The sequence below is a fragment of the Lissotriton helveticus genome, chromosome 9 (assembly GCF_964261635.1).
Source record: "Lissotriton helveticus chromosome 9, aLisHel1.1, whole genome shotgun sequence".
In the NCBI taxonomy this organism is placed as follows: domain Eukaryota; kingdom Metazoa; phylum Chordata; class Amphibia; order Caudata; family Salamandridae; genus Lissotriton; species Lissotriton helveticus.
In genome coordinates, this window is record NC_136070.1 from 1,066,954,028 (window position 1) to 1,067,098,206 (window position 144,179).

The 144,179-nt window shown below is 44.0% G+C and overlaps 1 protein-coding gene across 1 annotated transcript; it reads right to left on the reverse strand.

Annotated features, from left to right (window-relative positions):
- Positions 1 to 34,692: 34,692 nt before the first annotated feature.
- RAB43 (RAB43, member RAS oncogene family) lies at positions 34,693 to 97,344 on the reverse strand. The gene is made up of 3 exons (XM_078661433.1): positions 96,440 to 97,344; positions 52,626 to 52,809; positions 34,693 to 37,890 (listed from the first exon to the last, which is right to left on the reverse strand). The coding sequence occupies exons 1-3, from the start codon at positions 96,656 to 96,658 to the stop codon at positions 37,640 to 37,642; spliced, it is 654 nt and encodes a 217-aa protein (XP_078517559.1). The 5' UTR covers positions 96,659 to 97,344; the 3' UTR covers positions 34,693 to 37,639.
- Between the last annotated feature and the right edge of the window lie 46,835 nt (positions 97,345 to 144,179).

Genomic DNA, 144,179 nt, shown 5'->3' on the forward strand with positions numbered 1-144,179 from the left:
GGTCGGTAACTTGCGGTCCGCCCGTGACTACCTCACTCGACGCCTGGACGATTTGGAGGGCCGTGCTCGGCGGAACAACGTCCGACTGGTCGGTGTCCCGGAGACGATGGGACAATCATCGGTGGACCTGCTGGTGGAGGACCTAGTCCTGAATCATTTAGCGCCCAAGGGCCTCAGCAAGTTTTTTGCAGTAGAACGTGCACACAGGATCCAGGGTGGCCCGCCTAAGCTGGGAGCTCCTCCGCGTCCCATCATTGCTCGGATCTTTAACTTTCGGGACAGAGATGCGATCCTGCAAGCTTCACGCATGTCGGGCCCTACGGCATATGAGAACGCCACGGTCAGCTTCTACCCGGACTTCACCCAGCAGGTTCAGAAGCAGCGACTTGGATTCCAGGGGGTGAAGAAGAGACTGAGGGACAGAGATATGAAATATGCCATGCTTTTCCCGGCCCGACTGCGTGTGGTCCACAATGACAGAACATTCTTCTTTGAGCATCCTGGAGTGGCTAGTGACTGGTTGGACACACTGCCCCCGGGACGAGCGCAATCTGATCATTCCGAACACTCCGGTGGAGCAGAGGGCGGCCCGATGGAGCAGGAATAGGGAGCGAAATCGGCTCCCGGACCAACGTATTGACTTTCGACAGTGGTTTGATGCTATGCTACTATTGCTCGCTACTGTGTTATCTGAATGGGGTGTGGGTGGGGGTTGGGTGAGTCTTCCTCCTCTGGGGTTCTTCTCGTAGAATAGTTGTATGTTAGGGCGACAGGCACACTGCAAGTTGGGGTGGCTTTTGAGTCTTACGCAGGGGTGCGGGGTGGGGGTATGATGTTTTGGGGGGCTGAGGGGTTACGGTTTGCGTTTCTTTGTTTTAATCAAGGCATAGTATCGATGATCTTCTGTTTTACAGTGTCGCGTCTGGTGTGGGGGGGGACTTGGGGTGGCCTCTGGGATGGGGGATAGGGGACTACGAATACTGTGTTGGAACGTTAATAGGTTGGGAGACAGAATTAAGCGGGGGGTAGTTTTGCAACTGCTGCGACGTCTGTCCCCTGTTGTGGTTTTGCTTCAGGAGACGCCTTTGCTTGGTAATACGTGCCATGCAATGAATAGGCGTGGCTATCGTCTCATTGCGCACTCAGGTTTCACTTCTGGCTCCAGGGGGGTGGGCATTCTGGTTCGGAACTCCCTCCCTCTTGCCGTTGACGACATTATACTGGATGATAAGGGACGATACGCCGCCATTGTGGGGCGCTGGGAGGGGAGAGTGATCACTCTGCTCTCGGTCTATATACCGCCAGGCCTCCAAACTACTACCTATGCCGACCTGGGAAGAGTGATCCTGGGAGTCCCCGAAGGTCTGCTTGTAGTGGGTGGGGATTTCAACTCGGTAGTGTCTGGGATGTTTGATCGTTACCCTCCCCGTGTCATCGCGACGTCTCAATCCTGGTTAAGGGACTTCCTGGAGGCGCTGGGGTTAGCCGATTGCTGGCGCCTGCATCACCCTGGGCAAATGCAATATACTTTCCACTCTGGGGCCCATGGCAGTCTTTCGAGACTGGACTATGTGTTGATGCCCTCCTCCCAGGCATCCCTTATAAGGGAGGTGAAACATCTTGCCAGGGGTATTTCGGATCATTCCCCACTGTGGTTGGTTGTGGACGCACACCTGGGATCGGAGGGTAGGGTGGCCCCGATCAACCCATGGTACCTCCGTGATCCCAAGGTCAGAACGGAACTACTTAAAGCGATCGATCAATACTTTGCTGAAAATGTGGGTTCTGTGTCCTATTCTGTCTCATTGTGGGAAGCATACAAAACTGTAATTCGGGGCCAGGCCCTCTCATCGATAGGCAATGTTAAGAGATGTAAGCGGGAGGAGGTTGTCCGTCTTGAAAATGAAATCTCCGTTCTTGAGGAGGAGTTGGAATCTGAGGTCTCCCCGGAGAGGCTGCACCTTTTGGGTCTGAAACAACTTGAATATAGAGCGCTGGTGACTGACGCTGCGAAAGAGATGGGTCGGGAACAGCAGGGACGTTTGTATGATGTGGGAGATAAGGCTGGGAAATTGCTTGCTTGGTTGGATAGGAGGGAATGTGCGAGTCGGGTAGTCCCTGTTATTGTCGATGTGAATGGTGTGAGTATCACTGACCCTGCTGGGATCGTTGCGCGTTTCGCGGATTATTTTCGGATAGTGTACTCCCCTGTGTCCGATAGACCGGAGCAGGACTCCCACTTGCTTCTACGCGATATCTCGCTACCATGCTTGTCCGACCCTGAGAGGGATCTGCTGGAGGCTCCGCCTACGGTTGATGAAATTGCGACCGCCATCCGCTCGATCCGCTCGGGGAAGGCCTCGGGCCCTAATGGGCTCCCCATTGAGCTTTACAAGCTCCGTCTGGATGTGCTGGCGCCGTATCTACGGTCGATGTTTTTAGAATCACTAGAGACGGGCTCTCTTCATCCTGACCAGAGATTGGCCTCCATAGTGGTTATCCATAAGGAAGGTAAGCCACGTGACCGTTGCGACTCCTTCAGGCCTATTTCTCTGATAAATGCTGAACCGAAGATCCTGGCCAAAGTGCTCGCTACTCGTTTGGTATCTGTCATAAGCGATCTGGTCCACCCGGACCAATCCGGATTTATACCACACCGCAATACGGCACTTAACCTTCGGCGCCTGCATGGAGTCCTTGCGCGAGCGGAAACTTTGCAGGAACCGGCCATCTTGGCGTCTTTAGACGCCACCATGGCGTTTGATACGCTTGAGTGGCCTTATCTTTGGGCGGTTCTCTTTAAATTCGGTTTCGGGCCCACTTTTATTAGTTGGGTGAAATTGCTCTACACTGACCCTTTAGCCCAGGTAGTGGTGAATGGGCGTGTCTCGACCTCCTTTGCTCTTGGTAGGGGAACGCGCCAGGACTGCCCTTTGTCCCGACTCTTGTTTGCCCTTGCTTTGGAGCCGCTGGCGGCTTGGTTGAGATGGGAGCCATCTTTGAGGGGCATTAGATGGACTCCGGAGTTTGAGGATCGTGTATCTTTGTACGCAGACGATATACTTTTGTACCTTACGTCGCCTCGGAAGTCGTTGATCGTCCTTTTCGACGTTTTGACTTCTTTCCGTAAAAACTCCGGTCTTGTCATCAACTGGTCGAAATCTTGCATCTATGTCCTCTCCGGTGAAGCTCCTCTCCTGCCACGTGGCTGTCCTATCTCGGTGGCGCTGGAGGGATTCAAGTACCTGGGAATCTTTATCACCTTGGACCCTGTGCTTCGATATGAGCGCAATTTGCTGCCCCCTCTCCAGCGCCTCCGTGCTGATGTTAGAGCGTGGGGTAGGCTCCCTCTCTCTCCTCTGGGTCGAGCGGCGTTGTTTAAGATGATGTCGCTCCCCCGATTTCTCTATGCGCTTCAAAACACGCTTGACGTTGTACCAGCCGGTTACTTTCGGGAGATTGAAAGTCTACAGCGACAATTGATATGGGGAGGCCGTTCTCGTATCGCCCTTTCGAAGCTGACGCTCCCCTGGTACGATGGGGGCATCGCGCTCCCGGACATCCGTCGCTACTATTGGGCCTCTCAGCTGGGGGCCATCAACCACGGCACTTACGCTCACTCGCCGAACCCGGCCTTTGAGATGGATAAGTGGCTGCTACCCGGTGGAGACTACAACAGGGCTCTATACGCGAAATCTGCCGGCGGATCTCTTACGGGCCCCACTAAAACAGCAGTACAGGTGTGGTATCGAGCTACAGCGGTCACGGGATGGGCCGACAAGCCAACCTGTGCTACTCCGCTTTATCCAGAACAACAAGAGGTTCCTGTGGCATATTACTTCATAAATATTCAATAATTGGGGACTTAATACCAATCCAAATATTGGAGAAAGAATGGCAATTGCATGAGAGAGACACAATCAACGCAGTTTCAAACCATTTTATATATATATTTCAAATGAGAAAAAGTAGTTGAAATAGTTTAGACTACAGCATATCATACAGTATATACAGTGCAATGTGTCCCAAGTGATTTGTGAAGTAACCAAAAATCGACAAGTGTACAGTGAGGTGAACTATACAGGTTACAGTGGTAGCTATTTACAAACAGGAGACATGACTCAAAGACAATTCTTAAAACCAATCGTGGAACAGCTGCTATACAATCATAGGAACTGTGTGAGTCTTATTCGCCTCCAAGTACGTCGACGGCGTTTCGACCCTTAGAATGAGGGTCTCATCAGGACTGGGAGTGAGGGACGTCTATAAAACATAATGTATGATGTGGGTATATAAATATATATAATATAATAACCATGAATATATATTAAATATTCTTGGTGGAGTGGAGAAAATTACCTTATAGTGGGCTAGTCATAACCCATGCGTGTAGAAGCAAAATGAATTTACTTACAGTGAACCCAGCCGGGCACTGTCGAGGGGCAGACAAAGAAAAAGGCAAGGAATTAGCCACAAATAAAGGAACTACACGATTTATCAGGTACAGGACTGAGACAACGACTTACCACTGTCAAAGACACCTTGGTAGTTGTAGTTTGTCAGTCTGTAACGGGCAGTGCCGTCGCCGCGCGAAATGACCAGAGGTTCTCTGTGGTGTAAAGAACGGCAACTCAATATCTTGTAAACTCATGGTAACATAGAGATTACGGGCGCTAAGTGCTCCTAACTTTAAAAGCATAAGCATACCTGGGCGCGTTGTCCACTAGCTCGATCGCTACCTTCCGGAAAATGTGTGGTGAGTGGCGGGTGACGTCACCGCGTTTTAACACAGACGGCATTGCGCACGCAATTGATACTGAAAAAGGACTATAGTGCAATGTTTACAATTACGGGACGGAGATAATTGTGTATGGTTTGCACAAGGGCATTACGAGGAGAGGAATAATAGAAGAGTAAAATAAACAAGCACAAGCAGCTGGAATCATAAATGTGATAACTTGCCATATTTACATTCAAAAGTTTTTTTTTTTTTAAAGTTTTTTTCTTTCTTATTTACCCAAGCACATCTATTAATAGAGGCATGCATAATGATCTACAGATTCATTTAGACAGTTAGACAACGCACAATCAATCATTATGTACGCAATGTCGCAACTTTGTGTAATATCTGTCCATATTATCTCATATAGATGACATACAGTTCCCTACTCCTTAGACCATACTCGTCTAGACAAATTATATTCATAGGGCCAGGATATAGTTCTGGTATCATTAGTAAACATCATATCCGTTAACACTCTATGCACGATATTTACACCATAGTCCACAATACCTGACATTGCAATTCTGACTGACAGAGTAGATACTATTGGCAATTATAATTTAGGTCAATGTAGAGACAAAACCCCTCCACTCATCAGCAGAGTTCAATCCCTCATTGATTGAATTGATTTTATCTATCCAATGGCATTCACGACGTTGTAGAATCTGAGCAATATCACCCCCTCTCTCAGGTAATGTCACAGTATCTACTACTTGCCATCGTATTTCATCGGCAGAGTGTTTGAATTCTTGGAAATGTGCAACAATAAGCATAAGCTTGGCTCCCTTTGGCAGTCGAAGGGTTTTGATAGGTGGGACATGATTGGAATCAGCAGGGTCGATGATGTGTGGATCAAGGGTAGATTCTAGACGTTTGAGGAACTGAAAGTTGAGTACGACCTGAATGATAGGGAATCCTTTCGGTATGCGCAAATCCGGCATGCGGTCCTGTCTGTGTTTTCCCTGGGCTCGGACATTCCGGAGGCGTCCCCGCTTGAAGATCGGATACTGGATGGGCATGTCCCTGATAGCACGATCTCGCTCATTTATAAAAAGTTAATTAATACCAGGATTGACCTACTGGATAACCTTCGAGAGTTATGGACTAGTGATGGTCTAGAACTCGATGATGAAGACTGGCAGACTGTGATCTCTTCCCCGAAGGAGGTGGCTATCCCGGCGCGCCTCCGGTTTGTCCAGCTCAAAATTCTACATAGGATGTATGTGACTGGTCCACGTCTGATACGCATGGGGTTCTCGACGGATGGATTGTGCAGGCGTGGCTGTGGTATGGTGGGCACGTTCCTCCACATTATTTGGGAATGTCCTGCTGTGCTACGCTACTGGACTTGCGTGCATGATGTTATGAGTGAGGTCACGGGTGTGCAGTTAATGCCTGAAGCGCGGAGATGTTTGTTGAATGTCTGGGAGCCGAATGACTATAACCAGGCGCAGCTTCGATGGGTGACCTTGGGTAACATGATTGCCAAGCGGGACATTGCCCAGCTATGGGGCGCTCAGAGGCCACCGACAGTTCTGGTGTGGCAACAAAACATGGACTGGTGCATGTTTAGAGAAAAGACTGTTTATGTTTCCCGTGGCAAGCCCCGCAAATGGGGGAAAATTTGGACTCAATGGAACACATACCGTGGCGATATATGTACTCCCCCCTTTCCGGAACTTAATACTGACCTGTCTTCCTCCCAACCTGATGTTTCCTCCGCAGGAATTTAGATATTTTGTTTGCTTCTGGTCTCCTCCGCCCCCCCAATTTCACTGTATGCTCTGATGTTTGATTTCCGTCTGTACCCCCCCCCCCCCCCAGGCAACGTGGTGACACAGTTGTATTGTAATGCCTTGTTTTTGTTTTGTTTCTCTGTTTTCTTGTTCTTTAAATTCAATAAAAAGATTTAAAAAATAAAAAAAAAACAGGTCAGCTTTTACTGTCTCTGGAATAGCCTAATTAAAACAAAAGAAAGACTACGTTGCAGCACCTAGCTGAAAAATATGGCACATTAGTAATAGGAACCTCACGACCCTTCTATTATAGAAGAAAGAAATGAAGAAAAGTGATGTCTGCTAGGTCAATGGTTCATAGGTTAACAAAGATGAACTGTTTCTTCAAGGAACCATATATTTCCATCTCTCAGCATGCGCTGTACTGGCAGTTTGTCTCACAGCCTTGGTTCTTTTTACTCGCTTGTGCTGAGAGCATATTGGAACACTACAGGGATGTTTTCACCTTGTTCCTCAAGATGACAGTTTTTTGTCACCTTCATTAGACGTTGTATACACCTGGGAACGATTTTTCTGCTTTTGTATACATTTGTTTAGCAGATTTTCTTCACTTAATTAATTGTGGGTTTCTAAAGCGCTAGAATCGACTCCCGAAGGAGTATCTCTGTGCTGTAGACCGCTGGGGAACCCGTCCTGGCTTTCCCTGTGAGATGGTCCCTACTGGGTATCTCCAAGGTGAAACCAGGCATCCCCGGCGTATGTGGGGGGCCGTTGGAAGAGGTGTGGCGCCGCGGCCAGGGCGACTGACTCCGGAAGCTGGGGATCGCGGTTCGATCCCTTGCTCCGGTGGCAGATTAGTCCAGCACCATGTGACTCTGGGCAATAGCTTGCTTAATCTTCCCGACGGCCCCCAGCGCCTAGAGACCCCAACGGGTGATTGTGCGCTTTACAAATGTGGATTATTATTATTATTGTTGTGGAGATGAGGCAAGCTAATGCCCAGAGTTGCCGAGTGTGATCCCTGGTTAGAGTAGGCACCGAGGCGAGAATTATCGAGTCCGCTGACCCTGGTCCACGACCCTGCCGCGTCGGGGATAGAACCCTGGTCCCGGACCGTCCTCTGCTTCCAGGTCTGCCGCCTCTAACCAGTGAGCCACACCACATCCACTTAGCCTTTACTTTTTGTGATGTGGCTGTCCTGAGGACATAAGAAAGCTGCCTCAGGCCCACACTGACTGCATGGTTTGTTTACCCACCGTGCACTCTGTTAATGACTGAGTTTTTTCAGAAACAAACAAAAGATTATTGCAGAACAGAAAAGGACACAGAAGAGTAAAGAACTTGGATATCTTAAACCAGAAGATGAAGATCTACGCAGATATGGAGACATCGACAACATCGACTTCAGGCACTCCTGACTAGTTCAATGACAGATCAATGTCAAGAGAAATACCAGCAGGCAAGTCTTCAGTTCCAATCCAGCCACTATAAACACCACGACATTAGGGCCTTCCCCACTGGTCCGGTCGTCACACACCAGCAAACAATTTGCCATTAAAGTGTCATTCAAGATTGACATCAAAACATTTGGTATCGATGCATAGACTTCAAGGCATACCATGTTTCAATTGAACAGACTGACATTAAGACACATCTCACCTTCTTCCCTTTCAGACTCTTTTTCTGGTATTCTCTTTTTCAACACTGAATCGCCCTAACCTGAAAAGATGTCAAGAATGACCATTCCTGCAGAAGAACTTTTTGGGTACCTCTTGCTGCTCTGGACATATCACAAGGGTCAGTCACGGTGCAATAAAACATCGCCATCTCTACAGTATGGAACATGTCTGCTTTCCGACACATCTATCTTAACTGACTGTTCCAGCACATCAGCCCCCTCCTTTGAAACAGGGAGATGATCTCCATACATCTCTCCACCACCACCAAGTCATCATTTGAAGGACTCGTACACTTCATACACACCCACTTCACTAGCAGCCTCACCATTGCGAACCTCATCTCTGAAAGCCTTTACCACATTTGAATTTGGTTTTATTAAAATAGCAGCAAAACTAAATATTCATTGGATGTTGGAACTGGGAACTGGAAGTTGCTGGCTTCTTAAAGGAGTAGTGTATCATTTTTAACCTTATACACTCGACCTAGCGAATAATCTTTTCGTTCATTTTTCTCTTCTATTATTCAAGGATCTAGAAGTTCTAGTTACTGATGGGACAAACTTTTCAACTAAGTGGTACGATGTAGTCTATTGTTTAAAATTGGCTACTCCAGAGAGAAAAACAACCTGTAAAAGCAGACTTTTCTTTTTTACTATGGAGTTGAAAACTATTTTTGGAAGTTTGAAGTGTGGCCATCCAGTTCAAGTTGACACTCATGAAATAATTGTTCTAGGGCCCCTGCAAGATGACGGAAAATACCTCTCCGAGTGAGGATCCTACTATGCATAATTAAAGATAAATATATGTATGAGAAAGCAAAGAGATGGCAATATACTTGGGGTTTGTCTATAAAGGTCCTATGTTGCAAATAACAGTGTGCCAACATAGTAAACCACAATTGTAGGAGAGTAGGGTCTGCTATCCTATGATCACCCCAATTTTTGCTTTTTGCTTCACTGGTTTTCGACTTAATGTGGCTGTGGGCCTGCTAATCAGACCCACAGCCTGTTGTTATCTCTCTAAATTCACAGACATGTACTATAGGTACATCACCAAGTTGGTACTGGACACCTTGTCGGCCCCTGTACCATGCACTATAGGTGCTCAGGGCATAGGTGCAACCAAGGCCTACCAGGGGCTGAAGCATATATTTTGCCACCCCTGGCTGGTACTTAAATCGACACAACTGGCTGTTCACACAACTGGGGCAAGGTGGTGTAATCACCCCTTGCTTAGATATAGTATACCTATATCTAAACCTATATCTGGACACATATATACCTATAAGTCACTCCTACGGCAGGCCTTAACAATCCTGGAGGCAGAGTGCTTGGTTTTATGTGAGATGGTGCTCTGGCATGAGCTGAGCCTGTCTGCAGAGGTCGGAACCATTTGCAAGCAGCTGTTCTAGTGATACTGCCATACCATATACTCTTAAGTGCATTATAATCCTCGCGGTTAATGCTTACTTTGGTTTGGCTTTATCAAAACATGTCGTGTTTGGTGTCATACACTTTGGAATACTACCCCCTTGCCAGTTCTGGCGACGGGGGTAGCATTCCACCCTTCTAGAGGGAGAAGACATGTTACTTTACTGAAAACGCGGTTAATCCTAACCAGAGCCCCAGCATCACAAAATGGACGCTGCTGCCACAGACACGAGTCTGGCCTCCTGCTGCTGACCGAAACTTGGCAGAGGACGCTTGATCAAAGGATCTCCTGTCACAGGGAGGTGTCACACCACCCCAGACAGGAGATAGTGGATTGTAGCAGGGAGGGTTGAAAGAAACTAGACACTGCCTGGGGCACACAAGGTGTCCCTGGGCAGATTCCAGTCAAACCGGTTCTGGGGCCATCCTGCCCCAGTCCTGGCGGCAAACTGGACAAAGGAAAAGGGGTGTAACCACCCCCTTCCCAGGTCCCACCCATAGGAGGGACCTAGCAGGTAATCCAGCCCCCAGATTTGGAATATAGGTGGGAGCAGTGCCAATGCACATCAGATTATCCTGACTGAAACTTATGAAACAAAACTCTGGACCCTTCGACATCCTACTCGACGTAGAAGACTGAAGAATCTCCCTTGTGGTCAAGGAGTGACCACCCTGTGCAAACAGGCACCATCCAGCACCTCGACGTGTGCTTTGTTGCAGTTCCCACCGGAACTCGAGCGACAGAGATCAACAAGACCCAGCGTGCCTGCCTTCTTACAGCCCAATCCACAGTCCCTGCAGAGCTGAGACCCGTGGAGGCGACCTGAAGCGTGGGAGCGGCCATCTTGGAAAAACCACGAAGCGCTGACCGTGCAGCATCCGAGGCTCCCTCGAAGCTGTGCATTGGAGTTTGAGAAGCTCCAGCCCCGAGCAGCTTTTGTACCGAAGCTCACCCCTCCACACTCGACGAGTGCTGCGTGGGGCCCTTTTGCATTTTCCTGCTCGACGCGTTGGTCCGGTCGCTTGCCCGTTGGCTAGTGGCCCCAGAACCGACGAACCTAAGAATTTACACAGCTGGTTTGGTTGCTCCAGACTGGCCCTCGCTCCCCTGAAAAGGAGCACCCGCTCTGACCTTGCTGGTCCGAGTATTAAGCGATCTTTGAATCCTGCGTGGGTTGCCTTTGCCAAGGTTTGTTGACTCCGATCCAAAAGCCGACACCGCCGACAGCGAGAGCCTTCGTGGGACAGCTTGTGATCCACTCCAGGACATCCTCGGTGCCCCAGAGTCCATGTGGCAGCGGAGAAAAGCTTCACGACATCAACCTGATTGCGCCCGACATCGCCTGGTTCCTTCCTGGTCACTGGCTAGTGACCCAGACTCTGTCCCCTCTGCTTTCAGGTACCCAACATCTTTGATCCACCCTTGGATCACACCGGATACTTCTCTTCTGGATGCCTGCAGCATCTTCATCTCCATGCACCCTAGATCTTCGTGACAAAACCCGACACATCTTCGCACCTGTGCACCCGCTTCCTGTGGGTGAGGTAACTCTTGAACACCGGTGCTCCTGTAGTGCTTAACACCTCTAGTGTCTAAGTCTAAAGTTTTGTCCTTCTAGTCCAGTCGGAAGACTCTTAAAACTGTAACTCGATAACATTTACGCACCATTGACTTTGCATTGGTGCATGCGTGTGCTTCCTGCACTGCACCCGAATCCCGCGGGCTACTCCCGTCCTAACTGCTGTTAGTCCAGTGTAGTCCCAGCGATTCCCAAGGCCCTAGGCCTTACCCCCGATCGATTAGTGATTGTTATACCACTTTATTGATATATGGTTTGAGTGTCCACCGGCCTCATCCATAACTGTGCAACTTGTATATGTTATATTGTGCTTTTGTTTAAACGCTTGTGCTTCATTGCTCGTAAAGAGTAGTGGGGATTATTCTGAGAATAAATACATATATTTTTATAATATATAACTTGTGTGGTGTCCTTTCATTTGATATTACAGGATTGCATATGGTAAGACAGCTGGCTTCACATGTCCTCTTGAGTTAAGCCTTTAGGCTGCTTGGTCCATGCTACCTCTAGGATAGCTTGTCTTTATGGTTGACTTACAACCACCACCATAAGGGATTGTTTGGACTGATACAAGGTGCCCACAGAACTGTGGACATCATACATCAGGCCAACTTCTCACATTGGTGAGCAGCGGTACGGATTTGAGCTTGCTGTTGTTTTACCTTTGCAATCTTTTATCAAATTGAAAGATCACATTAAGTACCTTAGGTACATATAAACAAAGCTTAGCATATTTAAGTTCTACTGAACTTAGTAGTTGTAGATAAAAGGGCTTAGCACACCCTGACTACAACTCACTAGCAAGGAACAGTAGGAAAACACTTAGTGTAGGTAAGTGCATCACTTACACCTCACTAGCAGTCATGTCTGGCACAGGTGAAGCTATAAGCTCTCTACCTGTGGTGGTTGAACCTCCACAGGCAACCTCAGACTATGACAAATTCAGCCATAGAGACTGGAGTGCCTTGTGCACTGCAAGGAAGCTGAAAAGGGTCACAACCCTACCATTCCTATCCTAATAGCCATCCTGGAGAAGTATGATCTTGAGAAAGGCAGAATAGTCCCCTCAGGGTCAGGAGAAGGAGTGCATCCCCCAGATAATGAGAACACCTCCCCAGAAGTCGAAAATGAGGAGGCAGACCCTGAATCAGAAGAGGAAGAGTCAGATCAGGATCAGAGGGGAAACCAGGTACCAGTGGTAAGGCTTAGCCAAGCCAACTTGGTCCTACATGGGAATGGAGAAGGGAACCACTTCCCCAGACCCAATAGCAGGATTCTCCCAGGCAATAGGAGAGAGAGAACTCCTTCAAGGGATTCTCACATTTCTAGTGCATCAAGAGAATCTCAGAGGGGAATGACTTCTCCTCAGAAGAAAGAGCATAGAGCCAGGATGAGAGCTGTTAATCTCCAAATAGAGAGGGAAGAATTAGCCCTGGCTCAAGCTAGACTAGCTTTTGCAAGAGAGCAGAAGTCGAGTGGTGAAATACCCACTGGTGGCAGCAATATCCCAAAGGATAAAGACAGGTCCTATGAACATAGAAACCTGAGTAAGATTGTGCCCCCCTACAGAGATGGGGATGATATCCACAAATGGATAACTGCTCTAGAGAGGGCTTGCATGGTACAGCAGGTCCCTCAAGATCAGTGGGCAGCAATCTTGTGGCTCTCCTTTTCTGAGAAAGGGAGAGATAAGCTCCTCACAGTTAGACCTGAGGATGCTAAAAACTACTCTGTCTTGAAGAGTGCTCTTATTGAAGGGTTTGGCCTAACCACTGAGCAATACAGGTTGTTGTTCAGAGACACCCAAAAAGCACAGACTCAAGACTGGACTGATTTCGTTGATTGTGCCACTAAGGCTCTGGAGGGTTGGTTGCAGGGAAGTAAAGTCTCAGACTATACAGGATTGTACAATCTTATAATGAGAGAACAGATCCTTAATAACTGTAAGAACCAGCAATTGCATCAACACCTTATTGACTCAGATCTGATCTCCCCCCAAGAATTGGGAAAGAAGGCAGACAAATGGGTCAGAACAAGGGTTAAGCAGAAACCCCAGAACCAAGGAGGTGATCAGAAGAAAGCAGACCAGAAGGGTGGAGATAAGAAAGAAAAAGACCAGAAGTCTTCAGGCCCCCAAAATAATACTAAAAAGGAGGGTGGTTCCCAGAATGGAAACAAGAAGAAGGTTGATGGCCCAAAGAAACCTTGGTGCAACTTTTGTAAGTCCACTTCTCATTGGGGAAGTGAATGCACTAAGAGAAATCCAGTTCCTACCACTGCAGCCCCTAAGGCACCTGCACCCCCTAGTACAGTTAGCAGTGGTAGTGCACAACCCAAGGCTATAGTGGGGTTAACCATGGGTACTGAGATGGAGACTGGCTTAGTCAGAATGCCTACTCAGGCAGTTCTGATCTGTGAGGGGGACATAGCTATGTCCTCTACTATAAGTCCTAATAACTTGGGTAAGTACAGGCAGACGCCTTTAATTAATGAGAAACTGGCTCAGGCCTACAGGGACACTTGTGCCAGTGTCACTATGGTGACACCTAACTTTGTGGACCCTGAACAGATGATACTAGGTGAGAACTACCTAGTGACCAACGCTAGCAATGCCACTACTACACATAGTGTGGCTGTTGTTAACTTCTCCTGGGGAGGGGTAACTGGCCTCAAAAGAGTTGTTGTTAGTGCAGACCTCCCAGTTGACTGTTTGTTGGGCAATGATCTTGAGGAATCCTTGTGGTCAGAAGCAGAGTACAGGACTCGTGCAGAAATGCTAGGGATTTCAGCACATGTCCTTGCTGTAACCAGGTCCCAGGCCAAGAAGTGCCTACCTGAACCTGTGGTGGATCTTGAAACTATAGACCAACCACAACCCAAGAGAAAGAGCAAGAGGGTCAAGGCAGTGCCTTCCCACTTGCCCCAGGTTGAGGATCAGACCTCACAGGAGGGTGATTCCGTGATCCAAGAGGAGACTGTCCTTGAAGAACTTGAGCCTGATCAGGTTGAGTTTCTGGGGACAGGGGGACCCTCAAGGGCAGACCTGGGGCAGGCTTAGTTAACTTGCCCCTCTCTTGAACCCCTCAGACAGCAAGCTGCTGCTGAGGCTGCTGGGGATTCTCAAGGTACCCATAAAGTATATTGGGATGATGGGCTCCTTTATTCAGAGGCTAGAGACCCCAAGCCTGGTACAACCAGGAGGTTGGTTATACCTCTGCAATTTAGGGGCTTCCTTCTAACCTTGGCCCATGATATTCCCCTTGCAGGACACCTAGGCCAGACCAAGACTTGGGACAGGCTTGTCCCTCACTTTCACTGGCCTCATATGTCAGAAGATGCCAAGGAGTTTTGTCACTCCTGTGTCACCTGCCAAGCCAGTGGCAAATCAGGTGGCACCACAAAGGCCCCCCCTTATACCTCTACCTGTGGTGGGGGTGCCCTTTGAGAGAGTTGGGATTGACATTGTTGGACCAATGGATCCCCAAACAGCATCTGGGCACAGATTTATCCTGGTGGTAGTGGATCATGCCACCAGGTACCCAGAGGCAATTCCCCTGAGGACCACAACAGCTCCTGTTGTGGCAAGGGCCCTACTTGGAGTTTTCTCCAGAGTGGGCTTTCCAAAGGAGGTACTTTCAGACAGAGGTACTAACTTTATGTCTGGATACTTAAAGGCAATGTGGAAGGAGTGTGGAGTGAACTATAAGTTCACCACACCCTATCACCCACAGTGCAATGGGCTTGTTGAGAGATTCAACAAGACCCTAAAGGGAATGATAAAAGGATTACCTGAAAAGCTCAGGCGTAGATGGGACATCCTTTTACCCTGCTTACTCTTTGCTTACAGAGAGGTCCCACAGAAGGGGGTTGGCTACAGCCCTTTTGAACTTTTGTTTGGCCACTCTGTGAGGGGTCCATTGTGTCTGGTGAGGGAAGGATGGGAGTTACCTCTCAAAAAGCCTAAACTTGATGTTGTGGACTATGTACTTGGTTTCCGCTCCAGGATGGCTGAGTACATGGAGAAAGCATCCAAAAACCTGGAGGCCAGCCAAGAATTACAGAAAGCTTGGCATGACCAAAAGGCTGTTCTGACTGAGTACCAGCCAGGGCAGAAGGTGTGGGTGTTGGAGCCAGTGGCCCTAACAGCCCTCCAAGACAAATGGTCTGGACCCCACACCATCATTGAAAATAAGGGAGAGGTCACCTACGTGGTGGACCTTGGCACCCCTAGGAGCCCCCACAGGGTGCTCCATGTAAACAGGTTGAAAGCATTTGTTGACAGGGAAAGCATGGGTTTACTCATGGCTACAGATGGGGAACAGGAGGAAGAGAGTGACCCTCTCCCAGACCTGCTTTCCCAAAACCCTGATGATGGCTCAGTTGATGGAGTAGCCTTGGCAGGCAGCCTCACTGACCAGCAACAGATGGACTGCAGACAGGTTCTGCAAGCCCATAGACACATGTTTTCACTTACACCCAGTCAAACTAACTGGTGCACCCATGTGGTGGATACTGGTGACAGTCTGCCTGTCAAGAATAAAATCTACAGGCAACCTGACCATATCAGGGATTGTATAAAGGCTGAGGTGCAGAAAATGTTAGAACTTGGAGTGATTGCGCCATCAGAGAGCCCCTGGGCCAGCCCAGTAGTCCTTGTGCCAAAACCTCATACCCAAGATGGAAAGAGAGAAATGAGATTTTGTGTGGACTATAGAGGTCTCAATGCTGTCACTAGGACAGATGCTCATCCCATTCCAAGGGCAGATGAGCTCATTGATAAATTGGCTTCTGCCAAATATCTGAGCACATTTGACTTGACAGCTGGCTATTGGCAAATCAGGTTAGCTGAGGAGTCTAAGGCCAAGACAGCATTCTCTACCCCCAGTGGACATTATCAGTTTGTGGTGATGCCCTTTGGTTTGAAGAATGCACCTGCCACCTTCCAAAGGTTGGTGAATCAAGTCCTTTCAGGGTTGGATGACTTTTGCGCAGCATATCTAGATGATATTGCTGTCTTTAGCTCTACTTGGGAGGATCACCTGATCCACCTGAAGAAGGTTCTGGAGGCCCTGCAAAAGGCAGGCCTGACTATCAAGGCTATCAAGTGCCAGATAGGGCAGAGCAAGGTTGTGTACTTGGGCCACCTAGTAGGTGGGGGTCAAGTTCAACCATTGTAGAGCAAGATCCAGGCCATACAGGACTGGGCTCCTCCAACTACCCAGACAAAAGTCAGAGCCTTCTTGGGCCTGACTGGGTATTACAGGAAATTTGTAAAGAACTATGGGCCCATTGTGACACCATTGAATGATCTGACATCCAAGAAGATGCCCAAAAAGGTTCAGTGGACAGTTAGCTGTCAAAGGGCATTTAATGACCGGAAGAAGGCCATGTGCTCTGCACCAATCCTTAAGAGTCCTGACTACTCCAAACAGTTAATTGTTCAAACAGATGCTTCTGAGTTGGGGGTGGGAGCTGTGCTTTCACAACTTAATGTAGATGGTCAAGACCAGCCCATTGCTTTCATTAGCAGAAGGCTGACCCCCAGAGAGAAACGTTGGTCAGCAATTGAGAGGGAGACCTTTGCTGTGATTTGGGCCCTGAAGAAGCTGAGGCCATACTTGTTTGGTACTTACTTCCTAATTCAGACAGACCATAAGTCCCTCTTGTGGCTTAATCAGATGAAGGGTGAAAACCCCAAACTGCTCAGGTGGTCCATTTCCCTACAGGGGATGGACTTTACAGTTGAGCACCGCCCAGGGACTGACCATGGTAATGCAGATGGTCTCTCCAGGTACTTCCACTTAAAACATGAAGACTTATCTGGTCAAGATTAAGTTTAATGTCCCTGCGTTTGGGGGGGGGGGGTTGTGTAGGAGAGTAGGGTCTGCTATCCTATGATCACCCCAATTTTTGCTTTTTGCTTCACTGTTTTTTTACTTAATGTGGCTGTGGGCCTGCTAATCAGACCCCAGCCTGCTGTTCTCTCTCTAAATTCACAGACATGTACTATAGGCATCACCAAGTTGGTACTGGACACCTTGTCAGCCCCTGTACCATGCACTATAGGTGCTCAGGGCATAGGTGCAACCAAGGCCTATCAGGGGCTGCAGCATATCTTTTGCCACCCCTGGCTGGTACTTAAATCGACACAACTGGCTGTTCACACAGCTGGGGCAAGGTGGTGTAATCACCCCTTGCTTAGATATAGTATACCTATATCGAAACCTATATCTGGACACATATATACCTATAAGTCACTCCTACGGCAGGCCTTAACAATCCTGGAGGCAGAGTGCTTGGTTTTATGCGAGATGGTGCTCTAGCATGAGCTGAGCCTGTCTGTAGAGGTCGGAACCATTTTCCAGCAGCTGTTCTAGTGATTCTGCAATACCATATACTCTTAAGTGCATTATAATCCTCGCGGTTAATGCTAACTTTGGTTTGGCTTTATTAAAACATGTCGTGTTTGGTGTCATACACTTTGGAATACTACCCCCTCGCCAGTTCTGGCGACGGGGGTAGTAGCATTCCACCCTTCTAGAGGGAGAAGACATGTTACTTTACTGAAAACGCTGTTAATCCTGACCAGAGCCCCCGCATCACAAAATGGACGCTGCTGCCACAGACACGAGTCTGGCCTCCTGCTGCTGACCGAAACTTGGCAGAGGACGCTTGATCAAAGGATCTCCTGTCACAGGGAGGTGTCACACCACCCCAGACAGGAGATAGTGGATTGTAGCAGGGAGGGTTGAAAGAAACTAGACACTGCCTGGGGCACACAAGGTGTCCCTGGGCAGATTCCAGTCAAACCGGTTCTGGGGCCATCCTGCCCCAGTCCTGGCGGCAAACTGGACAAAGGAAAAGGGGTGTAACCACCCCCTTCCCAGGTCCCACCCATAGGAGGGACCTAGCAGGTAATCCAGCCCCCAGATTTGGAATATAGGTGGGAGCAGTGCCAATGCACATCAGATTATCCTGACTGAAACTTATGAAACGAAACTCTGGACCCTTCGACATCCTACTCGACGTAGAAGACTGAAGAATCTCCCTTGTGGTCAAGGAGTGACCACCCTGTGCAAACAGGCACCATCCAGCACCTCGACGTGTGCTTTGTTGCAGTTCCCGCCGGAACTCGAGCGACAGAGATCGACAAGACCCAGCGTGCCTGCCTTCTTACAGCCCAATCCACAGTCCCTGCAGAGCTGAGACCCGTGGAGGCGACCTGAAGCGTGGGAGCGGCCATCTTGGAAAAACCACGAAGCGCTGACCGTGCAGCATCCGAGGCTCCCTCGAAGCTGTGCATTGGAGTTTGAGAAGCTCCAGCCCCGAGCAGCTTTTGTACCGAAGCTCACCCCTCCACACTCGACGAGTGCTGCGTGGGGCCCTTTTGCATTTTCCTGCTCGACGCGTTGGTCCGGTCGCTTGCCCGTTGGCTAGTGGCCCCAGAACCGACGAACCTAAGAATTTACACAGCTGGTCTGGTTGCTCCAGACTGGCCCTCGCTCCCCTGAAAAGGAGCACCCGCTCTGACCTTGCTGGTCCGAGTATTAAGCGATCTTTGAATCCTGCGTGGGTTGCCTTTGCCAAGGTTTGTTGACTCCGATCCAAAAGCCGACACCGCCGACAGCGAGAGCCTTCGTGGGACAGCTTGTGATCCACTCCAGGACATCCTCGGTGCCCCAGAGTCCATGTGGCAGCGGAGAAAAGCTTCACGACATCAACCTGATTGCGCCCGACATCGCCTGGTTCCTTCCTGGTCACTGGCTAGTGACCCAGACTCTGTCCCCTCTGCTTTCAGGTACCCAACATCTTTGATCCACCCTTGGATCACACCGGATACTTCTCTTCTGGATGCCTGCAGCATCTTCATCTCCATGCACCCTAGATCTTCGTGACAAAACCCGACACATCTTCGCACCTGTGCACCCGCTTCCTGTGGGTGAGGTAACTCTTGAACACCGGTGCTCCTGTAGTGCTTAACACCTCTAGTGTCTAAGTCTAAAGTTTTGTCCTTCTAGTCCAGTCGGAAGACTCTTAAAACTGTAACTCGATAACATTTACGCACCATTGACTTTGCATTGGTGCATGCGTGTGCTTCCTGCACTGCACCCGAATCCCGCGGGCTACTCCCGTCCTAACTGCTGTTAGTCCAGTGTAGTCCCAGCGATTCCCAAGGCCCTAGGCCTTACCCCCGATCGATTAGTGATTGTTATACCACTTTATTGATATATGGTTTGAGTGTCCACCGGCCTCATCCATAACTGTGCAACTTGTATATGTTATATTGTGCTTTTGTTTAAACGCTTGTGCTTCATTGCTCGTAAAGAGTAGTGGGGATTATTCTGAGAATAAATACATATATTTTTATAATATATAACTTGTGTGGTGTCCTTTCATTTGATATTACAGGATTGCATATGGTAAGACAGCTGGCTTCACATGTCCTCTTGAGTTAAGCCTTTAGGCTGCTTGGTCCATGCTACCTCTAGGATAGCTTGTCTTTATGGTTGACTTACAACCACCACCATAAGGGATTGTTTGGACTGATACAAGGTGCCCACAGAACTGTGGACATCATACATCAGGCCAACTTCTCACATTGGTGAGCAGCGGTACGGATTTGAGCTTGCTGTTGTTTTACCTTTGCAATCTTTTATCAAATTGAAAGATCACATTAAGTACCTTAGGTACATATAAACAAAGCTTAGCATATTTAAGTTCTACTGAACTTAGTAGTTGTAGATAAAAGGGCTTAGCACACCCTGACTACAACTCACTAGCAAGGAACAGTAGGAAAACACTTAGTGTAGGTAAGTGCATCACTTACACCTCACTAGCAGTCATGTCTGGCACAGGTGAAGCTATAAGCTCTCTACCTGTGGTGGTTGAACCTCCACAGGCAACCTCAGACTATGACAAATTCAGCCATAGAGACTGGAGTGCCTTGTGCACTGCAAGGAAGCTGAAAAGGGTCACAACCCTACCATTCCTATCCTAATAGCCATCCTGGAGAAGTATGATCTTGAGAAAGGCAGAATAGTCCCCTCAGGGTCAGGAGAAGGAGTGCATCCCCCAGATAATGAGAACACCTCCCCAGAAGTCGAAAATGAGGAGGCAGACCCTGAATCAGAAGAGGAAGAGTCAGATCAGGATCAGAGGGGAAACCAGGTACCAGTGGTAAGGCTTAGCCAAGCCAACTTGGTCCTACATGGGAATGGAGAAGGGAACCACTTCCCCAGACCCAATAGCAGGATTCTCCCAGGCAATAGGAGAGAGAGAACTCCTTCAAGGGATTCTCACATTTCTAGTGCATCAAGAGAATCTCAGAGGGGAATGACTTCTCCTCAGAAGAAAGAGCATATAGCCAGGATGAGAGCTGTTAATCTCCAAATAGAGAGGGAAGAATTAGCCCTGGCTCAAGCTAGACTAGCTTTTGCAAGAGAGCAGAAGTCGAGTGGTGAAATACCCACTGGTGGCAGCAATATCCCAAAGGATAAAGACAGGTCCTATGAACATAGAAACCTGAGTAAGATTGTGCCCCCCTACAGAGATGGGGATGATATCCACAAATGGATAACTGCTCTAGAGAGGGCTTGCATGGTACAGCAGGTCCCTCAAGATCAGTGGGCAGCAATCTTGTGGCTCTCCTTTTCTGAGAAAGGGAGAGATAAGCTCCTCACAGTTAGACCTGAGGATGCTAAAAACTACTCTGTCTTGAAGAGTGCTCTTATTGAAGGGTTTGGCCTAACCACTGAGCAATACAGGTTGTTGTTCAGAGACACCCAAAAAGCACAGACTCAAGACTGGACTGATTTCGTTGATTGTGCCACTAAGGCTCTGGAGGGTTGGTTGCAGGGAAGTAAAGTCTCAGACTATACAGGATTGTACAATCTTATAATGAGAGAACAGATCCTTAATAACTGTAAGAACCAGCAATTGCATCAACACCTTATTGACTCAGATCTGATCTCTCCCCAAGAATTGGGAAAGAAGGCAGACAAATGGGTCAGAACAAGGGTTAAGCAGAAACCCCAGAACCAAGGAGGTGATCAGAAGAAAGCAGACCAGAAGGGTGGAGATAAGAAAGAAAAAGACCAGAAGTCTTCAGGCCCCCAAAATAATACTAAAAAGGAGGGTGGTTCCCAGAATGGAAACAAGAAGAAGGTTGATGGCCCAAAGAAACCTTGGTGCAACTTTTGTAAGTCCACTTCTCATTGGGGAAGTGAATGCACTAAGAGAAATCCAGTTCCTACCACTGCAGCCCCTAAGGCACCTGCACCCCCTAGTACAGTTAGCAGTGGTAGTGCACAACCCAAGGCTATAGTGGGGTTAACCATGGGTACTGAGATGGAGACTGGCTTAGTCAGAATGCCTACTCAGGCAGTTCTGATCTGTGAGGGGGACATAGCTATGTCCTCTACTATAAGTCCTAATAACTTGGGTAAGTACAGGCAGACGCCTTTAATTAATGAGAAACTGGCTCAGGCCTACAGGGACACTTGTGCCAGTGTCACTATGGTGACACCTAACTTTGTGGACCCTGAACAGATGATACTAGGTGAGAACTACCTAGTGACCAACGCTAGCAATGCCACTACTACACATAGTGTGGCTGTTGTTAACTTCTCCTGGGGAGGGGTAACTGGCCTCAAAAGAGTTGTTGTTAGTGCAGACCTCCCAGTTGACTGTTTGTTGGGCAATGATCTTGAGGAATCCTTGTGGTCAGAAGCAGAGTACAGGACTCGTGCAGAAATGCTAGGGATTTCAGCACATGTCCTTGCTGTAACCAGGTCCCAGGCCAAGAAGTGCCTACCTGAACCTGTGGTGGATCTTGAAACTATAGACCAACCACAACCCAAGAGAAAGAGCAAGAGGGTCAAGGCAGTGCCTTCCCACTTGCCCCAGGTTGAGGATCAGACCTCACAGGAGGGTGATTCCGTGATCCAAGAGGAGACTGTCCTTGAAGAACTTGAGCCTGATCAGGTTGAGTTTCTGGGGACAGGGGGACCCTCAAGGGCAGACCTGGGGCAGGCTTAGTTAACTTGCCCCTCTCTTGAACCCCTCAGACAGCAAGCTGCTGCTGAGGCTGCTGGGGATTCTCAAGGTACCCATAAAGTATATTGGGATGATGGGCTCCTTTATTCAGAGGCTAGAGACCCCAAGCCTGGTACAACCAGGAGGTTGGTTATACCTCTGCAATTTAGGGGCTTCCTTCTAACCTTGGCCCATGATATTCCCCTTGCAGGACACCTAGGCCAGACCAAGACTTGGGACAGGCTTGTCCCTCACTTTCACTGGCCTCATATGTCAGAAGATGCCAAGGAGTTTTGTCACTCCTGTGTCACCTGCCAAGCCAGTGGCAAATCAGGTGGCACCACAAAGGCCCCCCCTTATACCTCTACCTGTGGTGGGGGTGCCCTTTGAGAGAGTTGGGATTGACATTGTTGGACCAATGGATCCCCAAACAGCATCTGGGCACAGATTTATCCTGGTGGTAGTGGATCATGCCACCAGGTACCCAGAGGCAATTCCCCTGAGGACCACAACAGCTCCTGTTGTGGCAAGGGCCCTACTTGGAGTTTTCTCCAGAGTGGGCTTTCCAAAGGAGGTACTTTCAGACAGAGGTACTAACTTTATGTCTGGATACTTAAAGGCAATGTGGAAGGAGTGTGGAGTGAACTATAAGTTCACCACACCCTATCACCCACAGTGCAATGGGCTTGTTGAGAGATTCAACAAGACCCTAAAGGGAATGATAAAAGGATTACCTGAAAAGCTCAGGCGTAGATGGGACATCCTTTTACCCTGCTTACTCTTTGCTTACAGAGAGGTCCCACAGAAGGGGGTTGGCTACAGCCCTTTTGAACTTTTGTTTGGCCACTCTGTGAGGGGTCCATTGTGTCTGGTGAGGGAAGGATGGGAGTTACCTCTCAAAAAGCCTAAACTTGATGTTGTGGACTATGTACTTGGTTTCCGCTCCAGGATGGCTGAGTACATGGAGAAAGCATCCAAAAACCTGGAGGCCAGCCAAGAATTACAGAAAGCTTGGCATGACCAAAAGGCTGTTCTGACTGAGTACCAGCCAGGGCAGAAGGTGTGGGTGTTGGAGCCAGTGGCCCTAACAGCCCTCCAAGACAAATGGTCTGGACCCCACACCATCATTGAAAATAAGGGAGAGGTCACCTACGTGGTGGACCTTGGCACCCCTAGGAGCCCCCACAGGGTGCTCCATGTAAACAGGTTGAAAGCATTTGTTGACAGGGAAAGCATGGGTTTACTCATGGCTACAGATGGGGAACAGGAGGAAGAGAGTGACCCTCTCCCAGACCTGCTTTCCCAAAACCCTGATGATGGCTCAGTTGATGGAGTAGCCTTGGCAGGCAGCCTCACTGACCAGCAACAGATGGACTGCAGACAGGTTCTGCAAGCCCATAGACACATGTTTTCACTTACACCCAGTCAAACTAACTGGTGCACCCATGTGGTGGATACTGGTGACAGTCTGCCTGTCAAGAATAAAATCTACAGGCAACCTGACCATATCAGGGATTGTATAAAGGCTGAGGTGCAGAAAATGTTAGAACTTGGAGTGATTGCGCCATCAGAGAGCCCCTGGGCCAGCCCAGTAGTCCTTGTGCCAAAACCTCATACCCAAGATGGAAAGAGAGAAATGAGATTTTGTGTGGACTATAGAGGTCTCAATGCTGTCACTAGGACAGATGCTCATCCCATTCCAAGGGCAGATGAGCTCATTGATAAATTGGCTTCTGCCAAATATCTGAGCACATTTGACTTGACAGCTGGCTATTGGCAAATCAGGTTAGCTGAGGAGTCTAAGGCCAAGACAGCATTCTCTACCCCCAGTGGACATTATCAGTTTGTGGTGATGCCCTTTGGTTTGAAGAATGCACCTGCCACCTTCCAAAGGTTGGTGAATCAAGTCCTTTCAGGGTTGGATGACTTTTGCGCAGCATATCTAGATGATATTGCTGTCTTTAGCTCTACTTGGGAGGATCACCTGATCCACCTGAAGAAGGTTCTGGAGGCCCTGCAAAAGGCAGGCCTGACTATCAAGGCTATCAAGTGCCAGATAGGGCAGAGCAAGGTTGTGTACTTGGGCCACCTAGTAGGTGGGGGTCAAGTTCAACCATTGTAGAGCAAGATCCAGGCCATACAGGACTGGGCTCCTCCAACTACCCAGACAAAAGTCAGAGCCTTCTTGGGCCTGACTGGGTATTACAGGAAATTTGTAAAGAACTATGGGCCCATTGTGACACCATTGAATGATCTGACATCCAAGAAGATGCCCAAAAAGGTTCAGTGGACAGTTAGCTGTCAAAGGGCATTTAATGACCGGAAGAAGGCCATGTGCTCTGCACCAATCCTTAAGAGTCCTGACTACTCCAAACAGTTAATTGTTCAAACAGATGCTTCTGAGTTGGGGGTGGGAGCTGTGCTTTCACAACTTAATGTAGATGGTCAAGACCAGCCCATTGCTTTCATTAGCAGAAGGCTGACCCCCAGAGAGAAACGTTGGTCAGCAATTGAGAGGGAGACCTTTGCTGTGATTTGGGCCCTGAAGAAGCTGAGGCCATACTTGTTTGGTACTTACTTCCTAATTCAGACAGACCATAAGTCCCTCTTGTGGCTTAATCAGATGAAGGGTGAAAACCCCAAACTGCTCAGGTGGTCCATTTCCCTACAGGGGATGGACTTTACAGTTGAGCACCGCCCAGGGACTGACCATGGTAATGCAGATGGTCTCTCCAGGTACTTCCACTTAAAACATGAAGACTTATCTGGTCAAGATTAAGTTTAATGTCCCTGCGTTTGGGGGGGGGGGTTGTGTAGGAGAGTAGGGTCTGCTATCCTATGATCACCCCAATTTTTGCTTTTTGCTTCACTGTTTTTTTACTTAATGTGGCTGTGGGCCTGCTAATCAGACCCCAGCCTGCTGTTCTCTCTCTAAATTCACAGACATGTACTATAGGCATCACCAAGTTGGTACTGGACACCTTGTCAGCCCCTGTACCATGCACTATAGGTGCTCAGGGCATAGGTGCAACCAAGGCCTATCAGGGGCTGCAGCATATCTTTTGCCACCCCTGGCTGGTACTTAAATCGACACAACTGGCTGTTCACACAGCTGGGGCAAGGTGGTGTAATCACCCCTTGCTTAGATATAGTATACCTATATCGAAACCTATATCTGGACACATATATACCTATAAGTCACTCCTACGGCAGGCCTTAACAATCCTGGAGGCAGAGTGCTTGGTTTTATGCGAGATGGTGCTCTAGCATGAGCTGAGCCTGTCTGTAGAGGTCGGAACCATTTCCCAGCAGCTGTTCTAGTGATTCTGCAATACCATATACTCTTAAGTGCATTATAATCCTCGCGGTTAATGCTAACTTTGGTTTGGCTTTATTAAAACATGTCGTGTTTGGTGTCATACACTTTGGAATACTACCCCCTCGCCAGTTCTGGCGACGGGGGTAGTAGCATTCCACCCTTCTAGAGGGAGAAGACATGTTACTTTACTGAAAACGCTGTTAATCCTGACCAGAGCCCCCGCATCACAAAATGGACGCTGCTGCCACAGACACGAGTCTGGCCTCCTGCTGCTGATCGAAACTTGGCAGAGGACGCTTGATCAAAGGATCTCCTGTCACAGGGAGGTGTCACACCACCCCAGACAGGAGATAGTGGATTGTAGCAGGGAGGGTTGAAAGAAACTAGACACTGCCTGGGGCACACAAGGTGTCCCTGGGCAGATTCCAGTCAAACCGGTTCTGGGGCCATCCTGCCCCAGTCCTGGCGGCAAACTGGACAAAGGAAAAGGGGTGTAACCACCCCCTTCCCAGGTCCCACCCATAGGAGGGACCTAGCAGGTAATCCAGCCCCCAGATTTGGAATATAGGTGGGAGCAGTGCCAATGCACATCAGATTATCCTGACTGAAACTTATGAAACGAAACTCTGGACCCTTCGACATCCTACTCGACGTAGAAGACTGAAGAATCTCCCTTGTGGTCAAGGAGTGACCACCCTGTGCAAACAGGCACCATCCAGCACCTCGACGTTTGCTTTGTTGCAGTTCCCGCCGGAACTCGAGCGACAGAGATCGACAAGACCCAGCGTGCCTGCCTTCTTACAGCCCGATCCACAGTCCCTGCAGAGCTGAGACCCGTGGAGGCGACCTGAAGCGTGGGAGCGGCCATCTTGGAAAATCCACGAAGCGCTGACCGTGCAGCATCCGAGGCTCCCTCGAAGCTGTGCATTGGAGTTTGAGAAGCTCCAGCCCCCGAGCAGCTTTTGCACCGAAGCGCACCCCTCCACACTCGACGAGTGCTGCGTGGAGCCCTTTTGCATTTTCCTGCTCGACGCGTTGGTCCGGTCGCTTGCTTGTTGGCTAGTGGCCCCAGAACCGACGAACCTAAGAATTTACACAGCTGGTCTGGTTGCTCCAGACTGGCCCTCGCTCCCCTGAAAAGGAGCACCCGCTGACCTTGCTGGTCCGAGTATTAAGCGATCTTCGAATCCTGCGTGGGTTGCCTTTGCCAAGGTTTGTTGACTCCGATCCGGAAGCCGACACCGCCGACAGCGAGAGCCTTCGTGGGACAGCTCGTGAACCACTCCAGGACATCCTCGGTGTCCCAGAGTCCACGTGGCAGCGGAGACAAGCTTCACGACATCAACCTGATTGCGCCCGACATCGCCTGGTTCCTTCCTGGTCACTGGCTAGTGACCCAGACTCTGTCCCCTCTGCTTTCAGGTACCCAACATCTTCGATCCACCCTTGGATCACACCGGACACTTCTCTTTTGGACGCCTGCAGCATCTTCATCTCCAGGCACCCTAGATCTTCGTGACGAAACCCGACACATCTTCGCACCTGTGCACCCGCTTCCTGTGGGTGAGGTAACTCTTGAACACCGGTGGTCCTGTAGTGGTTAACACCTCTAGTGTCTAAGTCTAAAGTTTTGTCCTCCTAGTCCAGTCGGAAGACTCTTAAAACTGTAACTCGATAACTTTTACACACCATTGACTTTGCATTGGTGCATGCGTGTGCTTCCTGCACTGCACCCGAATCCCGCGGGCTACTCCCGTCCTAACTGCTGTTAATCCAGTGTAGTCCCAGCGATTCTTAAGGCCCTAGGCCTTACCCCCGATCGATTAGTGATTGTTATACCACTTTATTGATATATGGTTTGAGTGGCCACCGGCCTCATCCATAACTGTGCAACTTGTATATGTTATATTGTGCTTTTGTTTAAACGCTTGTGCTTCATTGCTCATAAAGAGTAGTGTGGATTATTCGGAGAATAAATACATATATTTTTATAATACATAACTTGTGTGGTGTCCTTTCATTTGATATTACAGGATTGCATATGGTAAAACAGCTGGCTTCACATGTCCTCTTGAGTTAACCCTTTAGGCTGCTTAGTCCATGCTACCTCTAGGATAGCTTGTCTTTAAGGTTGACTTACAACGACCACCATAAGGGATTGTTTGGACTGATACAAGGTGCCCACAGAACTGTGGACATCATAGATCAGGCCAACTTCTCACAACAATGTTGAAGGTTATGAGGTTTGTATGCAACATCAGCATGTCCAGATGGCCTGTTAGCTGATAATACAACTTACCTGTTTTGCATTTTTATACTACTTCTTTATTTTGATACAGTAAGCATATAAAAATGTTCTCTCTCTGTGAGAAATATAATTACGATAACAGCATGTTAAATACTGCGCTACCTTTTGGTCTCTTCTGGAACGGTCAGCTGAAAACTTGACTCTGATCTGATTTATAATGGTGTTTGTAACTTAAAATGACCGAGTTTAAGCTCATATTTGAAGCGAATTATTAGGTTTGAGGCAGAGTACCCCAATGCGGTTGATCCAACTTGCATTTGGGTTATGATCATGTTTGACTACCTACAAATGACAGTCTTGTACGTGCATTTCACAATTATATCCCACTCCAGGGCCAATACATTTGCAAAATCAGTTTATGGAGCATTATATTTGCATAGTAAGCTATTTAAACCTTGCACAGACTTGTTTTTATCATCGGTCAATCACTACTGCCTGTTTCAAGCAGTTGATAATAAAATGCTTGGCTGAGTTAAATGACAGATTTTGTTGCTTTATTGGAAAACATTAAACGCATGTTACTGTTAATTCTGCGACCTCTTCTAAAGATATCTGAGAGTGAAAAACAAAGGATGTTTATTCTCTATATAGAGCAGTGAGCTTGGACAGGTATGTCAAGAACAACTAGAGTAAGGGCACACAATGCGTGCTCTGTGCTATATTTCACTGGGATACGTCAGCAATATTTTGGCCACTTTTAAAACAATGTAACTACTGATGATTATGAATAAAGGTTTATGCAAATGAAGAACTTGGTAACCATTACATTGGTTTTGCACGTCTTGGTGCTCTGTAATTAAAGCCCTGGACTTTTTTTTAATTAAGGAAGCTTATTTGCAAATATTTTATTAGGATTAAATACATTGTGCCCGATTCAAAAGGGGTAGTAGATCTACACTTGAAGCGTTACTGATGCATCCAAGTATGGATTTACTAGTTTCTGGAATCCACAAACATTGCCATAATTCCACATTGAAAGCTGCCTCTGGCACAGACAGGATCCAGGCATATTCCTAGGAATGTCATGTGAAATTCGCAGCGAGATCTATTCATTTTTTTTTTTTTGAAAATATGTTTATTGTCGAAGCAAGGTCACCATTACACTTATATTCACTACTTCGCTTTCTAGTTACAGAGTATTGTACCGTTTCATCATCTTTTTCATATCAATAGTTCCACTTTTTCATTTTGACTCGTTAGTGCTGTGCCCCCCATGACATTGAATACCTCTACAGATTTACTTTTGTGTCAATTTTGCTTCAACTAAACACCCCCCCCACCACGTACATATGAGATAGGGATTGCCTTTTGCGAGCAATGTCCATTCCATTATATTCCGTGATATAATGTCCGTCCATCATACCAATCTCTTATTACATTGCAACTGCAAGGTATGATGGGTTTCAAGTCTGCAACCTGTACTGCGTGTATGTAACCCACTGCGGGTTGAGGCCGGCACCCCGGCATGAGCCCTCCCATGTCCTCTTCAGCCTACCATTATGTCCGCTTACGGCACAGGTTTTCACTCGATGTGCGCCTTCGCGCACGTTCCAAACTCCTCTACCATCGAGTTCCAGTCTAAGGAAATCAGGTGTTTGCGTAGTCCCCTTCGCTCCTCTCTTTGTAGCTCCTGTCCCTCTGCCTTCCCCCAACGTGTCACCTCGCTACTCCATGACTCCACACTCGGCGGCTTTACCGACTTCCATTTCATTGCTATCGCCCTCTTTGCCAATAACAGCGCCAGGTCAACAAATCTAGTGGCTACACTCCTCTTCTTTTCCTTGTGCCCCAGCATGTTGTATAGTGTTGAGTTATAGGGTCTTCCTGGGGCCACCTCCGCTAGTATGTGGTGGATCGTGGCCCAGTAGTATCCCAACGTAGGGCAGTCCCAGAACATGTGAAGCATACCCGCGTCATCGCTGTGGCATCTTGGGCATTGGTCGGATGACTCAGGGAACATCACGTGTATTCTGTGGGGGGTTAAGTACGCCCTGTGAACAATCATGAGTTGAATGAATTTGAACTTAGGGTTGCGTGACACCCTCTTGGGGAGCTTTAGTATCTTTTCCCAGTCCTTATCACCAATGTCTCCATCTGTGTAACCCTCCCAGCGTGTACGAAGTGGCTGCAACGGAACATCTTTACTCGCTCCGATACCCCTAGTGAGCCACTTTGTTAAATGACTGCCCGATCCCATGAGATATTGCATAGTGAGCAGGACTATCGTTTTCGGTTCCAAGCCTTCCCTCGCCCAATGTGTGGAAATGTAGTGTGTGACTTGTGCGTGTAGAAGAAACATCGATCGTGGCGTCTGGTGCAACTGCATAAATTCTGCATGTGTAAGAAGTCTACCGTCCGAGAAGAAGTCCCCCACTTGTGTTACCCCAGCCTCGTGCCACGGACTCAGTTTACGTTCTGTGAGCATGCCCGTTCCTAGGGGGATGCCCAAAAGGGGTATCGTGGGTGCGTAAGCCTGTTGACCGCCAGTGTACCTGAGCGCTGCCCTCCACTGCTGGATCGCAAGCTTAAGCAGAGGAGGGGCCGCCGCTGTTATTTTTGCTTTGGGGAGCAACAGTCGGTGTATACTTCCCCCATTTCTATCCTCCTCCGTCATGTTCAATTCGTGCAAGTTACGACCTGCTAGCCAGTAAGCTAACCATTGAAGCTGGCAAGCGTAGCCGTATGCTATCAGATCTGGTACTCCCAAACCTCCACTGTCCGTTGGCAACTGCAGTTTAGCTAAACTTATGCGTCTCCTGCCCATACCCCATACCTACCTATTCACCAGCGGCTAATTTTTCCATCTGCCTGAGTTACCTCTGGAATGACCTGGATAATTTTATGTTCCTTTTAGCTAGCAAAAGCGCGGAGATACCCCTTCGGGGGTCTATTCAGGCGCTATATAAGCACATAAAATAAAATAAATAAATACCAACTCCGTCACTAGTGTGTGTAGATGCTTAAAGAAGGCCATGGGCACCAGCACGGGCACGTTCGTGAAGTAATATAACAGTCTGGGCAGGACTACCATTTTCGAGATCGCCACCCTGCCTGCTACCGACAGTGGGAAAGTGTTCCAAAATCGTATTAGCGGCTTTAGCGCATTAAGGGCCTTACCCAGGTTGCCCTCTAGTAGATCCCGTGCTTCCCTCTATATTTGAATACCCAAGTATTTGAATGTTACTGGCGCTATTTGGAACTGGTATGGTGCAAATTGTATGTGCGTTACTGTCATGGGCCTGCGAAAACTGTACTCATGATTTGGACGAGTTAATCGCAAGCCCCGATAACTCTCTAAACGTCTCAAACACCTCTGACATCGGCTCTAGTGAGCTTGTCACGTCGCGAAGGAACAGCAATATATCGTCTGCATACGCAGAGATGACATGGTGGGTGGTAAGTCGAACGATCCCCATGGTATCCGCCAGTGTGCGGATTTTTATCATCAGGGGCTCCAGGGCTATTATAAATAGTAAGGGCGATAACGGGCATCCCTGTCGCGTCCCCTTTGCAATGGCAAGTTGGGCAGAGATGCATCTATTAGTCCTAACTCGCGCTGTGGGTTTGTGGTAAAGTAAAGCGATCCAGTTTATGTAGGCCTGCGGGATGCCGAATTTGCCCAATACGGCCAGCATATAATCCCATCGTAGGGAATCAAAGGCCTGCTTAAGGTCCAGTGATATACACCCTTCATTATTCTCCCCTTCCTCCCCTTGGGCCATTAGTTGGCTCAGTCTCCTTAGGTTCAATGCGGTACTCCTGCCTGGTACAAAACCGCATTGGTCTGGTTGTATCACATCTGGTATATATTGTGACAGCTGAGTTGCCAATATTTTGCTGAGTATTTTATAACCTGTGTTCAGTAGCGATAGGGGTCTATAATTCTCTGCCGGTAGCGCTTCTCTCCCTGGCTTCAGCAGCGATACTATTAGTGCCTGTAGCATAGTTTCCGGCAGTTCACCACTTTCTAGCGCGTCTTTGTAGAGCGCAAGGAGGCGGGGGGCCAGAACGTCAATATAAGTCAAGTAGAATTCTGCCGGTCACCCGTCCGAGCCCGGTGCTTTGTTCCTTGGCAGTGCTTTTATGGCCTGCCTAACTTCTGTCAGGGTGATGGGCTTAGCGAGAACCTGTTGTTGTGGAGCTGTCAGTTGTGGGCTATAAGTGTCCGCCAGGAAGGACTCTAATTCCGGTTCTGAGAGTGGCGCGTGTGGGCCATATAGGTCTGCGTAGTATGCTCGGAACGTATCATTTATATCTAATTGAGTCTGCACTATATCTCCAGCCCGGTCGTACACCTCGGTTATAGAGACACTGTCTGGAGCATTGCGTGTCATGCGCGCTAGCAGTGCACCCGCTCTGTCAGCCTGCGTATGCATCCTATTCGTGTATTCTCCATAATCTATTAACGGTAGCTCTTCCAACAGTTCAGCATGTTGGATATGAGCCTCTTGCAACTGCGTGAGGTTACCACCTGTGCCCGCCGCCTCATCCTCCAACACCGCTAAGCTGTCCTCTACTGCCCTCAACTTCTCCAGTACTAGGCGCTTCACTCCTACTTTAGTGCCCATTGCCACGCCACGTAGAGTCGCCTTGAAGGCGTCCCACTCTATTTACCTGCTACTGGCAGTGTTTTCGTTCTCTGTGAAGTACTTCGTGCAGGCGTCTAGCAGAGAGGACTTTAACATTAGGTCCTCCAGTAGACCTGGCGATAGGCGCCATGTCGGGATGGGAGTGGGCATTCTTCCCCACTGTAAGGACAGTTCCACCGGGTTATGGTCCGACAGTGTCTTACCCATATGTAATACTGAGGTGATCGACCCTCGCAGTGTCCTAAAGCAAAATATGCGGTCGATTCTGGTGTGTAACTTGTGCGGCGGGGAGTAAAACGTGTATTCCCTGTTATTTGTGTGTAGGACCCTCCATGCGTCGTCCAGTTCCCATCCGTTTGCCCAGTGTGTCAGTGCCTCAGCCTGCTTCCTACTATCCGTTGCATGTAGTGGTGGGTGTGATCTGTCTAGCGTAGTGTCCATAACCGCGTTGCAGTCCCCCCCTATCACCCAATGGTGTCCCACCCAGTCCGACAGTACTCCGCTAATGTCATCAAAAAACCTTGATTGCTCAGTATTGGGGGCGTATATACTGCCCAACACTATACAAGTGCCATCCAGCGTTCCCCGTATGAACACATAACGCCCATTCTTGTCCACCCGCTTCTCCACTAGCGTAAACGGCACAGTATTACTGATCCAGATCGCCGCCCCCCTTGAGAATTCTGAGTATTCTGTGGCATACAGTTGGCCCTTCCATTTGCGGGCCAGTTTCTCTCCCTCCGCCCCGTTCAGGTGCGTTTCTTGTAGGTATGCTATCTGTGTTTGCCTCCTGTTCAGCTGTGCCCTTACCCTATGTCTTTTGTGGACCGACCCCATACCTCTTACATTCCAGGTGCAGAACTGATAATGGTTAGGTAATGACATGACATGTATCCTCCTTTCTCTCGGACATAGCCCATGCTCCCCATACATATATCAGCGAAACGTGTAGTTTATGTGCCAAACTTGTGCATAACTCCCCAACCTGAAGGTCCCCGCCCCATAACTGTGGGGGACCAAACCTTAATACCCAACTGGGGTATGAACTAAATGTACTCATGCCTACGCCTGGGGGGGGGGGGGGGCGTGTGCCCAACCGCTCTTTCTCTGTGGTTAACAGTCAAAGTACCTCCGTTGAATTCCCCATTAGCAACACTTGTCCTGGTTCCCTTTCCCACCCTCCGTACAGTTTGCCAGTGTCGCATATACATCACCAATCCTTCTCCGTTCGCCCCTCTCACATGTCCTCTGCCATCTGCGCCGTTATGCGGGGGGATCGGTGTAGACTAGCATCCGTGTCTGATGCCACCGTACTTGAGCTGTTTTGGCTGTTTGACGCCGTATCAATGTTCTTGTCGTGCTCTGCTAGCGCGGTAGTCGTAAGCAACACCAAGTCCGCCGAGTCCCCTCCTCCAGATGTCTGTTGTTGGCCATCCTGTGGTGATCCTGCCTCCGGAGCTCCATTCTGGGTCGAGGCGTTGCCCCCATTTGTAATTGCTTTTGTGTCCGCGTACCCGCGACATTGCCTCTCAATGGGGGCGTTGGCAGGGTCACCTCCATCCGTCCCGGTTGCACCCACGGCTTTCCTGCGCCTCGAACAGCCTCACTGCGTCTCGGGTGCACTGGAGGTAGGGTTTGTAGCCAGATTCAGGATAATTTATCAGTATTTTAGGGGTTTCTCGGCCGGAGCTAACTCAGCCTACGTCTAGCATGCTCGGCTGTTAGCCACGCCCCCCCAGCGAGATCTATTCAAACCTCTCCATACTGAAGAACTCAACCACGGGAGAATAGTATCCCCCTGTGCAAACTATATATATATTTTTTTAAATACATCCGGAAATTATTTTTCTTCTGGGAGAAAACTCAGCCATTCTCTTTTCCATCCTGCAAAGGTATTTACACTCGCCCTTGGGTGGAGCAAAAATCCTCGTTTCCAGGGTGTTAAGGGGAATAAGAGGTATTTGGTGATAGCCATCAATGTGCATGTTTGTTATTGTTCAAAAACTTCAACTGCTAACCATGCCTTGGAAAGACCATTTCCTCACTCTATGAGCGGGATTTACGATAGAAGAGATCTTCGCACATGTAAATAACTTTAGGTCAACCAGAAATCCCTTTGTGAATTCCTGGTAGCGTAAAAAAGGCACATTTGGTCATAAACATGCTGTTACGAGAGAATTTACCTTTGTGAATACGGCCCAATATTTTAATCAGTATACATCTGAATATGATTGTAGTTTTCATTATTCTCTTTATTGTCACTGATATAAACATTCTCTAAATAAAAAACAGGAGTAGTTCGGTCTAATTGAAGCATCAAGTTGTATTTGTTTCAGACTAATTTGATTTAGATCACACTCAACTACCACTGTTGACACACTTGTCTGTTATGTAGTACACTCCAGCATACAAACACATTCACAATACAGTGTGCTGTAAATTCCGTTTTAATGACTTTTAATCCAATGATGCTGTTGCGACACAGTATAGTCAAATGATATTCCCTAAAATAACCAACATAGAAGATTGCTTTTTTGGATAGATGTGGTGACCTACAAAAAACTGAACTAAAATACAAATATGTTTTGAAATAATAAGGGAAAAGACTGAGTCTCTTTTGTAAACTCGTCTCTCAATATGAGCTAATTGTATCTGACTGTATATCTGTGTGGAAACTATCTCAAAAAAGATAAAAGATATCTCCACTTTAAAAGGTCCTTTTGAGAATCAAACTTTATATGCTAAAAGGATACAAACAACAGATAAAATCTACAAAAACTAAATTGTTTCCCGGAAAAGAGCTTTCTCAGGTGGGGTACTTAATTTACAGCCTTCTACTCATATATTTATTATGGAGCAATACATCTGATAGCCGTGTAGGAGGGGCAGAAAAACCAATCTGGGAATGTGAGAAGAAGGATAACCAGTACAGGGACTGGAGGTGAAAGTAGTGGGCAGTGCCAGAGTTTCTAAGGGCACATTATATACCCCTTGGGGAGAGGGTGTGGCTTAATGGCTAGGGCGGCCGAGTTTTAAGTTGGGGAACCAGATCCGAGTCTGGAAGGAGGCTCAAACATCCTGTGATTCTGGGCAAATCGTTTAATCTCCCCGTGCCTAAACATGAATGCATCCTTTGGAATGCAACTGGTGCTCATATAAAGTGCTCCAATACCTTCAAGTCAAATTTACCCTATTTAAAACTGCAACAAAAAAAAACAAAAAACTGAAGAACTACGTACAATTTGTTTTCCACAGCCAACTGATAGGTGGAAATGGGATTAGAAGAATGAGACCTACTGGTAGTTCCTCTCTTGGTGTGAGAGAAACACATGGTGACAGTATTTAAGCACAATTCTGTAGTACACAATAATGGGAGTTAGGACTTTTACTGAAAAGTATTTAAAAGCTTTGCTAAAAGCTCAAAGATATAAACTTATACCTCTTCCGATAGATTACATCTATTATGTTTCGTTGCTATGAATTCCAGTGCACGCGCCTCTTTTGACTTTCTATTGTTAATATTACACAATAAAGCAACCAAGAAATGACAGGAAGTATATTTTGCAAATTCAATACGTTATTTAAGATTATCCTAGTGAGAAAGCAATGTAGAGGCTCAACAATTAAACTTGTAGTCTTAGGGCCCGATGAGGTCTGTGCTTGCACCTCCATTCAGAGCATAACTGTGTTGCATATATTCCATACACATCTTAAGCCAGAGTTAAATAATTTAACTGATGGTCGCCTTCATTTTGCTCCCAGGGATGATAGCTGGAAGCTTTGAGAAAGAAGGCGATTTGAAAAGGCAAGAGCTGCTGGGTAATGAAGCAACATAGATTTGGGGAACAGTACAAGACAAGAGAGACAATAGAATGAAGAGATGGTTGACGGTTGTAAAAAGTAAGTATTTACGATTTGGTAGACCGTTGATTGTTGTTCAAAGGAAGTTATTTACAATTTTGTTGTTTATATGATGCTGGTGTACAATAATAGGAATTAATTCTTTAATTGATGAGGTAATGGCACATTGAAGAAAGACAGTCCTCTGGCATTTGATGATCCAGCAAAGCTGTAAATGTAGACATTATTAACAAGGACTAACTCCATAAGAGTAATAAATATAGCACTGAACAATCAATTATCTGTACCACACTACGTTAAGTACTGGACAAAATGAATATTGATTTAAAGCAGTAACAATGATAGATTTATGTCACACATTACAAATAAATGGCTTGTTGCCTCATTGCTTAATTGTGTTCTAACGAGACACAAAATTGATAAATCATCAACTAAAACAAAGACTTCAATTCTATAAAATAACATCTTTTGAAACCACCCACAACTTCAAGAAGGTGGAAACTGCTGCAGTTTGTGCTGGGTTGGAATTTAAGTCGAAAGATACGTTTTTCAAATGCAAAACATTTTTATGCAAGTATAATTAACAAATTCCAGTCGTTTTCAAGTCTGGGAGCTGCACTTCCAACAGTCAGCCGGCTCCACACACATATTGATAACGTGCCTTCAAAGAGAGACAAAGCTGTGCAGGAATCCACGAAGATTAGATCCAAAACAGCATGACATTCTTTAAGACAATCAAGTATGCTTCCCCATCATGCCAGGGGATTGAAGATCTATCTAGCCACTACCAAGCAGATTTCTAAAAGGTTAAATAACGAAGTAAGAAGTGTAACATGCAAGACTTTGAAGCACAGCTCTTGAAATCAATAGGAAAGATATCCTATTGGAAAAGAAGGCATTTGGTGGTCATCAAGGTAACTAAAGAATTGTTTATGTTCTAGGCAGCTTCTACTCTGAACTTGAGCCAGCCAAGTTATCATATTCTCTAATAACAAATACCATATATGTATTGTAGCATAATCATGGTCCCCTTGGGTGCCAATGCAACTGTTCACCATATAATGTTTAATGCACCCAATCTATTGCCACCTCAGCTACCATATGGTATGAAATCTTACATCTGCCCATGTCGGAATGTTGTTGAAAATAATTTATAATTTTTATAAAAGTTAATAACCTGAAATCCAGGAGCGTGCCTAACGGCTACTAAAAGAACACTGGTCCCAATAACATTAAAGAAGTTCTAAAACAAGCAATTAGAGACTACATTCTGAGCACTGCCTACAAACCAGCATGTTTTGGGTTTAAAGAAGGCCCTCATCAACAGCCACATCCCCATCCTTCCTCTACATCTTTGCTATCGAGTTTTATGCCGTCTGTGGATTTTTCGCTGAACATGGGTCCTCCATGTCGCATCATGAGTTCTGTGGCCATCTTGACGAAGGCCTCCTCCACATTGCTGGAGTCTTTCGCCGATGTCTCTATGGCACTGAGGATGTCCCAGTGTTCAGCCATGGCCTCTGCTTCAATTAGCCGTACCTCTCTGAATTCACTGAGATCCATCTTGTTTCCTGTCAATGAGATCATTTAATTAAGCTTAGTTTAACATTAAATGGATTTAGTTACTTTCATGATTACAAGCATAGTGAATTTCTATATTTCAACCTACCAGAAAGTGAACAATTTTGGATCATTGGATATAATACAGTTTGAAAGTATGAGGATGTGATGCATACTAATGACATTTAAATGAAATCCAGCAAAAGGACTCAATTATAAATGGTTTGTGTTCATCAAAGTCTATGGTACCCAAGTTTGGTTCCATGACATCATTTCAGATCACGTTTCCTGCATTACACATGGTTCTCAGATTTTCAGCCGGTATGAAGTTGTGGTGTGTGTTACAACCTTGTGGCAGAGTCAGGAACAACTTTTCAAAGGATTATGCAGGTGGTAGCAGGCATTCATGTCTAGTAGTACATATATACCTATATTACCTATGCTGCACAGGAAACCTCAGCTCCCTCATGAGGATTGTTTAAACAGCTGGCTAGGCAGATGGGCAATGGGAGTTGGTAAAGGCAGAGGTCCCGACTACCCCAGTACTATGGACGTATGTCACTACATTGTGACTAATCCATAAAGAGCCAGAGTACCATTAAATCACAAGACATTACTATATAGCAGTAAGCTGATTTCTAAAATATATATATTTTTTCTTAACTTTTTTACTCCCCGGTAAAACTCAGACAAAAAAAAAAAAAATTGGGGGTGAAAAGTTTAGTCATACTGTAACTAATTTGTTGGTGGTATACTCATTTTAGGGATTCTGATGAACCGTTTTTGAGAGAAAACGGGTTTCTTTCATGATTGTCTTATAGAGGTTATGGAAGGTGTGCCAGAGGCTAAAATGAGAGCCCATGTTCTATACGTTCACACTGGCTTCCTCAGCCATATGAGAATCAAGTCTGAATAAAATATGAACTTCTAACAGCGTAGCCAGTCAGGTAACTGCATCTTCCCACAGTGTCCTTATGAACAAATATAGTGCTAACATGTTGTATTTATGACAAAACATATGGCCCAACAGAAGCCATCTTGATGGATTCAAAGCTGTAAAACAAAGCATTAGCTCTAGAAGTGAACAAAAGTAAAGGGTTCCTTATGGTATAGAAGAACAAGTTACTTACCTTCGGTAACTAAATATCTGTAAGAGACATATATTAGTTATCAATCCCTCACCTTAGTATTACCACCAGGCGTCAGACTGGATCTGGAGACGTTCGTCGTTGGCGTCATGACCGCCGTATCTAATTAGACGTCGCCTCTGCGCGCTGACGCCAGTTCTTTACACGACACTCCACGCCAGAAGAGCAGAGTCATGCAAGACACTGACCACTGGTGCACAAAACTAGGGCCCTGAAAGGGAGTCATTTACCCTAGAAGTCAGTTCGCAGAACGGGAGGATGGGTGGGGTGGAGAGGAATCCATAACTAATATATGTTTCTTACAGATATATCATTACCGAAGGTAAGTAACTTGTTCATCTAAAAGAAACTATTAGTTATGGATTCCCCACCTTAGAATAGATACCCCAGCAATAGCAACCCCGGAGGTGGGTCTACGAATTAAGTGTCCTCATGTAACGTAACTGGTGCTATGTAAAGCGCTCTGATAACTGATTCGGTTCGGTTCTAGTTCGCGCTATATAAAACTCTGCAAAAAAAAAAATACCAAAAAAAAAAAAGTCCTGGAGATATGAATGGCCAAAGAAGCGTCTCTCCGGACTTGGCTGTCCAGTCATTAGTGTTTGGTGAACGTGTGCAATGAAGCACACGCGGCTGCCTGGCAGATGTCATGAAGGGGAACTCCACATCCCAAAGCAGTAGTGACTGCCGTCGCCCTGGTGGAATTTACGCACAGCTCTACTGGAGGTTTCTTTTTTGCTAAGGAATAAGACATTTTGATGCAAAGAACCACCCATCTAGAGATGGTCCGCTTTTGCACGGCCCGACCTTTCTTGGCGCCCACATAACCAACAAAGAGCTGATCATCCACACAAATTGTTTTGTGCAATTCAGATAGAATGAAAGCGCACTTTCTGGATCCAGATGGTTGAGCCTCTCCTCCTCTTTAGAAGGATGCGGGGCAGGAAGAAGGTGGGCTAAAGTGATGAGCTGTCCGATATGGAAAAAGGTAACCACTTTAGGAAGAAAGGAAGGCCTAGTGTGAAGGACAACCTTGTCCAGATGAACAGCCAGAAAAGGTGGTTTGGAAGAAAGAGCCTGAAGCTCACTTACCCGGCGAGCAGAGGTGATGGCAACCAAAAAGGCAGCTTTGAGTGTCAAAAGTCTGAGAGGACAGTTATGTGGCAGCTCAAAAGGAGCACACATTAGGTAGGTCAGAACAAGGTTCAAGGCATTACGAAATTAATAGGAGGAAACAAGTGAGTAATGCCTTTAAGGAAATGATTTACAATAGGGGACTTGAAAAGAGAAGGTTGATCTGGAAGGCGAAGAAAGGCCAAAATGGCCGAAAGATAGCCCTTGAGAGTGCCCAGAACAGAGCCCTGCTGGGCCAAAGAAAGAATGAAGAGGAGAACCTCTGAAAGAAGGGCAGAAAGGGGATCCACAGCCTTTGCTGTGCACCATGCCACAAATTTGTTCCACTAACAGGCGTATACAGTTTTAGTGGAGGGACGCCTGGCTGCCAAGGTGACATTACAGGCTTCAGGAGGAAGGTCAAAAGCTGTCAACTGTCGCCGCTCAATCTACACGCAAGGAGGTGGAGGCTGGACAGGTTCGGGTGGAGGACAGTCCCCTACTGCTGCAACAGAAGATTCTCCCTAAGAGGTAGTCTAATCAGAGGATCGATGGCCATGTGCAAGAGCTCGGGATACCAGACTCATCGTGCCCAGTCCGGACCACAAGAATGACTTGGGCCCGGTCGCGCTTGATCTTCTTCAGCACTCAGAGCAGAAGTGGTATAGGCCGACAGGCGTATAGAACTCCACTCGCGACAAAAAGCGTAGCCTAGCGAGTGCCTCCTTGGAAATTCCAACGCGCAGAACTGCAATGATTTTTGGGATCTATCCACCAACATAACATGGTTCCGGGCACAGTACTGCAAAGAATCTGCTTTGGTTATTGCCGCGGATGAGATCCGCAGACAGGTGGACAAGGCTGCTTTAATCCTACTGGACCTCTTGGCCGCATTCGATACGGTTAATCTTCATGTGTTGGTTAACCGGCTGGAGTCAATATGAATAAAAGGTGCGGCCCTAACCCTACTTTCTTCTTTTCTCTCACATAGAGAACAGATTGTGATTTTCAGAGGGCACAGCTATAATCACTTTCTTTCCCTAGTGGGGTGCCTCAAGGATTGTCATTATCCCCAACTTTATTTAACATTTAAGTCACCCCCTTGGCAAGACCTATTCAATCTCATGGGGTTCTCCGCCATATCTTATGCGGATGATACACAGATAGTCATATTAATTGCATCTGATGCAAAAAAATGTGGCCAGACAATTTAACAACTGTTTGGCGCACATCATCAGCTGGATGCATGAGAACCATCTAAAGTTAAACAAGGAGAAAACAGATGGAATACTTTTTGGGAACGATGTCTCCTTCTGGAATGACTTCTGGTGGCCTGTTGATTCTGGCCCATGTCCAGCCCCAGCCTGTTAAGTGAAAGATCTCGAGGTCATGTTCGACAACAAGGTTTGTTTCTCCGAACAGATCAACCATGTTACATCTTTGTGCTTTTATCTTCTAAAGATACTAAAAAAGATCTTTCCTTCATTCTATTTGATACGCCAAAAACATGCCCAAGATAGATTATAGCAATGCTCTCTATCTAGGAACAGAAAAACGACTTCAATCAAAGCTACAGACTCTGCAGAACGCAGCAGCTCAGCTGCTATTGAAAATCCACCAATTCAGCTCCCTGACAGCATCAATGTTCTTCATTGTTTGCACATTCAAGACAGAGTCAAATTCAAGGCATTGTGCACAAGGCATTGCATGGACCCTGACTCAAGGGTTTCCAGAAAATGTTTGTCTGGTATGTCCCTCTACACGATCTAAGATCTTTCAATGCTCAGCTGGTTGTCATCCCTAGGGTGAGGAAGTCCAAGTGGGGAGGTAGAATCCTCTACTACTTGGTGGGCAAACTATGGAATTCCTTGCCTTACTCCCTACGATCTCAACCAAATAGGCTCGGTTTTAGAAAATCTCTCAAGATCAGCTCTTTGCCCCCAAGTCAAAGTAAGTCTCTTCTTTTCTTAGATCAGTGGCAGCATTGTCTTATCCCTAAGACGCCTCGCTATTTGTGCGCTTTAGAAATACTTTACTTACTTACTTTTAATGTGGTAATGTATAGAAACAGCCCACAAGAATAAGTGTGAAGGAATTTTAAGTTACGTTTTTTACTACAACATCTTTGTATGAAGTACTCATGGTGATCACATAGTGCAGGAAAATAAAAGTGTAAACTGTGTATATACAAGGAAAATTTATGTCTATGGGACATCATCTGTTAGGTACCGAATCATTAGGATAATCAAAACAAATTGATTTATTTTGGAAAATCAAGTACCAAGTCTAAATGTATTGATGAAGAAAGTGGTTCGACCCAAAAAATTATTAAATGTGTCATCATCAGTGCAAGGCAAGTACGAGGACACAACAAAAATAATACGTAGTCAAAGGGTCTCTTTCGAATGCAATTGGAAGAGTATACCACAAATGGTAAACACTTACGGACTTAACAGTCTAGATAACAAGAGAAGTTCCCTATGCAACATTGTAAATGTGTAAATAATTAGTTGTGCTGATAAATGAGGATGATCAGTTCTATTTGGTTTTACTTTAGGTCCTTCAGTTGTCGCGAGGATGCCTCGTAATTGCTATTAGGCCAAAACACATCAACAGGAAAGGAGGCAATATTTCTAAGATATAAGAATTAGGAAAGCACTATGTAATGTTATATGATTTAAATGAGAAAGTGATTATTCTATAGGTTAAATTACCCTCCTTCAGGAAACTAGATATTTTCGATAAAGAACAATGTCTTGTGCCTAGCACTACTTGTAAGGGACCACCACACATTTGTTTGTAATTGTATATACTAATATGAACTTGTGGAGAAAAGGTTGTAAAGAAGAATAAAAAACACCAATGAATGATTAATTACAGAGTACTTATGAACCAAGGAAAACCAAAACGTATTCAAATATTGATGATGATTAAGTTAGATAGCAACAAAAGGCTGTGACTAAATGGTACCCTCTATATAACCAAACTAAATTAGTCCACAATTGGGACTTTGCTGCTCACTATCTTTTCCAAAACTGTTCAGAACTGTGCTAGAATGATGCATGGGGTGCCGCTCGCAGCCGTCTTTGGTGTGTGAACTATTTGTGGACTGTCGTTCTTCCTGGGAGCCCGTGGACCGCTGAAATCCCTGCCTGAAGCCCTTGGGGGAGACCTGAGCCAGTCCGGCTAGTGGGTGCGGGACTGCGAGTCCCAGCAGGCTAAGCGCGTGAGTCACCAGCGCACCTGCGACTCTTCCCACCCCACCCCTCCCCCTGCTGCTGATAACGGCTCGTGGCCCCCGCTTCGCGGGAGCCGCTCGCAGCCGTCTTTGGTGTGTGAACTATTTGTGGACTGTCGTTCTTCCTGGGAGCCTGTGGATCGCTGAAATCCCTGCCTGAAGCCCTTGGGGGAGACCGGAGCCAGTCCGGCTAGTGGGTGCGGGACTGCGAGTCCCAGCAGGCTAAGCGCGTGAGTCACCAGCGCACCTGCGACTCTTCCCGCCCCACCCCCTCCCTTGTATATAGCTCAATTTACATTCGCGCACGCGGGACGCGCGCGGGACGGAGCTCGGGGCGTAGCCCGGGCAAAGGGCGGGCCCTCTGAGGCCCTCAGAGACCGAGTGAGGCCGGGCAGGGCCTACTCTCTTTCATCGCATTTACTGCCACTAACAGTTGGTGCATTTGTCTGTATTGGCCCAAAGTCCTGACAAAGCACTCCCTGAGAAGATTGGGGGTAATAATAATGGCACACTGGATAATTATTTTACAAGGGCTCTCACTGATCCAGAGAGGGAAAAGTCACTGGCAGAGCGCAGGGCAGAGCGTCGTCGCTCTGTCGAATGTATGAAGAACAGGGCTTCCACAGATCCCTCGCTCCACGCCCTTTCCCCCACTGTAGGATGTACTGGCAGCAACGAAGACCTCCTATCCTTGGAGAGTGTCCCACTTTTGTTACGTGATTGTACCTCCACACCCATGGTCCCTATTGACCAGCCCATAAGTGAAACTCCTCTCTCCAGTCCGATTTGCATAGATGTCGACCACACTACCCGGACTCCGGTCCGGGTCAAACCTGCTCAAAATAAACCGAAAAAAACAGTGCCTGTCAAGGTCCATGGCCCACCACCTACCAAAAGAAGACGGAAGGGGGGGGGACCCGCAAAAGCCCAAGATCAGTCATACCGACCTTGGCAAGCTCTCAAAGCTTTGTACCAGAATTGCCTCGGCCCCAATGGCCGCACTAGTTAATATGTCAAACTCGGCACCTCTCTCATCACTGGCACCAGTCGTTCAGGCTGTGAACACTACTGTTCAAATTGACATCCCTGTTGACCCCTCCCTAAAGGACGCACCTACTGCTGCCTCACTGGATAACATGGAACACCTAATAAGGTCTTTCATCCTACCCATAATAGAGAGGCTAAAGAGGGTTGAGAAAAGGCTTGAGGACATTGAGTCTGCAATTAGTAATCACGAGGGATTATCCAAGGTACTGGTGAGTGGGGTTGTCCCACCCTCAGCCTTGGTGACATCGTGCACTCCCATTGCTCCTAAAGTTATAGTCCAATCTATTAATCTAACAAACCCCAAGCAACAGAGGGCTCCACCCCCCAAGCAGGGTAACAATCTAGCTCCAAATCCAGCTAGTGAAGTTCCGAGTAGACCTGAAAAAGTATCTGCAGGAAACACACGGGAGACTTGGGGTACCACCAGTTATACCAGGGCACCTTCCCGCAAAGGCCCCCAAGTAGAACTACCCCCTGAAGCTGTCCCCTACGTGGTTGTTCTGACAGGGGTCCCTAGATTGCCAGATAATAAGAGGGAAGGGTTTCACCAGTTGAAAAATAAAATTATGCACTGGCTCAGCCAATTTAGACCACTCACACACAACATCAATGGTGACATTGTGCACGTCCGGCGACTCTCTTGGCTGGGTAGTAGGGTCAAGGACAGCGACGGAGACCTAGTTGTTGTAAATTTTAGAGACCCACGAGCGGTTAACTATATATTAAACTGGCCCCTAGGTAGTGGTAGCAATTCCATCGTCCCTCGCCCCTTGACTTATTTTTACCCCAGATCCCTAGTGTTTCCCCCCATCTACACTGGTGTCCAGGCACACAATCAGATTATCCCTTCATTACCTTACAATACTAGATACCTGTTTCAAGCACCACACCCTTTACCTGCTGCTGACCCCTTCGGTGGAATATGGTACCTCCTAGGCTTAATAGAAATACCAATAGGAGAATGGATCACCTGAGACCTTTTACACCCCTGGAGACAGTAAATAGGTTTGATGTGTTCACAGGTATGGACGATTGTGATTGAAGATTACAGTCTGAACAGGGCATGGGTGGCCAAACTAACGTCATTGGCCTTGAAGGTACGGATTATGAGAGTTCCAAAGTAGTCCCAACACAAATTATGTCATCCTTGCACCGGGGGTCAAATATGGCAACTGGATCTAAACGGGGAACCTCATATAGTCCCCCTTCTCCCCCCGACGAGGGTGTGACCGGTGCGGAACTCCAATCTACCGAACCTCTCACCGAGTTGGTCGACACCACTGCGGCTACTATACTTGATTTCCCTGCTACATCTCCCGGCGAGCATATATCCTGTTTGTCCATTCTCTCCTGGAATTTGGCCAGACTACAGGGTAAACTAGACTCCCCTGAGTGGGGGTCTTTTATCGACACACAGGATGTATGCCTGTTTCAGGAGACATGGGCACGGGAGGACAAATGGCGATTAGGCTATGCAGCCTTTTCAATTCCAGCTAAATGGAGGGGAAAGGACGGCCCTCAGGGGGTCTCTGCATATGGGTGGCATCCCATCTGGGATGCAAGGCTAGGGCCCTCAAAACTAATTCATTGGATGTTCAGTGCGTGCTGTTGGAATGGCCAAACCATACTCAACTCGTGCTGATAAATGTATACTCCAGACCGACGGGAATAACGAAGCCCTCACCCACCTTTGATGAGCTCTCTCTATTTCTGCCCACAATACCCCAGGGTGCTAGGATCCTTCTGGGGGGAGATTTTAACTGTCAGTATGAGCCGCTAACCCGAACTATGGAGGGAGCACTTCTGGAGGAGGATGACCAGTGGGGAATTCCGCAATTAGTTGGCCCCCAAGCTAAGCCATGGTCACCCTTAGCAACACAAATTCTGGCACTCACTCTCAGTAATAGCCGAACTAAGAGTGACATCCCTTCAAAACCCACCTTTAATAAACCAGGGCAGGAGTCTCATTTGGACTATATCCTTGTTCAGACATCTGACTGGAACAAGGTCTCTGACTTCGCGGTAGTCCAAAGAACTGACAGCGATCACAATGCACTGATTCTTTCATTGGTTTCGCCCGGTGGTCCCACGGGTGATCAGCCGGCAGAGGCATCTTTAGATCTTAAACTAATTTTAACTAATGACAGGCGTAGAGTGAGGTGGGCTAAGCTCCTGGACAATCCTGCCCACATTTCCGAGCTCTATGCATGGATCCTCCCCATATTTGAACGTGTCGGGCCCTTATTTTTCAACCCTCTCCAGCAAAATTGTTTCCCAAGTTGGGCACCCTCCATACGGAATTGGTGGACATCCTTGCGGAACTTCTAAACCCAATTGCGCGGAAAGGGCACCGCAGGGGGCAAATACCCTCCTGGTTCAACTCAGCTTGTAGGAAGGCAAAGGCCGACCTCCTCGCTGTATTGAAGCACCCTAGGGACACAGAGATAATTAAGATTAGGAGGGCGGAACTGAAGCAAGCAATCCACCATGCAAAGGTGGAATGGGATTATTCCAACTGGGAAAACATGTTGGCCTCTCTCCAGACTAGAGATGCTCGCAAATTTTGGCAGATAGTGAGAACAGGGTCTGCCGAGCCGACTCAAGTTGTGGAGGCCAATATAGCGGCTGCGGTGTGGGACGACCACTTTCGCAGCCTCTATGAAGAAGTTAGCCCTGGTTTGCCCAAGCTCCAACAGGGGCTATCGTTTGAACACCTCCTACTCGCCGGCGGGCCAACCGCGCAATCTAAAATTATGGAGGGCGTTGAGGTAATGCAATTTTCATTGGAGGAGGTTCTTAATGTAATATCTAAGCTGCCATCGGGTAAAGCCCCCGGGCTAGATAAAATCCCGGGAGATCTACTCAAGCACCAACCTTGGGTTTGGGCCCCCTACCTGTTGGAAGTTTATAATGCGATCCTTGGAGGAATGGCGGTCCCTAGTACTTGGCTGGGCGCAGAGATTGTACCTATCTTCAAGAAGGGCTCTCCTCTGCTCCCAGCCAATTACAGGCCAATCAGCCTCATTGACGTTTCTCAAAAAATCTTCGCGAGGCCGATACTTGACCGCCTGCAGAAATGGATGACGGACCATTCAATCCTAAGCACGTTTCAGGCTGGGTTTAGGAGCAAGGTGTCAACTACGGACCAAATTTTTCATCTGGCCCTCCTCTTTTGGAAGACGGTGCGGGTGGAGGGGGGTACGTTGTATACCGTCTTTGTTGACCTCCGCGCAGCCTTTGATTTGGTTCCACGGAGTAAACTATGGACGGTACTCGCCAAACTCGGCATCCCCCCCGCTCTTTTAGACATCATTGTTCGTCTACACATACATAATTATGCACAGGTTAGGTGCGGGAGGATGGGTAGCCTCTCAAAAAGATTTCCCGTTGGCAGAGGGGTAAGGCAGGGATGTGTTCTAGCACCGACTCTGTTTTGCCTCTTTGTCAACGGGGTAATCGATTACCTAAATAAGGTCCCTAACGCAGATGCACCAAGGCTCGGCGGCAGCAGGGTGCCCGCAATTATGTTTGTGGACGACACCCTGCTGCTGTCGAAATCCCCAATGGGGATTCAGCGTATTCTGGAGGGCTTTGACACATTTTGTGGAGAGCATGTCTCGAAATAAATGCCCTCAAGACCAAGTACATGATTTTTAATCCCCCCAAAAAAATACGCCCCAACCCCTCTATAGGCCTGAACAGGTTAGAAAGAGTCTTTACGTTTGAGTATCTGGGTGTGACCATGAATGATAAATTGGAATGGGGCGACCATCAAGTTAAGTCCCAGCTCAGATTGGCTCAAATAGCAGGGGGAATAATTAGGCTAGTTAACTCTAATAAATCATCTGCTAGACCGCTAGCCCCCCCGTTGGAGATTTATAGACTCCAAGCCAGAGGTGCGATTCTCTATGGTAGTGAACTCTGGGGACATGTCTGCAAAAAAGAGCTAGTCATTGCTGAAAACAAGTTTCTTAGACAACTCTTAAAGTTACCGGATAGCACCCCCCTTCTGCCCCTTAGGTTGGATCTGGGTCTGAAACTCTTGGACGAAGTACTGGGTGTAAAGCCCTTAACCTTTTGGAGAAGATTATGGTCCACTCCTGAGTTAGCCAACTATAGGCAGGAACTGCGGGAAATTCTTGCTCTTCCTACTATAGAGAACATCCCGTGGTTTAAATATCTAAAAACTGAGTTTGCCCGGCTGGGTCTTCCGACCCTGTGGAGTGATCCTGAAATGGCCTGTCAGGGACTGTCCCGCAAACATCTGGTGGCAACTTTGCATGCATGCAACCTTACATCTCACACACAGAGTACACGCCCAGATTCCTTGGCTAACACTTTTCTTGGGGTGAAAGATTCCTACAAGTTTGAGTCAGTTCTTGATGACATTTTTCCGAATCTGGCCAGGAAATTATATCTGCAATGGCGGTATGGCACTCTTCCGCTAAGAGCATTTACCAGTAAATGGAAGCAGCACTCCCTGGAAAACTGTCCTGGCTGCAATTGTAGGCTTGAAGATGAATTGCATTTAGTTTTCTTTTGGCCTGCCTACATTGCGGCTAGAAGGTTTTGGATAATTCCACTCTGTAAAAATCTAGGGTTTGCTAAATGCTCTGAGGCCTTTAGAATTCTTAAGACTGACCTTTCAAAAGTAACTGTTTTTGCAATGGCCAAATTTCTCGAAGCAGCATGGCACAAGAGATTGCTTTTAATTCCCAGGGCACTCCATCCCTGATTCAGATTACGCATTAGTTAGTGTATAAATCTCATGTACCAGGTCATTTTATGTAAGATTTTAGCTATATTGTTAAATCGCTTCTACTTTTACTTCGTAATATTATAGACTGTTTGTAAATAATTAATCAGTACTGATTTATTCGACTGTTTTTACAGTATAGGTTGTTGTGTATTGGGGCATTCTCTCTTTTGTACCCGTGTGCTATCCCGCTATTGATGTAATACTGATGTCTGATTTTTGTTTTGTACTAATTTTATGTTTATCTTTTATGGCAAATTGCCGAAATAAAGATTAACGAACGAACGATGCATGTGGCAATAGCCCCAACTTTGAAATAAAAAAAATAATCTTCTGGTGGAATATTGATTATGTAAGATAGCTGAAAATGTTAAGAGAATAAAAGAAGACTCCGCCAAGTATTTGTGCTGAAAAAAATCATTTTGGTGATATACTTCCTACTTGCATATCCAGTCTGCACAAGAGAAAGTGACGTGTGCCTCATTTCACAGAAAAGAGCAGTATTTTCCTATGTTGCTTTGCACCAACGTCCTTGAAAATATAGGTAGGAAGGTTTTAAGGGTCCAAAAATGTACTATAAATGTCTGTCTGGTGTAATGGTAGCTCATATCACAAGGTTTAGTGGTCAATTATACCAAATGAAGTGCCTTGCTTGGATCTGAAATGATAAATATTTGTTCTGTAGATTCCTAATCGGATTTCAATGAGCTGCCAGGTGCAAATTAAGTCAGTTCATGTTAAGCCTGGTATAAGACAGTATTGTGTCCTGTTTGAAAACTATACTATATGGAAAGGCTTGCTCTAGTGCTGTATGCAGCACACAGGATAAATGATCTGGATCCTCCAGAATGGAAAAAGGCATGACTCAAAAGTGAGAATCCCAAATCAAAACTGGAGTTCAAAATATTGTGTAGACATTGCCGCCTGGCTAACTTAATATCTCCGAAGGGTGAGCCAAATGAGCCAGTCACCCACACAAGGATACATGTGAACCTTTGACTGCTGCAGGAATGTGGCCACTGGTGCCATAGTTGTGGTGAAGAGAATTGGGACCACAATGTGGTTGAAAGGTAGAATCCTGTAATGACAGCTGATTTTCCACAACAAACATATGGAACTGAATAAGGTAGAATCTTGTAGGGGACAGAAAATATGTGTTATTCAAATCCATAGAGGTATGGTAGTCTTCCTTCTATTTGAGTGTGAACACACACTGAAGGGGAAAACAGCAAAAGAAATTGAGTAGGGTGTCAGTGAGGGACAGAAGGTGAAGCGGGTCAGACAAAGGTAGGCAAAAGTAGGGTAATGGCTTTTGAGTGCTTGATTTAAAACACATGATATGGTATTGTGAATATAACAGGAAAGAACAAGAGGGGATATCTAAGTAGATAAATACGTGAGAAGAAAACAGAGGGGAGATTTGAGGAAGGCAAATTGAAGACAATGAGAAGTTTCACACTTCCCCCACACACCAAGAATCAAAATATTAACATGGGTGGAGGAAGAGGGAAGGGTGGAGCTGCAGTAAAGACAAAGTAAACCATAGAGGATTCAATAAGAGGTAGAAGATAATCTGGGATGGGTGCATTGCAAATCAAGCCCCCAAAATGTAAAGAGGATGTTGTATACCAGTGGTACACGTCAACACACACTCAGTAAACAATTTTAGTCATGTAAGGAATAAGTCATGTTGGATTTGGTTTGCAAAAATGGGTGAAACTGGCAAGACCTGTCACAACTGCATTAATTATAATTAGGGCTCCCGGTTTTCCGTTTTTACGGATTTTTACATATAAATACAGACGGAAAACAAGTTTTCCTTTATCTGTATTTATATATAAAAAACGGGAAAATACTAGTATATTTTGCTGTGCTGCCGTCTGGTGTCTCACCTTCCTTAGAGGGTTAAGAGGTGACAGCTTCCCCGGCTTCCCGTGTGCACACAGAGCTGCCAGCCGCACCCAAGTACTTCACAGGTCTTTGAAAGACCATTTATTTGTTAATGAGGCTGCTTTGTTATTTCACCCCTTTTAGAGCCCCTGCCAGAGTCAGATTAGGACGGACTTCATAGCTGCCAAGGTTTCAGATTGCACCCGTGTTTTAGAAAAAAAAATGTAAAGACTGACATATGAAGATGGAGTTAACTGCATTTGGGATTGGTTAAAAGGGATTGTTCTATATACAGCCATGCGTTGATTTCTGGAACAGAAGTTTCCAAATACATTTTCCACATTGCTTTGCAGAGACCTCTAACCTGTCCCCATAGCCATTGATCAACATCGACGAGCCCACAAGAACTGTCTAACTGTGAAAACAGTTTATGAATTGCAACGTTTAGTCAACCATACACTGTCAGCTAAAATAATTCACCATCATCCTGTGCATAAGACAACCTTATGTCTACCTTTCTGGTTTAAAAATATTATGATGTGATGTACATTTTATTTATAAATCGCACGTGTGCGGAAGCTTAAAGGTGCTGCAGCTGAACAGGCCGTAACAAAAAACTTTTTTTTTTGTTGCTTTTTCATTTTAGTTTTGAGAAGTTTCCTGCTTTTCAGCAATGCAGGATCAGAGCGTGGCAAAGGGATGAGTATTGCAGAGCTTGGAACCGATATTACACATTTTAGTTATTTTACCCAGGTGACATTCTTGGCTGGCCGCACAATGCAGCAAAGATAACACAACCTCATTGAGCTCTAAACGCCTCCAATAATCACACTAACACCTTACAAATAAGATCGGGTGTCACACAGAACATTTTGCCCTGTCAACGGTTTTTAATGGATTCTAACAATGTCAGGATTGGGGCTTATTTACAAGCTCCTCGCGTTGCATTGTCAATTTAAATAAATGTGGAAAAATACTAGCTGTAGCGTCATCTTTTGCTTGTGGCAAAAATAAATGTGGATAAATACAGAAAAAATGCCCGAAAAATAAATATGGATAAATACAGACGGAAATGGCAAAAAAATAAATACCATAAAACCGGGAGCCCTAATTATAATTGGGTTCCATCAGAATTACACGTCACTAGAAATCTACTGTACCAGTTACTTTTACTTTACACTCTTAGGACATGTGGAAAAGAGATAATAACAACTCATATGAGACATTCAAATACAGTGGAATGCTTAGTTAAGAATGTTCAACAGAAAGAGCTTAACGAAAAGAAGTAAACTTTCAGAATGTTAGCTGTTTTTTTAAATGCCTGAGTCGTGCAGGCTGCTTCTTCATTGTACTTTGAAGGAGTCTGAAAGTTCTAACGATCTGTGAACCAAGGAACATTCTAAAAGACATGTCTAATTAATATCTATAGCATACTTTTAGGTTACCAAACCCAAGGCATTCTTTGCCGTTTGGGTTTGGTAACCTACACAACATACTGCTTGGAACCATAATAACAGTCACAATTGAGCTAACATTATGAAGGTTTGAACTCACCAATCAGCAGCTGTACTATATTGGAACCAGCATACTTTCTCACATCGTCAATCCAATGAGGAATCGAATTAAATGTTCCTCGCTTGGTTATATCATATGCTATAATAGCTCCATTGGCGCTTCTGTAATAACTCTGTGTGATGGTTCGAAATCTTTCCTGGCCCGCTGTGTCCCAGATCTGCAACTGAAAGAGTGCCCAAAAGTCAGTTGAGTTATTTTACTACTGATTGGGTTTGTTCTGTTTGGTTCTCTATGATGATCAACTTGACAGACATAAGTCTTTTTTACTTCCATCTTGTCATTTGGTTACTCTAGTACCACATCTCCTGCATTTGATGCGTTCCAATAGGTCACCAGTGTGTTGTAATAAGGAATTCATTTTTTTTAATGAATTTTTCTTAACCTTAATATATACATATATCTTATACGACTATACATATGTAAGTTCCATCATTTTTAGCCATTCCTCTAATGTAATTGGTAAACAACAGCATTTGAGCACCTAGTTCTATTTTATCATACACGCATAGCTCATGCACTCTTAGTATTGGTTTGTGTTAATGATGGCAATTACACCTAATTTCGTTTATAAAATAATGATGATCATTATTATTTTAGCGTGTTTTTATATAGTACTTCACATTGCACTTTAGCTGTTTCTAAGCACATTACATGACAGATGTTACTATTACTCAAATGATCAACCAAGCAGGGATGGAAGTATGAGGTGGACTTGTAGCGATTTGAACTTCTGATCTGCTTCTCTCTCAGATGTTAGTGGCAAACACTTAACTTGCCGAACCATCATGCCGGCTATCAACTGTAGTTTTTTAACCCCCTCCATGCTCATGACGGAACGGTTCCGTCATGAGCGTCGGTTGAGCTGTGCTCATGACGGAACCGTTCCGTCATGGTTCCATAAGCCCAATGGAACGTTCAGCACAGCGCAGGAATCTGCGCCGCGCTGAAGCGGTTAATGTTATGAAACTGTAGAAGATGCAAGACTTTAGCCAGAATAAAGAAGTTACATACCTATACAATAGGTCTCCATTGTTGGCATCTTTCATAGATTCACATGCATGAATAATTCCGTCCTCAGGCTCGAAATCCCAAGTAATTTATAACAGCAGTAAACATTGCTAAAATGGCCACAGGCCCACGAAATGTTTTTAGTTAGTAGTGCATTCACATCAATGAAAAGCATCTAAACGTCAGCCAACTAGACATCATGCCCAACCACCATGCAGACAAGTGTCTTGGGGCAGATATAAAGGCAACAGGCTCTTTACCTTTTCAGAGTACTTGGGGGTACAGAGAGCTCAGAGGACCTAGGAGAAGGAACCAGCGAAGACGTTAATAACCAGGGCCCTAATCTTTTTTTAGGCCAAACCCCAAAAGGTACACAAAGAGGAAAGGGGAAAAGAGGCAGGACCTGGAACCAATATTCAGGGGATTGCCAGACTTGTAGGTGATACTACAAATGGAGTCCGGACGGCCAGTAGAAGATAGCACAGAGACAACACCACAGATGTGGTCCAGACGATAAGCTGTAGATGTTACAGAGACAATCGACACCTCCCAGTGTGTCCCTATCTTTAATCTATCCCGTCACATACTTAGCACAGAGGCAGTATCCTTACTTAGCAAAGGCATATCCTTTATCCCTACAGAAAAAAACAGACTACTTTAAACTACTATCTCAACTATATAGAGTCTTCAGAACAGTAAGACTTAAACAATTCTTTTCTGACAAATATGTCCCCTCCTGTTTCTGCATACCTCCTTTGGCCTCATTCCATCTTTATTCCTCCCAATGCAACAATGCCATACAACATCACATTGCCAGAAAGACAGGCACTGAATAAACTTAAAAAAAGGACTCTATTATTATTAAACCAGCAGCCAAAGGTGGTGGAATCGTTATTCAAGATAGAGAAAGCTATGAGGCTAAAATAATGAGACAACTGTCTAATATCAACCACTATAAATAATTGGTCTCAGAAGCTATTCCAGAGATAAGGACTAGACTACTAGAATCCACAACCCGAGCCTTAGACTCAGGTTTTCTCATGAAACATGAGTTTGACATTTTGAATAAAAAATCTCCCCGGACCCCTGTTCTTTATACCCATCCAAAAATCCAGAGAGATTCTATTTCCACACTGGGGAGACTGATGTTATCAGGGCGTGGCTTGATATTCGAACCACTGAGAAAAAATATAAATGTCTTCATCAAAGATTCTGTGCCCCTCCTTAACACGTATGTACGTGACAGTACCTTCATGATTAACCTCATTGAGGGTCTGGCATTTGATGCCACACAAGAAATATTAGTGACTCTAGACATAAAATGGGCCGACAATAACATTATACAACAAGAGTGTATTGACGTAATAAAAAAGATCCTCAAAACCCAACCAGCTCAGGGTTAATGTACCCAGTGACTTCATCATAGAAATTCTTTAGATGGCTCTCATGAAAAACGACTTTCTGTTTAACCAAGATAACCAGCAGTGCCCAGGCACTTCTATGGGAGCAATTGTTGCTCCAAATCTAGCCAATCTTCATGTAGGCCAATTTGAATAGGATTTTGTCACGAATGAGCAAACCCCTTCCTAACCAATGTGCAATGCTGGAAGAGGTATGTTGAGATATTTTTCTGGTATGGAAAGGCACCCAATCTGACTTGTCCGCATTCATAAAATACCTTAACAAAAGTCAAAAAATTTTAAAATGTACATCTAACCATAGCAATCAGAATATTCCTTTACTTGATTTGGAGATAAGATACTATGAAAACCATCTCATTGTCTCACTCTATAGGAAGCCTAAAGAACGTAATACCCTATTCCAATACGGAAGCCTTCACCCTACAGCCTTAAAAGATGATCTTCCTCATGGACAGTTCCTTAGACTGTGCAGAAATTGTACCCTTAAGAAAGATTTCTTCAGTGAATGGACCATGCTTAGTTACAAACTTTGTGTAAGAGGCTACCCAAATGCCTCGTGCGAAACTCTATGAAAAGAGCTTGGTATAAACCAAGGGAACAGATTCTTTAGACACAGACCAAACCTAAAATGGAAAAAGTTGTCTGCGTTACCACATTTTGCCCAGAGACCAATAAGATAGTGAAAATCATCAAGAAGCACTGGTCAATACTCAACACAATGGAGACCTTTAATTAACTTCCCTCTTTTCTCTTTTCTGGACTCCCCTGGTGCGGCCACCGAATTTCGGGAGGCCATGGTTCACATTCAGAGATGGATGGGCCTAAATCACCTGAAACTCAACCCAGGCAAAACTGAATTGATTTTGCCTGGGAAGAGTGAACTGTACTGGGGGCCACACTTTTGGCCTCCAGAAATGGGAAACCCCCCAGCTAAGTCCCAAACAGTTAAAAGCCTAGGAATCACTTTCAACCAAGATCTCTCGCTCAAAAGTCAGGTAGGGACTGTGGTATCTGCAAGTTTCTTCCAACTTCGCAAGATTAAGAAGATCGCCCACCTTTTAACCCACCCTGCTCTGACTCAGGTTATCATTGCTCTTGTGCTGTCCCGTTTGGACTATTCCAATAGCTTGTATCTGGGTCTTCCAGCGGGGCAGCTCAAGAGACTTCAACTGGTCCAGAACCAAGCGGCCAGGTTGATTTGTAAGATTCCTAAGTGGCAGTCCATCAGACCGGGGCTAGCCAGTCTCCACTGGCTGCCAGTAGCGCAGAGAGCAGCATTCAAAGCGGGATGCATTATCTTCAGGGCTCTACAAGGCAAGGGTCCTAGATTCATTAGCAGCCTGCTTGTCAGTTACACTCCCTCTCGCACTCTCCGCTCAGGTCAAAAGAACTTGTTAGTGGTGCCTCGGATCAGAAAACAACGCCAGGGAGGCGGATCTTTCCACTTCTTGGCCTCCTCCCTGTGGAATTCTCTGCCACTGACGCTAAGGCTTCATGAAGATCTGTTAGCCTTTAGACAGGCTTTTAAAACTTGGCTCTTTAAGCAAGCTTATCCTTAGTCAACCTCGTTTCTTTCTGTTACATGTTATGTTTTGCCAGTTTTCCACAGCGCCATGAAGCCTACGGGCGTACGTGCGCTCAATAAGTTTAATTTAACATAACATAACATAACATAACATACAGAAAGGGTAGAAATATCAAACAATCTCTGGTTCATGCCAACACAGACAAGATCAAACAGAACAACACCATCCTGTCCACAAGGGGCCTTGAACCTATCAAAGGCAACTACAGATGTGGGGGCTGTACCTCAGGTGATTTCACTTTGAACACTAAAACGTTCACACATGGGTGTGCCAAAACAACATTGCAACAACATATGATGTTGTATACTGCACATGGTCTCCTTGTGAATTAATCTATATTTGCCAGACAATTCAACAAATCAGAGCAAGGATTTCCCAACACATAAGCAGAATCTGATGCTCTGTCGTTATCGCACCTGTGGTTGCCCATTTACTGGAGAAAAAACACAGCGGATAACATCAAATGGAAAGTTCTGGAGCAAGAGGCTCTACCACCCAGAGGAGGAGACATCAAATACCTCCTACAAAGACAGAATACAAATGGATAGACACCTGTGATGCTATAAAAAATGGTTTAAATACAGCTGAAGAATGGTGTAATTTTGTGACAGTAATGAACTGATATGCTGACCCCTCTCCAATGCCATTAATCATGATGTCCTTATATGTCCAATGATGTGATTTATTGTATTCTTGTGTTCATGTGTTCATCGTTATCCATGCTTGCAGCATGCACGCTTTGTCAGTAATATTGTCATGAATGACATAACTGTGTAAAACCCATGATTCTCGCTAGACCCAAACTGAAAAGTGCCATTTATGTTGCCTGCAACATGGCAGCACAAAGCACTTCAGCTGTAAATTACTCACAACTCACTATCCAGAGTCCTAACAAGCCATGGTTACCAAGGTTACCATCAACGCACACAATCAAAGGAATAAGTCATAAGCATCACGAGCAGGGCTCCCACTGACGAGAGGCCACAAAAGTCACAAACGCCGCAACATCACGAGCAGATGCGGGTGCACAGTAGAGTGAGCCATTGTTATGATTCGTAATGTACCCCAATATAGGCCTGGGTAGTCACCTAACCATTCACCTACATTTACCATACCATTGCCCTAAATAAAGGGTATGTGCTGACCTTTTACCTGACCTTTTACCTAGTTAGGTGCTATATGAATGTTGTGCAATTTTGTTTTCCGAAAACTAGCCTAATTTATTATGCACAAGGTTTCTCAGAATCACAGCAGAAGTACCATCTTCTGCATCTCCTGCATAATAACCATGTATAAGGGTCATCCGTATCTTAATCCTCGGCTGACATGACACAGCAAAGTAGAACCCTTGAGGGCATCTTTTTGGTATATAAGAACCATATCTTTGTTGGGACAGAGAGAGGAGAAAGATTTCCATGCAGACACGAGACGCTGAGGTTCCTGCACGCAGTGGACTGACATCCCTCGCTGGGTGTCCCATCTCAAGACCAAGACAGTGTCCTCTGTTATCTCACTTCAAGTAACGGGGTTGGCTCCATCCTAGGGGGGATTCTTGGCTACACACCTACGTACATTCCAGGTACATTTAGGTACATCTAGTGAGGGTTAGCATCGTGTTTGGAATCAGTCTGGACACTAGACCCACAGTTTATGTTGTCTAAACGTACAGATCCTACATAGATTTATAGGAACTACACAACACCATCAGGGAAACGAGGAGCATGGAGAAAGTGGCTGCTTCCCTTTGACGCTCTACAGCCGTCGTTCTGGCTGCTTTAGAAGAGAATGTAGAGAACGCTCCCAGTTTCAGAAGACGCTTCTAGTAACTGGCCACCTGGTAAGCGCTTCTGCAATATCAGTCTTGCACTGATCACGCGGTGCAATGGTAGAAATTTTGGCCATGTCCATTGAAATAGAACTCACGCTCTCGAGATACGGGACTCATTACATGTCCAGCTGCGCTTGGGGACACAGTCAGTAGTGATTTAGTTACCTAGACATTCACCTTACAGCGCTGCAGATGCAGACTCATCGCTGAGAACCACCATAAATCACGGGAGTACAATGAGGGTTCAGCGGGCCAAATCTTCTGCAGTTGCTGACCATAAAATGTACGTTGAAAGCAGGCTGCTGATTGACATCAAAGCATGCCGCCAGTCCACTCCAAAGAGAATCTAATTAAATGCTGCCAGTTCAGTAAAGTGCTGCCACCTGTTCACTTCGCCTGCCGCACTTCCTGTACTCCTTTCATTAGCAGGACTGACGCCAACCTAACTGTTGTTGGTAAAAAAAAGTCCACAGAAAGTCTTTGCTTGTTGATGAAATAAATTAACATAAGGTTAAACGCCCCAAACTGCGGGCAATCAGATGCTAGAGACATCGATGGGTCTTCAGGGCATTTCAATTCCTTCAGTTTGCACTGGTTTTAGTATTAGGTCTCTTGTTTCGTTTCAGGTAATCTTCTGATGTAATCTCCCCATCTCTCATGTTTCTGCAGTAGCTCTGTAATATTAATGCTAGGTCCTTTTTCTGCTAGTTGCCAATGTGGTAAATGAAGATGCAGGGTAGCCAGTAGTAATGGTAAAACAGGATAAAGTTTATTCTCAAAGTACGAGTCCCGGGTTACGGGTACAGATGGTAAGAAGGTATTAGGAAAGCCCTACAGGGAGTAGCATCCTTGCTGCTCAGCCCACACACTCCAACTCTCATTCACTCCATCAGGCACACATCACCATTCTATTACCTCAAACTCACAGTGGCTGAACATACATCTAAGGACACAATACATAGGCGTGAAGATACCACACATGCACTATAGGTTATTGGCCTTGTATCATAGAAGTTCACATCTTTTAAAACATTGCTATCTTGCATTGCAAACTGTAAACGTATTACAATACATTAGACCATTTAAATATTGGGAGCTCAATTGAAAACAATGGAGTGTTCCAGGCTTCTAATGGCCAGTAAAATCACGAAGCTCCAGCATTCCAATGTTGTCACAGCTGTTGCAGTGAACAAAGACCTCAGGGAGCCTGAGGCCTTTGTTTTTATTTTTTCGAACATTCTGCCATCTAGTGGCGGAATGTTCTAATAGCTTTAGAGCCCTCCATAGCTGGGCTATACAGTATAGCCCAAGGCTATATTTAATTGTAAACAAATACGAAATATGTATTTGCATAAAGGAATTATCATAAAGTTCAGAAGTAATCCTTTCAGCACAAGCATCATATTTGGAAATTGTCTTTTTCAATTATGCTCCCTTTTACTTATAATAAATCAAGTTATGTATTTCCTGCATATTTCTGTAGTAAGGTATCCTTTCTATGCTCCTATTGGACCAAATCTTACGTTCAATTACACATATCTTTTTTAACACCAACGAAATCACACAGTACACTATACTGTCTGGTATGTCTAACTTGTTAAAATGTCAATGTATGTATTTATATGGTATTTCTATAGTGTAAATCTTTGCAAAAGGCAACGGTCAGAGACAAGCATAAAGTCAACGAATTGTAGGAGAGGTAGCAGCGTTGTAAAGGGTATAATGCATTGTGATGTACAGTTCTTTAAAGTGGTGAGTATTCACCTCTTTCCAAAATTTTGCAGCATTGGGAAGGTCTTGATGGATACACACATGTTGTTCAAGATTCTGGGTGCACAGATGTAAAAGGACTACTGCCTTGTTTTTTCGGTTTTATTCTTCTTAGTCAGCAGTCGGATGGTGTTCTGACTGCGAGTGTGCAAAGAATAACAAAGATAGTGAGCTTGGCTGCAAGGAAATTACATTTTACTGTAGCTACCTTAATCAGAATCACAGCTATGAAACTGCGACAGGCCATTCCTCTGCAGTGTTTTCTTTTTTTCCTGAATCAATTTCTAGGAGAATATACTAAGAAAGCAAGATGGTTAATTCTTAATCAATAAGATGTAGGCTATTTTAATGTAGTTTGTGATCCAATTGCAGACACCACCAAGTGCAGAGACAAAAACAGTTCTTTTTAATTAGACCTGCATTTGTAACAATTACCAATAAAATATATTAGAACATTGGAATGTGGAAGGATGTGGATCCCCCCCCACCTTTCAAATGTGGCTAACACGCCACCTGGGGGTCTATAACCAAGAGACCGCACTATATTCGTGCAGGGGTAAGAGTGAGTCAAGAAAACTTGGGTGAGCAAATTTGGTCACCCATCACAAGGTGGAGAAAGACCGTGGGTTACCCCGATAGAAGAAGGAGCAGAGGAATCTGGGATGTGACAAACTATGATCTACTAAGTGATTATATACATTCAGGATCTGCTATAATTCAGTCATACCTACTCAAATGTGTTTTACCCAGTGTCTGTTTCGTACTGTATTTATTATGTTTGTATACTGTGCTGCCCGGACATTATTGCAAATCCCCCGCAGGTCATCAGTTAAGCCTGGGCTAAAAAGCTTACACTGGCTCCCCGTTAGGGAGAGAATCAGTTTTAAGTCCCTTTGCCTCGCTCATCAGGCTTTCTGGGCTACTGGCCCAGCAATTAATTCATCTCTCATCACCCCGTACCATCCTGCCAGACAGCTGCGTTCAGCCTATGCCACTCTAGCCATGGTACCTAAAATAAAGAGAACTAGAACGGGTGGCCGCTCTTTTTCCTATAACGTGGCCAAGATGTGGAATGCTCTCCCTCAATATCTAAGGTCTAATCCAGAACTCACCTCTTTTCGCAAGCAATTAAAAACGTTTTTGTTCAATAAGTAGAACTTTCACTGGGACATCACTTCATCTAACTGCATCCTGTATTAGTCTCAGCGCTTGGATGCCTCAGGGCAGCTACGTGCGCTTTAAAAAATCCATTTTCATTTCATTTCATTATGTATGATAAACTCCCTTTCAAGGCTGAACTAAATATTTTAGAGAATTATCTGTGTGTATATATATATATATATATATATTCTTTATAGATTTAACACACTGCCTTACTCTGTATGAATTAATGCATCGATGTACTGTAATTGGCTTTATAGGTATATAATAAAAGAATTAAAAAAGAAATGTTGGGAGCTCCACTGAAAACAATGGAGTAGCTCCGGGCTTCTAATGGCTGGTAAACGTCTGGAGCTCCAACATTCCAATCTTTGTCATTCACAGCTATTGCTGAGAACAAAAGCCTCATGAGCCGGAGAGGAATTAAATCCCCTCGGGCGCACTGAGGTCTTTGTTTTATTTGTTAGAACATTCTGCCCTCTAGTGGAGGAATATTCTAACAGTCTGCAGTAGCTGGGCTATACTGACCAGGGTCGCTCCCTTGTTAAAGGCCAGGGCCGAAAGCTGGAGCAGGCCTTTAATGGTCAGTATAGCCCGCTATGGAGGGCTTTAAGACCATATTCTAGAATGTTCCTTTGTTTGATGTCTGCTTGGGTTTTGAGATGTACTGTGGTATCAATCACTGGCTGGCCTATTTTAGGAATAACTTCAAGTTCATGGATTCGAGAGGTAGACGTTACGGGAGGAAAATTGCTTTACTAAACTGTACCTTAATGCTGTCCTTTTTAGATCTAGACGATACACATGCCCAAATACAGGGGCTGAGCAGATAAGTTAAGACACTTTTTTGACCGTTCTGCTCCTTGAACAATGTTCCCAGCATAACTCATCTGATGGCTTAAAGCTGAGGATAGTCTGTTCCACAGTCTCTATTCTGTAGTTGATTTGTATATGAAAAGTCCATCACATAATACATTCAAATGTGTCAATTAGAGAATCAATCAAGAGTAATACTTCTATTTCTGGATTCTTTCAAAATAAGGAGGCATCTTGGTATACTGGAAGAGGACAAATATTTTGTATTATTGTACATTAACCTTAAACCAGCTATGAAAAGAACAGACACTAAAATTATTCAACAAACATCTGAGATTTATATTGGTCTGATCAAGAAGGAACAACCAGGTCTCTGACTCCACTATCAGTCAGCCACTCAAGGCCTGGCTAGGCTGTTCCTTCCACCACATTAAGGCTACCAAAAAAACTACCACATCAAAAACTCAATACCGGGGCTGTACCACAGCCTCCAGAACTCTCTCTACTTCCAGGAGGCGGGGCCACCCAGATTCGCACTGAGCAGACACTTGTAAGCACCAAGGCCTCACAGGGACGCATCTTCACTCAGTGTCGAGACTGGACCACAAGCCCCAGAATTTGCTCTGCTTCCAGGGGGTGGGGTGACCCGGATTCCCGCCAAGCGGGCGCTTTTAAGCACCAAGGCCTCACCGAAACGCAGGACGTGCCTTAAATCAATCAATCAATCAATCAATCAATCAGAGTTTTGTAGAGAGCACTGCTCACCCGTTAGGGTCTCAAGGCGCTGAGGGGTTGGTGTGAGCAGTCTGTTGGGGTCGTTGGAAGAGGCAGGTTTTAAGGTCATTCCTGAATTGGTGCAGAGTCAGGCTTTGCCGGAGATGAAGGGAGAGACCGTTCTAGGTCTTGGCTGCGAGGTAGGATAAGGACTCTTAGTCCCAGGGCTGGCCAACAGACCAATTTCTGCTTCCAGGAGGCGAGCCACCCGGATTCAAGCTGAGCGGGCACTTAAAAGCACCAAGGTTTCACCGCGGCATGGAAAGCGCTTTCACGCAGTGCCCGGCTGGACCTCAAGCCCTAGAACTCTCTCTGCTTCCAGGAGGTGGGGCCACACGGATTCGCACAAATGGGGCTGTCAAGCACCAAGGCCTCACCGTGAGACGTGCACGGACATGCAGGAGATCCATCTATGCCTGTCCATAAACAAGGAACTCATGGATGATTGCAGTATCTTGAGAATCTAATGCTGTCTCAATTTAAAAACGTTGGAGTTGAAATTGTCCTTGATGATAGAAAAATCAGTCAACACAGCAGGTGACTTCCCGAAAAACCACACTCCCTTCCACCACATTGCCTACAACTACATCTTCATCATCCCAGGCTATAACGGTTTCAAATTATGGTAATAGCAAGAACACTGGAAGTACTGACCCAGGCATTATTGGGCACATTCGGACTGCTTTACAGAAAAAAAGATCTTTTATACCAGGCTATCTGGCTTATCATGTGAACACTGCAACGTCACACAGCTTTCCTACTTGTAACCCCTATGTTATTGTTTTAGAAAATGGGAACCTATACATCATAGTAACAAGGAAGATGGTATGCCCCATAAACGCAAAACTACCTATTGGCTGTAGAAATCCTCTGGAGTTGGGGTGATTTCGGAAACTAAGTTCTTTTCGCCCATAGGGTGGGGTGGGTTGGTCTAGACCACAAAAATTCCAAGAGATTGTATTGTGATTAACCTATGAAATCCCTGCATGGATGGCTTTTTGTTATCCTCATAAAGGTACCTAGTAGATGACGGAAATGCCATCCATGCTCAACCTCTGGGGTATTTTTATAGACCTCACCCAAATCGAACCGACCACACCCCTCGACAAGACTGCCTTAATAGACAGTCACTGGAAAAGCAAGCTATACACAATGTGGCAACTTATAACAGATTTGATAGTTGACATCCTTAAAGGAAGTAGATGGACTGCCCAGCTATGATAATGATTCATCTGACCTAACCTGTCTTACTCCTTCTTATACATCTTCTCCACCAGCCCTTAATATAAGGAGCCCAACACTGCACCCTCACACTTAATCAACAATCTATAGGGCCCACCCACAAGCTGTTCATCTTAGGATCCTTTCATGGAATATTGCTGGTGCCCACAACAAATTATTAAATACACACTGGCTGCTATTTATTAAGAAATATATTTTTTTTTGTACAAGAAACATGGACTAAGGATAACCTATATGCGGAAAGCTACTCTTCCTTTATTCAGCAAGATGCAAATTCATTATCAAGTAGAGCAAAGGGAAGTTTGGCTATGCTTACTTCAAATAAAGTATTCTCAGCTCACGCTAGGTAACTTGTAAATTTTTATGACAACATTTTTAATCAGAAACAATGATGCTATTGTCAACTTTGCTATCTTTTTAGAAACTTTTTTTCGGCTTTGTAAATAGAACACGTATATAATTTGGGGTGGGGATTTTAACATCCAAATCTGCAAGCTTTGTGATAAATCAGTATGTGGCTTCAAAGCCATAAATTCAGAGGATATGATCAACTTCCAATATTATCCAAAAGGCGAGTTATTAAATGATTTAATTTTAAAATATAATTTATCATTCGTTGCGGACTATGGTCCCCACAAGATCCCACTCGCCCAACCTATATTGGCAATGGGTTAGCAAGCACAATTGATAAAGTCTTCGTTTCCACACACTGTTATACAAAGGTTTTTGAACTTCTCAGTTAAAAGTAACTGAATCGAAACATTACTTCACAGGTGCCTCACAACATAAAAAGGTCTGGATCAATTAGATTCTTCTCTAATAAGTGAGTAAGGACAAGGTCGGACAAAATTAGCTGTGATCTCTTTTTTCATGAATTAGTTACAAATATCCTCTCGACTGGCTTGCTTAGACTCTGATGTTAATTCATGCCCTATTATGGACAGCTTTGCCTCCTTATGTCACTTTGTAGACACTAAACTATTTGCAGAACCATCCGGCACTCCTATCCATTTACATAGATGGTTCAATTCAATCTGCTCTGCAACTCATAGAAACTGGAAAAACGTTTTACACTCTTACCCTAGCTCTACATCAGAGGGGAATATTGCACTTAGGGAGTGTAAATAAATCGTATCAGAGTGGAAAGCAAAATTAAGGGCCCAAGTTCTGAATGACCTCATGGAGGCAGCAAACTTAAAGGATAGCTCAAAGTTCTGGAAATGTATTATCTTTTCACAGATACATATACATCTAATATAGAAGCCTTAAATCCCATGGAAGATTGGGTATAACTCTTCTCAGACATTTTCTACCCCCGATTAGCATGAGGCGTACTTCACCTACCCAGGCGAAGATCTCGTAAGAGCCTCAGAATCAGCACGGTAACTCTATATTTCTATTTCTGAGGTCACGAGCACAATAAAACAGAACCCCTCAGACAAGGCCTCATGGTCACAACAGGGTCCCAGTCAACATTTTTAAAAGTAAAATCTCTTTTTTGGCCCCTCCGATTACTAATACATTGAAATCAGCTGTGGTAAGTCCCATACCAAACTCATGGAAAGAAGCAACAATAGTCCACATTTTAAAATAAGGTCCCAACCTTTTTGTTATCACCCCACCTCACTTTTAGACTCTATATCTAAATTCCCAGGTGTGTGTTATTACCCTTCCTGGAATCGTGGGCGGAAGAACAGAATATCATATTCGAAGTCAAGTTCCACTTCTGCTCAGGAAAAGGCACAGTGGACCAATGTTTTAATCTATACTTACGAACTGGTAAATATGTTAAGCCCAGTAGAGGGGCTCTAAATGTAGCTTTTATGGACCTCTCCTGCGCTTTTCACCTAGTGAAATGATCTAAATTATAGGATCTAATGGAGAATATGGGGGTAGAGAGGGAACTTCACTTTAAGACACCTTTGTGAGGAGCGTTTTGGCCAGGGAAGAGTGTACTCCACCTACCCCTCACGACGGGGTGTGAGAAAGGGATGCATACTGGCTGCCTGTTTATTATACATCAACAAGGTTGAGAGCTTTTTATCATCTGTAGGCAAGGATTTGCCCAAGATGGGAAATCGCCATATACCAATTTTGTTATATGCTAATGCTGCTGTCCTTATTGCAAGGAGAGCTAATGATCTTCAATTGCTTTTAGACTCGTTTGTTATATTTATGGAAGACTTGGATGTAAAGGTTAATTTCTCTAAATCATTTATTATGACATGTGGCCCTCACAAAACAAAAATAAAACGTACTTTATAGCGGAAACCTCGGTGGCTAAAATAAAATCTTTTGATTACCTGGGTATTCTTTTTAACTCAGAGATAAGGTGGGAATCACTCTTAAAGTTAAGATCCCAAAAATTTGAAGATGCTACTGAGGCTCCATTTACTTTAACTTCTAGGTTTGGAGCCAAACCAGTGCGTGAACTGGTACAGGTTTTTAAAAGGCAATGTGTATCAGCATATCTTTATGGAGCAGGACTATAGGGCTATAATAATTGTTATTACAAAGGTTTGAGAATAGATTTATCTGTAGACTCCTAGCAATGCCACACAGCACGGCTACCTTTATTGGTCACACTGAGCTAGGCTTAACATTTATTGCTGATACAGTGGCCTTGGTCCCCTTGCTGCTATGGATTAACATATGGCGTAAGCCTAAGGCAGGTTTAGTTTGCTTATTCTTAACTGACTGCCTGGGCCTAAACAACATGGACTGTATACCCTGGATAACCTATGTAAAACAAACCTTTATCAAATTGGGCATACCTGAGCTTTTTCAGAACCCTGCCAGTATTGACGCTAGATCAAAGGAACTTGAAAAAACTCTTTATCATCAGTGGTGTTACAATGAATCTATCAAGAAGGCACAAACCATGAAATCTGTCTGCTGTCGCCTGCCCGTTTCCTCAATACTTGGGATCGAACGTTACCTATTTTAATACCCAGTCCCAATTATAGATACTATCTTACCTGATAACGTCTGGGTATTCTACATTTCAAGGTATCATGGTCAAATACACTCCCAGAATGCCCTTGCGATATGTTGTCAGACCAAAGCACTGTACATTTCATATTGTTTTGCCCATTATATGCTGCCCTGGAATTTTTTTTTTATTCCCCATATTATGCATTTTAAACTTCAGGCAGCACCTGCTGGCAATGACCTATTTACAGTTATTATGTTCCACGCTTATCTGCCATGCTGTGATTCACTTTATTAGAATGGCTATTAGCATCAGGAAGCACTATGGAGATTCATTATCTGCTTCAATTAGGAACATGGTTATCCCATCTATTTAATAAATAGTGTTCATAACATTAATAGGATATAGCGGTCTGAATTATATGAGGTTTTTTAATGGCTATGAAGAATTGATGTATTTATTTACTCTATTTTATGGCATATTTGCCGAACAATGATCAATTGACTGACTGATTAACTACCAGGAAAAAAAACCTTAATGCCACTGTAGTATAAAAGCAGTGCGTGCCCCTGAGGGGAGTCAGGGCACATGATGGTCCTAGAGCACAGGCTCTGCCATACCTGAAGGTCCCGACCACCTGCTCTATTTCCTTGTTTATCTGCAGCCTCATCCAGGTGTCCAAATTAAATAGAAGACAAGGGTACCGCAAGTCGAGTCCTTTGTTTATAGGATAAGGGCCTGTGAGATAGAAGAAACACTTCTCATCTTCCAGACAGCTCCACATCACAAACACTGCCACCCCACAATCTCTCACAAAATAAACCTTTCATCTGGGAACCAAACAACCTCATCAACACTCCTCTCATTGCCAAACACATGCATAGAGCCAACAGATCTAAATACATTACTGCTAATAAATTCAATACCACCTTAAAAAAAATATTTTTTTAAATGGTTCACTTCAACCGCAACCTACATTATAGATGTCTCCAGCTCACAAAACTACAAAACCCAGCACAGCAACTTGATAAATCATCCAGGAAGAGGTGAATCCATACTGAGTCACTGCACATTTTAGAAGCAACTTATGTTTAGCTCGTTTGAACTTCTCACATGCCTCTTTTAGACAGCTACACAGAAAATCACAATCCATCTCGCCTACTAGTCGCCTCCAATCTAGCATGTAACACAGATATTTACAGCCACATCAAAGAGGCCCCCAAAAGCCAAATAAACAACAGCCTCCTCATTGAGTCTGAACTTCCAAATGGTGCAGCTAACATGGTCATCAAGGGGGTCTTCTTAAACCTGATAGGCATAGCAAGCATAATGTATTCACACTTTTAGTCCACATCAACATAAACACATTCTGCACAGCCCTCACCAACATTACATGACAAACCCTAATGCATATCAACTGGACCACTCACATTACCCTTGACCTATACATCCAATACTCCTTAAGTACAAACAAAACTGATAAAGATTATCAGTAGTTTATTCCGGACTTCACCACAATATTCTCTCTATTCTTAAACAAAAGCCCTGGCAGCCTGATTTGACAGCAGGAAGGATGCTGAACCCCTGCTAGCGGACATCAGCAGTCCCTAACAGACAACACTGGATTTTTATGCCCCAATAAATTCTACTCCATGAAAGTCAAATAACTCACACCTTAGTACAGGTAGCAGTTTGACAGCCAAAAAAACCCAGTCTCAAGAAAAAGATGTAGAGACACACATATATACTTAATAAATGATCTAATCTCACTGAAAAACTCCACACCAATCACATCCAGATAATTACTGAGGTTAAGGCAGTCTTCTTCAAGACGGTACAACTCATGTCTGCTCTATCAGACAACGTTATCACAGGACAAACAGATGACCTCGACAATGTAACCACCACAACAGAGGAACTTGAAATAGACATTGCATTAGATAGTGGACTAAAACCCCAACTAACCTTCACACCAACATTACCACCCAGGAATACCACAGATTTATTATATGCAGCGGTCCTACCGGACTTGGAAAGAATTTACCAGATACTATAAGAAGAAAAAATACCTTCTATCAAATACAAGTAAACAAGAGAGACAAACAACAAACCAATTGAATTTGAATGCCAAGATTGTCATTAAGAAAGCTTACAAAAGAGACAATATTGGTATATTTCTTACAGATTATTACATCAGAGAAATAGGACAACAACAACAACTGGACAGACCCATATATGAGGAGCTTACTCTCCTAATTCGAGATACAAAGATATTCTACAGAAATCAAAACAAGTGGTTTGACAAGAAGACTTCATACTGGCCTTAACTGACAGGGTGAGACTTCATACATCAAACATCAAGATGCAATTAAGTGCTCTCAACAAGATCCACCCACTTTTTGGAAGCAAACAAAAGGATTACAGAAATGCTGGGCCTCTGTTTTTCAAACAATTTCTTTTCTTTTAATGGGAATATATACCTACAGAAGCAAGGTAGTGCAAGGGTGCAACATTTGCACCACCTTTATGCATGCATCCCAATCAAAGAAGTGGAAAAATGCTGGCTATTGGCGAACAAATTCCCTGTCATATACTGGGGACACAGACAATCTCGTCACCTGGCTGGGATCGCAAGGATTCCTAAGGACCCAGAGGATTACTGATGAGAAATCCAATTAACATTGTCTATTGAAAAACATTATGGTGAGCTCCTTGATCTCAACATCTACATTGAGAATAATTAAGGACAGTGTGAAACCCATAGGAAAGACAACACTGAATGTAATATTTCATGCAAAGAGTTGTCACCCATTTAAGACAATACAAAACATCCCAAAAGGCGAATTAAGATGGGAATATAGAAACGGTATTAAAGAAACAGAGTTCAAAATGTAACAAAAGAAAATTTAACACTGTTTAAAGAAAAGAGGCCACAGGCAAAATATAAAAGAAACAGCAGAAAAGTTTCAAAAATACCCCAGACACTGCTACTACAACCTAACAGATATGACACAGGTTCAACAAATAAAGATCATATCAGATTCATAACCACTAATAGCAATGGTCATCATCTTGTGAGAAAAACCTTACATAAACTGTTTTTTCAAATTAAGGATTTGTTCCAACTAATGTATCTCTCAATAGCTCTTTCCGTTTCAACAAGGCGGCCTCGGATTGCAGAACTTGTCATTGCTTGTCCCGTGCCATATGCCCTAAAATTTACTGTATAATACCCCTTAATTAGAATGTCACTCTAGAGTGTTACTTGCCATATACACTAAAATATACTGTTTAAATAACTCTTGACTACGATGTCACTCCAGAGTGTATAAACATCCCAAATGCCAATTGGATCTAAATCTTTCGGATTTTACTGGTGATTCATTGTAAAGAAAAAAAGAAGTAATCAAATGATTTTCAGAACATAAGCTGCCATATGATAACTATATATATTGTAACTTTGTTTATAATCAAGACTTGATTTCTATTTTCGTATTACTCGGCTGCTCCCACCACTTCAACATGCCTGCCATGGTGTGCACAACTCATTGCTCATCCCCTGCCATGCACACTAAAGTATACTTTAACAACTCTTTAAAAGCCAGTTCCTCCAGAGTGTTTAAACTTTCCATATAGCAATCGGGGTCAAAATCTCTTGTGTGTTATTGGAGCAACATATCCTATTAACTAACCAATCAGGCCTCATCAAAATTGCCATCTGACTGAGATGAAAACATTTCTTCCACCCCTCACTGACCTTTTTTCACACGTACGTAAAACTGTGCATCTTTGACTATAGCCTTATAGCCCGCCGTAGCGGGCTATACGGCTATTAAAGGTCAGCTGCAGCGTTAAAGGCCCGAGCCGAAGGTGAGGGACTTTAACAAGGCAGCGGCACTTTAATAGCCGGTATAGCCCAGCTATGAAGGGATATAAGCCCATTAGAACATTCTGCCACTAGAGGGCAGAATGCTCCAACGAATTAAACAAAGGCTTTAGGGCGCGCGAGGGGATTGAAATCCCCTCAGGCTCCCTGAAGCCTTTTTTCACCACCAGAGCTGTGAACAAACAAGCGTTGGAATGTTGGAGCTCCGGGGTTTATACCAGCCATTATAAGCCCGGAGCTACTCCATTGTTTTCAATGGAGCTTCCAACGTTCAATGTTCTAATACGGTTTATAGACCGCATTAGGACTGATCACTGGAGGACTGTTAGGGCCGGACGCCCAACCCCATATTAGAGGACTTTACGGAAATGTAAGCTGCAATAAGTATTTGCCAGTCCGTTAATTCAAAGACAAATGTGCCGCTGGCTTCTCTCTCGTACCACTCCTTGAGAGATTAATTCACTGCAAAAACAGCTGCTGTAATTTGGAAGGTCTCAAACCCTGCCCTCAAAGTTTGAAACATGTTTTCATTTTTCCAATACTATTATCTATATGTCCCTAGGATATAACAGAAAAATACTCATGACCCCCACTGCTATTTTCTCAATAGATTGTTACATATAAATGCAGAGCAAAAAGGTAACGGACACTTGCCACCCACAGCAGTACCATTACTCCCATTCCTAGCAATACATGTCTGTACTATCCCCTCAGCCCCAATTTGAAATATTTGCATTATTACTCTTCAGAGGGAGTACCAGATTTCTGGCATATCCACATTTAGAAAAATGTATTTATCTTAAAAATATGGCATGGATCCGGCACTCTAGGACAGACCCTGAAAAAGCCTGCTCTAAGGCAATGCTTGCTTCTTTAACCCCCCCAGCCGACACACACGGTTGCTGTAGCCCTCTGAAATAGCTACAACATGGAAAATGATATTCAACAACTATAATATCCACAAATTGACTCTTCTTTAAGGCACGTTAGTAAAAAATCTGAATAATCCTCCATCCATACACACATAGATCAGTGTATCAGGACAACTCAGGAACTAAATCAAAAATCTCTACAGACAATATGGAATGGTTTGTACCACCTAAGTATCCCCTAGATCTTTACCAGCAGACGCACCAAAAGTGGGTATGCGCCCGACACCAGTTGTCTTATATGCAGACGATGCTGTCCTAATTTCTAGGACAGCAAACGGGCTGCAATTTTTTATTGACAACTTTGTTAGATTTATAACCAATAAAAGCTTACAGTTAAACTTAAAAAAAACTTTTGTGATGACTTGTGGAAAAAATAGACCTAAGATTAAACAACATCAACTCGATGGGGTGGTTATACATAGAGTCTCTACTTTCTCATTTTGATCGGTAAACTTCATGCGCTTACCATTGCACAGAAAACAAGGGTACCTGAAGCTTCAGTTATGATTAAAAACGAATATTGTTAAATGCGGAATATTGCGATGTGAGGCTTGTTTATGCTTCAGATTGTTTTCTTGTGTTTCCAAAGCGGGAACTAATAAAAAATGTTTAAAAAACAACAACAAAAAAACGAATATTGGAGGTTTAGAAATCTTGATCATCAATGGATTACATTTTAGATTTACTAGTATTTGAAAAATACCATAACATTATGTATGCACCAGTGAATAAATCATTCTGTGAACTTGAGAAGGTGAATATGGCAAAGTGTGATCTGTGTTCAGTAAATTGAATACAGTTTAGTTATCTTCTATCATGTTTTATTTCCCTTTCTTCCCCTCTCCTATTTTTAGGTTAAATTCTCTTTTTCTCTCACATCACCTCCCCTCAACCTTTATTTTTTCTCCTTCCTCTGTCCTTCACTACTCATGTTTTAACAATTGTTACTCTTTGTCTGTGTCTCGGATAGACCTTGTGTGACTTCTATTGAGAATGTTGTTTATGTAAACCTCTTAACAAGGCAACCTGTTTTTTTACATCGGCAGTAGGAGGGGAAAATGACCTAATTGTCGCTGTGGATAAAATGTGTGCCCATCTTAGATATGGGAGACACTACAGAAGTTATTCATTGCAATCAATTCACTGCTTCCAGCACTGTAGCTTACACTAACTGCTTTGAAAGACCAGAGAAAGTTAGGATTTAAGACAGTGTCTTGGTTGTTTATTTCTCTTCACAAAGATCAAATACATTCTTTCTCTCTAAATTCCCACACCAATCCGAGAGAGTCATGTACCATTGACGCCTATGAATTAACTGACACGGTTGTTCTAGGGTTTTGCTCTAATTTATACTGATAACACACAGCTAGTCATTAATCTGCACAAATAGGCCTCTGGTTCTGTCGTACAGACGAAGGGTTGTTTATTGGCATAATCTCTAGCCTTCTAGCACTCGTGACCAACTGAACCTTGTGTTGAGTGTCAAATCCCTGTCAAGTCCTTTCCCTCAAAGCTCATAGGGATGTGGCAGGCAGACACTCTCTATATAGGAATGGTCCTGTAGGTCCATCTGATAATTTCGTATAATACACCTGCAAGAGCTCTCTGCTCATGCAGTTAATTCTATCTCCAACCCCCACATGTTAAGCCTGCGTGTTGAGGGGACAATAAATAAGTCTGAGTTTCTTTTGCCTCTTCAAAGTACTGAACGTCATTCTTCTTTCACAAACACTTTAAAAACCTTTCCATATAGCTAGTTATGGAGTAAACATGCATCATATAGGTTTAAGCCTTTTCTTTGTCTCCTTAAGAAAATAAACAATGATGTCTTTCTAGTATTAGGGTGCCCTGGAAACAAAGCATCCAATCAATCATTACAGAATGAACATTTGGCTGTGGTAGAAGATTCCAATGTGCTTTAGCTGCTTTTATACTTTTAGCAAAGTATTTATTTAAGTGATGAATTATGCAAGTACATATACATTGTAGAACTCTAACCTTCAAAGAAAATGGATGCATTTCCAAATCAAAGACTGTCCTTCAAGAATATAAAGAACATATGGAATGGAATGAATTATTTAATGCGTAACCTACTGCTGCAATATAGAATATAAAGAATGTGAAGGTGAGTATCTCATGACTGTTGGAATTTGAATAAAAGCATTAGGGGCAGTAATATATTATGTATTTGGGGATTATTCGAAGTGGTTTGCAGTAGTAAAGAGATCATAAAGTAATCTTAACTTCATTTATGTAGCCTGGCAAGCTTGGAAGCAAGACAAAGACCACAGACATGCATGAAATGGATCGTGTAACTACAAAGATAATTTCATACATCAATACTAATCACCTTACATCCTCCATGATGTACCTTTAGGCTGTCCATATCTGTCCTTACGAGGGAAAGGATGCAACTGAAGGATCAATACCTTGATACATGGGCATATAATGTGATGCTGTTGACTTCAGCAGGCTGCCCCAATTCCAGAACTATTTGAACCGTGTTTCTAGTCTTTACCATTCTAGATAGATCACCACTTGAAGTTCATAACCCTGAAGTTCAGTTAGCCCTAAGAAATTGACATACCGTTTGGGTTTCACTTGGAAGCTGCAGTTCTGTGAATGATGCTGCTGCAACTAAAAAGTATTTACCATCAGTGGCCTTTTGAGATATGGTCTCTACAAGTTTGTACTTATGGAGGTGCTGATCAACTACATCCATCACCACTAAAAAGCAGCTGGGTCTTTAATTAGTCTTGAAAACTGAACTGTGTTCTTGACTGAATACTGGTTTCTGGTAGATATCGCAATACACATCAAGAGTCTTCTCATTCTAAATACACTGAGTCTTTTGGGGTGGGGAATGCTGTTTAGGCAGTTGTTTTTTGGGAAGAGAGAAATTATTTTACTATTTATGCACGGAAAAGATCTGTAGCTATGGCATCAGCCAACTGAGTTATTCAGAGTTGAATGCAGTGATAGGAACGAAGGAAGGACAGCGGCAGACAAATAGAAAAGTTCCCACACAATATTAATTTTGTCTGGCACCTTTGTACCACAGACACAGACTTTGAAAGTAAACCCATTAGTAAATTCGAAGGGTGTGGAAGTTCTCAGAGCTCGTATGCATGCAGCTACTCACGATAATATTGCCCTAGTACAAATATTAGAGAACATCTATCGCCGAGTGTATATACAATAACAACATTTGAGAGTAATCTTGCCTCCAGAAGGTGTTAAAAGGTCAGTCAATAGGCCTAATAAAGGAACCAACAGCAGAAGGGAAACAGCTAATCTTATACAGGCTTTGCTTATTAGGGTTGAGCTTTTTTTGCAGTTTCCAATGAAAGAAGATGCCTTGAGAGAGGAATGCACTAATGATTTTAAGGTCAAGACTCCGTGTCTCTGAACAACAGAATTTGACCTGTGCAGTTACACTAGTGGTGTCTAGGAATTAATAATATTTGATTTACAGGGTGTTGAGGAGAAGATCAATTTGATAGAAGGCTAACTACACAGAAAATACATGCAGTGTTAGGCAGTTCAAGAGCTCATGCTCTTGATGGTTTGAAGTTAAACTTTGATCTCAGCAAAAGTGTCCTCGATAAATCTGCCAGTGCTGTTGACTATTCCTACTGAAGGAATGGTGGAAGAGGACAAATTGTGCTTGAGAGTAACAAACAGGACTAATTTGTGGTTCATCGAGTTCGCGATCAGCCTTTTGCAAACAGAAGCATGTTCCTGGGAACTTTTTTGTAGGCTTTAAGGGATTTTTTGGATCTTAAACGTGTCCCCATTTTTTTCTTGAACCTCCTTAATAGTGCTTTGCTGGGGTTCACAGAGCCCATGGTTCTCAATTTTGTCCTGTAGAGATAATGGAGCCAAACCATCTTTGATCAATTTGGAGTCTGACAGAAAAGGGGCCTTCAGGTCTTCTCTTGACATCAGGTTTTCTCTTCTGCCTGTCCCTATAAAATTTAATCCCTGCATCCATATAAAATGTGAACTATGAGTGTGTCTGTAACACACATCCTGTATGATGTGAAAGGCATTATTACAAACCTCAAGCCACTGGTCATCTGAAGATGCCTTAGAAAACATCCAATAGGCCCCTGAACCTTCTGGGGAGGTCTGGAAAGTTGAACACCAGCTAATGGCCAACACTGAGCTGCAAAAAAACTAGGACAGTTAAGTAATTTGTTTCTTTTGAGTTGTGAATCCATTACAAATTCACATGCTGTTCATCAAGTGCCAATTAATCTGCAAACGTAAGAAAGGGTGTTGAGATTGTTGCATTATTAAATATAATAGTTAAGCACTGCTTAGCTGGGGTGTATATTCCTACAATTTGAATCCACATTGGATATGTGCAAATCTCTTGTAATATTTCCATGGTAAGCCAGTTTAGCTGCCTTCCTTCTTGTGGAATGATCTCAAGGGCTACGCTCAAGGTGGTTGATGTTCACACATTCTTTTGCAGAAATGATTCAGTCTATTAAATAAAATGTGCATGGCAACGGTTTGCTACTAAAAATTGATACTTGTATAGCGCACTACTCACCCGCAAGGGTCTCAAGGCGCTTTTACGAATACCGCTGTGGAACCCATCCTGGCTTTCCCTGTGAGGTGTCCACTCCTGGGCACCCCCAAGGTGGAGGCCAAGCATCCTTAGCGTTGTGGGGGCCGTTGTGGAGATTAAGCAAGCTATTGCCCAGAGTTGCAGAGTGGGACTCCATGATTGGAATAGTCACCGAGAAGAGAATTATCAGGTCCGTGGAATTTTTGAGCCCAAGACCCGCCGAGGCGGGGAATTGAACCCTGGTCCCGGGCTAGACCTCTGCATCAGGGTCTGCCGCTCTAACCATTGAGCCACACTTCTCCACTACTACAGTTGTGCCATAGCTCCAACAGTGACCCCCACATCCGATTGAGAATCACTTTCATTGCCCATTTTGGTGCTGATTTTGCATTTAGTGGGAACGTTCTTTAATCTCTTTTAAAAATTAACATATCACTGGTATCTTAAATAGGTAGCCTCCGTGGAGGGCCTTTGTGTAAGTCAGTAGGACTGTGATTCTTAGGCTTTACTAACTGAGCCATAAACCCTTTTTATCAACCAATCTGCTGTCTCGTTGCATGCATTTTATTGAATTACACTTGTGTGCTTTTTGTCCTGGAATTGGCAGTTACACCTATGGCAATGTTTGTGATTGGTCTCTCTGGAAAATTAGCATTACCATATTCACATTTTGAGTTAGGTACGGAGTCATGTACTCATCAGTGCCTTGTTATCATTTCAGTATATGCTGGGACTCAAATTCTTTGGGACAAGAATCTTGATTTGCCAAGTATCCAGTCTCCACTGCCTCTTTAGGGACTGAAGGGGAACCTCTGTCGGACTGCATCATTGGTTTACTTACTTTTAAAATTATTTTGTTAACATTGGTAGAGCTTCAATAAGATAGTCATTTTTTATCAGTCTAACCTGGATTTTAAGCGCAAGGATCACGTCACTGTGAAGCGGATATATAGAAGGATTGGACCACATTGGAAATTGATAACTGGATTAACCTTACTTTAAAATATTTTGTATTTGGAGAACAAATGTATCCTGAATGAGAGCCTGGTAAAAGCAGCTGTGTGATGGGAAGCATGTGGTCGGAAGTTACTGATTTCTTAAACATATGTATACTAGTGGAACACCGAGATACTTCTTATTTATAAAGATATGTGGAGCAGATTTTGGAATTCGGCTTGTCTTTTAAATTAGTTTAATGTAAAATAAATCAAAAGGGTGAAAAAGTTTTTTTCACTATGGGTTATCGATACAGTACATAATAAATAGTTTATGCTAACTAATAAATAGGAATTAATAGCTTTTTGGTGCCTCAAAAAGCTTTTTAGATTTAATGTATGTGTGACATGAGAAGGTAAACTGGTGACCTTGAACACACCAGGCACTAAAAATGTGCTCCATTATTTACCTCAAATGTTGACAACACTAGGGTCTTGGTGTATTGTGCGAAGTGTGTTGGTAAAGTTTAGAAACGGAATAAAATGGCCATATATTGGTTACACAACTAAGACAAGAGAGTTCCACACACTTGACGTTTCTGCACACCTTCTGCTTCAGAATATGATGTTATCATGGAAAATATATATTTTTTAACCTTCTTATAATTTTCTACGGAATTCTTAAAAAAATATTTTCAATATACCCTTAAGTAAATATAGATTTTTTTTGTTGGACCAAGCAACTAGACAAAACAAAATAGTGGAATCAACAATCTAATGCTAGCACCAAAATGTGGAAAATGTACCTTTTTGGTTGAAGTCATGCAGGGGTCAAATTACAGGCTTGGCCATAGCCGATGCCCCCATTTATTTTCTATAAAACATACATCTCACACATCAAAACTGAACCACGAGGTTGCAGGATACTGCAAAAGGGATGAACCTATAATATTCACTCTGCAAAGCGAGACTTTTTTTTAACACTAGCGTTCCTGTAATTAAAGTATTGTATTATAGACACGTCACATTCAGCTACACAACATTAAGAACGTTCAACCTTAAAATTCAAACTCTTGTACCTTTTGGCTCAACCATTACTGCTACCTCGGTGTTAGTCTTCAAGCTTACACTATTCTTTCCTTTCAATCTTTTCTTAATTCTGCGGTCCTTGTTCACGTGGCACTTTTATCCCTCTCAAACCATATCTGCTTTCGTTCAACACTGGCCTCACTGGTTCTTATAATTTTCAATTTCAATGGCCATTTATGGGTTTCAAAGGTCTCCAATGTCCCGACATATTTTAGATTTCTTCATTTGTCTCTCATTATCAACCTCTGTTTCCCTGCATCTACCTTTTCAATGCTTGAGACTCTACAATGGACTTTTCTTTATTCATTTGTTTCGCAACTTCCCTTACTGTGTTTGGTCCTTATTAACTTTTCTTACATCCTGACTTGTCCTAAATATTGAAATCCATCTTATTAATACTTACTCGCATATCCTAACGTCAAAACAACCAACTGATTTAATTGTGTTAAGTCCTTTTGATAGATATGTTATATAAATGGAATAAATAAGGGATTCAAGATAATGTAAAGAAAAAGCAGTGTGCAAAGAAATATTGTAGGTGGTGCAGAAAAAGGCGCAACAAAATTGTCTGCACTGAGGCAGCACTTTCTGGATCCGGAAAGTCGGTTTTATGTGCTTCCTTGTAAGTCGGGCAGAAAAAAACCCAGTCATTTGCAATGCAATAGCTCTCGCATTTACGCAAGTTTAAGCTATTGGCATTGTAAATGACAATGCCTATTATTTTTGTTTTTGCTCTGTCCATCATCTCATTAGGTTTGCTTTGTTCACCCTAAGTTGGCAGGATATGCCCAGACGTGGGTCCCTTGCTCACTTTGCCACTAGATTCAAGCTAGCCTGGCTGATGAAGAGTGTTACCCAGAAACCAGTCCCAGGATGCTTGTTTCCGGTTCAGGGAAGACCTGGCTTGGCAGTTGGGGCTGGACTATTCCCAGGAGGCACAGGGTCAAGACTGATTTGCATATAGCTGGGTCTGAACTGAGGTAGCGAAGTGAGCTAAAGAATGTTGATGGAGTCAACCCAGATCTGTGACTGGGGGTGAGTGTCTGAAATGTTTTAGCGCTCTGTCCATCATCATCTCCTTGTGTTTGCATTGTCATTTAAAATGCCAATAGCTTAAACTCGCAGAAATGCGAGACCTATTGCATTGCAAATGGTTACGTTTAAAACCGAGTGCAGCGCCGCTTCAAGGACACAGCGCTCGGTTTCTTTTCTTTTTTAAACTTTAACACTGAGCCTGGTGTCGCGCTCAGTTTTAAAGTAAAAAAAAACAAAAAACAAACAGAGCGCACTGTCCCTGAAGCAACACCGCGCTTATTATGAAAGTAAAAAAGTGGATGCAGCGCTCAACATGAATGTTAAATATAAATAAAATAAAGTGAGCGCGGTGTCCCTAAAGAGGGCGCCATGCTCATTAAAGTAAAAAGCATACAATTTAGAGCACATAGCACTGCAGCTGCCATTGTCCCCATCAGTGCCCATTATCGAAGTAGTGCTCACCCACAAAGCTTACTGTGTAACAAGCCAAGTAAAAGGTCCAGTCCTTATGGGCGTTAACAAATGGAGACAAGGCGGTATCAAGGCGGGACTAACAAGCATCATAATCAATCAAAAGCCCGCATTTTCGAAGGACAATGACACAAAGCCAATGACAAATATGGGCGGAGAGTGGACAAGGCTACTACAGCATCCCTTGCAGAGCGAGCAGCACATGCCGCTAGACCCAACCTAAAAAGGAGAAATGACAGTTCAGTATTTCAGGATCTTCCAACTTGAGGTCCGAAGTATACTGCCAAGGGTTTGGGTGCTATCAAGTATATGAAAAATATGTGGGCTATTAAATAGGTTAGTAAACAACAAAATATAACAGACAGGAAAGGAAAAGGTTATTGACATTGGAATATAAGGAATAAACAAGCAAGGAAGGATAGCTACGTCTCAGCAGACACAAAAAAAGTTTGCAATACATATTAGCCAGACATAGAAACATGCAACTAAAACATTACCTGATACAGAAGGAATAGAGAAAAGGATAAGAGACTGGAAACTCTGCTCCTACCTATACAAAGACAGAGATATAAGGTGGAGTTACAGGTGACTTTTCATCCACACAGTAAAGCACGTTCACAGGCTTTAAAAATATAATGGCATTAAGAGAAAACTGAAGAAACAATCAGATGCAAGATTGGGTGCAGAACTTATAGACTAACAGTAACGTAGAAGGGCAAGAATACGTGTCACAGAAAGCAGACTTGAAATGTGCGCACTAAAGGATAAAGCACCAATAGAACTGGACACCAAAAGATTTAAAAACAACAGTTTTGAAGTATGATGCAAAACACTGATAACACCCAGAGATATACTGCAACATAGAACATACTGTGCACATGCCAAAGGATGAGAAGATACGGAGGAGAAATTCGAGAAAATGAAAGAAACAGAACACACTAACTCAATGGAAAAGAGTGCTAATAACTTGTGGCTGGTATGGGATGTTGAAGATTGACAGTCAAATGAAGAAATGTCTGTAAATGGTAAGGTCTTCTGCTATACTAGTATACAACAGAGGTTATGGAAGTCATTAGTATATAGCAGTGATCACAAAACTGGTTATTACAAACCAATGGTTTATTGGCTAAGATTACGGAAGATTGTGAGGCTGAATAACCAGAGTATCACTAAGAGATAGAGGACACATGATAACGCGTCCAGACAATCAACATTTAAAAAAAAATGACTTCTTAGAAAGACACAACATTACAGAGCAGGCAATTAACCTACCATAGGTTTGGTATCCCAGATAATAATAAGTTTATGATATGAAAATATATAGAAGGCAACTACAATTATACCTAGATACGTCAACAGTATCATGAACCTGAAAATAGAGGCAAGTTTCCCAATGCACCAGCTAATAATTAGATTAAAGAGAAGAAATGTGAATGGCCTGGTATGAAATAAAAACGTGCAATGTGTTGGTTATGTAATGAAGCTTTTTGACATTAAATTATTTGTGAACCAACAAAAAATTTAACATAAAAGATTTTTTTTAAGAATTCTGGTAAAAAGAATATCGCAAAGCTATCTTTAACCGTTATGTCATCATTTCAACATTTAGGTGTGTTATTTTGTGTAATGCTGATCTGTAAAATCACACCATGGTAGTGGCTATAAACAGTAACTGCTGTGCTTGCTTTAACACAATAGGTCTCCTTTCAAATGTTCTGGGCATGAAGCTTTAAGATGACATCATGCTTAACTTGAGGATCCAAAACAAGATGAAATATGAATACATGGTAAAGATACCAGACTATAATATTTTGATATACAGAAAGTCCAACTAACAAAGAAGGGAGGCTGATATGATTAAAATAACATTTGACCAGTAGTTCTGTTTAACCGATGCTCATGCTCAGTCATCCGATACTCCTCACCTGTATTGTTTAAAGAAACTTTAATATATAGTGATATGATCAATAGGCAAATCCGTGCTGGAATCTTCTCGATCGGCACATAGAATGCGTGTGCAGATGTTTACCCCTACTTCAGAGAACAATTATTGCTGATAGAACTATGCTTCACGACTAAGACACACCTAAGACCTCTAGAGTAACACAAGTTTCTCCTTTAATAAAGCAACATCAGAGACCTCAGAATTTATTGCAGAGTTCGCCATGACCTTCACTGTAATTTGGCAAACTTACCACGAGATTGCACTCAAAATGCGTGATGATCTCACCAAATAATGGGCAGACCATAAATGTTAGCCATATTCTAAAGGTGAAAAAGTATGATGTTGGAAATCCAGGTGTAAAATTTGAGATTAATAATAGCAAAGCAAAATCAGCCCACATTATCAGCAGTACAAAGGTGAGATCCATGGCTACCTTAATGTCTTCACTCTGCTTAGAGAAAAAATAGTTTTTTCTTAGCACATGTTCAGTCCACGTTGATTTTGCTCTAAAAAGAGGCACTTTTTAATTGGTGCCACATTCATTAACTTGGCATCTGAACATTATTTTCCAGGTCTGCTCAACGGCAGACAGCATATTTTAAGAGTGGAAGGTCCGGGTTTTGAAAACATCTTGTGTATAAAATAGAACAGCAAAAGAATGAGATAATCATACTCTGGATACAAGAAGAGGCAGTCAAACATATCCTAACTGGTGCAGAAGGACTAGTGTCTTATACTAAATGGTAGTTTTAATGAGAATGATTACAGCTCTAGTTCCCACACTAGTCACAGGATAAAGCTGGAAAGGGTATTAGGAATTTTGAATGGCCTATGTGCAATTGATTACATGGGACACTGAGAAGCAATTGCAGTTAAGGAACTGTTTAGTTTTTTGTGTCAAGACTTTAAGGTTTCTTTGAATTAGTGTGAGTAGTATTACGCCAGTATTTTAATGCTGCAATAGTGGGAGTGGATGTTGATCCAGAATGCCTGAGCAGGGCTTTGTTGACCTGGCTGTCCTACTGCTATTTTTTAAAGAAGAGGTCTGCTCCTCAGAAGCAAATGCCTAAATCTGGCTTATTACCGCTGCTAGGGTTCAGGCTACCAGCCCTAAACATGGTGGACCAGACACCCAGGATTTGTCTTTTATGGATCAGACTTTGACCTCTCACAGCCAAAAGCCTTGAGTCAGCGAACTAACAATGCTTGTCAGCCACCCTAGTTTTCAGTGATCCGGCCTAATCGCTGCAGTGACAGCACAGAAAGCTGATGGCAACACCTAATCTCGGCCTCTGTTGTTAATTACTTGCTGACCTTGGTAAAAAGTTTAAACTGGACTGCTATTCGATGTCAACATCTAAATGATAAAAGATGCCAAGGGAGGAGATTAGCAAGCCCAGATAAAAGACAAAGCGAGAGGGAGACAAAATACAAGGAGAACGAGTAAAGAGCTTTGGAGGCCGATTGGGAGCAGTGTCCACCAGGTGAGGAAGCAGGCTGGTCGGTGCAGCTGGACACTGAGTACAAGCTGATGAAGAGGTTAGAGTTGAATCAATAAAGAGGCCTCTCTACAATACCAACGGAGGCAAGAATAAAAAGCAAGACTGTGTGGTAAAAATTTAGAAGCCCACAGATAACTCATGGAGCATGAGACATGAAAGCAGCTGGTTTTGGTAAACTGAGAGTGACAATTTTGAGTGGATTGGAGAGAGAAGAAGCCCTACTGGTGGAGACAAGGAAGTAAACAGAGGTAGTGGTAAGCCCGTTGAAAACCAGGTATATAAGGATCTTTAGACAAAAGCTAGCAGGAAGACAGCTAGTAGTCAGTGGGAGATGTGGGGTCAGACTTCGTTTTTTCATGAGATTTAGTATCATCACAGAATTGATGTAATGGGTGTGTACCCCACTGAGATGGAAAAGGATGAGAAAGGTGGGAAAGGGGGCGAATGGCACCAGAGTGGAAGAGGTTTTATACCAGGAGAAGTGAGGGGGCTGATTTCAGAATTTGGAGGAGCTCAGTAGGAGACTTTGTCCGCTGTAATGTGAAGGAGGTGCACTCTGACTCTCTGAGTCGGGGTGAAGTGGGATACAGTTCAAGAGTGGGAGTTTAGACCGTGTGGAATTTTCAGTAGGAATAACTGAAAGTCGTTGGCTGTGAAAGTAGACAAAGTGACTGTGGTACAAGGTGGGGAAATTAGCGACTGAGATTTGTGACAGATTTAGGGGAGAGAAGAGATGAGGTTTTGACAGTAGGTGGCTTCAGCTTTATCCAGCGCAGTGATAAAGAGTGAATCCTTATGGGTATTCAGGGGCTCTGGGATACAGGACATCATTCATTTTCATTGGTCTTTCTACTCCAGTATCAAGATCCTACTTAAATACCAGTCACCAGGATCCAAAATCTACATTCCAACTCTACTCACATTCTTACATTCCACCAACTACATGCATGCAACAGAAATAACATTACAGTGATTAATCTTTTTCTGAAGACCTGGTGCCTCATCAGAAATGCATTTACTCACAAGACTTTGAAAGCTGCCGGGCATGTTCACATTGACTCGTTTATGAGATGTTTAAAAGACCAACAGTGGGAAGCCCACTCATAGAAATCAGACCTAAAAACAGCAGACATGAAACAGAGTAAATGCTAACGGATCCTTTCCGGCAATGTCTGCCTACCTGCCTGACCTGATAAGTCAGTGAATACATGTACAAAATCAAAACACATTGGAATTGAGACTTTTTTTTTTAAACATACAACCGTCTACGGTTAATTTGAAATCAGTTATGTGACACCCACAGAGATATATTAACCTCTACCGTACGTCAGACGGCCCCCGGCTGCCTGACGTCGCGGTGGGCTGGTGCGGAGGACAGCCGGGGGACGCATGGAATTCTTCTGCACCGCGGGGGAACTCCGGCTGCAGCGAAGCGGTTAATAAGCTACACAAATTACATAGTAATAGGTCAACAAATATAACATTGGTGCATTAAGAGCAACACCATCAATGAAGCTGCCAACAGAAACAGAACACTGTTGAAGACAGTCATACACTGCATAGGCTCCCTTTCTGACCCTCCGATCTCACACTCCACAGGCAACTGTAATGACATTAGCCTCTTCTGCAGTGAAAAAAACAGAAAAGAGTCAAAAACACAAGACAACATCAAGCCTGCTTCTTCTCTTAGACACAACCACCCTAGCAATGGTCATAATTCAAGACACTATCTTTGTGACATACTCAACCTCCTCAGAGCCGCCTCATATGTCTTACCATTGTCCTTCATCAAAGCTATATCCGGAGAAGCTCTCTCAAACTTGTCAACACCTCCCTCATTCAAGGCATCTTTCTAGAAGCTCCAAAGACAAGCACTCCAACAGAAACTTACACCAGTCCCTGATGACCTTACAGATTACCGGTCATTCGCCCACTTACCCTTCATCTGCAAGATCATCAGAAAAACAGTCTGCGCTCAACTCCAAGGTTCCATTAACACCACCCATCTCCTGCATGACTACCAATCGCGCTTCAGATAATGCTACTGCACGGACAACGCTACCTTACAAATTGTAGATGCTCTGCTGATGACAAAATCAGAATAAGATTTATAGTACAGTTAATTAAAATCATTGCATAAAATCCTAACCTTCACAACTGTGAATAAAGTCTATTATCGTATATTATATAATATTTTTATTACAACATCAACGACTGCACAGCTAGTTGCTAACGATCCCACCGTTGGGGAATCTTCCAGATACCGTTGGTTAGAATTAATTTGATATAAAATACTCTTCATGGTATGGTTTTAAAGTACTGTGTGCAGTGTTTTAAAGTGCCATGTAAACCATGTGCCCATGGTTAAAATTAAATCATTTTAATGTCATCCTTATTTTATACCTTTAAAGAGCCTAGTGCAGTGTTCCAAAGTGCTATATAAGCCTGGTAGTGCTTTTAGGCTTGTTAAGAGAGGGGCCAGCTGTGGATTTGCAGCGCTTCTAAGGGACTGAATGCAACAAGCATAGGTGGTGTCAGCTAGCCCTTCATTAGCCAGGGGTGACTTTATTAGAGCTTCAGGTCCTAAACTGCCGCCGCATCACCGGCCCACCGGTAGATGACCGTACTGATGGCCAGAATTGGGCTACACCAATTAATGTTCTGCTTGAGGTACCCCATGCATCGTGGCAGAAAGCTGCCCCTACCCGACTGAGTCCTAATGATCATTGCTGGGCTACTTGTACAAATTTAGGGTGGCTCCAGACGTTAAAGTGTTCTGTCTACTTCCAAGGAGGTTTCAACCACACTTTGTCTCGCTATGAGGGCTAATTCTAGTATTCCAAGGAGGCACCACTGCCAGGGCAATCTGCAAGTATTCTACTGTGCTAGCTAGTGTTCTACCACGCACCACTGTCAGAATTTGCTGTGGGTGCTCTGTAGCACCTTCCGTGATAGAGTGTTTTTCCTTTATAGAGTGCATTATTATGCCAATTCGCTGGTCCAAGCTGCATTACTGGCAGCAAGCAGTGCCCACCTATAGCCCTTTTCCCCGTTTAAATGCCCAGCCGAATTACCAAGTTATAATAGAGGGCTGTGGAGCATCATTCTTTCTGGGTTATGCTTACTCATCAACTCAAGCCGGGCTTGTGGAGTTGCTGAACTCCCCCAACGTTAGGAGCCATTTTGTTAGAAATTTCAGAAAATGTGCCGACAGCTGGGTATATTCCCCTATTAAACAGCATTTCAGGGTGTCAATATAAGTCCTAATATTTAAGCATCTCAGGATGGGTCGTAGCCAATACTATGAGTGGCAATAGTGGTTTGCAGTCGCAGACTATGAGAACCAGGGATTCGGCTCCCATGGTGCATTATCTACACTGCATGTCCTCGCCATATCAATAGGTTTTGAATGGAATCAGTTGGGTCTTCAGACCACTGACTAAAGGCTGGGAGAGATGCGCTGGAAGAGACCAAGGGCCGTAGAGGTTGACTGCCCAGCTGCTACGGACCTTTCCCTTCAAGGACTTCATGTCCAGATCAATAGAAATTACTTTTGCTTTTATAGCAGCTTTAAGAACTGGTTAAAAGGAGATTGGTTGACCATAAGTCCTTTGCTTCGAGATAAGGCAAGGAGCTGTTCAGGTACCGGTGCCAGTTTCAATGTGGCTGGTTCAATGGAGACCATTAGATGTGCTTTAAGGTATCAGTCTGCGCTCGTTTCGCTTTTAAGAAATAGGCTAGAGATTTTGCATTCAAAATCAGCTGCTGAGAGGTCAAATTGAATTCTAGGTGGATTTGGGGGTGGGCTATGCAGTCAGGTAAGACAAGTATTTTCCTATAGCAGGCTATTTAGGCTCTATCTAATCAGTTAGTCCTTCAGGGCCACAGGCTATGGTGGGTATTAAATGCTGGCAGTCATACTTATTACAGCTTGTAGCCCGGGTGTATGGATCAATTTATGTAGCTTGCAAAAGGCCCAGGTCAAGGAATTGCCATGGCGTGCTGGGCATGTTTATAAGATGTAGTTCGGCCCCAGCCAGCCAACCAGACCCCCAGGGACTTGTAAGAGGTACATTTCTTGATTGGACTTCATTGGATAAACCATGCTCCTCTTTTTCCTTAGCTTCGGGCTGGTAATCATAACTTTTGTCTTAGTGATGCGGATCAGTAAGTTGTTGATTTTGCAGTACTCAGCCAAGGAACCCAGAAGTGTCTAAAGGCCAAATTGTGTCAATGAGCATTGTATCGTCTGCGTATTGCAGCATCTGTATTTTGTGGTCCACTATCTTTGGTGGAAATGCACTTGCATCTTCCAGGGGTTTCTTTAAACCAGCTAAGTACAAACATGAATAACAAAGGAGCGAGGATGCATACTTGTTTTAGGCCCTCACTGGTCTGGATTTTTGCAGATGTTGGCCAACTAGAGCTCACCTTTATTTTTACCCATCTTTTCAGAGTAAAGTGTTATGACGGCATTTAACAGGAGAGATAGAATAGCCCATTGGCATACTTTGTACCATAGTTTGCCACTTAATGAACTGTGACAAACAGTTGTGAAGTCAACAAACCCTATGTATAAGGATTTATCTTTTGTTGCCAGAGTCTCATCTATTAAATGGGTGAAACAAAACAGGTTATTCTCTATATGACGACAGCCTTTTTGGATTCCCTATTGGAAAATGGGAACTAGTTTTTTCTCTTGCCTGTTCTCCAGTTCCTTAAGTAGGACGCTCACATAACATTTTTGATTTTTTGCTGGTTTAGAATGATGTTTTTACCCCTGCTTTTATTCAGCTTCTAAGGCTGTTTGTTATTGTCCAGGTTATGGGGTATCCTCCCAATTCTGGCGTCATCAGTTGTCCTACCCCCTGATATCTAGAGTTGGCTGTGGACTGCCTGTAGACTGTGTTGGTCAGAAGGGGACAGTGGGTTGGTGACGTGCCCCCACCCATCCACTGATGCGACTTATGAAGGGCTCACTAGATAGGGCTTTCATGCAGGTTGTTGTTCCTTTTGACTCTCACTGCATTGAAAATGATTCCGCAAGCCTCTTACCCTTGCTGCTTATTCCTTTCAGGTTGTTGATCAGGGTTGTCATAATGACAGGTGGGACGCTAGTTTCTTAGTCAAAGGGCTACATAAACATGTTCACCTCTCTTGCCTCATTATCGCAGAGCCTTGGGCTCAGAGTATAAAATGGTTTGCCTGTCCAGTTTTCCATCAATTGCCATTATCAAAGCGGCTATTGTTTGCAAGATTGTAATTTACATCTAGTTTATCAGAGTGCAGTGTGATAGCTCGCACCATAGAGGTCAGTCTACTGCCCATTCTGTCCAAGGCTTGCCGTATGGTCTACTCTGTGTTTTCTAGTCCCACTAGCTGCACGGTAGCGAATGGAGCGGTCATCCTTAGCTTTTGTTGAACCTAAGAGTCTGAGAGGGCTAGAGTATTAATCTTGTTGATTTGGGCGGTGGCGCATTTACTTGGCTGTGTGAAGGTCAGTCTCTGTTTTATGCTGCATGGTGGTCACCTTGGCGGGACCCTCTGTTGGGTTTCCATTTACATGGTTTGGTGATGAGGTTTCCTGGCTAGTGTTTACTGACGGGGCCTCAAATGTGGTACTATTTTTCGATTTAAAGATGGGACAGTACATTAGGCCCTTGTCAGGGCTAGTTGCACCCTTGTCTCCCTGTCTGTTGTTTGGTCTGAGTACGGACGGCTTTTCATTCATTTTTTGTAGGAGGGCCACTGCACTTTTCCTTTTGTTTGTTTTCAGAGATTTCCGAAGTTTTTTCTTTTGACGTCTGGATAGTTGCCCTTCAATTGGTCTTTGATCTGATATCCCACCATCATCTCTGGCCTCTAAGCTGGGTGTTGGTCTCCAGTATTTGTCCGATAGTTTTTTATTGATTGTACTTGATGTGCCCTCTTTAATTTCTGATTTATTAGATGTTATTTCTTGTCCGGAGTGTGAGTTCCCTTTTCTGTCTTTATTTTGCTTAGTGTTTTGCTTAATCGTATTTGGTTGCATTCTTTTATAATGGTTTTTAATAGGTCAGGCAGTGAGGCTAATTTTTCCACTACTGCCTCATTAAGATTTTTTTATTGGGCTTGTGATCCCCCCTTGGCCTGTTTCTCTGGAGGACCATTGGTCCATTTTTGAATTTATCGAGTCCGCCTTTTTGTTAATTCTCAAGACACTTTGTATAAGCATATGTATCAAGTCCATCTGTATCTCTAGTTTGTGCGATTGCCATGTGAGGGCCTTTACTGCTGCCAGAAGTGATGTATATATTTTATTTAGAATGGATTCTGAGCCATCTTTATTTATTGAATCTTGCAGGTCGTAGTGTATTTCGGGATGTTGGCCTGATACAAAATCTAGGAATTCCTCTGTTATTTGCGAATTACTTAATAGGTGTGGAGCAGTTCTGTTTTGACCCCTGGCCACATAGATTTATAGCACCTTCCATTGTTTCCCGGTGCTGTTCATTTGTATGACGGATAAGAGCCTCTATTTTAATCGCGTTTTTGTTACGGGTGTCTGCCGGTGTTGATGGACCCTGTAAATTAGTTGATGATTCGCCGTTGTTTAAGGCTGATGAGATCTCGATGATCTCAGTTTGCTCAACCCAATGTTCTACTATGTTGTGATTTTTATTATAGCTTTGTGTTGGTAGTTGGTATTTGAGGAGTCGTTCCTATCCATGGCGGATTCTACTAACTCTGCGAGTCCTTCCATCTCAAGTACTATTTATTCACCCAGGCTAATCTTGGCTTGATTGGAGACGAGGGGGGGGGCTTTTCCCCTGAAGTTGTTACTTCCTGGCTAAGCCCTGGGCCGATGGTGATCTCCTCTTATGCCTGGGGCAATTGGTTATGGATTCTGACTTTAACCTTGTGAAGTATTTATGTATTGGTGCACTCCCAATTGGGGGATTGCCTGAGTCTGGCATGTTCTTTGGGCCTTTTGTGGTACCCTGTTGCTGCCTTGCTCTTGTTCCCTTGTTGGCAGATCCGGTACCCCTCATTTTTCTCGCGGGGATCTCGATGGTTGTCTGTTTCCTACCTGCTGTGAATACTTTATATGAGAGCTTCCAATTAGTGTGAAATGCTGAGGCCTGTAACCTTACCCCGCGTGCCCAGTCTTTAGCCCGCTTACGTGATTTTGTTGCCTCGTTTGGCTATGCCTGTGGCAATGGAGGGTAGCTTTTTTCTGCCCAGATTGAAGAATTCCAATCATTGACTTCGAATTGGGCCTGTTTTGCTGGTTTAACTAATAGTTAGGGAATTTTAGGTATGAACAAGTATGATTGAGTGTACTATTGTTGGGCACCAGTAGTAGACACAGTTTCATGCCGTTTTATTCTTTTATTATTCTTTTGTTTATTCTTTTATTCTTTTGTTGCATTTGTCGATGGAGTCAACGCGCTTGACCATGCACACAGAGCTGTAGCGTGGCTTGAATTTATGCTGACTTTGCTCTAACTCCGCCGAGTGATGAAGACGAGAAGGTGTCTTCCTTACATCCTACTTTCGTCCTCCTTGCTTGCTCTCTAAGCACTGTACCACTAAACCACTTGGGAAGAAACGAGCAAGCACGCCCAGAACCCCCGAGCCCCAGGTGGCTTCAAAGGACCAGACACCGGACTCTCGGAGGGCAAGTGAGCGAACGGCGGTCTGAAGAACCCGCTGTCTGTAGTCTGCTTAAAGAGGCACTTCCAGCTCGTATGTAGGGACGTATGTGATGGCAGGGGTTCGGGCGGGGGAGCAAGGGAGCACTACAGTGACAGCGTGCTACACCACTTCCTTTCCCACGCCTCCTCCCCTCACCTTAGGTGACTGGTGCCGCTTCCAATCTGTCGCCGCTAATTTATGTATCAAGCATCCTGGGCCTCAGGCATCCCAGCGGGCCAACATGCTAAATCCAGAGTCCTCAAGCCCTCGGTAGACTTGCGGATGTGGGCGCAATGCCTGATCAGAGAAGAGAAGTAGACTTGCCATTATTAGGGGATGTCTATAGCGCCCACAACAGTATAGAACATGCTCTATTTTAGTTCCGGCTACTGCAAAGCTGTGTTTTGGTGGAATTTCAAGGCCTATCTACCGGATAGATATTAATGAACGAATAGCTGTTTGTTCCCCCTCACACTCTTTCTTTTTAACCTTTTATATATCAACAGCAGTACTGAACTATTCTTGTAGAAAACTTTAAATATTTATAACTTTATGAATTTATAAATAAAAAGGAAAAGTAAGTAAAATCAACATATAGGGAAAAACCACAACAAAAAAGTATGCATCATACTTCTAAAAAAAGGGGGTTACGCACCTTTGACACTACACAGAAGGCCTGTACATTAGGGATTATAATGTAAATTCTGAAGTGAGAAAGCACTACCCTGTGGACTGAATAGAAAATCAGTAATTTTCATGAGTCCGACAAGTTCACAAATTTTGTGACTCAATATAACACATGGCTTACGCCACATAGAAAAACTTAGAGAAGCATTGCTATAGACTTCAATGTATCAGTTTCAGGTGTAGCAGACATAAATAGCATCATGCACCCTTTAACCCCCACTTACATTACAATGTTGACCCTCTGTTTCACCCCTGGCCATTTAAATACCCCCATTTGCTGCTTGGTGTCTATGGAATGGAGTGTAAACTACAGTAAACCCTCTATTTACTTTTGATTATGCGTTGCCTTCATGATCCCTAGAGTAGGGGTGGCAAGGGCAGTGGCAAAGGTACCAAGACGCATTTCAAAGGTGGCAGCTGCTACCCTTAATGGCAGCTATTGGCACAAATGTGTACCCCTAGGTCCAAGGAAAAGTCTGAACTTCATTTAATCAAGAAGAACCCAGGTTCTCCAATGCCCGTACACAAAAGATCTGAGATCCCACAACCAAATCATGCTTAAACTTCAACCAATTTTGCATCACCTTCTGGATTACATTGATCAGACAGGATCCCATTGATGATAGTTTCAAAGAGAAAGCCAATGCATGCTGATCATTGCAGCACTTGTAGTGCTTGGATCACTTCTTTCAATGATAGCCGCATAATTTGGCTTTTCTTGTCCCATAATTTAGTCAACTTTGCTGTATAATTTGGCCCTCTCTTGCCACATAATCCAGGGGTATTGCATGTATCTGCGACAATTAAAGAGAATAAATAAACTGTGCCTTGTGGGAGTCCTTCTCGGTTAACAGTGATTTGGGTATTTTTCCGTTTCTCATATTCTGGTTCCCCAACCCACTTTTGAAGCAAACTATAAATACGATTAAAAAATAAAATCTATCTACTCTCTGTGCATCATAGATTAGAAGTTCGCTCAGGAAAAATCATGAATCTCTCTTACGAAATATAGGTTACAGCGTTTTCAATTTAAATTGCAACATCATAAGTGTAGTCATTTTGCTTAACACTGCACGACCTTGTATCTGACATCACCTGCAACCCTGAAAAGCATTACGAGACGTACAAATGCTTTTCTAATCTTTGGTTACGAAATTTTCAGATTTAGTCCACGTCCCCAAAAAAGGACAATTGTAACTTCTTTGTATGCGCCATTTTTAGGCAAATAAAGTGCTTTGTAAGGTACAAAAATACAATTACAAGTCATGCTGGAACACCTTCACCTTTAGGAAGAAGCAGGAAGCGCAGTACTGGGGCAGAGGGGCAACTTAAATGTTTAGAGATACAAAAAGGGGTGGCGATGGACGGAGCATCTGAACCAATCAAACACTCACACCCAGTCAACAGATCCGAAAGAACGGTGATGGATCAAACCCAGATCTGTTGACTAGGTGTGTGAGTGTTTGATTGGTTCAGATGCTCCGTCCATCACCACCCCCTTTTGTACCGCTTTGTTTGCCATAAGTTGGCAGGGTATGCTCAGACGTGAGTCCCTTGCTCACTTTGCCACTGGATTCAAGCAAGCCTGGCTGAAGACAGCTGGAATGCCAGAAACCGGTCCTAGGAAGCTTGTTTCCGGTCCAGGGAAGGCATGGCTTGGCAGTTCGGGCTGGACTGTTCCCATGAGGCACAGGGTCAGACTGATTTGCATATCGCCATGTCTGAATTGGGGTGGCAGAGTGGGCTAAAGAACGGTGATGGATCAAACCCAGATCTGTTAACTGGGTGTGAGTGTTTGATTGGTTCAGATGCTCCGTCCATCACCACCCCTTTTTGTACAACTTACATGTTTAACCGGTTAAACTCACGGCAGATAAATGAAGGGAAATATGACCGAGAGGCAGCTTCTGGATCTTGTCAGATGATTAAATGTAATAGCGAGTCGAATTAGATGACTCATTTATCTTAGATAATTAAACAAGGCGTGTAGTGCTTTTAGGCATAAAGATTTGAAGTAGGGCCTTAACACGACTTTTATTATAGACTCTAGATTTGTTTTGCATTCACTTTTCTTTCTTCTCTACTGTCCAGCAATCTAAATATAGCATGGACGGAGAGGAGGCTAAAAGTAACAAGGTGTGGGGAAACTCACTATCACACTGAAGGCAGAGCGCTCGAATATTATCGCGAGACCAGTTGCACGTTATGCAATGATGATCTGTTTTTACTGAAAGTAAAATGACATCCATAATAAGTACACATTGCTCAGTCCACTTCTAATGTTCTTGGCTTTTTTTTTCAAACACAAATAAAATTGATGTTAAAGAACAAGAACAAAGGCACTTCCATACACATCAAGATAAACCTTGTAGTTCCCTCTATGTCGGTTGGGTTCTATAGCAACAGGATAAAAATTCAAGTCGAAACTTTACTACAGGAACTAAAGAAAACGTTGTTTAAACAAATCAAGTTTAAGTATGGAAACCGGGTACACACGGAAAACGTCTGTGTAAACGTGTCTGAGTACGTCCTCATATAGCGAGGAAACAAAGTTAACAGGAAATGAAAGGGTGAAGTAAGCAGCAATATACACTAAATCGCGGTCTAACCTCCTCTGCTCAGGAATTAAACCCATTAGGTTCAGCGTGTGCGCGCATCTCTGTTCTATTTATTCGAATAGATTTATTGCTGTTGAATCTCTAAAGTTCGGTCTGCGCAGGCTTTCAGGTAGGTGCACATGGTGGTAATGACTATTTCGAAGGAAAATAAGGGTCACAAACCGAGATATTCTTTAAGCAGGAACAAGAAGTGGAGATCATGTGTTTTTGAAAGGCAGAGGGAAGGATGTGCCAAAAATAACAAAAGAACTCAAGTTCTCTTGTTCTTGAAGCCAAATGTGCCTAGTGTTCTTTTATTACAAGGGAGCTGCGTCAGACAGACTAGAAGAGTGCACTGAAGGTTCAATGTGCGTACTACATTTTGGCAACAATGTTATAAAAAAAGATTTGTTAAACAATTTCCTACAGTTAGGACTTGCAAAATTAGTCCGAAAAGTCAGTATTTGCAAAGTCAAAGTGAGTCAGAAAGGGCTTTGGTTTGGTCCTAGTTTTACACGAGGGTATGTATGATGTGTCCAGTTTTTGCCCATACTAAACCTTCTGTGGCTAAATACTCCCGTACTGACCACACTGGGCTATATGTAAATGCCCAACGCTGAAAACGGAAACAAAATTACTACAGGATCCCATAAATTGGTAGTTAAGGTTTGGCAACACAAAGGTGGTGGGCTTACTTGGGACAGAGTCATGAAAAACGCAGTCTGAACTTCTACCTTCAATTTCTAAAGACTGGCAACAGGGGCAAATGTGACAGTTAATCTGTTCTATCTTACTTTAACAGGGTGCATTTAAAAAAAGCTTAAGAGGGGGTTAAGGCTCCTGTTGCAGAGATCTTTGTGTGCCAAACAGTTTTCGGTGCCTAGTAATTGTGGTAAAATAAATCTGGTAGTAATTCCACCTACTGGACACATGTGTTTTGTTCAGTTATAGTTTTGACTCATCACAAAGTAGCATGGTCAGTTAATGTGCCTTTTGCAAACCACAATGTTGAACATGCAGATCATAGATTTGTACTTTGTGTAGTGGATTTAGGATCACCGACCATACCCAACCACTGTATTACGTTTCAAATTCCGAATCTGTGTTGCTCCTGACTAAGCACTCTTAACATACTGTGCCAAGTGCCGATGATATGAGACTCCTACACCTTGTAACCCTCATTGTTTTATGTACCACTTCCTGTACACTGATTTACATAATTGTATGAAGACTCTGTATAACGTGTCTTATGTAAAGAGTTCTCACATCATACATAAGAATAAAGTGTTCTAAAACAAATTGAATAAAAACAATATTAAATGCTATTCATATTGTTGTTAGTCAACTACTCAAACAGACAGACATCTGACTTTCTTACAATTCATTCATCTCTCTTACATACAGATATTGATCAGAATAAAATAACAATTATCCCTGAAATAAAGGTTTTCTTAAACACTTATGAAGTGATAACATGCCGAGTCCCTTTGTTTGCCTCCATTGCGCTGGCATCTAGGTATTTGGCTCTAGAAAGCTATTAGACAAAATGAGGTTCCAATAAAAAGAGGGCTGGTGGCCCTGTAACTGATGCCTTTGTGTTAGGACCAGGAGGAAGTGGAAATAAGACCCCCCCCCCAACTCTCGCAGGTGGGTACTCCAAATGGGAAGCAGATAACATTTGGACGAAGGCAGAATATGTGCTCTGATTTCGGCAAATTACACTGGGACGAAATTACCACATTTAACAGGGCGAGGCATAGATCCCAGTTCTAGCTCAATAACAGCTGTCAGATTTGGGATCAGGCAGGATCCCCACATTTCCTACGTTGTAAATGCCATTTCAAGTAAAGCAGGGCCCTGTAGAGATGATTTAGGAAGATACTGGAGCACCCCTTATCCCACCTACCTCCAATAACTTACCTTGACTCGCTTGCCCTGGATCTCTAGGGTCTTCATTGTGAAATCCACACCAATGGTGCTGCCTTGACGCTCCACGAAGATGCCGGTCTTGAAACGTTGGACAATACAGGTCTTGCCCACACCAGCATCACCAATCAGTACAATCTTGAAAAGGAAGTCATAGCCATCGTCAGGATCCAGGGCAGCAGGGGATGGTGAGGAGGGCTGCGAGGCGGCCATGCCCAAATATTGTCTTAATGCTTGCACTGTATATAACACAGATAATCGGCAAACTAAAAGGACTACCTCAGGCAGCAGAAGATGATAGAAGGATAATTAACTGGGATCCACGCAATAGTTTCTAGAATAACCTGCTTTGCAATGTCTAGTCACAACTTTCTACGGAGGAAGGCTGCCTAGTGCAGTATTCATTTGGGGTCGTATAATGTTTCCTTCTGTAGCTCAATATCGAATCGGTTCTGGCTCTCGACAGTAGCCTCGGTGAAGTACAGATGGAACTAGTGATGCCTTTCTGAAGTCTGAAAATACTTCTTTGAGTATAGGATAGCTCACCATGTCTTCCAGAAGCTGCTTGAGTGAACGTCGAGGGCTTCTGTCGGTTAAGCTTCTATTCCGGTTCCTTTCTAAAATACTTCTAAGTTACATGTGGAGTTGTCAGAGTACACTCATGGAGCATGGGGATATAAGGTTACTTATATGGAGGAGGGATTGAGCGGTTTCAATAGGAAAGGATCTTTCTGGAGCGAACTCTGTGACGGAAGAAGCACTCTTCGCAGATACCCTTTTTATGCTGTGACTGTGTCGTCTTGGAACTGAGGGCAAAGTCGCTAGAGTTGCCGCTGTCACTGACGTGGAGTCTGCCTGCACCTGCGGAACTGACAACGCGGAACTCTTAACAATTCACTGAAACTGTGCTGCCGGAGACAAAGAAAAGGGACTAGATCACTCAATGGAAACAGCTGCCTGCAAACGTCAGCATGTCGGCCATCTTGGAATAAATCCTTCTCTCCTAATATAATACATAAGCAAATGTAAAGCTGTTCCTATTAACCCGTTATTGAGTGAAATTGTTCTTTGACGATATTTGAATTTAGTTAGTTTCTTCGTACAAATAAATATAGATATATCGTGCCAAGGTAAAACTGGAAACCATACGTTATATTTGTTTTTATTAAAATCGTTTGCTCAGACATTAAAGCTTTATGTACTACTCTACTTTTTAGTTGCGTGGTAAATGAATGACAAAATGTGTCAATCAAAAACGGAAAGCATTTATTTGCGTCATCGTTCAATGGTGAATAGGAGGAACCTCAATCTTATAAAAGAACACTATTTTACACTAACCAGCAAAGTCACCTATATTGGAAGAAACCTTGTTTATGGATTTCAAAAGAAAGTAAACTTCAAATTACATCTTTCTCGATAAATTTAAATAAAAAAATGAACTCTTTCTAAGTTTATATAGAAAATCAAAATACAGCTTCAACTTTTGTAACATATTAAGATCAATTGTTTTTGTTCCATAGCTTCAAGGTGTCACTGTTTAATTTTTTGGTCTCACTATGCATATTTATTTATTTATGCGTTTTTATATAGCGCGGACCTTACCCGAAGGCGTCAGAGCGCTTCACAAAAGTAACAGAACTGATACATGAGGAGAACATTACACGTGAACAGATTACAAAAGCAGACCTTAAATTACATGAGGTAAAAGTGACAATTGTGAGCAAACAAAATACATGAAGTAGCAAAAAGTGCACAGGAGGAAAAAGTGACAAGTGTGCATGTTACAAGAGAAAACAAAGTACAATTAGAGGTATAATACTGCAATATATGCTAGACACTCAGGCACAAGAATAAACGTAACGTAGGCATAGGGAAACAAGCAAACCAAGCTCTTTAAAAATGGCTCCCTATTAAATTACCGTCATGAGGAAGGCAACCTGCTCCAGACTTTTATGTTTTTTCAAAATAAAAAAACCAAAGCAGAAATACAATCTGCATTCGAGGCATCATCTAAGTTGTTTGGATTGCTGCTTCTCAGCTGTCGATAGACATCTTTATTTGTATATTTTTTGCAGATTTATATAGCACGAACTCGACTCGAAGGTATTGGGAGCGCTTTACATGAGCACCGGTTGAGTTACACATGCAAGCACCAGTTACGTTACACATTCAAGCACGGGGAGATTAAGTGATTTGCCCAGAATCACAGGATGTGGACGCAACCCCGCGGCTCAAACCTTGGTTTCCAGCACCAAAGTCTAGCCGACGGACCAAACCCTCTCCCCAGGGCTTTAAGTGGGAAAAAAAACTGGGGGGTGCTCTAAAAGGGGCGGGGCAAACCTCGAAGGGGTGTGGCCTATCTAAGTAGGGGCGTGGCCTAAATAAAGATAACTAGTGTAGCAGTATCCCCTGCTCTGACAAGCTCTCAGCTCTAGGACTCCTCAGAGCCCCCCCTCTGTGTGGCAGCCCAGGCTGAGACAGCTTCCCTGGCGCAAACACAGCCGCACCCGAGTACTTCACAGGTCTTTAAAATACCATTTGCATGTTAATGATTCTTAGTAGTTTTTTCACCCCTTCTTAGAGCTCCTGCATCTCCACACTTCCTACTACTGTGCCCACGGGCGATTTGTTCAACAGTGCAAATGCTCCCTCCTCCCCTTCGTCGTCCTGTGGGTATGCCAGTGAGTGCTTGTCGCCAGGACACTGTATAGGCCCCTCTGTGGCTTTTTACACTGGCGGTAAACACGCCGAGAGGCTTGTGGTGTTCCAAACAACTGGGTGATGCTGCAGGCCAGCGTCGCAGCGCACAAAATCGGCCTGCTGTTCTCACACTTGCAAAATAGGGCTGTCACATCCTTGTTATGATACGGTCACATAAAATTTCCTTCTGTACAAACACGTTTGTATTATTTCACATCTAACTTTTGTTTGACTGGACTTTTACAAACAAAGTTCTCATGATCAGAAGTAAAGAAGAGATATCAAAATGTAGGCAGTTTCTCACACAAAGTGGTTTAAGCTGCTAAATGATCCCACTGGAGTTACCGGATGTATGACGTTACAACACATACTTTTACAACGCATACCCTTACAACGCATTTTTTACAACGCAACATCCATTACGACGCATTCCATTACAACGCATGCCATTACAACAAATTTTTTAAAACTACCTTTACAACGCATTCCATTACAACGCATACTACCATTACAACGCATACCATTACAACGCATAACATTACATTGCATGTTTGGTAAGTATTGGATAGTGTAGGGGTAAAAATTACTATTCTAACTCCAGGGGGTGCAACAGTAGGGTAAGTGTTGGATAGTGTAGGGGTAAAAATTACTATTCTAACTCCAGTGGGTGCAACAGTAGGGTAAGTGTTGGATGGTAATGTTATGCGTTGTAATGGTATGCGTTGTAATAACTGTGTTGTAATGACATGCATTGTAGTGGTATGCGTTGTAGTGTCATGCGTTGTAATTGTTGCATTGTAATGGCATGCGTTGTAATGGATGTTGTGTTGTAAAAGTTTCGTTGTAATGGTAGTGCGTTGTAAAAGTTGCGTTGTAAAGGTTGTTTCCCGGAGTTACCATTGATCGACACAATGGTGCGTTGAAAGCACACTACCAAGGAGGTGTGGGCACTCTAGTTACGCCTCTGATCGAGCTGTTGTGGGGATACCAGGGATACTGGGAGCGCATTAGCTTGATTTGCTTAAGCAGTGCGCGTGCATGCTCATCCGAAACACCAACAACAAGCATTTACAATGCAATAGGTCTCGCAGCATTAAAGTTTGAGTTATTGGCATTGTGTATGACAATGCGGTGCATAACATTTTTAGCAAACTTTGAATTGGTGAGCAGTGAGAGTGTGTGCAAGAGTATGCTGTTTTTGAAAGCAGTGTGGTAGAGAGTGCAGGAATTTGGGTGACCTGAGCAATGCGGATGATGCACCTCACGCACGGGGCTGACGCAGTTATTATTCACACAGCTCTGATGGTGCACTTCACGCACGGGCTCACAGCTGTTATTATTCACACAGCTCTGATGATGCACCTCAGGCACAGGGCTGACGCAGTTACTATTCACACAGCTCTGATGGTGCACTTCACGCACAGGCTCACAGTTGTTATTCACACAGCTCTGATGAGGCACCTCAGGCACGGGGCTGACGCAGTTATTATTCACACAGCTCTGATGATGCACCTCAGGCACGGGCTCACAGCTGTTATTCACACAGCTCTGATGATGCACCTTAGGCACGTGCTCACAGCTGTTATTATTCACACAGCTCTGATGATGCACCTCACGCACGGGGCTGACGCAGTTATCACACATTTCTGATGCACCCATGATGCAACAACACTTTTGGGACCCTGACCTCTTTCACAATGTTTCCCTTTCACTTGATGGCCTCTGAACAGGGACCAGTAAAGCACAGTGCAGCATAGCCGTATTTCACTTGAAGACCTCCGTCTGTTCACCATAACAGCCACTTGTTACTTTAGCCTTCCGTGGAGTAGAGGAAGCTTGAACATCCAATCCAGCAACGTTTGTATGAACCCCCCTCACTGGACATCGACATTCTTACCAGAGACATTGCCTGTGGTCCAAACTGTCTTTTTAAAACGTGTTTAGAGGATGCATATTACGAATAAAAGTGCGTGTTTGATCTGTCTCGTGAGTTAAAAGCGCTCGGGGCAGTAGTCCAGCCCTGTGAATACCAAAGCGTCCCATGCGACTGTGCTAGCAGTTTTTTAGCCTCAGAGAAGAAACGTGTTGTCTGGTAGGCGGAGGCAAAGGAAATGCCACTGTAAATTACTGGGTATAAGCGTCTGCCTCTGTATTTTGCACACTTGCCCCCTTTCCATTATCGGCTTAGGAAAGCTGGACTCTCGATGGACTGGTTTGTGACGTTCTGGTGGGCTTTCCAAATGCAGGGTGGGGCCTCTAGTTACAGAAAGGTCACCATTCCTTCTTTTACGGATTACTGTGGCCAGTTGTGATGATAAAAAGCTTGCCACCGGGCCGCAGCTGCTACACAGAGCTGACTCCCACCATTACAACGATATCGACGATTTATTGAGGGGATTTCAAAAACTCACAGTTCTCGCTGTGCATAAGGCAATCAGGTTTCATTATTCAACTGAAAGGCACATATATTTTCGATCTTGAAGCCGAGCCAGCAATTGCACATTTTCAGTGAATTCTGTTTTAGAGGGATTTTAACCTGTTACCTTCATCTACCGTTTAATACCGCAATTCCGTTTCTAAGCACTGTAAATTACCAGTGTTTATACCCTAATATAATGTAGCATGATTTATCGATTCGGAAGCATGAGAAACCGATTGGCTTTGCCGGATTTAAAACTCATGACGTCAGCATTGAGCAGCTACTTCCCTGCATTTTTAATTATATTGAAAAATACCACCGGCACTGCCTGTACACGTGCATTGCCAGTCGTTGCTTTAATGAGGCGGGTGTTTGATGTTGAAAAGGTTGTGAAAATAAAGCTCTAGAAGACCCCCGCCCTCTCCCCATCACCCTCACATTCATGCCTGCGCCCAGCGTGCAGGGGCGTGGCTACAATCGGTGCAGCAGGAGCAGTGGCATCGGTCCTCACAGCCCTGATGTGTCCATAGATTCCTTGTAATTCCTGTAGTTTACTACCCCATTGCAGTCGACGGGGCCGTTCTCGTTGCTTGCATCAGGGCCCCTGGCATCCTTGCTTCAGTACTGCTAGCCTGACCGCCACACATTTCTCGAGATAGGCCTGGCTTAGATAAGTCGTCTGCCCATTGCCCAGCACGCCCCTGCCCATAATTCTGCTGCCAGTCAGGATTGTCGCTGCTCATCCACCGCTAAAGCATGTTCGATGCCGGAGCAGGAATCGCACGGGAAGCCTGGAGCCAGGCGACACCACAGCACCTCCTCCTCTCAGCCACAAAAGAGCAAACAGAGCGCAGGTGCTCCTGGGACGGCGGCCTGCTCCCAGGGCTTAGGCAGCAAGCGCTATGCACTTGTAAAGTCATAGCCTGGGACTAATCCGGCATGTGCACTGGACCGCATTGTGTGATCTTGTGCCAATGCCGCGATCTCGGCTCTCGGATGCAGTAGCATTTTTATAACTATGCAAAAAAGTTTAAAAGGAAAACAGTGGTCTTGATTACAAGGGTTAGCGCCTTCTGTGTGCTTTGAAGGAGAAGCGCTTGAACTGCTTTGCGGAGCTCTGTAGTTTTCTCTAAATTATGCTTAGTCCAGCTGGGGCAGTAAGAGGCTTCACTTACAATATATGGAGTTGGGTGCCTAAAAGCACCGGTCACTTTCAACCTGTGGCCTCTGAACTCACAGGGCAGCAAAGACAGGACCTGTCATTGGCCTTTCAAATCCGTAACACTGACAGACAAGACGTGAGCGAAACTGAAACCTTCCGTGGGGCGGGACTTCCGTCTTCGGAAGCCCGCGCACGCGCCCACGGAGTGCATGGCCAAACAAGCAGTGCTGGTGACGCGGGGCTCCCATGCCCAAGGGAGAGCCCTGCGGAAGCTGAGAACTCTACAATGGCGGTAAGTGGGGCTGAGTTGTTGGGGGGAGGGGGGGTGCGCTTGTGTGTGTATGTGTGCGGCGGCGGTGGCGGCAGGTGGGGTTAGGGGGGGGCGGGGGTCTCTGTATGTGTGTGTGCGTGCGTGTCTGTAGGTGTGCTCGTGTGTGTGCGCATGCGTAAGCAGGGGGAGGTGTGGCTGTGTGGTACAGCTTTCCAGGAGAGGAGACAGGAGCTGGGCACAGCGAGCGCGTTCACGTGCGTGTGGCCCGCTCAATTCCGAGCGCGCGGCCAGCTCCTGTCTCCTCTCCTGGAAAGCAGAGTCGCTCACAATAGGTTCTCTGGCGAGACCGCGCTTCGCGCGGTTCAACGCCTCGAGACCTAAAAACTGGGACATCTGGTCATCCTACCTTTGACCTTTGAGGCCCGAAAATAGAGCCCCCAAGAGACACGTTTCGAGGCACCCCCCAAAGAAATTAGGGGTGCTCAGACCCCCACAGACCCCCCCACTTAAAGCCCTGCCTCTCCCCAACTAAGCAAGTGGAACCGCTGATAAATCAGTCTCGTCGGTTGCTGCTCATTGCCAAGTCTAGTTAAGCTGCATAAGGGTAAACATGTCAAAAGACCTTCATGAAAGACTTTTTTTTAAACTTGGCTGTTGTCAGTGGCTTCCATTTCTTGTTTACCTGGTGTGTTTCTTTGTATAAAAAGATCACAAGGTGTGCATGACACCGCAACTTTTGAGGGGGTTTCCAGAATTGTCTGACCTGCTAGGATGGCATAGATTCTTAAGCCGTTGTCGTCTTGGGCTTCAATGAAAGGGTAAGAAACAAAGGAATGACTCAGATGTCTGCCCTTCAGGCGCACTGCGGAACATACAACGACCAGCTGTAGACACACAATTCAAAAGAGGTGGTAATTAAGTATTCAGTTGGTGCGAATTCTGTTTTTTTAAAAGATTTATTCTGTTGGTGTGATGTATGAACGTTTTTTATTGGCTTATAAAACAACTTCAGTTCAAATTATTTACAAAAATCACTAGTGGACCTCTGTCTGAGTGAAGATTCAATCCAACCACTGGTGTAGTGTTTCATGTTTAAGGTTGACAAGTTTGTTGCGACATTCGCATAACAACACCTCCTACCCCCTCCCCCCCTCTTTTTTCTCTTTTTGTTTTTCACAAAAATGTCCTTCTGGTCCTGACGAAAGCCACTGCACCTCCACGGACAAAGGGCATAAGGCTGAAACATGTTGACTATCACCTATCTATGACATGTTGAATACCCTCTACTCATATTATTCCGTTTTTAGTCCTAACCTACAGACGCCCCAATAAAACTCATTTGGCCTAACCTAGAGTTAGGCTTATCTCACACCTTCCTTTACCTCATCACACCCTGCTCACCTCACTGGATTTAAGAGAATGAAGTGTCAATTAAAGAAGGATCAATAGATCGAGTTATTATAAATTGATATTTATTTAAGTATAGAGGTCCACAAGCAACCAGCAAGAAGCGTGGCGGACAGATGGGAAAGATAGCAGAAGAATGCCCCAACAGTCCATGACGTGTATTAAATACAAACAGCAAGATTCTAAATTACCTCACAATGCAACAGGTAGCATGTTAGGTTGTGAGGTGTGGGCCTAGGTTACATGCGGAATCATGTACAACAGAGACCTCTCTTGAACATAGTGAAAACATCCCTGAGCTCCTCCTTCTCAGAGAGGGGGGTTGTAGCCCGCATTGCAACTAGGTTTGCAATTGGAGGAGGTTTCCCTATGATAAAGCATGCCACCTTCAGGTGGGTGAGGGGAACCATACTATAAAGGGATATCCCAGCACAACTTTTCATTTTCTAGCTCTCCATGTAGACCCGTGTGGCCTTGCTGTGCAACAAAAAGAGTGGCAATGGGTTGGAATACTTTTCATCAGACTCCAAATGATGGTCCAGAAACTCTGAAGTTAGTCCTAATAAGCCTTCATCATTAGAACCAAGAAGAACAGCAAAAGACAGGTGGCGAGGACAGAACTCTATGCAACCTAAAGAACAACAATGGTTGCCCTCTGTACCTTGGAATTAGTGATTGCCCCAATTTCATCAACCAATGCTACAGTTCCATTCACTGCCGCCCCATTTCCTAAACCCCTCTTTTTTAGAGCAAGGTTGGGGTCCCTCGCGAGAAATAAGAAATCAGTTGCATGTACACTAAAGCCCACGCCACGCCACACGCGGAGTATGAGCAAGATGATAGCCCAACCGGGGACGAGCAATGAAATGATCTAGCCGTCAATATAAGTAAATGCATTCTCTCGACCACTGACCTGAATCTTCTCAACAAAGGACTTGGATTTGTACCTTCATACCGAGTTGACCTATTCCAAATCAACCATGAACTGTCCCAGTTCTTTAGAAAAATACGTCTCTGCTTCTTTTTCTCTGCCAAAAATTGAGTTAATATTATTGACCAAATTGTGGATAAAAATATGAATCTATGCAAAAGATCCACATTTATTCCACCTCCACATACGATTCCTCTGGAAGTGTTTACTTTTCACTGAACTGGGGTGGCAGAGTGGGCTAAAGAACGGTGATGGATTAAACCCAGATCTTTTGACTGGGTGTGAGTGTTTGATTGGTTCAGATGCTCCGTCCATCACCACCCCCTCTTGTAACGCTTTTGGCTGCCATAAGTGTGGCAGGGTATGCTCAGACGTGAGTCCCTTGCTCACTTTGCCACTGGATTCAAGCAAGCCGGGCTGAAGACGGCTGTAATGCCAGAAACCGGTCCTCGGAAGCTTGTTTCCGGTCCAGGGAAGGCATGGCTTGGCAGTTTGGGCTGGACTGTTCCCATGAGGCACAGGGTCAGACTGATTTGCATATAGCCATGTCTGAACTGGGGTGGCAGAGTGGGCTAAAGAACGGTGATGGATTAAACCCAGATCTTTTGACTGGGTGTGAGTGTTTGATTGGTTCAGATGCTCCGTCCATCACCACCCCCTTTGGTACCGCTTCCATGCACAGCATGGCAGGCACCGCGCAGTGCCTGCCATGCTGTGCATGGATCTGCTGGGGGGTACCATAGGTACCCCCCATGTGCACCCCCCACCTCCCCGGAGTCCATGGGGGCCTGCTTCGGGCCCCCAAAGCAGACTCCCAATGCCGCCACGGAAAGGCACCTGAAAAAGCCCATTGTAATATGGCTGGCAGTGTCTGATAGACACCGCCACCATATAAACCCTTTTCCGCCCCGGTCTCATGGCGACCGGGGTGGAAAAGCGGCGGACGGTCTTTCCGTCTGCCGTGGACCCCCCAGCCATACTAATATGGCGGGGGGTCATTCCGGGTAGGATGGCGGGCAGATCGCCCCCGCCAGGCCGGCAGTGGCTACACTAAGGCCCGCCATCCTAATGGGGACCTTAGTGAGATCAAGTGGTCCCTTTAACAGGTCACAGATGGATTTTATCTAGATGGCTGTCCAAAATGGGCTGAGATATATCCTTGTGATTATCTGTGTATTCTCCCGATGTGTGGAAGCCTACCTGACGAGGAGAAATGGCAGTTTCACTGTAGCTAAACTTGTTGTATGTTACTGTTTGTAATGACGCGCGTGGTCACAGGTGCGTCATTACAAACAATAATAATTTATGTTGTGTTTTGAAAGTGTGGATCGCGTGTTGCTTCCGCGTGCTGTGTGTTGTGTGAATGTATCTGGTTCCGCGTGATGTTGTGATTCGAAAGGGGGAGCGGGGAAGTGATATGTCGGGAAATGACCGTTTGTATTCATTCAGTTGTTACTCGGACCGGAGATCACTTGTGGAATAAAAGACACTTACTTTTATCTTTACCTGGATTCTGTTGTTCTTCTTTTGGATGTTTACCGACATTTTATAACACTGGCGACGAGGATGGGATTACTATGAGAAATTATCCCTAGGTTCGAATCCGGGCCTTCTTGAGTCAGACAAAGGAACACACTTTAACAACGAAGTGATGAACATGCTATGTGCTGCTTTACAGATTGAACAAAGCTTACACTGCAGCTACAGACCAGAAGCGTCAGTCCTAGTTGAACAAACCAATGCTTAGAGCTAAGAATATCATTCCTGGGGTATACTACATTTGTGAACAAAATGTTTACTTCTTATTACCTGCTGACTGGGAAAGAACATGCTATTTAGGTATACTAATTCCAAAAATGTATCATGTTAATAGTATGAAGCATTAACTTTAACACCACCCCATAGACATTAGCGGAATGCAGGGAGTGGAGCCTCATTAACGGGAGATATATTTGGAGCAGTGATATCAGCAGTGGGGATGATATTAAATGATGAAAACATTTGAAAGCTAGCTACAGTAGTGGATAAAATAGCAACCAGTACATATGGAGCTTTATTACTAATAAATACAGAACAAATTGCTATATGGTCTATGGTTTTGCAAGACATTCTCACATTTGAAATCCTTCTGGCCAAGAAAGGGGGTGGTCTTTCACATGCTGAAGCTAGCTCACTACTGTTCATATATCCCAGACAAGAGTAGGAAAATAGAGGAGTTTGCAGGAAATATATCAAATTTAAGACCTGAATTACCAGAACTGGAAACACCAAGCCTGTATGAAAAATTTGAGAAATGTTTAAGTACAATTGACAACTGGTTCTCAACAGCTGGAAAGGGAATAATACAAGCTATGGTAATGTCCATACTAATTGGAGGTTTATCCCTGATACTCCAATACGTCTTATATTTGGCCTGTAAATATTGTGATGATATACATCATCAAATGGGGGGGGGGGGGGTGGACACATATTTAGACATCAATATATTTTATCATATTAGAAATGCAATTTAGGACATGTTAAATACAAATGAAATGCCCATTTTAGAATTGACTCACAAAATGTGTGATTACATTTAGTAAAACAAATAGATAAAATCAAAATATATAATTAGTAGTATATGTAGATGTGAAAGATGTCTTTAGAAATGCTTCATTTATAATTGCTCGCTTGAAAATGTTTTCACCAAGCAACTATACTTTAGCCTGTGCAGTGAATTACGCCCAAAGCTTCTTTTTAAACCTTTACTCATAGTAAAGTAATCTGTGCAAAAAGCCTAACATTGATGTCATCTTAGAAATGTGCTGACTTTAATATTATGTTCATTTAGTTCCTCTCACCCTATGTTACATCATTTACACTAAGAAGAGTCGAATTATTGAAACTGTAAAAAACAAATGGTGTTGTAGACTTATAAATGTTACTTCAAATTAACTTGATATATGTTTTAAAATTTTCTGACTAGCCTTTGTTTCTGCGCTGAAACTCTTAGGGGTCTATTAGGATGGCGGGCGGACTAGCGGTGCTGGGACCGAATGCCAGTGGTGCAGCGGTCCCGCCAATTAGGATGTGACCGCCACAGTGGCAGTCGCATCCCGCATATACAACATTGTGGCGGGCGGTGCTGTGAGCATGTTGTGCATTGGCATGCACAACATGGCAGGCACCGTGCGGTACCTGCCACCTTGTGTATGCCAAGTGCATTCCCCCACCCCCACAGGGGCCTGCAACGGGCCCCTAAAGTAAACACAGCGTGCCTTTCCATGGCGGAGTCTCTGCCATAGAAAGGCATTAAACCGCCATCATCATAATATGCAGGCACCGCCACCATATTGCAGGCCTTTTCTGCCCGGTAGGCAATTGTGATGATTGCCTACCTGCGGAAAAGCGGCGGACGGTTTTTCGGTCCGCTGCGGTACCCCTGCCATGCTAATGTGACGGGGGTAAAAGGCCGTCTGGCGGGGCGATCCGCCCGCCATGCTAATTGGCCACATAGTGCGTCTTTAGTTTAGGTAAGAAGGTTCTCATGGGAACCTTCCCTCATCTAACAATTATGTTAGAAAACTGTATCAATACAGATGACAAGAGTGCAGACTGTGGAAATTAGAAGAAGAAGCATCGTATGGCTGACAACACCATCCTACAAACTTTTCTGATTGGACATCGAATGAAGATGTCTTTGAAGATTGATACATGTTTTAGAAAGTTATAATAACAAGTGCTCCTAGCTAGTTAGACCCCACATGTCTTCTTTCCCTTTACCCGTCCGGTGGTCTTGCTGCTGGAATTCTCTTCTACCCGAGACTCTTCTTCATGGAGAGTTGATCCCTTTTAGATAACTTCAGGTGATTTCTATATTGATTTATGATTGGTGCTACTGCTCAGATCACTATTCTAACAGTTGCTACTGCAATTGTGGAAAACTCAGCTGAGTTTTCCAGACCTACCCTTCATGAGACGATCGTCCTTTATTTACCACTCTTTTCCAACAGAATTCTTTATGGGTTAGTATTTAGAATAGGTCCTTTAGTTAGCGTATTAGGTTTCTTAATGAAAGATACAACTTGATTGCTGTTTTCTAATCTCTTCTATTATTTCTGTAAATTATTAAACTGAATAATGGTATTTGAGATCCTAACCTTAAAGATAAAATAAAGCCTTTAAACTATCATACCCTCTAGTCATTGACTCATTGTAAATGATAAAAGACTATGAAGTTCTAATGACTTTATTCCGCAGGGAGCTCTAATTCTGAAGACGTTGGAAAAGGTCTGTCAACCTCCCCAGAGCCTGGAGCATTCTTCATGGTGCCATCTGTAAATGGGTGTACGGAATAGGTCTGAACCATCGAGGAGAATCCTTCTGGGCTCCTGCAGGTATAAGCCAATTCCTCCATGTTTTAAGGTGAGAGCACAAGCATGTTAGCACGGGTTAGCAGTGGTAAAGTGCACAGTCCAAAAGCCAGCAAAAACGAAGTTAGCAAGCATGAGGTTTGAAGGCAAAAAGTTGGCCATGGGTGCCAGATCTAACAGTGATGAAACTAGATTGAATGTCATTTTGTTTCAAAAGATAATGTATTTGTGCGCAGTTCAGGTTGATTTTGTATGATCCTATCTTGAAGCAGACAGAGATGAGCAGTGCTTGCGTGTGTTGCAAGCGCTCATTGAAGCTAGATGTAAGAGGGCTGAAAGGTGTGGAGTCAATGGTGAGCTACCACTTGTAACCCTGAAACACGTGTGAAGCCTGAGTGCTTGACTGTGCATGGAGATACGGATGCCTCGTTGCAGTGGGATTTCAACTGTCAGTGTCAGGCATGTCTGGCAGGCGTGTGAGACCTACTCGAGTGAGTTCCTGCTGTGTGGCGAGTAATAAAGTAGAAAAGACAAAATTAATATATGAGCTTTTCACTCACTGGGAGATGCAAGGGGGCAGTGACATGGATTACAGTGTGAAAAAAAGCGTTTCCATGACATTGATTGTCAATTTAATTCTCCAATAGCACTTTTGTGGGTTCTGACCCTGTCATTTACTTGGCGATTGTTGCCAAATTGTAATGAAATCCAAACGTTTTCTAGTAGACTGAGAATACTTTATTCAGGCATTAACCCGTGAGCGTACTCCCAGGCTAGCAACTAGCAGCAACTGCCCATTTAGAACACATATACAGTAGAAAACCAGCAGCATAGAATGCAGGTGAATTACCTAGAGAACTTCCATGTTTACATCAGGATAGAATACATACATTAGGCACAGATGCAGGTCAATAGGTCTCTTCTCATTTGAAGTGTGTCATAGTTCAGTTCAACAGTTCGTCCCCAAAATGAAATTGCATAAGAAACAGTTATTGCTCTTGCTATAGATCACAGTCTATGCATCTAACTCAGTCTTTTATGTGTGGGTTCCCTTTAGTTGCTAGCATTGCTGCCATCATGCAGCACATGTGGACGTTCTACCGGCTGATGCTTTCAGCAGCGTCTGTTGACAGAGGACCACAGTGGCATCTTCACTCTGGACACAGACCATGGCAGGTCAGCAGCAAGTGAGGTCTGCTCATGGGTGCACATCATGACTGATGCTGCCTCCAGGAGGGTATTCATTTAGTACTTGTTGCGGGCAACTTACGACCTCCAGGCTGGGATCACACAGGATGCTTTTCTGGCAGATGTGGCCTTTGGGTGGGATCCAGCTTCAGCTTTGACCATGATGGCAACTTCTCTGCTGGGTTTGCTTGGGGTTGGGCAGGAACCTCAGACCTTCTGGCATTGCTGGGATGCTGGACAGCTTGTGAGTACTTCTCAGACTTGATATCTGCATGTGGTCCGCAGAGTAAGGGAGACTATGCTATACCCCTCACAACATGGGTCAGCTCTGGCTCTGCTCTCAAGGGCAGTCAGCAACTTCTGGTTGTCCTGCATGTCCGGAACATAGCTGGCTCCTCCTCCTGGACAGTCTCTCATCCTCCAGGGCTGGCACTCTCCATCTCTCTCTGAGAGAAAAGGTAGGCTTATAGGTGCTGGCAGAGCTTCAGCTCCTCCAGCAAGTTGTGAAGATGATCAAAAATCTGACAGTTGCAAAAAGGCCTAGCCTACAAAAGAATAATAGGTCTAGCCTCATATAGACATTTTTTCCCTAGATCAAGAATGCCTCGAGCAACTCCATTGGTGACTAGATAATTTGCAGGTTTGGAATGGAGTTTCTATTATGACTTATGCCCCAGCACAAGTATTATTATACAGTATCCTCTTTCAGGAGTCATATCGGCCCATAAATTGATTAGACATGCTTACTGGTTCCTTTGCTATCTGCAGTTTTATAAAAGGCAAAGGGCCTGCGTACATGGCGGTCCATCCGCCATATTTAGATGTTGGCTCCTCCATTAACAAAAGACTGCCAGAGTTCAGCCGACTCTGCCAGGAATCCTTAACTATATCAACAGTGGTTTAGTCAAAAGGGGCTGTCGGCGGGACTCTAGCCCAGATTCCCACAGTCCCAATTACGATGTGCCTTTCCGTTGAGAAAACTGTGGCGGGAATCCCTCCTACTTCGAGTTGGTGGAATCAAAGGAAATGAGGTAACAACGTACCTTTTTTCTGCTTCCCGTTCACATTACCGTCTTTTTTATTCCATCATTGAGGTCCCACCTTTGCTGCACCGACTTCACCACGAAGCCAAATGACTCCGTTGTTGCCGAGATCTACGGTAAGCTACTTGTACAATTGTAATATGTATTGCGTATTGACAATTACTATAGCCTGGTATACTTCTGCAATGCTCTTACATGCAATATTTTTCTTGTCATGCAGTACTGTTCATTTTCCTACTCATCAAGGTAAAATGAACACACCTGTATCACACTTAAAAAAAATTGTTGTTGTTGTGCTTGTGGATGTTGTGCTTGTGAGCGTGCGTTCAATGTTGTGTGTATGTTGTTTGTGTAAATAGAACAATTGACGGATGTAATGCTGCTAGGCCAGGTCCTCCCTGGACTGAAACAAGCATCCTGGGACTCAAGTCTGGGCATATCCGTCCAACTCGGGATGACAAATGCAAAAAGAATAATTGATGGATAAAATGCTAAACAATGGCAAACATCCACCCCCAGTATAGAGATCTGGGCCTCAAACTATTTTTTTGCTCATCACGCCAAACCAGTTTGGACAAAGCCATATGCAAATCAGTCTTGACCTTACTCCCCATGAGAACAGTCCAGCCAGAACTGCCAGGGCAGGACCTCCCTGGACCAGAAACAAGCATCCTGGGACCTGTTTCGGCATGTCACCCTTCATCAGCAAGGCTAGTATGACTCCAGTGGCATGGTGAGCATAGCTACCACATCTGGGCATACCCATCCCACTTGCGGTGACAGATGCAAAAAAGGACAATTGATGGACAGAATGTTGAACAATGTTGAATATTCTCCCCAAGTACAGGGATCTGTGCCTAAATCCATCATTTTTTTGTTCACTATGCCATACTAGTTTGGACCTAGCCGTATACAAATCTGTCTTGACCCTGCTACCATGGGAGTAGTCTAGCGAGGCTAGCATGACTCAAGTGGCATTGTGAGCTTGGGTACTACATCTGAGCATACCCGTCCTACTTTGGGTGACAGATGCAAACAGAACAATTGATGGACGGATTGCTGAACATTGTCAAACATGCTCCCCAGTACAGAGATCTGGACCTAAATCCATTACTTTTTTGCTCCCCATGCCATAACAGTTTGGACCCAGCCATATGCAAATCAGTCTTGACCCTACTCCCCATGGTAACTGTTGAACCCGAACTGTCAGTGCGTCCCTGGACCATAAACAAGCATGCTGGTTGGTCCCAAGTACTCCGTCAAGCTGATGGTGGTCCACCCGTCATAGTTAAATGTTGCCGCAAGAGACCACAGTGGTCTTCTCTGCTGGCTGACTGTACTCCGTCACCAAAACACACAGGGTGATGGACGGAATGCTGCACATTGGCAAAACATTCCCCCCCAGCCACAGATCTGGGTTTTATCCATCGTTATTTTGCTCACCACCCCACCCCAGTTCAGACATGGCCATATGCAAATCAGTCTTGATCCTGTGCTTCATGGGAACAGTCCAGCCCGAACTGCCAAGCCATGTCTTCCCTGGACCGGAATCAAGCATCCTAGGACGGGTTTCAGTGTTTGATTTGCTCAAACGCTCTGTCCATCATCCCCTTTGATATCACTTTGTTCGCCCTAAGTTGGCAGGGTATGCCCAGACGTGGGTCCCTTGCACACTCTGCCACTGGATTCAAGATAGCCTGGCTGATGAGGGTTATGAACCCGAAACCAGTCCCAGGATGCTTGTTTCCAGTCCAGGGAAGACATGGCTTGGCAGTTCGGGCTGGACAGTTCCCATGAGGCACAGGGTCAGACTGATTTGCATATGGCCATGTCTGAACTGGGGTGGTGGAGTGAGCTAAAGAATGATGATTTTTAAACCCAGATCAGTTGACTAAGGGTAAGTGTTTGATTTGCTCAAACGCTCCGTCCATCATCCCCTTTGGTATCGCTTTGTTCGCCGTAAGTTGGCAGGATATGCACAGACGTGGGTCCCTTGCTCACTCCGCCACTGGATTCAAGATAGCCTGGCTGATGAGGGTTATCAACCCGAAACCGGTCCCAGGCTGCTTGTTTTGGGTCCAGGGAAGACTTGTCCTGGCAATTCGGTCTGGACTGTTACCATGAGGCACAGGGTCAGACTGATTTGCATATGGCCATGTCTGAACTCGGGTGGTGGAGTGAGCTAAAGAATGCTGATGGATTAAACCCAGATCAGTTGACTGGAGGTGAGTATTTGATTTGCTCAAACGCTCCTGCCATTATCCCCTTTGGTATCGCTTTGTTCGTCCTAAGTTGGCAGGGTATGCCTAGACATGGGTCCCTTGCTCACTCTGCCACTGGATTCAAGATAGCCTGGCTGATGAGGGTTATGAACCCGAAACCGGTCCCAGGATGCTTGTTTCCGGTCCAGGGAAGACATGGCTTGGCAGTTCGGGCTGGACTGCTCCCACCAGGCACAGGGTCAGACTGATTTGCATATGGCCGTGTCTGAACTGGGGTGGTGGAGTGAGCTAAAGAATGATGATGGATTAAACCCAGATCAGTTGACTGGGGATAAGTGTTTGATTTGTTCAAACGCTCCGTCCATCATCCCCTTTGGTATCGCTTTGTTCGCCCTAAGTTGGCAGGGCATGCCCAGACGTGGGTCCCTTGCTTACTCTGCCACTGGATTCAAGATAGCCTGGCTGAGAGGGTTATGAACCCGAAACTGGTCCCAGGATGCTTGTTTCTGGTCCAGGGAAGACATGGCTTGGCAGTTCGGGCTGGACTGTTCCCATGAGGCACAGGGTCAGACTGATTTGCATATGGCCATGTCTGAACTGGGGTGGGGGAGTGAGCTAAAGAATGATGATGGACTAAACCCAGATCAATTGACTGGGGGTGAGTGTTTGATTTGCTCAAACGCTCCGTCCATCATCCCCTTTGGTATCGCTTTGTTCGCCCGAAGTTGGCAGGGTATGCCCAGACGTGGGTCCCTTGCTCACTCTGCCACTGGATTCAAGATAGTCTGGCTGATGAGGGTTATGAACCCGAAAACGGTCCCAGGAAACTTGTTTTCATCCAGGGAAGACATGGCTCGGCAGTTCGGGCTGGACTGTTCCCATGAGGCACAGGGTCAAACTGATTTGCATATGGCCATGTCTGAACAGGGGTGGTGGAGTGAGCTAAAGAATGATGATAGAATAAACCAAGATCAGTTGACTGGGGGTGAGTATTTGATTTGCTCAAACGCTCCGTCCATCATCCCCTTTGGTATCGCTTTGTTCGCCCTAAGTTGGCAGGATATGCACAGACATGGGTCCCTTGCTTACTCCGCCACTGGATTCAAGATAGCCTGGCTGATGAGGGTTATTAACCCGAAACCGGTCCCAGGCTGCTTGTTTTGGGTCCAGGGCAGACTTGTCCTGGCAATTCGGGCTGGACTGTTACCATGAGGCACAGGGTCAGACTGATTTGCATATGGCCATGTCTGAACTCGGGTGGTGGAGTGAGCTAAAGAATGCTGATGGATTAAACCCAGATCAGTTGACTGGAGGTGAGTATTTGATTTGCTCAAACGCTCCGTCCATTATCCCCTTTGGTATCGCTTTGTTCACCCTAAGTTGGCAGGGTATGCCTAGACATGGGTCCCTTGCTCACTCTGCCACTGGATTCAAGATAGCCTGGCTGATGAGGGTTATGAACCCGAAACCGGTCCCAGGATGCTTGTTTCCGGTCCAGGGAAGACATGGCTTGGCAGTTCGGGCTGGACTGCTCCCATGAGGCACAGGGTCAGACTGATTTGCATATGGCCATGTCTGAACTGGGGTGGTGGAGTGAGCTAAAGAATGATGATGGATTAAACCCAGATCAGTTGACTGGGGATAAGTGTTTGATTTATTCAAACGCTCCGTCCATCATCCCCTTTGGTATCGCTTTGTTCGCCCTAAGTTGGCAGGGCATGCCCAGACGTGGGTCCCTTGCTTACTCTGCCACTGGATTCAAGATAGCCTGGCTGAGAGGGTTATGAACCGGAAACTGGTCCCAGGATCCTTGTTTCTGGTCCAGGGAAGACATGGCTTGGCAGTTCGGGCTGGACTGTTCCCGTGAGGCACAGGGTCAGACTGATTTGCATAAGGCCATGTCTGAACTGGGGTGGTGGAGTGAGCTAAAGAATGATGATGGACTAAACCCAGATCAATTGACTGGGGGTGAGTGTTTGATTTGCTCAAACGCTCCGTCCATCATCCCCTTTGGTATCGCTTTGTTCGCCCTAAGTTGGCAGGGTATGCCCAGATGTGGGTCCCTTGCTCACTCTGCCACTGGATTCAAGATAGCCTGGCTGATGAGGGTTATGAACCCGAAAACGGTCCCAGGAAGCTTGTTTTCGTTCCAGGGAAGACATGGCTCGGCAGTTCGGGCTGGACTGTTCCCATGAGGCACAGGGTCAGACTGATTTGCATGTGGCCATGTCTGAACAGGGGTGGTGGAGTGAGCTAAAGAATGATGATGGATTAAACCCAGATCAGTTGACTGGGGGTGAGTGTTTGATTTGCTCAAACGCTCCGTCCATCATTCCCTTTGGTATCGCTTTGTTTGCCCTAAGTTGGCAGGGTATGCCCAGACGTGAGTCTCTTGCTCACTCTGCCACTGGATTCAAGATAGCCTGGCTGATGAGGGTTATAAACCCGAAACCGGTCCCAGGATGTTTGTTTCCAGTCCAGGGAAGACATGGCTTGGCAGTTCGGGCTTGACTGTTTCCATGAGGCACAGGGTCAGACTGATTTGCATATGGCCATGTCTGAACTGGGGTGGTGGAGTGAGAAAAGAATGATGATGGATTAAACCCAGATCAGTTGACTGGGGGTGAGTGTTTGATTTGCTCAAACGCTCCGTCCATCATCCCCTTTGGTATCACTTTGTACTCCGTCACCGTTATGCTGAGGGGTTCACGCTGAGAAGATTTAGATGTTCCTGTTGTGCTGGTGGTGATCTGACAGCGGAGTCCTGATGGAGTTAGGCCATGGTTGTGTTAAGAAAGGTAAGTGCTACTGATCATTATCTTACTACACAAATATGTTGTGAATGTGTCATGATGTATATGTAGATAATGTGTTATGCCCCTTTTTGGTACATATTACATGGTATTTGGAAAAAATATTGAATCAAAACTATCATGTGACATCAATATCGTGTCAAGAATATTGTGAAAAATGAATATCGTGGATGTTAATATCATTGTCAAAATATAATTTTAGGTATGTGTAAAATATCAATTTATTTAATATCGATGTAGTGTATATTGTTGGTAATGTTATGTTTTAGAATGGTAAATAGTATATTATATATTGTATTTTTTATGTTATATATAGTTACTATTTATATTAATTTGTTAACTTTTTTAATGTAAATTATTTATGAACATTTATATTTTGTAATTTTAATTGTTTTAATGTTTGTTTTGATTTGTACAAATATCTTTTTAGTAGCAGGGTTTTAGGTTTATAGTGGTTAAGATGGGGAGATCTTTGAGAAAAATGTATTAATGTTTACTTTATCGTGTCAAATTTTTTAAATTAAAAACTGTAAAGTGGGATATTGGGTTTATAAGGGACAATGGTGGGAAGATTTGTTTAACTTATGAATTAATGTTTACTCTATAATTTAACATTTTTTAATGTTTTTTTAATTTTTGAAAAAATTGCTGTGGCGGAATGTTGGCTTTATCGGGGATAAGGGTGTGCACATTTTCTAATACATTGTATTAATATTTTTCTCTATCATTTTTTTATCTATAATATTATATTCATACATGGAAAATAATTTTAAACACAATTTATTAATTTAAAATACAATTGATAATAAGAAATATATTATCTAAAATATAAGAATGTATTTAAGTATTTTTAATATTATTAAAAATATTTACAAATTTTACATTTTTAATAATATTGTTATTCTTTATTTAAATATGAAATATATAATGTTTCTAATTTAAACATTTAGGGCCCGATTCTGATCTCTCTCGGAAGGCTCTCCGACCGAGTCGGATCTGGAGTGTTTTCCGACCGAGCCGGACTCTTGCAGTCCGCCCGAGCGAGTACGATGCGGCCGCCGGACTCGGTTTGGTCGGACTCCCATAGAAGGCAATGGGAGCCGGTCGTACAACGCGTATATGGGCTCTCATTGACTAAATGGGTACGTCTCGCACAAGGGCGCCCCCTACAGTGGATACGCATCGGTGCCATCTGCACCATACATGCCTGTGTTGGGGAGACCCGTGGGTCTCCCCTTGTGTCCGAGTCGTACGGCTGCAGGTAACGGGGGGTCCGACGTGGACCCCCAGAGGCACTGTCCTGGACATTTTGCGAGCAGGAAACTTCAGCTCAAAGCGGCTGTCCGACACGTGCATCGTACTGGCTCGGCCGGAAATCGCATCCATTGAACGGCACGGTTTGCTTACGGACGAGACGTACGGAGCAGTCCGGACCCAGAAACGATTTGGTCGGTGAATTTTGCGCTGCTGGCATCGTATTTGCTTGCTCGTACAGCTGTACGAGTCGGGCGGAAAACACGCGTACGGCTCATACTATTTCTGGCCGGATCGCGTTCAGTGCCCTTCCGAGCGAGATCAGAATCGGGCCCTGAATGTAAAATATTTACAATATCTTTATATTTAAAAAATTGAAAATAAATATTTAAAGTATTTTCTATTTAAAATAAAGATAGTTTTATTGGTAAGAAATATTATTTCTTACTGATTATAGTACTATTTAAAACATATTTTCATTAGTGGTAGAACATCTTTTTACAAAATTGTGGAAAGAATTTGGAAATTTAAAACAAAATTACTTTTTTTTAATAAGATATTTAATATTTCTTTAACCCCTTCCATGTGCCCGACGTCATGATGGGCGTGTGCGTCAGACGGCCGGGAGCCGTCCAAACCGTTCATGCATCATTTTTTTCAGCACCGCGGCGGAATGTCCGCCGGGGCGAAGGCGCTAAATAGTATACTATATTATGACATTTGGTAAAAATTGGAAACAATTATAAATTGACAATATGTAGTATCAAATATTTTTAATACATTGGTAAAAATATTATTGTACTTAAGGACTTTTCTTTCTTGGAGAATTATTAAATGTGTTTTTTTTTATTTGTCATATGGTTCTTAACTTTGTTTATATTGCAGTGGGAATAGTAAATGTCGCCCTTTTAGTGTCCAACACCTTTTCTTTGTTTGTATTGTAGTGGGAATAGCAAATGTCATCTCTTTAGTGTCCAACACATTCCCTGAGTTAGTTTCTAGTGGAGTGTGAATAGTAAATGTCACCTCTTTAGTGTCCAACACCTTCCTTAAGTTTGTTTGTTTTGGAGTCGGAATAGTAAATGTCACCTCTTTAGTGTCCAACACCTTCACTTACTTAGGGCCTGATTTTGAGTATGGCAGTCCGAGACTGCCATACCCGCGGACTCATTGACATATTTCATGGAGGTCTTTCGACTATGTAACTGCATGGTCCGACCACTGTATTACGGTGAAACCACCGGCCAAATTATGAGTTGCCTTAAAAATGGTGTGACCGTGGAAGTCCAGCTACTACATCTGAGCAGGCGGAAAGGGAGGTATATAAGGCCGAAACTCACCTCTACTCACCTCTATACTTCCTGTGCCACCATGGAGCCAATCTTACCCATTCTGCCCCTGATGTACCTGCTTGATCACGTCCAAGTTAGTGATGTGTTCATTAAATTGTGTAACACAACAGCATCTTCTCATCAGTATCACAACTATTAATCTCTGTGACACACTCACATTGCACACATCGCAGGTTCAGGTTTTATATCAAAGATGTATCTGCATGGATGTGTCATTAAAGTGAAACGCACCTTCTCTGCTGCACCTCTGTATCAGACTCTCACACATCACCCACATTAAAAGGCAATGCCAGTAAATGGTAATTCAAAGAATCAGTGTGAGAAGCATTCTAAAAGGCGAATCGAAACCCTCTCTGCAAAATAGGTATGCCTCTACCATGGGGAACCCTGAAGGCTGGGGATCAGGGGCACATTAAATTTTGCACAATGCTGAAAAGCTCAATGTGCACAGGACCTGTGAATTGAGGTATATCGGGACGGGAAACATCCTTAACAACGCGGTCAGTACACCGCAATGCTGTTACATCACAGTCGTTACAACGACCGCATGTAACAACGCTATGCCATTACAACGCAAGTCTTTACATCGACTTGCGCTAGATGGCGTGCTAACATTAAAAATTGTGTATTTACTATCCCAACACCTTCCCTACTGATAAGTGGACTGGAGTTGGAATAGTAAATTACACTTTTTTAATGTTAGCACGCCACCTAGTGCAAGTCGATGTAAAGACTTGCGTTGTAAAGGCATAGCGTGGTAAAATGCAGTCGTTGTAACGACTGCGATGTAACAGCACGTGTTGTAATAACACGTGTTGTTACATCATACAACCATATCGGGACAACCAATAGCATTACCAAGTGCCATACATGTGTAACTAATGTGTAAGTGCAAGTCAGGCAAGCAAACACAGCACTAACAGCATTTCTCACAACATTTAGATAAAGTAGTTGTAAGGTACACACTGGAAAATGGACATATTTCCATACACAATTCCACAAAAGTATGACAATTTAACATCCTACATGTCTGGATAAACAAATAGCTAACCTGAACATATCAAACACATATTCAACCTACATCATAGGGAGAAGTGCAACCTAAATGATGCTGACAGTGGCCAAGCTGAAATAAGTACCACACAAGATGTCACCCAATGCAATGTCTGCCCCATTTGGTTTTTCTCCCACATAGACATCCATCCAACATTTCCCCTTGTCCTGTGTAACTCCAGCACTGGGTCCAATGTCACATCATACTAACCACCTCAACTGGATCAGCAATCAGGGATGAAACAAACACAACTGTAGTCACACATCACTAACTTTACAATAACATCAAATCATTAGAAAAGTAATGGCTGGACCAATGTATCAAAACTAGGAAAAGGTTTAATGAATGTAATTTTGTAAACCATAATGTCAAACAAATGCCAATGGTCAGTCCATGTAACACTTATGTGTCACAGCACAATGCTGTGCCTACAAACGTGCCCTTTATGCCACTGCCAGGGAACCTCACAAAGGAGCATCTATTGGGCATAGCAGGCCCCTTGAAGTTGGTACTGGGTAAGGGGTGACTGCTGTTTAGGGAGGAGCGGTTTAGTTTTTGGAAGGGTCTTCTTGGGTTTTGGTCTGGGTTAGGTGGAGTGGAGATCTGGTCTCTCTGGGGTGGAGTGGGATGTGGAAAGGATGGGTTAGCCTTTGGGAGTTTTTTGTGTTTTTTTTGCTTTTGGGCTGAGTGCAGTGGGGTGGGGACCCGGTTTCTCAGGGGTGGAATGGGCTGTGGAAGGGATGGGTTAGCCTTTGGGAGGTTTTTTTGTGTGTTTTTTGTTGTTTTCTGACTGGGTTCAGTGGGATGGAGATCCAGTTTTTTTGGGGTGGAGTGGTATGTGGAAGGGATGGGTTTGGCTTTGGGAGGGGTCTTTGAGCATTTGGGAGGGGTGAGCTCGGGTGTCACTGGTATAAGCGCAAGGGCAAACAACCCATCTTCATGGTTAAAACGGGTAGGATGTTTGGGATGGAGTTCGGTTTGGGAGGAAGAGGGAGTGGGAGCTGTGTGTGCTGTCTGAACTGTGTTTTTTGTGGGATTCTGTTGTGTGGGTGACTTCGAGTGTTTGCCTTTTTTTGTCTCTGTGAGCTGTGCTGGGTGTTGTGGAGAGGTCTGTGTCTGTTGCTGTAGTGCCTGGGGGTATGGTTCTGGGGGTGGAGGGGTCTGTGTCTGTTGCTGTGGTGTCTGGGGGTAAGGTTGTCGGGGTGGAGAGATCTGTGCCTGAATCAGGGGTACCTGGGATTATGGTTGTGGGGTATGCCTGTTGCTGTGGTGCCTGGGGATATGGTTGTGAGCGTGGAGGGCTGTGTGTCTGTTGCTGTGGTGCCTGGGGGTATGGTGGTGTGGGTGGAGGGGTCCGTGTCTGTTGCTTTGATACACACACACGTAGAAGGGGGTTTTGTGCTAGTGATTGCTGTGATCTAAGGGTGGGAAAACACACACAGGTGTTAAAACTGCCCTCACACACAGAAGTCTGTGTCATGCTTCATCGTAGGGCTGCTAACACACCTCTGCGCAGACCAACGCTGGAGATGGAGCAATACGAGGGGGAAGACGATACAACACACAAAAAGAAACAGTATGGGATCACAAGTGAACAATGGTGCAGAAACAACAATTAAAAACTAGCCACGGGAATTCCAAATCCAACTTTAATATTGGATTCCCTGTCCAGAGTAAAAAGGTCACTAAAAGACCAGTGGATGGTGGTATGGAAGGCTATAATGAGTCCCCTACCCCTCCACTCTGCAAAAACGTCGACATGTTTCAGCCGACAACCTAAAATAGCCCGGCTTTCATCAGGACTCACAAAAGAAAGATCCCATGGGTACTAACCCTACCTCCTTGTTCCAAGGGTATAGGGAAGATACCCTTCTGAGCAAATGCTCAGAGAAAGTATGGTAGAGTATCTTGCTCTCCGAGGGAAACCTGTAACTGAGTCAATAAAAATAAATATCAAATATACAGTGCAGTGCCCTCTGTGAGTGGAAATAGACACACAGACACACACACAAAGTGGTATTCGCCACCCCGATCATAACAGCGATTCCTTATGGACGTCGCAAACCAACCCAGGCCATTGGTGCACTTCATAAGGTCCTGCGGTACAAATAATGAGAATGGACGTCCCATTTGATCGCACAATCTGCACTCAATTGCTCTTTAAAATTACCCAAGGTAAACACAGGCGTCAGTGCTAGGAAAGAAATGCACGACCATCCAATCAGCAAATCTTACTGAGTTTACTAAAATCAAAGCTTGAACTAGCGGCGGAGCGAGGACAGCTCCTTATCGTTACACTCTGTGGGATACTGGGATAGAAAATGAAAAGATAAGTCATGAGGTAAAGGGAAAGTTGTATAAGCGATCTTACAGAGACCAGACCCGGCTCTGGCTTGCCCCTGAAGATAAGTGCAGCTTGGAGCAAAGCACCGAGTGGGTAATGAGGCTCAGTCCATTCGCTATGTGCAAAAATACTCCTACAGAGCCTACTCCGACCTCCATGGGGAAGTTTAGAGTACCAAACGTACTTCATCAAGGTGAGCTGTGTCGGATGAATTGTTCCTCCTGGAGCCATGCAGTTTCAATGAACCGAGCGGTTGCAGTCAGAATTATCCATCCCTTTCCCGGTCTACGTCATCGCGTACGCGACGTACGTGGCCGGGGGAGGGCGAGCGTTAGTGGGAAGGCTAGAGCGCTGACTCGCGTCCCCATCTTGGGGATGCAGGTGCTCCAGTACGCATGTGCGGGATGGACATACCCTCCTGGGATGTGAGGAGTCCTCCCGTCAGACTCTATGCTTGACAGAGGGGACGAAAAATTTGCTTTGGGTTAAAAATACGGTGTTCCCACAACGCCAGTGATGGTATACCAATAAAATCAGATAGATGAGAAAAATTGCTAGTTGGTGTGCTTTTAGCATGGAGGTAATTATTAATGCTCCTAAACCTCTTTAAACACTTCCTGCAGTATCTGCCTCATGACTTTTTTGTACTGCTATTAAACCCGGTACCCAACGCACCGCTTTCCGGTTCTACACTTGTTGGCACGATGTGAATGTCTTCCTGCGCGGCCAAACTAGGTTGACTGTATATGTATATAAATGGATAGTGAAGGGGGCCCGAGGCACAAGCCTGTATACACAGGGCTCAAACACCATCTCGTCTTAAGGGATGATTGGACTGATGGGGGCGTATTAACTATAGATAGTACCCCAACAAAAGGCAGAAACAGGGATCTAAAGGGCGGCTTGTCACTGGTGGTGTCCATTGTGAACCTAGACTGTTGGCATGGACCCAGAACAGAGAAACAATGCAGGAAGGGGACGTCATTAGTGTCTCACAGGTGATTCAAGGCATTCCAGGGTATGTCATCATTTAGACCCTTGGTATGGCTACGGACCCTGTATATCCATTTCTGCTCCCTGATAAAAAGAACATTTTCTGGGTTACGGGTAGTGGCAGTGATATTGGTTTTGTCCAGGACAGTCCAGAACATGTCCTCGGACAAATGTTTTTCTCTTTGTAGTGGGTCGTAAAGCAACTCGTCTTCCTTTGGCATCTGATGGTGGACCTATGCTCCATTATCCTGACTTTCACCCTCGGTGTGGTCATACCGATGTAGACAAGGTTGCATGGGCATTTTAAGATGTATATTATGTTGTTGGAGTTGCAGTTGGTATGCCTCCATTGCTCTCATGGGTGGGTGAGTCCGATGTCCACCGTCTTAGTGTTTGCACTAAGGTGGCAAACATAGCATGTCCCACACCTCTTATGTCCCATCACTGGCAAGAGTCCCCATGCATTCTCCTTGTCTGTGATCGTTGCAGGTCTAGCTGAAATGTTCCTGGGTCTGGTGTGGACCAACAGATCCCTTATGTTCTGGCTCCTTTTGAAGAAAAACAAGGGTTTTCCAGGTGTAGGCCATTGGAGTTGAGTATTCTCCAGTTGCGTAGAACGATCCTCTTGATGTTATTAGATGCAGTGTTAAATGTGGTTACACATATAGTTTTGTCGGTAGGGGGTTTCTCCACAGTTTCCAGAAAGTGCCTCTTGGTTGCATTTGGCCGCTCTCTTCTGGCCCTTTTCATCATCCTTTGGGGGTATTTCCTCTGCAGTAGCTCGTCTGTCAGGGTGTTGGCTTGTGATCTGTTGCTTTGGTCCCTGGGGTTATGTTTGTGGGAGTGGAGGGATATGTGTCTGTATGGGGTATATGGGGTATGGTTGGGGTGGTGGGGGCAGTGTCTGCTGAATGCTTGAATGATTCTGTTTTTTGTATGTTTTATGTTTGTGTGCGGTGCCTGTGTGTTTTGAAGTGTGTGCGTGCTTAGGTGTGCATGTTCATGGGACAGGAATGGGAATAGTGAATTTCGATGGGGAAGGGACAGGAGGTGCGGCGGAAGATTGGGATGGGTGAAAGGCTGCTGTGAGGAAGGAAGCCAGAGCCTGACTAAGTAGGCCAGCCATTGCAGTGTGAATGCCTTCAAGGAAGGCAACCATCTGTGTCAGTTGGTTACTTTGCACCTGGATGGTAATCAGGACTGTTGTTGACCCACAGAGATGGTCCAAGGAGGTCAATAGCTCCTCACTCAGTGCAGTGGGGCTAACAGGGGCAGGGGCTGAGGTGCCAGGGGCGAAGGACACAGCTCATCTCTTAGGGGAGTGGGCTGGCCAACTTGTTGGGGACAACAGAGAGGGTGGCGATGGACAAGGATGAAAGTGGTACTGATCCTGTGGGATCCACCACCACTCAGGAGTGTCCACCGGAGGATGACTGGTATGATGACAAGCTTTGAGCTGCTGTCCTCCGTAGCACTACTCACACCCTCCTAGTCACTGGGTCACTCCGTGTCTGAGGTCTCAGGGCCGGAACCACTGTGACCAGATGTGTCTCCACCAACGTTGGCCCTTTCTCCTCCGCTTGCCCTCAATGTATCTGAAATGAAATGTAACATGGGCTTATTGCAACTACCTTTCCATATCTGACCATCACAAATCAACAGAAAACATTGATGAAGTCCACATATCACATCAGCTTCATGGTTCATTCTGTAGACTAATCTTTTAGCATAATCACATGCATGCATGCTACACGACCTGCAAACATTTGGGTCCACTGATGTCAAAACCCCAGACAGGTTCAAATGCATTGACGGAGTTGGCTGCACCCCACCATTATGTCCATACTAGCATAGTTGACCACCCTGCATTCTTTGTCACTTGTATCATACCATTGTAAAACAGACGTAACCAAATAGGATGGATACAATTTGAGATATACACAATGCTCACACAAGGCCAAGAGCCCAACATATCTACTTATCCCTCATAACGCATCATGATGTCATGCAGATGAAGTAAAACACCAATTTATCATCAATTACTGTTGTGGCAGACATCATGTCACATGCAAATGCTCATTGCACATTGATGAGATTTTGGACACCAAATTACATCATATATCCACTTCCTGAAAAGTCTAATGAAAGCTGTCCAGAAGAAGTTTAGCTATGTATCACATGTCACATATTAAGTTGCCTGAAAACATTCAGGTCCAAACATTTGGGGATAGTTACACTGATTTCACACAGCACAAGTCTTCATATAGCCATATAAACATCTCCAATCCTGCTTGGCACAGGTGATTATGTCATTCATAGACTGTACACCTACATGCCTATACACCTTTGAAGGATGTCCCTGAATGTATATGACATGAAGATGTGGGATCACTAGAGTCCCAATGGCCTGGCACATTACAGAACTCTTTGGTATTGCAAACTCAGATTGCCTTGTAAGGATCAGTGTAGACACTCACATATTATCTCTACAGATCTACATTTCACTCTCTTATGCATGTCACTAGTCAGTGAATGAGTGTTGTGAAACAATATTGCAGATGAACCATCAACTTGAAAATGCACAGAGGTCAACACGTAGGCACTAATGAAGAAGGCACCAGTGATGTTTGCACACTCATTTCATTATATTACCAGTACTTACCAATGGGCACTGTTGTACAGCCAGTGCATGTATTGTGTACTCCATGTCATGTCACATGTAAAAGGGCCACCATCACATGAGAGACAGTAGTTAGGGAACATCACTCCTTACACAAGAAAGGCAAGTTGCCTGTGTGGTATATTTGTCACCCAGAATGACTGACAACATGAGATGATCACTCACTTCACTCAGCCAGGTGTCTGTTGCAAAAACATAATTTGATGTGGACAGGACTCTGCTGTGTTCCTGGTCAGAAAGACAAAAGGCACAGCACAGCAGCAGGCACCTACTACCAGACCAACACAAACAATGGCTCATCTTGTAGGTGGTATATTAGCCACCGCCAATCTTGTTTTTGAAATGCCTGCCTGTAACACACAAAGTTGGCAAAGTCTCTTATATGGTCTCTGGCAAGTACTCACTACCTTGTAGCTACTGTTGGGCCCTCAACTGCCCATCAAGCTCCGGGTAGGCCATTGCCAGTATGTAGGCCATAAAGAGAGTCAGGGTCCGGCACACGGCCCTTCCACGTTGGGAAGACTCCCCCAGCGGGACCTCCACGATCTTCCAAGTCCAGCACCTCAGGTCCTCCCACCTCTTCCTGCAGTGGATGCTGCGCCGGTTGAAGACCCCCAGGGTCCACACATTTCGGGTGATGTCCTCCAAATGGCTTTCTTCTGATGGACATTGACCTGTGGAGCGTAAAAGTTAAATAACAGTTGCCTCTATTAATTCTCACCCTCAAAAGAGATTACCATTGAAAATGTGATGATGATAATTTTTAAGAGGTGTCAAAATGAAACAGTATTTATGAAATAAAGCACCTGAAAATGATTAAAATGCTTTTTAAAAAAAATATATTTTTATTGACATTTCATAAAAATGGCATGATTAAAATGCTTACTTTAGGAATGACAGATAGTATAAAGGCTTGCAGCTTATTTTAGTAATGAGTGATAAAAACATGTACAAATATTTGTTTTGAAAATGATGAACATGCACGTAATTTTTGTTAGTGCCTGATATTGACATGTAACGTCTATGAAAATAATAATGATTGAATTAGCTAAGAAATTTGAAATACTTATATTAATATGTGCTTTAGATTAATCATAACGTGGCAGGGATTCAGAACATTTTTATGTAGGCCTCAAATGCTTTTCTTACCCTGTTCAAAAAACCAGAATCTAGCTGAAGTGTTCATTTTAGAAGCTGTGAGACTTGGAAACCCAGAGAGAGTGTCTGGGAACGGACCGACAGTGAACAAAATAAATCCCCTTACTTCCAAGGAAAGGAAGGAAAAATAAAATAACTGAATTTGATGAATTTGCAAAAGGACTACTTAATGGTTCCGGATCTTTTCAGTGAGGTATCGATCATACCATGAACAGCTCACTGTGGATGACCAATGGAAATCATACGGAGTGTCATACGGAGTATCCAAAACGGATACTTAATGGGCGTAAACTAACATGTTTGGAAGTATAATTGCCCCCTTGGAGGAGGAGTGGGGCTGGCTGTCATTTTCTATTCTTTTCTGTCGGACTGAACTCTAATTTCCCTTTACGCAAAAGTGGGGTAAGGGGCTTGTAAAAAAGCCTCTAAATCTTGATTTCATCCATGTTTCTCCCACATTTACCTCCTAGGCAAACAGCAAATGTTATCTTTATTTGAATCTGTATGACGTTGTGTGGCTAATTTACTAATTGATTGTTATTAAATCTGATTTCGTAATGCGATTTCATGTGTCCTGACCATTCAAATTGAGGCTTTAGATAAATGATTTACATGAACAAATCTTATCGTATTTGAGTCATTCTTGGAGTGAACCTCGTGCTTTATGGTTTACATTTATTGATAACATAAGTGAATTGGTTGATGGAAAATTGCATGTTTTTGGCATTCTTATTCCATGCCTCACATTCTCTGCAAATCCAAGTCCCTGTTAGCTCCCAAAAAAGATCCATTAGAGGACCCGTGAATTGTAGTAAGTTATGTTATGGGTCCAGAGAGTAAAACTTATCATATTGACAGCTTAGTGGTGAACAGAAAGTTTTGCCCAGTCTTGCACTGGATCACCTGTATGAATGCAATAGATGTGGAAACAGACTGTAACTGGAACTTCAAGGATATCTGTATGGTTGATACACATTTTGTTTACAGTTTCCAAGAGTCAACACAATATATGTGTAAATATCAGATTCTAAGCACTACTAAAGCCTGAATACACACTTTTGTGATCATCTGCTGACTCACCTCAACTCAGGTCATAACCTACTCTGACTGACCCAGCCCACTAACATCATGTAGGCCAGGGCCATCCTACATGGAATGTGATGTGAGGTACCATGACACACAGCATACCATTGTTACCTTCTGAAGGATGAACTACTTGTGCATGACTGAACAGACACCTTCACTGCGAGACCCATTGACTTGATGCATATGGGTTATAGAGCCCACTACCATAGTATACACAACATCCTGACACTAAGGTCACATTGAAAGGGCTGGCATGTGTGTCCCTGAGAGTTTCCTCTCTGGGGGATGTTTGGGCATGTCGACTACTTATTGGGGTATCTAACAATGTCACAATCAGTTTGTGTGGTATGTACTGCCATCACAGGACATATATTTGCCATATGGGCACAGTATCAGGGATGACATTCAACATACCATGGTAGGTGTTGTGTGAGAGAATGTAATCTAACAAAGCAGAGGAATTACATTCCAATATCTATTAATAAGTTACCTAATATCTACACTGTTCATGTGTCAGATGTGCAATAGGCCTGTACAGTGGAAGCATGACTTATGGAAAAGTCACAACAGACCTGTTTGAGTAAAGGGAGTGTCATAAGTGAACCCCACACATCCAATGGAAAGAAGTGTCAGGTCAGTATCATCTCAGTCACCGTTCAAAATATGGTGCATGTAACAGCTATCTAGGCTGCCAGTGGTAAAGGAAACTCATCTGATTTTGTGAACATCCATGGATCTGCAGGTATACAGGGGCATTATTCTGTGCACCAGTTAAGACAACTATGACTCCGCCCTAGCCTGGGCCATAGGCCAGACAGCTCTCAACACATTGTTAGGCATTCCTCTTTGAAAGCTGAGCATACTGATTGCAAATGAACAGCCCATTTCCACCAATAAAAGTACTACTTCCTCCCATCTAAAATGTAACCATAAGGTTGTGTGACACTCTTACGGGGTCTGTGGGGTATAGCTATCCCCCAGGCAACAGTTTTGCCCTGTCTGATGTGGGCTGAGTGATCTGTGAGACTGTACACATGGCTAACAGCATTGTCAAATAATTCTACCAGAATACAGACAGAGCTCATGGTGTAAAGTCTATACATATCTTTGCACATATACAATGATGTGATGTGGGAAATCATGATAGGTACAATGAAATGTAGACATGCATATATCTATGCATGTAACACAAGTATAATATAGGAATTATCACACATTACAACGCTATTGTTCACTCCACAAAGTACAATGCCTCATAATCCATTAAATGATTAGCCTTTGTACGGATTACTCATTTCATGAAACAACACAATATGGTTACACTCTGGAACTCAAAACCACACTGTAGCCTGGGCGAACAGAAAGGAAGAACAGAGTAAATAACTGTATTTGAGATAGTTACCTGTTCCTCTGGTGATCCATAGAGCTGGCCATACAGGGGAAGGACCCCATCAACCAGGGTCTCCAGCTCCTCTGGAGAGAACAGTAGGCCCTCTCACCTGCTTGGCCTGGCATGATTAATCCAAGAGGTGGCAAACAGCAGCTAAAGTTGAGATGCTGTTGATAGGAGCAGTGTCAGGAGGCAAGTGATTTTTTTCCAAATTGCGGCGTACATGTATGCCATGTTCGTGGTCATCAGTGTAGGTGCACACAGCCATTGGACTGTGATCGTCACTGTCACCAATGTTAGCCTAGGGCTGTGTCCGCCCTGGTTGCAACCGCCCAACGCATGGTCTACTTCCGCCCCTAGCGTTGTCTTTAATATCTCATATACGAGTACAGGCGTTCGCTATTTTTGCAGTAGGAAAGACAGTAATTGTGACTGTTAAGTGCGTCACCACCACTGAATATGAGGCCTAACATGTTAACCTTTGAAATACTCCCTTCACATGTTATGCCCAGTACAAAACATCATCTGTGTTGTGCATTACTGTGCATATGGCAAAATGTGCGCAGTGCGCTGTACACCGCGGTCGGCGATATTTCACATGAAATGTCACCAAACCATGATATTGCGCAAATTGAACTTGTCTGAATTAATGATGTGCACAGCTCTGTTACAGACATGTGAAGGCGACATTGGGGATTATTTGTGGTTGTTTAAGAGTAGATGATGATGTGAGATATGTTTAATGCTTTATGAAGCTGTTATGTTTTGTTACACGACTTTAGGCATACTCTTCATATATGGTACTCTGGGCACTGTGACCAATGTACAATTTTATTATAACTCCTCACATAGATTCCCTGGAAGAGGGAGGAGATTCCAGTCTCCAGTGTACCATCCATTTCCAGACCTTCAGACCATGGAAGAAAGGCATGTCATCCTGAAATGTTGTTTAAATCATCAAACAATCCTGGATTTATGCCATTAGTTGGAGCCTGACCTCCTACCTATCATCACTTATGCTACATCTATCACACAAATTGACTCATGTCAGTATTGCATTTTCTGGCCACAGGTTCCTTTCAATTCACTGTCTCTATTTCAGGTGGGATGTCACAACCAAAGGTCAGTCTTGTACTCCAAGAGGTGCTTACTACAATGTTGAGTCACAAGGACAGCTACATCGAGTTCCCCAGATGTGAGGATTTAGCCACTGTGAAGGGTGGTTTCTATAGTTTTGGGTGCATCCCACGTTTTATTGAATCCATTGATGGCACCTATATTGCCTTAGTACCACCACAAGCCAGGGAACAAGGGTACCGCAACAGGACGAACTTCCATTCTATCAACGTGCAAGTTGTCTGCCTACCGGATTTGTATATCTCAGAAGTCTGTGCTCGGTGCCCAGGATCTGCACATGATTCCTTCATACTGTGGACTAGCACTATACCCTCACTGATGTCACAACTACTAGCAGAGAGGGCCTGGCCTGTAGGTAAGTGTTATTTGTCCTAACTTTGTGTAGTCAATGTCAGGTAGTATAATCTGAAAGAGTGTAACTCATTGTTACACTTCTGTCTATCTCCGTTCTAGGGGACCCAGCGTATCCCTACCGGCCATGGTTGTTGGCACAGCTGAGGAATCCTAATACGCCAGGAGAAGTCAGCTTCAATGAAGCCCATGGAAGAACACAGCGGCCAGTAGAGCTGGCTTTTGTGCTCCTGAAAGCCCAATTCAGATGTCTGGACAAGACTGTGGAAGCCCTCCTCTACTCACCCGGGAAGGGGTGTAAGATCACCGTGGCCTGCTGTATGCTCCACAACATTGCACCGCGATGGAACATCCCTTACATCGCAGAGGATGGAGGCCATGAAGAGCTACTGGGTGAGGAAACTGAAATGCCAGATGACGATGATGATACTAGGGAAGAGGAAGGAATGGACTTGCGTCAAGATGTCATCCAAAACTCCTTCTCATGGGTGTAAGTATGGTGTGAGATGTAATGACTTTGACTATTATTGCAATTGTTGTTTTGATGTGAGGAGGATGTTAATGCTACATACTAGGAATATATGGCTCTGGCAATACCTGGAGAAAGGTGTTTGTTTTGTAAGTGTAGCTTTGTTTAGCAGTACATTTTGTCTGGGGCTGTGTTCTCTAGGAGTTGATGATGTGATTTGTGCCATATGCATGGTTTTTTAGCTAATCCATTTCTGTGTTGGTTGTTTTAGATTCCTTCGCCATGGCATCTTCATTTGGACATTTCAGAGTTGTGACATTAGCAGGTATGTGATGCTGTTCAGACGTTAGAAGTAGACATGTATTGTTCCTGGAAATGTCTGTCACAGAGTTTGGGTGTACAAAGCCAGTACGAATACAGCTTGCACAGTGATATGATGGAAGTTATGTGGCTTGCATTGGACTTGTTCCGTGTGGTTTGTTGGTCCTAATGCAAAACTTGTGCCATCACCAAGAACAATGTTGCGTTGGGCCCAATTCATGCTAGTCTCCCTACACATTGGCTAAATCCTCATTGTCTATGAACTGTATGTAGCTGTTGATGTGTCTCCTCATTGTAGGCCAAAGTGCTTTTAACACATCACTGACATTTTAAACAAAATGAAAAGGCACCTGGTCTGCTATCCCTGCGTTATATATATACCCTGGAACTACCCAGAGATCTGTGTACACACTGTAAAGCACCCACTGTCCCAGTGCAATTCCAGCCAGGGAATGTCAGAGTTTAAACAAAAGCAAAGGTGCACCACCAAACACAGACAAGGAAGAAAAAGATTATTAAAACCATGTCCACAAGTATAAACTTAAAAATTTTTTTCTTTATTTTGATACAGGTTTTAAGACACAATCAGGACGTTCAAACAACGATACAGCCGACGCGTTTCGTCCTTATAAAAGGACTTCTTCAGGGCACAATGAAATATATGTTTGGGTCGTGTGATAGTCGGAACAATGAATGAAAATAACCAAAGCGTGTAGTATACCTCTGTCAGATTGTCTATTTTAGAAGACAAGCAAGGGGTTCCTCGTGAGTTTAGAATGAGGGAATTGGTCCAAAACAGTGAACAGACCAAGATTATAAATTTCACCCCTTTAGTGTCCAATGAATTCCCTGATTTAGGGCCTGATTATGACTTAGGCTGTCTTACTGCCAGTCTGCTGTAGCGGTGGTCCAGAAAACGCTACCAAGTCGGCAGCATCCCATCCGCTGTATTACGAGTCTCCCTCGGGTCTGGAGGTGTGTGGGGGGTGGAGTCATGGCAGTGGAACACTTTGGCTCTGGAAATGAGCCAGAAGCCAATGACAGCCATACTACGGTGCCTCCATCCAGTTGGCCCCACTGTTCCTATGCATCCTGTTGGGCTAATAAAACATTGCGCGCACCCGACCTGAAGGCATTTGAGAGCACTACATGAGCACCAGCTACATTAGACATGGGCACATTTGACCTCTAGCCATTACTTCGGCTCATTACCTGCCTTTCTGCTAACTCTTGCATGATGGTGTCTCCGCCAGGAACAGGAATGTGGAAATGAAGGTCTTAATTGGGCTAGTGGTGAGCTGCACGGGATGGCGTTCATGAGCAGTTCCCCATCAAACCATCATCGTAATCAGGCCCTCACTTTGTAGTGGAGTAGGAATAGTAAAAGTCACCCCTTTAGTGTCCAACACCTTCGCCGAGTTTGTTTGTATTGGTATGAGAATGTACATTTTTATTTTCGAACTATTAATATTGATATGTTATTGGTATCTGGAATTTGGGTTGGTGTCTGCGTCCGCCCATGTGTCCTTGAAGTAGTCCATTAGGGAAGTACGTTTGTCTTCATTTCTGGGATAGTAGGGGCTTTCTATTAGAATTTTGCAGAGGTTGGCTACTTTTGTGAAAGGTATGCAGGTTAGTGCAATATTATTTTTACCTCAGAGGCAAATTGCATGTTGGTGGCGTATTCCACACTTAAGGCAGATTTTTGTAGTTGATGCCATATACTTTGGTTACAACGGTAACAAGAGCCTTGTATGGTTGTGTTGGGGCATACTTTTCGGATGATATGAATCATAGCTTGTTCAAAGTCTATGATTATTTTTTGGGGATAATAGTTGTTTGTTTGTTGTTTTACATGAGTTAGTAGTTCCTTGTAGGTACTGCCTTGTTTATTAGGAAGCAACACATAGATAAAAGGTATATTGGTGTTCTGAAATTCACCATGTATGGTGTACAATTGATGGGTGTGGTTTGGTACACATTTGAAATGTTCCGTCCATCATCTAGATTTGACATTGGGATAGTTTGAGAAAGTTATTTCTAGCGGAGAATATTAGTATTCTTTTCTCATTGTTATTATTGTCATTTAGGAGGAAGTGTTCCTCTGTGTGTGTTATTTTTAGATGTGCTGGTACATCTATGTCCCTGTATGTTCTTGGAGTAGGTGGGGTGTCACTGATGGCCTTTTTAGTGTGTATTGTGAGGCATTTTAAGGTGGGTATTGATGGTAAGTGGCCTGTTATATGTTCGGGGACTTTGGGTAGTATATCCTTTGTTATTTGGGTTGCGGGTTGTTGAGAACTAGTACTTGCTTTTCTTATGGCTTTTAAAACTTGTTAAACTTCTATCTCTGTGACTTCTGGTAGAGGGGGGATTATGATGCCTTACAATAATTTCAACCTTTTCTTTAGTAGTTGCCCTCCCATAACATGCACTGGAATAATATTTTGTTCATTTCCAGTTTTCATTTTTAGTAGAAAGATATTCTTGGCTGTAAGTGTACTCCGTGTGACTGGATAACTGTTTTTATTTTTGTGAAGGGATGAATTTGTTGCTGCTATTATATCTGTAATTACTGTAACAATATGAATATGAGATATAGGGCCAGATGTAGGTAATCCCAGATTACCGATTCTTAAATACGGAATCATACCGATTCGGTATTTAAGAACAGGCAAATGGGATGTAGGTAAAAACTCACCGAATCGGCCCATAGGAATGAATGTCAATTACCGAATCGGTAAATACCGATTCGGTAATTGGGGAAACATTGAAGGGTGGCAGGGTGTCACTTTGACACCCTGTTGCACCCCTCAATTGTGTAAGGGTGCACATGTTGCCGACATACATGCCCTAAGGGCATGTATGTCTGCAACATGGCACTGTTGGAAAAGCAAAAAAAATGCTTTTTCAAAGGTTTTCATTATTTACCACCAACTTCTAGTTGGTGGTACATAACGAATCCTTAACTGAGGAATGCACTAACTTGAGTGCTTCCTACATCCTGGATTAGGTAATTTACTGAATCGGTAGGTTTAGAATTCGGTATTTTACAGAATCCTTAAATTACCGATTCGGTAAAATACCAAATCCTTAAAAAATTCCACCTACATCTCAAAAACCCAATACCGGTCGGTAACGGACGAAATTCGGTAATTGCGGCCGTTACCGACCGTTATTGGGCGACATACATCGTGCCCATAATCTTTTATCTTTTCTTAATTCTTCACCTCTTTCCGCCTAGGCCCGCACACCACTCTAAGATGCCCGCCACTTCTCATCAAGTCTGCCCTTTCCTCTCCTCCATCGAATTTTTTTTAAAATGCTTATTGTTTTTCCTCGTTCAAATATGAAATGTCATTATTTGTAATTATAACTGTTTTCACAGTTGCACTCATGAATGTCACTGCGCCGCCGTTCCATCTTTTTATCTTCTATCTCTTCTCCCTTATGGCCCTCAACCCACTCTAAGATGGCCGACATTACCCCCTTCCCTTTCAGCTACCCTAACCTCCCTATTGGCTTTCGCAACACCACGTGACTATCTCCACTCCCCTTCTTTAGTTTCACTCCTTAGCGCCAAACACACCGTGAGCACTGACCACGACTTGAGAGGACCCCATTGAGCCCCCTGAACTTTTTCCCACTTCGGTAAGTGCATGCTGTCTGTCACCCTGCCGCTCGCACGAGATGTGCACACTCGGCTCTATTTTTACCGACTTGCTTTTTCCTATAGGATCACACCCATCCAGTGACGATCAATTATGGCTAACCCGGTAAGCTCCCATCTATTGCCCTGCAACGTTCAGGTCCTTACTTTTGAGTCCGTTTTTTTAACCACAGTTCTCCCTTTCACAGAGACCATCGTGACTCATCAGCCATTTCTATCGAAGCACGTAGCGCGGCTTTGTGCCGAAGGCGCGTGCATACATACCCGCCTAGGTATGTGCCCGTTTCACTGCTTTGACATTAGTCTTACCACGTCCCATTTTTATCACGCATCACTAGCCACTCGTTGCTCCAATTCACTTGCCCGTCTGCCCTTTTTGCTTGCATGTACTTCATTTTTCAACCTTTGTTTATGCACTGCTAATCGCTCTGGTTACCACTCCTTTGTGTTGATTTTCCGCATGTCCGTAAAGATCCTTTCATTCTCATCACCATTTGGATCACCGTCCCCCTCACTACAAAACCTCGGCCTTGAAAATGTTACATTGTCAGCAATTCTAGCCCTTTCTAATTCTCTGTTTTACCCCCTTTTTATCCCACCTTTTTTTCCCCTGTTTTCAATTATGTAATGTGATTTTATTATGTTTTGGCACCCTTTTTATTCCCCACAGTTGTGGCTTATGTCTATATATTACCAAACTGAAGGCATGTATCGTATGTCCTGAAGATGAACTCTGTACTTTCATATAGGGTTTGAAACGTCGTCGACCAAGAAAACACTATATGCCCATAATTACATTGTATGATTTGAAGCAATAGTGTAACTATTACAAAATGGTCTGTTTATCTATATGATCCACAGACCACCAACTTGCCTCCACCCCTACCCCTTTGTTTGTTTTGTCCACAGTGTGGTAGTTGGACATCGGCTGGTGTCCCACTTGAACTCACACTACAATTCTTTGTAATAACTGTTAAATACAATATTAAATACTGTCCGGCTGGACAAAGAATATAGTATCTATCTAGTCTATATTTATTCCTGTCAATACATCCCATACTGTCTAGGGACCGTTGTTTTAGTAATCTACAGCGAATAATTGCACACCCCTGCGGCCTCCAATGTGTGATGGTTTCCTTTTTAAGAAACTGTGGCAATTGAAATCATGGGACCTATAGGTGGTCCACAGCAGTATTTAATTGTGCTAATTGATTTATTCTCACAGTGGCCTGTAGTTAGGGTGGAGGGATAGAGCTGATACTGATACTGTTTTGGAATTTTTGGACTATACTTTGATGTGTGAGGGTATTACAGCTTCCATTGTGAGTGACAATGGTGTCCAATTTCTTTCTAACAAAGCCAAAACATACTTTGAGAGGCTTGGAATAAAACATACGACCACACTGTTATATAATCCAAGTGGCAATGGAATCGGTGAGAGATTTAAAAGTGTATTGAGGGGCACCATCCCGTTAGCTATGGGGAAAAATTAAGATTTGATTACACAGGGGAGAAATATGGTTTGGGCTTATTGTGTCACGTGCAATGATGCAACAGGTCTGTCACAATTTGCGATTATGCGAAGGACGGAAGCCAGGATCAAAATATAACCCTGGGTGGCGATGTTCATCTGGGATGGAGTAATGGTCAAAGGAAGAGGTTCCGAAACAGACGCTTAAGAGTAACTAGTATTATGATGTGAAACGTGGGGTGAAACCTGCTAAGATAGAAGTTGGTGACTGGGTGCATGTTAAAAAAAACCTGGAATGGTTTGTAAGGGAGAGAGTCATATTTTTGATGCTGAAGAGGTTGTACAGGTGTTGCAGAATGCTGTGATACTTAGGAATGGGAAGGTGTGGAATCTGAATAGGATTGCCAAGGGAAGGAAGGTGGATGGTGGATGGTAGTAAGGATGGTAGTAAGGAAGTTGATTTTGACTAGCTTATTGATGATGTCAGTGTTGATGAGTCAGGGCATTGTTCAGGAAGGGGTGAACAAGCCTTGCAGGAGGATGTCACTCATACAGATGTAATGAATGACTCAGGGGTGGTTAAGGGTGGTGGATTGACTATTATGTCAAAGGAGCTGATCAGCACAAACACATCAAGCGCTTTGGAGGTTGCGTTTGCTTAGTCAGATTTGACAATAAACCAGGACCTTAGGCAAAATTTGGTAAAGAAAAGGAAGGCTCTCGCTTGGTTGAAAGATTATATTGTTAATAATAAGTAAGTTAAGTTACGTTGCAGGCTGCTTTATCTAGTGCAGGCTGCATTATGTTATGATCTATATCCTAAGATGTCGGGTCATTATAGGCTGTATTATTTTATGATCTTTATTCTAAGATGTACTGTTTATTTCATCGCTGTATATATTGTTCTTTGTGTTTTTTATATTATTCTTATTGGCTTTTTTATGTGTTATGTTAATTTTTGTTTTGATGGAAAAGGGAGGGAAATGTTGTGTTGCTTGGTTACCAGGAATGCCTTGACTAGCTGGCATTCCTGGAATGCTTCAATCAATCAATCAGGTTTATAGAGCGTGCTACTCACCCGTGAGGGTCTCAAGGCGCGGGTCTTGAGGTTCCTCCTGAACGTTTGCAGGGTTTGGGAGCATCTGATGTTCACCGGGAGCTCATTCCAGGTCTTGGCCGCGATGTAGGAGAAGCCTCTCCGGCCTGCTTTGTTTCTGCGGATGTGGGGGACCTCTGCCAGGGCGAGGTCAGCGGAGTGGAGGTTCCTCTTGGGTATGTGGGAGGATAATCTCTCGTTGAGGTATTTGGGTCCGGAGTTATTGAGGGCGTGGGTGAGGAGTTTGAAGGTGATCCTCTTCTCGACGGGGAGCCAGTGGAGGTCTCATATGTGTTTGGTCACGTGTTTGTGGTGCGGTGTGCCGAGGACGAGTCTGGCTGCGGCTTTCTGGATGGTTTGGAGTTTGTATAGAGGGTTTTGTTGATTCCGGCGTATAGGGCGTTGCCGTAGTCCAGTATGATGCTGTCTGACAATGGCGGTGAGGGGGCCATGTATATGTTGAAGAGCGTGGGGCTGAGCGAGAATCCTTGGGGTACTCCGCAGTTGAGATCAGTGGGTTCAGAGAGGAAGGGCCGGAGTCTGATCCTCTGGGTTCAGCCGGAGAGAGAGGATTGGATCCAGTCCAGGGCGGCTCCTTGTATTCCCGCGTTGTGCAATCTGGCTGCAAGCGTGCGATGTGAGACAGTGTTGAATGCTGCGGAGAGGTCTAGAAGGTTGAGGGCCGTACTGTGTCCCAGGTCGAGAAGCATGCAGATGTCGTCGGTGGCGGCGAGGAAGGCGGTCTCGATGCTATGGTTGCTGCGGAATCCAGACTGGAAGGCATCCAGGATGGCGTTCTCTTCTATGAAATCAGTCACTTGGGCGTTTGCGAGTCTCTCAGTGACTTTGTCCGCGAAGAGGAGGAGAGAGATGGGCCGGTAGTTTTTCAGGTCTGTAGGGTCGGCTGTGGGCTTCTTGAGGAGGGAACTCGAATCTTTCCGACTACTCAGATGACAACTCATCCAACAGCAGCGGCTCAAGCAATGGCTCTTTCAAACAAGGGAAGAGAAGAGGCAACTGAGGAAACAGAGGGAGATCTGGCTACTACAACCAACAACAAAGGTGGCCAGAGCCACCACTGATGGGAGGAGGAACACATCCATTTCCCTTCCAACAACCCCCATTCCCTCTCATGGGCTGGAACCCAGTCTTTATGCCACCACCTAATTTTCAAAATCAATACCAACCCCCTTTTTTAGAGAGGGGCCGGCGAGGTAAGAGAAGAGGAGCCAATCAAGTCTCCTGGGAAGCCGACGACCCAGTGGGCAACCCCACACATGAAGCAAAACGCCACTGCCAGGGCCGAGCGGCCAATGAGCTTCATTACGAACTTATCGAATAAGACTTTGACCCCGATGGAAACCAAGGTTCTGGAGAAAGGCCTTGGCTTTGTTCCCACAGCACGCCCAGACAAATTTAAACTGCATTGCGAATTAGCAGGCTTCTTTCGCAAACGTAAGCTCAAATCTTTCTTTGAAGGGAAAGATGATCCCAACGAAGAAATTCGTAAGGGAGATACAGGCTTATGGTTAAATTCTACTTTCACGCCACCACCGCACACTGTCCCAGCAGCCATTACTGCTTTTGAACAGGCTGTCTTCCAAGATCTAGAAACATGCCGAGAACCGACCACATTTGGCAATTTCTGCACCACTGAATACCAAGCCATCCAAGATCTTCAAAACGATCCCAATATCACGATAAAACCAGCAGACAAAGGCGGGGGGATAGTGATCCAAAACACCACAGATTACGAGAAGGTCTGTCACGATCTCTTGGATGAGAAGAAGAACTACACCCCTCTCACCAGAGACCCTACAGCTGATTTACAAATTTGTATCACGAATTTACTCAAAAGAGCGGAAGAAAATGGACAACTATCAAAAAACAAGCATTTGCAATGCAATAGGTCTCGCCTTAGTTAAGATTAAGCTATTAACATTGCAAATGTTTTATTTTTTATTTATGTGTTGTTGTTGGTATTCTGCAAATTAATAGTTATGTTATTGGTAATGGCATTAGTTTTATTTTTTGCATATGTTACATATATTGTAGTTCTTCTGCAATATATTTTGTATTTATGTGATTTACATACATTTATTTCACACATTTATGCAACAATTATATAGATATGTTATAGTTAGCATTGTGTTTGTAGAAAATAATCAGGCAAACTACAGTGTGGTATAAAAAGTTCTTTTTTTATGATACAAAGAAATATATACTCAAATGTACATATAATTGGTATTATTTTGTAAATAATATGATAATCTGATGTACATTCTTTTATCAAAACAAGTAGTAACAATGTAACAAGTATTTATTTTGTAGGATATGATGTAAAATAAACGTAACAATTATATCAAAAGATAGTGCAATTTTTTGGTGTTTTGTAATATACACTTTACTAACAATTTGTTAAGGTATAATGACGATAAAGTGCAGTATTTTAAATCATGCAACAAGTAACAAAGAAATGCACAGTTTTGCAAACGAAAAAAGTTTTTTAGCACTGTTACATGAACAAGTAATGAAATTTTGTATACAAATAAGTCTCTGAAAAATCAAACATAAGTAATCAGTAGTATCATGCAAATTATTCACGTCACTTTTAGTATTTTTTGTAGTGGTATGGCAACAATTATTTAAGATTAATTATAGCAAAAGATAGTGCAATTTTTAGGTGTTTTGTAATATACACTTTTGTAAGAATTTGTTAAGGTATAATGACGATAAAGTGCAGTATTTTAAATAATGCAACAATCAATAAAGAAATGCACAGTTTTCAAACAAAAAAATATATTTTAGCACTGTTACATGAACAAAAAATGCAATTTTGTATACAAATAACTATCTGAAAAAGTGAAACATAGGTAATCAGTAGTAGTATGCAAACTATTCACGTTACTTTTTAGTATTTTTTGTACGTGGTATGGCAACAATTGTTTATATTGCAGTTATATTTCTCTAATTATGTCTGTAATGCAACCATTACAAAACAGTACACTAAGTGTTATTGGCAAAAATGGCATTAAAGCATTTTCAAAATCTTCTGTGTCAGTTTCAATGCCTAAGAAGTCCATCAAAGGTGTATTATTGATGTCCATTGATTGCAAGTTTTCATTATTTTCTATTTGCACCACCATTGTGCTTTGCTCCTGGTAAGTTTTTTCCATTCCAAATAACGTTACAGTTATGTTTTCTTTCGGTGGTTGTATGACCTATGGAAATAGTGTTTTAGTACACTTTTTAAATTTTCTGATTGCATCATGATATTGCTATAAATATTTACTTACTTGTATTGTAGTGTGTCTAGTTGTGTTCAATATCTTCTCTCCATTGAACTCATGTACAGCCATATGTGTAAGCTGTACATATTTCCCAATTTCAATCGTAAAATCAGTGGCGTCTCTCCATAGACTTATCTTCACTGAATCTGTTGCATCATTAATTGTAATGCTCCTTATTTTAGTTTCTTGACCTCCAACAAGTATATTTTTAGTATCTTCTGCCTGTGGTATGTAAAGTAGGTATTTTTTGCAGTTTTTTATACTTTCATGAATGTTAAACAATAAGTTTGTGCTTTGTGGTATATGTACAGTTAGAATTATTCGAAAACATACTATAGACATTTTTTATATTTTCAACATAAAATTAATGGAAACAAAAATTATTAATTGTTTGGTATGCAAGTATTGCTCACTTTTGAACTTTGTACAAATGCTAATGTATATAATTTTTGTTACTTACTTTGTATTGCTGTTGATAGTTTACTGATCCATTGGTGTATTGCTAGTATATTTTATCTTGCTTTTGATTAAACTCTCTTTTTTTTCTTTTTACATTTGTACTTTGGGTATTTAGCAAGTCCATTGATGGTATACAGAGTTTTCCATAAGCTGATATTATACTATAATAGTATCAATGTTAATACATCAGCTGGAAAGAGCTGGAGTGTAGAAGCCTCTCCTATTTTGGGTAGAAGCCGCCATGCTTCTTGTTCTGTTGGAGTTGCGTTGGATACCTCTGGGTTGAGTGGAACACAGGAGCTGTCAGCAGGGTGGGCAGGGAAGAGTTGGAGGGCAGGAGTTTCTCCTGCTTTGGGTAGAAGTCTGCCATGCTTTTTGCTGTTTTGGAGCTGCATTGGACACTATTAAGTTGAGTGTAATACATGAGCTCCTAGCAGGTGGGGCAGGGAAGAGTTGTAGGGTAGGAGTTTCTCCTGCTTTAGGTAGAAGTCTGCCATGTTTCTTGCTATCTTGGAACTGCGCTTTACACTCCTGGGTCGAGTGCAACATAGGAGCTCCCAGCAAAGATGGGCAGGAAGTGCTGGAAGGTAGGAGCCTCTTCTGCTGTGGGTGGAGCTGTTAGTAGGGGTGAGGGGGGAGGTGGCAGGGAAGTGCTGAAGGGTAGGAGCTTTCCTGCTTTGAGTAAAAGTTTGTTATGCTTCTTGCCCTCTTGGAGCTGTTTTGGACACCCTTGGGTCTAGTGCACCACAGGAGCTGTCAGCAAGGGCAGGTGGGGGGGGGTGCAGGGAAGTTTTGGAGGGTAGGAGCTTCTCCTTCTTTGGGTAGAAGTCTGCTTAATAAAACATGAAATAGCTACGCAAAATTGTGTGAGTACTCAAGTTGTATGTATAGGTACATAAAATTGTTCCACAAAGCTCATACAATTGCAACATGTCCCATGGAATTGTAACAGCCACTGTGAGTTAGGAACTGTCTCTTCAGCTAGGAGTTTCCCCCATAAGCTAAGATTGCCCCCACTTACACATAAAATGAAAGGGAAGTTATAGGGGTAGAAAGGGAGATGGGAGTTAAGAGGAATAAAAAATAGAGCAAAACAGTACAATAAGGCCAGCAAGAGGTGATAAGCTGTTGATGGTGTACTTGATATATTTGACATCTTAGCTATTGTGGAACATGTAGTAATTACTTGTTTCAGATATTATTGTACAATTTTATTTGTGGTACAAGTATCTATTTGAAACAAGTAAATGCTGTTTGTTAAAGTTGTATCAATATTAGTAATATTTAAGTTTAACTATTTAAAAAAAAAAACTTTTGAGTTGTTCTAGTATTAAATGTGATAGTTTGCAACCAAAGACATGGTATTTATACAGTAAATAATGGAATTGGGTAAAATTTATAAGTTAACATGTTGTTAAAAAATATGGGACAGTTATATTACTAAAATCAATAAAATAGTTATTACTTGTTTTAGATAGACAGTACAATTTTTTTGTTGTACTTGTATTTTTAAAACAAGTAAATGTTGGCAGGTAAGTTGTATTGTGCATTCCAATTTTATTTTATTTCTTACATATATAAAAACATATACTTACTTCGTATTAGTTTGCGATTGCTTGATATGGAGGATATAGGCAACTTTATAAAACAG

Bases quoted from the DNA above. Each gene is read 5' to 3' on its own strand.
- RAB43 (XM_078661433.1), bottom strand. From the start codon at position 96,658: ATGGCCGCCTCGCAGCCCTCCTCACCATCCCCTGCTGCCCTGGATCCT. The intron at 52,810-96,439 runs GTAAGTTATTGG...GCACTCTTTCAG, and splicing joins TCCAGGGCAAGCGAGTCAAG to TTGCAGATCTGGGACACAGC. The intron at 37,891-52,625 runs GTGAGTTCAAAC...TCTCATTGACAG, and splicing joins TATAGTACAGCTGCTGATTG to GAAACAAGATGGATCTCAGT.